General features: G+C 48.0%; 9 protein-coding genes and 1 long non-coding RNA gene across 18 annotated transcripts; 1 reads left to right on the top strand and 9 right to left on the bottom strand.

Moving 5' to 3' along the window:
* The first annotated feature begins 12,010 nt into the window (after window positions 1-12,010).
* Window positions 12,011-99,345, top strand: LOC144281130 (uncharacterized). Its single transcript, XR_013349577.1, has 3 exons — window positions 12,011-12,149; window positions 14,462-14,598; window positions 99,125-99,345. It is a non-coding gene; the product is annotated as an uncharacterized LOC144281130 (long non-coding RNA).
* KLK4 (kallikrein related peptidase 4) lies at window positions 22,526-26,956 on the bottom strand. 4 transcript variants are annotated; one of them, XM_077843902.1, is made up of 6 exons: window positions 26,890-26,956; window positions 26,232-26,303; window positions 24,712-24,874; window positions 24,047-24,297; window positions 23,824-23,960; window positions 22,526-22,969 (listed from the first exon to the last, which is right to left on the bottom strand). In XM_077843902.1, the coding sequence occupies exons 2-6, from the start codon at window positions 26,290-26,292 to the stop codon at window positions 22,817-22,819; spliced, it is 765 nt and encodes a 254-aa protein (XP_077700028.1). In that variant the 5' UTR covers window positions 26,293-26,303; window positions 26,890-26,956; the 3' UTR covers window positions 22,526-22,816. The 4 variants fall into 4 exon arrangements, with proteins under 4 accessions (XP_077700028.1, XP_077700038.1, XP_077700057.1 ...); XM_077843912.1 differs by lacking the exon at window positions 26,890-26,956 and having other exon boundaries at window positions 26,232-26,371; XM_077843931.1 differs by lacking the exons at window positions 26,232-26,303; window positions 26,890-26,956 and adding an exon at window positions 25,632-25,779.
* Window positions 55,433-64,047, bottom strand: KLK5 (kallikrein related peptidase 5). 2 transcript variants are annotated; one of them, XM_077843834.1, is made up of 6 exons: window positions 63,890-64,047; window positions 63,547-63,630; window positions 61,396-61,660; window positions 60,100-60,356; window positions 59,840-59,973; window positions 55,433-55,926 (listed from the first exon to the last, which is right to left on the bottom strand). In XM_077843834.1, exons 2-6 carry the CDS (start codon window positions 63,617-63,619, stop codon window positions 55,771-55,773), a joined length of 885 nt encoding a protein of 294 aa, XP_077699960.1. In that variant the 5' UTR covers window positions 63,620-63,630; window positions 63,890-64,047; the 3' UTR covers window positions 55,433-55,770. The 2 variants fall into 2 exon arrangements, with proteins under 2 accessions (XP_077699960.1, XP_077699971.1); XM_077843845.1 differs by having other exon boundaries at window positions 63,547-63,624.
* KLK6 (kallikrein related peptidase 6) lies at window positions 69,956-79,539 on the bottom strand. The gene is made up of 7 exons (XM_077843825.1): window positions 79,385-79,539; window positions 78,547-78,635; window positions 78,096-78,143; window positions 77,627-77,783; window positions 74,006-74,253; window positions 72,758-72,894; window positions 69,956-70,657 (listed from the first exon to the last, which is right to left on the bottom strand). The coding sequence occupies exons 1-7, from the start codon at window positions 79,456-79,458 to the stop codon at window positions 70,505-70,507; spliced, it is 906 nt and encodes a 301-aa protein (XP_077699951.1). The 5' UTR covers window positions 79,459-79,539; the 3' UTR covers window positions 69,956-70,504.
* On the bottom strand, window positions 84,865-89,165 carry KLK7 (kallikrein related peptidase 7). Of its 3 annotated transcripts, none has more exons than XM_077843881.1 (6): window positions 89,037-89,165; window positions 88,551-88,683; window positions 87,938-88,097; window positions 87,532-87,779; window positions 87,189-87,325; window positions 84,865-85,654 (listed from the first exon to the last, which is right to left on the bottom strand). In XM_077843881.1, the coding sequence occupies exons 2-6, from the start codon at window positions 88,621-88,623 to the stop codon at window positions 85,499-85,501; spliced, it is 774 nt and encodes a 257-aa protein (XP_077700007.1). In that variant the 5' UTR covers window positions 88,624-88,683; window positions 89,037-89,165; the 3' UTR covers window positions 84,865-85,498. The 3 variants fall into 3 exon arrangements, with proteins under 3 accessions (XP_077700007.1, XP_077700013.1, XP_077700018.1); XM_077843887.1 differs by having other exon boundaries at window positions 89,015-89,083; XM_077843892.1 differs by lacking the exon at window positions 88,551-88,683 and having other exon boundaries at window positions 89,037-89,083.
* Window positions 99,346-99,550: 205 nt separating the features above from the next.
* Window positions 99,551-105,576, bottom strand: LOC144281099 (kallikrein-8-like). 2 transcript variants are annotated; one of them, XM_077843858.1, is made up of 6 exons: window positions 105,408-105,576; window positions 104,977-105,054; window positions 104,338-104,497; window positions 103,922-104,181; window positions 100,952-101,085; window positions 99,551-99,755 (listed from the first exon to the last, which is right to left on the bottom strand). In XM_077843858.1, exons 1-6 carry the CDS (start codon window positions 105,559-105,561, stop codon window positions 99,600-99,602), a joined length of 942 nt encoding a protein of 313 aa, XP_077699984.1. In that variant the 5' UTR covers window positions 105,562-105,576; the 3' UTR covers window positions 99,551-99,599. The 2 variants fall into 2 exon arrangements, with proteins under 2 accessions (XP_077699984.1, XP_077699991.1); XM_077843865.1 differs by having other exon boundaries at window positions 104,977-105,076; window positions 105,408-105,482.
* A 1,052-nt stretch (window positions 105,577-106,628) lies between these two features.
* Window positions 106,629-112,506, bottom strand: KLK9 (kallikrein related peptidase 9). The gene is made up of 5 exons (XM_077862046.1): window positions 112,149-112,506; window positions 111,815-111,971; window positions 109,354-109,619; window positions 108,071-108,207; window positions 106,629-107,333 (listed from the first exon to the last, which is right to left on the bottom strand). The coding sequence occupies exons 1-5, from the start codon at window positions 112,189-112,191 to the stop codon at window positions 107,181-107,183; spliced, it is 756 nt and encodes a 251-aa protein (XP_077718172.1). The 5' UTR covers window positions 112,192-112,506; the 3' UTR covers window positions 106,629-107,180.
* Window positions 112,507-116,091: 3,585 nt separating this feature from the next.
* Window positions 116,092-119,920, bottom strand: KLK10 (kallikrein related peptidase 10). The gene is made up of 6 exons (XM_077843783.1): window positions 119,797-119,920; window positions 119,274-119,378; window positions 118,407-118,590; window positions 117,567-117,841; window positions 117,280-117,413; window positions 116,092-116,714 (listed from the first exon to the last, which is right to left on the bottom strand). Exons 2-6 carry the CDS (start codon window positions 119,362-119,364, stop codon window positions 116,562-116,564), a joined length of 837 nt encoding a protein of 278 aa, XP_077699909.1. The 5' UTR covers window positions 119,365-119,378; window positions 119,797-119,920; the 3' UTR covers window positions 116,092-116,561.
* A 1,553-nt stretch (window positions 119,921-121,473) lies between these two features.
* Window positions 121,474-126,346, bottom strand: LOC144281083 (kallikrein-11-like). The gene is made up of 6 exons (XM_077843811.1): window positions 126,149-126,346; window positions 124,337-124,411; window positions 123,709-123,865; window positions 123,064-123,329; window positions 122,347-122,483; window positions 121,474-121,936 (listed from the first exon to the last, which is right to left on the bottom strand). The coding sequence occupies exons 2-6, from the start codon at window positions 124,374-124,376 to the stop codon at window positions 121,784-121,786; spliced, it is 753 nt and encodes a 250-aa protein (XP_077699937.1). The 5' UTR covers window positions 124,377-124,411; window positions 126,149-126,346; the 3' UTR covers window positions 121,474-121,783.
* A 757-nt stretch (window positions 126,347-127,103) lies between these two features.
* Window positions 127,104-131,457, bottom strand: LOC144281071 (kallikrein-12-like). Of its 2 annotated transcripts, none has more exons than XM_077843806.1 (6): window positions 131,265-131,457; window positions 131,056-131,111; window positions 130,514-130,673; window positions 129,474-129,730; window positions 128,394-128,527; window positions 127,104-127,477 (listed from the first exon to the last, which is right to left on the bottom strand). In XM_077843806.1, exons 1-6 carry the CDS (start codon window positions 131,291-131,293, stop codon window positions 127,322-127,324), a joined length of 792 nt encoding a protein of 263 aa, XP_077699932.1. In that variant the 5' UTR covers window positions 131,294-131,457; the 3' UTR covers window positions 127,104-127,321. The 2 variants fall into 2 exon arrangements, with proteins under 2 accessions (XP_077699932.1, XP_077699923.1); XM_077843797.1 differs by having other exon boundaries at window positions 129,474-129,733; window positions 131,265-131,456.
* Between the last annotated feature and the right edge of the window lie 297 nt (window positions 131,458-131,754).

Genomic DNA, 131,754 nt, shown 5'->3' with positions numbered 1-131,754 from the left:
GGAAAATGTAGTAGAAGGGTGCCTGGGAGCTCAGTGGTTGAGCATCTGCCTTTGGCTCAGGTCATGATCCTGGGGTCCTGAGATGGAGTCCCACATCAGGCTCCCTGCAGGGAGCCTGCTTCTCCCTCTGCCTATGTCTCTGCCTCTCTCTCGGTGTCTCTCATGAATAAATAAAGAAATAAAGTTTTTTTTTTTTAAAGAAAATGAGGGAGGTAGGGTTTAGAGAATTTAAAATGATTGAACGAGGGGCTCCAGGCTGGCTTAGTCTGTGGAGCGTGGGACCCTCATTTTCAGGGTTGTGTGTGTGATCCCCATGGTAGCTGGAGAGATTGCTTATTTCAAGGAGAATGGAAAAATAAATAGGGGTTAGATTCATCTCAATGAGGAAAGCGTTTAATGAACAAGGATTATGAGTCATGCAAGATAGGGGAAGAGAGAGAGACATAGACACACACAGAGAAAACCAGAGACATGGGGACACAGGGAAGATAGAAGCTGAGTTAGAGATAGAAATGACAAAGAATGAGAGAGAGTAAATAAGACGGCCTGAGACACAGGGAGATGGGACACAGAGGGAAACAGGAAGAGAGCCTCACTCGATGGTTCATATCACAGCTCCTGTTTATTAAGCACCCAGTATATGCCAAGCACTATGCTAGAACTTTGCAGGCTCCAATGAATATTTCCTACTATCCCAAACCATACAGGTAGCAAACTGAATCCAGGGAGGCTGACTCCAGTTCATATACTGCTTACTACAATATCATGGAAAAGTGAAGGGGAAAAAAGACCAGAAAGAGAGAGTTGAAGACATGGATAAATGGACAGAAAGAAGAGGCATGAGGGCAGCATGGAGGGAAAGAGGGAGAATGAGATCATAAACAGAAAGATATTTACAGGAGACACAGAAGAGACCAAACATAGGGCAATGACATGAAAATGAAGAAGAATATCTTTGTAAAGGAGGGCAAGGGAGGGTATTAGCCGTGATGTCAGACACAGTCTTAACGCAAACACATTATGGATTTCATGTCTTGAAATTAAGAACTGTTCATGGAAGGAATCATAGGCTAGATAAGTGAGTAGATGGCAGAATGAAAGGAAAGAGCAATTGTGCCCCCTAACAGATGAGAAATCTGAATATATCAGACAGTTCTGCAGGTGGGCAAGAAATGGATGGCCTGTCTTATAGAGAAATGAGCATCAGTATGAACAAGTGGTGTACAGAGGGAAAATGAAAGAGCTAACAATCATTTGAGAGATGTTCCAAATCACTAGTAAGATAAATGCAGGGTGACACAGGGATATCTCTTCTCACATCTCACAGATTGCCACCCTCAGAAGCTGAGTAACACCAGGAACTGATGGAGGTGTGGCTGTGTGAGAACCTTCCATATGCTGCTAATGAGACTGTGGACGAGGACAGTCATGATAGAGACTAACGTGGAGAACTAGTCAAGCTGAGACAAGAGATGAAAGTGAGAGAAAGAGAGACAGACAGACAGACAGACAGACACATCAGTATCCTTTGGGAGTGGCTCAGGGGTCTTTCCTTGTGTTCCTGCACTTGACTTCTCTCCTGGCTCCTTCACCTGGGTCTGGGATCAGAGCAGCACAAGAGTTTAGCTTAAAAATCAGGGCACCTTGAGTGTATCTGCTGCCATGGAGTCAGGACATACCCAGTCCAAGATGCTCATCAATGTATCCTCATTCTCATCAAGGAAGCAGCAGGCAGGGGCTCAGCCTGGAACAGTACCCAGGAGTCCAGAGGTAACCCCATGAACAGCCTTGTGGTGCATCTACTCGATTTGCTGTTTCCCAGATCCTATGCCTCCATCACTTCCTCCTGGGCTCTGTCCTCTGTGTGTGTCCTCCACTAACTCAGTCTCTCTGTCTTTCTGACTCCATTTCTGACTGTTTCTCTCTGGATCTCTCGGTCCCCAAGTCCATCTCTCCTCCTCCTTCCTCTAGGTCTGGCTGTGGAGCCGAATGGAGCCAGTGCCCAGCTCTGTCTCTCTCAAGTCTCTGACTTTCTCCAACTTCTTCTACTTCTTTCTCTCTTTCCCTCTCACACTCTGACTTGCTGTCCTCCTACGTTCAATGTCTTTGGGCCATGATTTCAATGTCATTCAGCCCAGCCCCACCCTGCCCAGTGACTTCCTAGAGGAAGGAGAATGGGGGGAGAAGGAGAACTTGTAGAACCTGGACTCAAAGTCCTCAGGTGAGTCCTCATCTTTCTAGCAGGTACTAATATGATGACCATACACAGAATGACTTGGGTCTGGTGCCTGGGTTCTGACCCTCCCATGTTAGAGATAACTGAATGTGTGTGTGTGTGTGTGTGTGTGTGCAAATTGGAAAAGTAAAAAAGCCGACACTGTCATGCTCATGAAGTTGAACACATCAGCCACAGAGGGGAACCTCATCTATGAAAACCTCCTGGTGTTTGACCTTTGGGATATCCATTCATGGTCAGATGGATGGGGTCAGATGCTGGAGGGTGACCTCCCATGGGCCTGCCTCTGAACATCTTCTCTCTATTTGCCTTCCCTGACCTCTCTGTTCTGTGTCTCAGACCAGGAACCCCCATTGCTGCAGTGAGTGAATCTCCCATTGGTGACAGAGGAGGACTGAAAGGCAAAGTAAGGCTTGTGTTCATTTCCTGGAGCCACCATAGCCAAGCACCACAGACAGGGTGGCTTTAAACACCAGAAATTTCTCCTGTCATAGTTCTGGTTGCTAAAGGCTGAAGTCAAGTTGCTGGCAAGGCCACGATCCTCTGAAGTTTCCTGGAAAGAATCCTTCCTTGTCTCTTCCTGGCTTTTGGTGTGTTCAGTTCTTATTTAGTATTCCTTGATTTTGACTGCAGATTCTGTTTCCATATAAAGTTTCATTCACAGGTACTGGGGGTTACAATTTACACTTATATTGTTAGGGGGACACAATTCAACCTTGTACACAGATGATGTTGAACATCTTTTTGTTTGCTTGTATGGCATCCATCATTTGTTCTCTATCTTCTTTGGTTAGGTGTCCATTCAGATCTTCTGCTTGTTTGTGAATGGATTGATTTTTTTCTTCTTGTTGAATTTTACAATTTTTGGAAAGATTTTATTCATTTGGCTCAGAGAGAAAAAGCATGCACAAGCAGAGGGAGCATCAGAGGAGAGGGAGAAATAGGTCACCCTCTGAGCAGGGAGCCCATTGTGGGTCTTGATCCTAGGACCTTGATCCTAGGACCCTAGGATCTGACCAGAGCCCAAGGCAGATGCTTAACTGATTCAGCCACCCAGTTCACCCTATTATTGTTTTATCTTAAGAGTTCTTTGCATATTTTGGATATTTATCAGATATGTGTTTTGCAAATATTTTCTCCCAGTCTGTGGCTTGTCTTTTTATTTCTTGACAGTGTTTTTCAGAGTAGAAGTTTTACTTTTCATAAAGTCCAACTTAACCATGATTTTCTTGGATCATGTTTTGTTGTTGTAACTGAAAACTTATTACAAACTCCACATCACCTAGGTTTTCTTCTGTATTAGCTTCTAGAGGTTTTATAGTTTTGTTCTACATTTATAGTCCATTCCGCATTAGTTTTTGCAAAAAGGTAAAATCATACTGTGGATTCTTTCTGTTCTTTTTTGGCCTGTGGATATCTAATATGTTTCCACAATAATTGTTAAAAAGACTATGACTTTCAGCATTGAATTGCTATTGCTCCTTTGTAAAAGGTCAGCTGACTATATTTGTGTGGATCTGTGTTTTCATTCTTTATTCTATTCCATTGATCTATTCTCCCACCAACACAACACTGTCTTGATAGTTGTAGCTTTATACTAAGTCTTGGCACGGTGTCAGTTCTCAAACTTTCTCCTTGTTCTTCTTTTTCTTCTTCAGTATTTTGATGACTGTCCTGGGTCTTTTGCCCTTCCATATAAAGTTGATAATGAGTTTGTCAATATCTATGAAGTAACTTTCTGGGACGTTGATCGGGATTTTCAACAAATAAAATTGGGAAGAACGGGCATCTCAAAATATTGAGTGTCCCTATCCACGAACATGAAATCTCTCTCCATTTATGTAGACCTTCTTTGATTTCCTTCATCAGACTTTGGTAGTTTCTTTATATAGGTCTTACACACATTTTGTTATATTTGTTCCTAAGATCTCATTTTTGTGAGTGCTAATGTAAATGGCTTTGTGTTTTTAATTTCAAATCCCAACTGTTCATTGCTGGTATATAAAAAGACAGTTGACTTATATATATTATCTTTGCATCTTGCAACTGCAAAAATTAATAAAAGGAAACTTAAAATGTAATCTGGAGTCAGAAGTGGGAGCTCTCGTACTCTACCATTTGTCAATTGTAGACGCCAGCAAGAAGAGACATGTCTTACATTTTCAATAGAAAGAAGCCTATGCTTAACTAACCCAGCAGGAAAAAGAAAAATTTTTTCCATTCTGGGCAACAGCCCCACCAGTGAAAGACTGCCACAACTCAGCCAATGAGAAGCCACTAGAGTCCAAACTTCCAGTGGGCTTTTTCTTTATAGCAGCCCCTCCAACTCTTTCCTTTCTTTTATAAAAGAGCATTCCTCCCTTGTGTTCTTTGGACTTGCCGATAGTTTTGCCATTTTTTAATGTCCCCAACTGCAGTTCTCTGGTATTCTGGATAAACCCATCTTTTTTTTTAATTTATTTTTTATTGGTGTTCAATTTACTAACATACAGAATAACACCCAGTGCCCGTCACCCATTCACTCCCACCCCCCGCCCTCCTCCCCTTCTACCACCCCTAGTTCGTTTCCCAGAGTTAGCAGTCTTTACGTTCTGTCTCCCTTTCTGATATTTCCCACACATTTCTTCTCCCTTCCCTTATATTCCCTTTCACTATTATTTATATTCCCCAAATGAATGAGAACATATAATGTTTGTCCTTCTCCGACTGACTTACTTCACTCAGCATAATACCCTCCAGTTCCATCCACGTTGAAGCAAATGGTGGGTATTTGTCATTTCTAATAGCTGAGTAATATTCCATTGTATACATAAACCACATCTTCTTTTGGATAAACCCATCTTGCTGGTAAAATAACTGACCTATTTTAGGGTTAACACAAATAACCCTATTTTAGGGTTAACACAAACTTGTTATAATTGTTTATTAATCTCAGGAGGTTTTGTCAAAAGTTTTTGTGATTTTATAGATAGACCATCATGTCATCTGGGAGCAAAGACCATCTTACTTTTTCATCATAATTACTATACCTTTAATTTACTCTTTTTTGGCAGGGGGTCTTACTGCACTAAGTAGGAGTTCCATTATAATGTTGGATAAGCAGTGTGAGAGAAAACACTTTTTTTCCTTGTTTGCAGTTACGGGGAGAAAGAATCTAGTTTCTCACTATTAACAAATGTGATCTGTGAGATATTTGTATATGTTCTTTATCAAGTCGAGGGAGTCCCCATGTCTAGGTTTATGCTGTAGACACAGTGTTTTGTACCTCAAAGGCAGAAACCAAGCTTATAAATCCACAGTCGTATCATAGGGTTGGCAAGAAATCTGCCCATACTTTGCCAGGAGAGAGATATCATCTTTATTAATCTGAGCTATAAACAGATATGCCCTGGAGCATAATTATTGTTTTGGACAGCAAATAAATCTTTATGAAGGTGGAACATTATCTTTATTAGCTAGGACAAGAAACAGATTTTTTTTTTCTGGAAGGACATCTTTATTGTCTTGAATAATAAACTGTTCTGAGGGAAATAACTGTCTTGCAAGACTGCTTGCCAGACAAAACTCCCATGTAAGCAAAATATGTTCATGCCATTGCTCAGAAGACATGCAGAAACATGTGAGTCTGTGGAGAATTCTAACCTGACACTGTTTACAACACACTTTCCATCATTTTCTGCAGGATAACCTCATTTATCCTTCCATATATGGCTACTATAATACATCCATGTTTCCCCAGCCTGACCAGGCAGAAGGTGGTCTTTTGATCCGGATATGCAAATCCTGCCCTAAGGCACATGTATATGTGTGTGTGGCTGTGACCTTAAGAATATATCTGTGGACAGTTAAGACATGATACATGTGTGCCTGCGCACGCGCGCGCACACACACACACAACACGGGTCTATAGCTAATAAGATCAAAGGAAGTGGGGGAAAGTTGTGAAAAAATAGACAGCAGTTGTAAAACCTAAAGAAATAGTATTGCTTCTGAAAATTAGGGGCTTCTGGAGAAGTTGCAGGAACAGCATATGGAAGTGATATACAAGGAGGCGGGGTAAGATGGCAGAAGAGTAGGATCCCCAAGTCACCTGTCCCCACCAACTTACCTAGATAACTTTCAAATCATCCTGAAAACCTATGAATTAAGCCTGAGATTTAAAAAGAGAACAGCTGGAATGCTACACTGAGAAGAGTTTGCGCTTCTATCAAGTGCAACATGTTTTTAGCCACTCTGCACTGAGCAAAATGACTAGAAGGAAAAACTCACCAAAAAAGAAAGATTCAGAAACATTACTCTCTCCCACAGAGTTACAGGATTTGGATTACAATTCGATGTCAGAAAGCCAATTCAGAAGCACAATTATAAAGCTACTGGTGGCTCTGGAAAAAAGCATAAAGGAATCAAGAGACTTGATGACTGCAGATTTTGATATAATCAGGCCGAAATTAAAAATCAATTAAATGAGATGCAATCCAAGCTGGAGGTCCTAACAACGAGGGTTAATGAGGTAAAAGAACGAGTGAGTGACATAGAAGACAACTTGATGGCAAGGAAGGAAGCTGAGGAAAAAAGAGAAAAACAATTAAAAGATCATGAGGAAAGGTTAAATAAATGACAGTCTCAGAAGGAAAAATCTACGTTTAATTGGGGTCCGAGAGTACTGAAAGGGACAGAGGACCAGAAAGTGTATTTGAACAAATCATAGCTGAGAACTTCCTTAATTTGGGGAGGAAAACAGGCATTCAGATCCAGGTTATAGAGAGATTCCCCCCCCAAAAAAAAATCAATAAAAACTGTTCAACACTCTGATATTTAATAGTGAAACTTGCAAATTCCAAAGATAAAGAGAAGATCCTTAAAGCAGCAAGAGACAAGAAATCCCTAACCTTTATGGGGTGAAGTATTAGGTTAGCAGCAGACCTCTCCACAGAGACCTAGCAGGCCAGAAAGGGCTGGCAGGATATATTCAGGATCCTGAATGAGAAGAACATGCAGCCAAGAATACTCTACCCAGCAAGACTCTCATTCAGAATAGAAGGAGAGATAAAGAGCTTCCAAGATAGGCCGAAACTGAAAAAATATGTGACCACCAAACCAGCTCTGCAAGAAATATTAAGTGGGACTCTGTAAGAGAAAGAGGAAGTGCAAGGAAACAATCCACAAAAACAGGGACTGAATAGGTATTAGGAAGTGATATACAGGTAGAGCAAGGCACAAGGAAATGGTAACAGTGCAGGAAAAGGTTCCTGTCCCAAGGGATTTTCCACTCACTTTCCCAGAGATCCAGGATGGTGACAAGGTCCTGGAAGGTGAGGAGTGTGGGCTCCAGTCCTAGCTCTGGCAAATGGCCTCAACATGTGGCCATTTGGCCGTGTTGCTTTCCTCATCTCCCCATAACATGTGCTGCATGGGACCCACTGCCAAAGGCTGTGTCAATGCAAGGCTTAGGGTCCTAATGAGGCATGACTTGGGAGGTCACAGAACAACAGGATGCTGGATCCGGGGATGGAGACGTCTGAGGGTTGGCTCCTGGTGTTGTGGGAAGTAATCTGGAGATGTGGACTCCTAGGTTGGGGAAAAAGATAAGGGACATTTCCCAACTCTCATACTATGTGGAAGAATGTACCAGAGTCATGGGACTGGAGCCTTGGGACTGCAAGGAAGCTGAGAGGCAAGGCATGACTGTGTTGTGACTCTAGGATGTTAAGAGCAGGTAAGTGGAATGCCAGCATCCCATAGGTTTGAGGGAGCTCAAGTTGCTTACACTTTGCTTTTTGTCTACACTCAACTTGTGCAAAGCCACCTTCCTAAATAGCTCCACATGGGTGCTTGTAGTGAGAATAGTCTTGTATAAAAGCAACTCGAAGGACAACTGTGGGCTGTTGCACGCATCATCCAGCAAGGACTGTGAGACACAGGCCACCACATTGAGGTCATGTTACTGCAACTAACCTCACCTTGGTGAGTGAGTGTGACCTCACCCAGCACTCACACTTCTCAGAGTGCTGCCCATGCCACCCCTTTGTGGGTAGAGTCTGGGTGGCATCTGGCTGAGCCCTGATGTCTGACAAGGAGCCCAGGACCGCAGGGAGCCATGGTGGAAAGGTGTATGAGAGAGGCTGGATGTCAGCTCTCCATGTATCCTAGGCTCCAAGGCTCCATTGTGGAAGGGCCATGGCCAGAACTTGGATTGGGTTGAAATTAATTGAGTTGGGGTTGTATGGAGTTGGGTTGTATTGAGTTGGGTTGGGTCAGGTGAGATGTTGGTTGGGTTTGTGGATGAACGTTAGGAATGGGATGCCGTTCTGGATTCAGTAGGTCCTCTCTCGACAGAGTGACTCAGGAGAACCCCTGACTGCATATGGGTTATGAGGTCCCTGGCTGACTATATTCCACTGCTCTTATGGTGTTAAAACAGGTTTATCTATGCCCACTTCTTTTTTTAAATCGCAGTATAGTTAACATGCCATGTTACATTAATTTCAGGTGTACAATGTCCACTTACTTATTTTATTTTTTAAAGGACAAGATTTTATTATTTTTTTAAGTAAGGTGTACCCCCCAATGTGGGGCTCAAACTCACCTGCTGCATGACCTGGAGATCAAGAGTCCCATGCTCTATAAACAGACCCAGCTAGGTGCCCCTCAAGCCCACTTCTTTTTCATTCATAATCTTGAGTGCTTTTCTGGTTATTTGGCTAGGAAAGGGGAAGGATTTTCTATTAAGTTCTTAACACATTTCTTTTTTTTATTACTTTCCTTTTTTTAAATAAATTTATTTTTTATTGGTGTTCAATTTACCAACATACAGAATAACACCCAGTGCTCATCCCGTCAAGTGCCCCCCTCAGTGCCGGTCACCCATTCACCCCCACCTCCCGCCCTCCTCCCCTTCCACCACCCCTAGTTTGTTTCCCAGAGTTAGGAGTCTTTATGTTCTGTCTCCCTTTCTGATATTTCCCACACATTTCTTCTCCCTTCCCTTATATTCCCTTTCACTATTATTTATATTCCCCAAATGAATGAGAACATACACTGTTTGTCCTTCTCCGATTGACTTACTTCACTCGGCATAATACCCTCCAGTTCCATCCACGTTGAAGCAAATGGTGGGTATTTGTCGTTTCTAATGGCTGAGTAATATTCCATCGTATACATAAACCACATCTTCTTTATCCATTCATCTTTCGATGGACGCCGAGGCTCCTTCCACAGTTTGGCTATTGTGGACATTGCTGCTATAAACATCGGGGTGCAGGTGTCCCGGCGTTTCATTGCATCTGTATCTTTGGGGTAAATCCCCAACAGTGCAATTGCTGGGTCGTAGGGCAGGTCTATTTTTAACTCTTTGAGGAACCTCCACACAGTTTTCCAGAGTGGCTGCACCATTTCACATTCCCACCAACAGTATAAGAGGGTTCCCTTTTCTCCACATCCTCTCCAACATTTGTGGTTTCCTGCCTTGTTAATTTTCCCCATTCTCACTGGTGTGAGGTGGTATCTCATTGTGGTTTTGATTTGTATTTCCCTGATGGCAAGTGATGCAGAGCATTTTCTCATGTGCATGTTGGCCATGTCTATGTCTTCCTCTGAGAGATTTCTCTTCATGTCTTTTGCCCATTTCATGATTGGATTGTTTTCTTAACACATTTCTAATGCTGGACCATCATGACTTGTTCTGGTTTTTGAATAGCCTTGGTAATCAAAATGGTGGAAACCTAGAAAACCTTCCTGTTTTTTCTCTGAGACCCCAAGGGCCAACCTTGAGAGGCATGAATCTAGCTCCTGAGAGCTGCATAGTCTATTGCAGGGAGTACTGGATTTTGCATGAGGACACTCTTGACAGAACATGAGAGAAAGGAGTGGGAAATATCAGAAAGGGAGACAGAACTCTGGGAAACGAACAAGGGGTGGTAGAAAGGGAGGTGGGTGGGGGGTGGGGGTGACGGGCACTGAGGGGGGCACTTGATGGGATGAGCACTGGGTGTTACGCTATATGTTAGCAAATTGAACTCCAATAAAAAATAAATTAATTAATTAAAAAAAATAAAAATAAAGCAGAGGATGTGACAAATTTGTGTTTGGAGGGAGCCATGGGGAGAAGGGTCTCGCGTCTCCACTGTTTACAGCTCTCCCCTAAAGTTCATCTCAGTCCTGGTCTGTCCTCCACCATGTGGCTGTACCTAGCAGGTCCCTCCACCCACCCCCAGCTCCATCTGGCCAGGTGTTGCCTCAGTGCCTAGCTGTTTGTCAAGAACTCTAAAGAGTCTTAAGATTTTACAGACTTGCAAACAAATGTTAGGAGACCAGCTTCATGGGTACTGGCAGAAGACACCAGATCCTGGGTCGGGGCAGAATTTTACTATTCATGGTGCAGCAGGGGGCATAGGCTTCATATTCTGTGGGCGACCACGAACTAGCTGGAGTAACTGAACCAAACCAGGCCCGGACTTGCGTCCCTCATTCACTCAAAAGGCTCAGGAGCCTAAAGGGTGAATAGTTGGTAGACGCTTGAGAAAGGGCTTAAGCAATGGTTCTCAGGGCTTGCTCGTGCGTGATCGCCCACATAACACAATAGATACAACTTATTCTGACGTGGTCATAAATGTAAATAAGGGTCTGTCTGTCCTTGCTGGTCTGTTTACCAAACCTAATATTCCTTTGAAGTATGCACATCTGGAGCAACAAGCTTATCTATTTACCAAGGTCTTCTGCACCCGTGAGTCTGTCTTGCATGCTGAGAAAGGGGAACTTTGGAGACTTTCACAAACCTGCTAAAAATAAACACCTTCTTGGCTTTGTTTTGCTCATGCTATAAAATGTTGTAAAACCTTGAATAAAGCTGGCACTGCTTAGACATCATCCACTGTGTCCCTCCTGTCCCCATCTCTTTACTTTTCTTTTATTTTCCTCATCCCCTTATCCTTAGGACCCTGATCGTGTTGCCACAGCGCGCGCAACAATATTCATATCAGTTCACCTGGTTCCCCAAGTCCCATGAGGGTGATCAGAGGACCATAGGTGGACTCTGTGCACACAGTGGTTTGTGCCACACTTTAGGAACTGAGCTTAGGAATCCTTAATCCTATAAGAGGGCTGCTGGCAAATCTGCCCGAAGTTTGTCCCTGATGGAGATATTATCTTTACAACTCTGAGTTGCAAACAAAATTGCTCTGGAGGGACATATTATACTTACTGTCCTTGGCAGTAAACAGATATTATCTTTTATTAAATCATGGACAGCAAACAAAGGCTTCTCTAAGGGAGATACCATCTTGAAAGTCTGCATGAAGGCCAAACAATCTTGACAGACAGTCCAGAGTGAAAATTTTAATTCCTTTGCTCTGTAGACAGGTGACACCCATGGAGAACTTCTCCCCACATGAGTTGGTTCTCACCCTCTATCTTTCCCTGCCAGAAAGGGACATAGTGCAAGTATTTGAGGGTCTAATGGGCTTTGGAGTACAAGATCTCTCTTGGGGTGTAGGCATTAGAAGCTTTGTGATAGGCATCATGATTCTCCAGAGCTGCTGATTCTGTCATTCTGGGGCCTCCCCTCCCTGCCCCTGTCATCAAGAGCAAGGCAACAGAGCTATAGGTCCTGTCCCATTTGGCCTCAGACCTTGAAATATATCCAGCATGATCAAGGACCTAGGACAACAGGTGTTTGCTTTTTCATCCCTCCAATAGCCCTGGGGGTGGGGGCTGTCCACACCCAGAAGCAGGGCCAGGCCTTGGCCAGCTTCTGGGTGGCAGCAGAGCAGGGGCGGGGCCCTGGGGGTGTATGTAGGCTTTTAAAGGCTCCCCAGGGTTGCTCTCCAGCTCCTAGCTCACTGTCTGCCAGCTCCCAGCACTCCTGTCACCATGTGGTTCCTGGCCCTGTGCCTGGCAATGTCCCTGGGGTGGACTGGTGAGTAGAGTGGATCTGAGAGAGGGAGAGGGGCCCTGACTCTCACGGTGCTCTGACCACCCTCCCCTGCCTCCACAAGACCATCTCCTCCCGCCATCAGGCAGCCTATTCCTCCAGCCCACGGCCAGGTCAGACAGAGTACCAGGTCTTCCTCTCCCACCCCCATCCCAAAGCCTTCCTCACAGCCCTGTCACTGCCACATGGGTCCCTGCTTTCTCTTGTGATCCCCAGGCAGTTTTGCTAGAAGCTCAGCCTGAGGCTATCTCTGTGTTTCACTTTGGGGTTCCCCAACTCTTCCAAGCAGTGTCCCCTTCTCACTGGACCCTGGGACCTCCCCTCTTACCTCCAGTTCTCCAGGGTCCAGTGCTCTGGCTCCTGAGTCCCCAGGTGAACTTTCCCATCCCTGAAGCTCTCTGATCTCCGCACCTCTCTGAGCCAAGATGCTGTGTTCCCCAACTTCCCACATCTCTGAAATAGGAGCTCTGACTTCCAGAACTCCCTGGTTCCCGCACTTTCAGGTGCAAGAACTAGTTCCCCTACTAGGGGAACATACTTGTGAATATTCATGTTGTGAACACAAATATGGCCACAGTCAGACATCTATGCAGACCCAGGTACACATGGTCAAGGTCAAAGCTGGATTAACCCACATGCCACTTAGTGGTGATTCATGGTGGCAGGCACAAACCCAGAGACCAAGCATTCCGGTGTGGACCCAGTGGATCAGACTCCAGGGCAGTACCTGGACACAGGGCTGGGTATTGGGTCCCATGGAGAGTGGCAGGGATAACCCCGGGGAAGCCCTCTCAGGGCAGCCTGTGTCTCTCTGTCTCCCCTTATAACTGTCTTCCTGTGTCTCTCTGCCCTGTCTCTGTGTCTCTCAGTACCTGGCTTTATCATGTGTCTGACTGTGATTTATCTCTATCTCCCTCTTTTTCCTGTCTTGGTGTCTGTGTGTGTCCCTGTGTCTGCCCTCCTCTGGGTCCCTCTGCTGCATCCCTGTCACTGTATGTCTCACCCTCCATCTCTCTGCCCCATCTATCTCCCTGGGTCCCTGCTCCACTCCCTCTCCCCCATTGCTGCTTAGCACCTCCCAGGATGGGAGGTGAACAGAACCTCAGAGAACAGAAGGGATATCTAGCCATGTGTGTGTGTGTGTGTGTGTGTGTGAGGGGGCTTCTCAGGTGCCCCACCCCTCCCTCCAGGATAGGGTGTCCTGCAGGGAGACACATAGAATGACTGGTTTCACCTGTTGCCCCATGGGGGCCCAGAGGAAGAAGGAGGAGGGAGGGGAGGAGGAAGGTAGGCAGGAGGCAGAAGATGGAGGAGAAGGTCCAGGGAGGAAGGTGGACACTGGCCTTGGGCTGGGAACCAGGCCCACAGCCCCCACTGCAGCTGAGTGGTCCCAGGCCCCCTCCCCACTCTGTCCTCCCTCCCTGTTCTTTCTCAGGCTCCCCCCTCCCGCCCCCCCCCCCCCCCCCCCCGCCAGGGTCTGTATTCTTCACTCTCTCCCTTCGCTTCTTGTCTCTGTCTCACTGGACCTCCACTGCTCCTACTCTTCCCTGTTCCTTCCCTCCTGCTCCTTCCAGGGACCCTTTCTCAGGACTGCTGCCTTTTCTCTTCCACTCCTGCCCCTGTAGGCTCCTTCTGGCTCACTGTTCTCCCCTCTGCCTCATCCCTTTTCCTGTTTCAAGCTCTTTCTTTTTCACTGCTTCTTAGTCTCTGGATCTGTCCTTCATGCTGTCATGATCTTTTGTTTTCCCAAGGTCTCTATTTTTCCATGACTAATTCTTTCCTGCAGCCTCTCTCTCCACGCTTACTTACTTCATGTTGCTCCCTGGCCGCGTCTCCCTATCCCGCTCCTCTCTCATTCCCTGGGGCCCCCTCTCTCCCCAGATATTACCAGCTCTGGCTGGTTCACCACAACCTGTTCGACCATGAAGATACTACCCAGTTATTTGAGGATGTTACAAGCTTCCCTCACCCTAAATTCAGCCTGAGTCTCCCGAAGAACCATACTCGCCTCCTGGAAGAGGACTATAGCCATGACCTCGTGCTGCTGCGCCTCGCAGAGCCCGCTCAGATTACAGATGCTGTGAGGGTCCCGGACCTGCCCCCCCAGGAACCCTAAGTGGGGAGCACCTGCTATGCCTCTGGCTGGGGCCAGACCCTGCAGCCTGGAGCCCAGACATTTGGGAGTCAGGAGGAAGGGGCTGGGAACTGGGCACCTGGTTCTGGGGAACCTCCTTCTGAGGAGCTTCTGAGGAGCCACCTGGGGTCTGGTCACAGCTCTTTTTTCCTCCTGCTCCTAGCCACATACATTGGCAATTTCCAGTGTGCAGACCTCAAACTCCTACCCAAAGATGTATGTGCCAAGGCCTGTTCCCAGAAGATGACAGATCAAATGTTGTGCGCTGAGCCTTTGGAGACCATCAGTGACAGCTGTCTGGTGAGTCAGCCCCTCCCCCTCAGTCACCTGAGCTGGTGGAGGGGACCCAGCTTCAGTGCAGGGGGTGTGGGGTTAACCAGGCATCTGTCCCAGTGCTGCCTGGGTGTAGCCCCACCCCCACAGTGCCTGCATTCTGCCCTTTTCCACATCTGGATCCAGGTACCACCTGCCCCTCAGTCTCCCACATCACAGTTCACCTCCCCCTCCATGCAGCACATACTTACTGAACATTTACTATGCCAACTCCTGGGAAGACAGCAGTGACCAACAGAGAACAGCCCCCCTCACAGAGGCTCCCCACCTCTCCCTGCCCCCATGTGAGGGGACACAGATGGACACAGCGACTGTGACACAGAAGTGATAGTGCATGTCAGGAGGTGCTGGTGCCCTGGGGCAGGAGGAGACCTAGCAGGGCAGGGACAGATAGCCCAGTGATGAGGGAGAAGACAGGAAGGAGGTGGGACTGAGTGAACACCTGCAGCAGGTGAATGTGTGTGTGTGTGTGGGAAGAGCAAAGGAAGAGCAGGTGCTGTGGCTCTGAAGGAAGTGGGCCAGGTGGCATGCCTGATGCGGGATGTGAGGGTATCAGTGACGCCAGTGTGGATGGAGCCCAATGAGCAAGGGGAGAGAGTGGGAGGTGATGCCAGAGGGAAGAAGGGCACCCATCCTGTGGGGCTTCACCTGGGGCAAAAGGGAGGTAACTGTGGTTCCTCTGAGGGACCCAGGGGCTGTGGGCAAAGCTAGGCAGAAGCAGGACAAGGTCTGATGTGGGTGTTCACAGGTCCCTTGGGCATCTGTGTGGTCAGATCGCAGGGGTGAGGAGAGGTGGGGGGCCTGGTGTGGAGTGAGGACAGGGGTGGCGAGGGTGGAGTCAGGGATGGGTCCCCACTTCTGATACCCCTAAAGGGAGCCCATAGGGTTTGCTGAGTGACTGAGAGTGAAGAGAGAGGCAGACAAGACTTAGAATGATCGGAACTTTGTCCCTAGTCTCTCAGGTGAGCAGCTTTGTGATCTTTCTTTTCCTCTCCCCTTTGTGCTGCAGGGTAACTCGGGCAGCCCACTTATCTGTGATGGGATGCTTCAAGGAATCACATCCTGGGGCCAGATCCCATGTGGCAGCCCCAGTATGCCTGCTGTCTACACCAAATTGACTCCACTACCTGCAGTGGATCAGAGACATTATGTCAGTGAACAACTGAATGCCTCTGATCTTCCCCTCCTCAGTCAATAGAATACACATCAAATTCTGGCATCATTGAGCCTTTCTGGATACAGAGCACCTGGGAGTTAGGGACCTGCTTGGCATGTGTCTTAAAGTGTGGAGTCAGAGGCAGAGACTGAGACCAGTGGTTTTCAAATGGGGGTGTCCCTCCCACTTCCAGCAGACATTAGGCAATGTCTGGAGACATCTTCTCACACAGGTTCCGCAGGGATGCACTTATGGTGGGGGTGGCCATGGTCCTGTGGGAAGGAGGGTGTCCACCCTCCCAGGGTCGGTAGTGACATATGGCAGATGCTCCGCATGTGGCACTGAGCAGAGTCAGAAGGGCAAAGCAGATGTATGCACACCAAGGATGGAGTTTAAAACACAGCCAGAAGTAAAAAAGTGTGAACACACGATGAGTCATGGAGCATAACAGCCTTACACAAATTACAGTATGAACCCACAATACTCATTCTGCAGAACACAGTCAAGTAACGACACCCAATGAAAACACTAGAAGGGGTGCCTGTGGGGAGTGGGAGTGCATCATGAGGATGAGGGAAGCTTTTTATCTTGATGAAGTCCCAATAATTCATTTTTGCTTTTGTTTCTCTTGCCTTCATGGATGTATCTTGCAAGAAGTTGCTATGGCCAAGTTCAAAAAGGGTGTTGCCTGTGTTCTCCTCTAGGATTTTGATGGAATCTTGTCTCACATTTAGATCTTTCATCCATTTTGAGTTAATCTTTGTGTATGGTGAAAGAGAGTGGTCTAGTTTCATTCTTCTGCATGTGGATGTCCAATTTTCCCAACACCACTTATTGAAGAGACTGTCTTTTTTTCCAGTGGATAGTCTATCCTGCTTTGTCGAATATTAGTTGACCATAAAGTTGAGGGTCCAATTCTGCATTCTCTATTCTGTTCCATTGATCTATGTGTCTGTTTTTGTGCCAGTACCACACTGTCTTGATGACCACAGCTTTGTAGTACAACCTGAAATCTGGCATTGTGATGCCCCCAGCTATGGTTTTCTTTTTTAAAATTCCCCTGGCTATTCGGGGTCTTTTCTGATTCTACACAAATCTTAAGATGATTTGTTCCAACTCTCTGAAGAAAGTCCATGGTATTTTGAGAGGAATTGCATTGAATGTGTAAATTGCCCTCAGTAGCATGGACATTTTCACAATATTAATTCTTCCAATTCATGAGCATGGAATATTTTTCCATCTCTTTTTGTCTTCCCCAATTTCTTTCAGAAGTGTTCTGGAGTTTGTAGGGTATAGATCCTTTACCTCTTTGGTTAGGTTTATTCCTAGGTATCTTATGCTTTTGGGTGCAATTGTAAATGGGATTGACTCCTTAATTTCTCTTTCTTCAGTCTCATTGTTAGTGTATAGAAATGCCACTGATTTCTGGGCATTGATTTTGTATCCTGCCACACTGCCAAATTGCTGTATGAGTTCTAGCAATCTTGGGGTGGAGTCTTTTGGGTTTTCTATGTACAGTATCATGTCATCTGCGAAGAGGGAGAGTTTGACTGCACAGCAAAAGAAACAGTCAACAAAACTAAAAGACAACCTACAGAATGGGAGAAGATATTTGCAAATGACATATCAGATAAAGGGCTAGTATCCAAGATATATAAAGAACTTATTAAACTCAACACTCAAGAAAAAAACAATCCAATCATGAAATGGGCAAAAGACATGAACAGAAATTTCACCAAAGAAGACATAGACATGGCCAACACGCACATGAGAAAATGCTCCGCATCACTTGCCATCAGGGAAATACAAATCAAAACCACAATGAGATACCACCTCATACCAGTGAGAATGGGGAAAGTTAACAAGACAGGAGACAACAAATGTTGCAGAGGATGTGGAGAAAGGGGAACCCTCTTGCACTCTTGGTGGGAATGTGAACTGGTGCAGCCACTCTGGAAAACTGTGTGGAGGTTCCTCAAAGAGTTAAAAATAGATCTGCCCTACCACCCAGCAATTGTACTGCTGGGGATTTACCCCAAAGATACAGCTTCAGTGAAATGCAGGGACACCTTCACCCTAATGTTTATAGCAGCAATGTCCACAATAGCCAAACTGTGGAAGGAGCCTCGGTGTCCACCAAAAATAATGGATATAGAAGATGTGGTTTATGTATACAATGGAATATTACTTAGCCATTAGAAAAGACAAATACCCACCATTTGCTTCAATGTGGATGGAACTGGAGGGTATTATGTTGAGTGAAATAAGTCAATTGGAAAAGGACAAACATTATATGGTCTCATTCATTTGGGGAATACAAAAAATAGTGAAAGAGAATAAAGGGGAAAGGAGAGGAAATGAGTGGGAAATATCAGAGAGGGAGACAGAACATGAGAGATCCCTAACTCTGGGAAACGAACAAGGAGTAGTGGAAGGGGAGGTGGGCGGGGGGTTGGGGTAACTGGGTGATGGGCACTGAGGGGGGCACTTGGCGGGATGAGCACTGGGTCTTATGCTAACTGTTGGCAAATTGAACTCCAATAAAAAAAAAAAAAAAGAATGAGGACGAGGAAATCATTAGTTGTTAGTCGAAGGTGTGAGTCAATGAATTGAATGTAAACACAGTGAAGGGGCTTGTCATGGATGCTGTCAAGGGTCTATGAACCAAGGAATACAGTTACCTCAGCCCCCTGCCCATGAGGCCCCCAAAAGAGAGTGAATCAAGAGGGAATTGTGTGACAGACTCCTTGGACACCACTGCAGGACGGTTGGGCTGCCGTCTCGGGACAGGATCCAGGCTCAGAGACGCACACTGGGGACAGAGCTGTTAGGGAGAGACTCCCATCCCGTCTCTAACCCTCTCCAACTTCTGGGAGACCCCTTTCCAGAGCTGAGGAAAAGCACTTCCTCTTCTACGTAGGCCCCACCCCAGAGAGGAAACCCTGCCCCCAAAGCCCCGCCCCACGCCCGCCCCTGCCCCCAGCCCTACACTTCGCTCCAAGAGGTAGGAGCAGTGGAGTCCCTCCCGCTGCAACACCGCCACCTTCCAGGGTGGTCTGCACTCCGTACCATTAGTGCTGGGGCTTTGGGCGGCCCTGGACTCCTGGAGGCGGGGCCAGAGCTCAGGGGGTGGGGTCAAGGACCAAGGAAAGTTCAGGAAGGTGAGGCCTGGACACTGTCTCCCATCAAGAAAGTTATACGTTGGAACCCCTCTTTTGCAAATCTGTCCCTCCACCCCTCGCCTCTCCCCACCCTGACACAACAGTTGAAAAACCTGCCTGCGTGCACACAGCATCTCACATTCACACGCTTTCCCTCCCCAAGAGGAATCTCTCTGCCTATGCAAGAGTCCTGAGGACGGCTCCTACTCTACGGAGTCCTCAGCTGAGTGTGAGGCCCTTAGCTCAGGTCTGTCCACCCTCCTTCTCTCTAGGCTCTTCCACTGTCTCCCAGGATATCTGGGGGGGGGGGGGGGGAGGGCTGCAGAAAGGGCTCCTGCCTCATCCTCAGCCCTGAGATTTTAGCTCTGAGATGAGAAGCCTAGAGACCTAGAGCCAGGAATGCAAGACAGCTGGGAGGAAAAGACAGAGAAAGTGTCTGGAAGAGTGGCAGCAGAGGGAAAATGGCCCAACAGTGACCAAAACAATAAAATAAAATAAATTTTAAAAAAATCAGAGAAACACAGTGAGGCTCAGAAACATAGAGATTCAGAAAGAAAGACAGAAGGTTAAGGCAAGAGTGTCAGAGCGGGGCCGAATCAGGTGATGGAGACACAGAGAGGGACAGGAGAGCTGATGGATGCTGTGTCTGGAGGATACAGAGATGAAGCAGAGACAGAGGGAGAGAGAAATTACCAGGCAGAGATATAGACTCCGACTCCCAGATGGAGAGACAGAGACCTCAGAGACCTGGAAGGTGACATGGGAGCCAGAGAGGCAGGACATAGACTCCCGCGTCACTCACTCACTCACCGGGCTGATCTGGGCTGGGCTGGACTCCAATCTGCCACTGCTTCCTGGAGCCACCCAGAACCTTATAGGCTCCTCTCTGTGGACTTTCCCACCCCTATGGCTGGTGGACACAAGCCTCGGGGGTCAGATGCTGCCTTCTTCCAGTCCACAACCCCTCCACCCACCATCAGGGTGTTTAGAGTTTGGGGTGGGAACAGGCACTTTTAGGGTGGCTTCTGACCCAGAGCCCCAGGAGGCTCTTACCTCCAGCTAGCACCAGATCTTCATTTCCGGAGGTCTCCCCACCTCAGTCTTCTTTGTTTACATTTATTGGAAATTTTGTTTTAAGGATTTTATTTATTCATGAGAGACAGAGAGGGAGGCAGAGACACAGGCAGAGGGAGAAGCAGGGTCTTTGTAGGGAGCCCAATGCAGGACTCGATTCCAGGACCCTGGGATCACGCCCTGAGCCAAAGGCAAACACTCAGCCGCTCAACTGCTGAGCCACCCAGGCAGTCCTTATCTTACTTTTAAATTACAATTTGTCTTGCTTCTTCTATGTTTCATGCCTTTTGGGATCATATGATTTTGTGGGGGTTTTTCCTTTCTACTTCTCTGGACTTAATATATGCTATTTTTACTCATTAGTGGTTACACTTTATATTTTATACTATGACATATTTTTCTTGTCATGCAATTCAAAATATTTTCTAACTTCCAGTATGGTTTCTTGTTTGAGCTGTGGGTTGTTTAGAAGCGTATTTCAAAATTCAAAACATGCAGGGATTTTCTGCATAATCATTTTGTCATGATTTCTGGCATAATTACTTGTGGTCAGACAACATACTCTGTATGTTACATATAAACTTTGAAGTTTGTTAAGACTGGCTTCATAGCTCAGTATCTGTTCACTTTTTGTAAATGCTGTATGAAGTTTTTTATTGAGGTATAATTTTTTATTGAGGTATATACAGTGTAACAGACAGGCGTCAAGTGCACAGTTCAATGAGTTTTAACGAATGCATCACCCCTGTAACCCACACTCCTGTCAAGTTCTAGAGAATTTCCATCACCTCAGAAAGTTCCCTTACAACACCTCCCATTGCTTCCACATCTACTCCTCCTTCCCATGCCATGATTAGTTTTGTCTGTTCTAGAATTTCATATATAAAAGGAATCATACAGTGTGTAATATTTTGTGCCTGGCTTCTTTCACTCAGTGTAATGATTTTGAGATGTGCCTACATTGTTGGGTATATCAACAGTTCATTTCTTTTTATTATTAAGTAGCATTCCATTGAATGAATATGTCATGGTTTGTCCATGCACCCTTTATGAACATTTGGGTTTTTTCCAATTTGAGCGATTGGGAGGAAAGCTTCTATGGGCATTCTTGGAAAGTCTGTTGTTTTTTTTTTTTTTGTTTTCATTGCTCTTACATAACTACCTAGGAGTAGACCTCCTGGTTATGGGGTAGATGCATGCTCATCTTTCTCAGAAACTGCCAAACTGTTTTGCAAAGCAGTTGTACCATTTACATCCCCTCCGCAATGTATGAGTTACAGCGGCTCTACATGTTAATCAACATTCGGTGCTGCAATTCTTTTTAAGTTTAGCCATTCTGATAGATGCACATTTTGGAAAGATTGTATATTCTTCACGTACTGGGTGCAATGTTCTATATATAGCCATTAAATAGAATTTGTAAATCCTATTGTTCAGGTCATCTATGTCCTTATTCACCTTGTTCATTCCCTTTCTTTCTTTCTTTCTTTCTTTCTTTCTTTCTTTCTTTCTTTCTTTCTCTCTTTCTTTTTTCTTTCCCTTCCCTCCCTCCCTCCCTTCCTCCCTTCCTTCCTTCCTTCCTTCCTTCCTTCCTTCCTTCCTTCCTTCCTTCCTTCCTTTCTTCTTTTCTTTTTCATTGTAAGTAGGTTCCATGCCCAATGTGAGGCTTGAACTGAGATCAAGAGTTGCATGTTTTACCGACTGAGCCGGCCAAGCCCCTCTGTTGTATTATTTTCTTTTTAAAAAATGTTATTTATTTGTTCATGAGAGACACACAGAGAGAGGCAGAGACACAGGCAGAGGGAGAGGCAGGCTCCCTGTGGGGAGCCTGATGCGGGACTCAATCCCAGGACCCTGGGATCATGACCTGAGCCAAAGGCAGAGGCTCAACCACTGAGCCACCCAGGTGCCCCTGTTCTATTATTTTGTTAGAGGCATCTTTAAATCCTCTTCTGTGAGTGGAGGTTTGTTTATTTCACTTTTAGTTATTTTACTCCTTACTTTATACATTTTGAGGAATACCTCCAGATTCCCAAATAATACATTTATTAATATATTCTTGAATAGATATTCTTAGCTGTATGTTCTTATGAATACAATTTATCAGTGAAAAGTATGAGAACAATTCCAAATATTTTTGGACCCTCAGTCTCCCTGCATCTCTGCCCTCCATTTCCCTATGTCTCTGCGACTCTTCCCAACATACTCCAGTTACAGCAGGAGGGTTCTGAGGCAGATTCAAATGAAAAATTCTTCAAATGCATTTAAGAAAACAAAACCAAAACAGGTTAAGCAAAGCAAAATAAACCAAGCAAGAAACCCTCATTAACTTGCCATTTGCCAACTTGACTTTTTTTTGAAACTGGACAATATCCACAGAATCAATTTCTCTTAATCTGTCAAGCATATCTCCTCCCCTGGGAATCCAGTGACCCTCCTGGGGGAAACTATTTGCTGGAATCCTTTGAATGGGAATAGAAGCAAGGAAGACAGTTCAAACAGAGCCTGTCCTTCTCTTGGATTTTATTTCTGGGCTTAAGAGAAGGGGACAAAAAAAGATGAAAAACCAATCTTCTCTGCCCCTGGTAAGGCCAGGTCAATTTTGTGTCGCAAGGGGGCACTGTGTACAGGAAAAGATTCTCGGTGGGATTGGATTCTTGGGGCTGAGGGAGGAGGGGATTGGGGGTCTAGACTCCTGGGTCCTAGGGAGGAAAGCACTGCAACCCCAGGTTCCTGAATCCTTTCCACCAACATATATTGGGGGGCTCATTTTCTTGGGTCCAAGCCCTAGGAATTAACTGTCCTGGATGGTTTTCTGTATCCAGTCCTTGAACTTGCAGAGGTTGGTGTAGACGCCTGGCACGTGGGGTAGGCCACACTGGGCTTGTCCAAAAGACACGAGGCCCTGCAGGGACCCGTTGCAGACCAGGGGGCCCCCAGAGTCACCCTGTTGTTGGAGAGAGAGACAGAATCCAAAACACAGAGAGGTGGAGACAGATTGAGATCAGAAAGGAACCAAAAGACACCAAGAGACAAAGACAGGGAAATAAAAGATAACAACATACACCTTCCAGAACTCTGACTGGTCCCTTTCAGAGTGAGCCTTGACTCTAGGGAGTTCTGCACTCCTCTTTCCTCTCTCTCTCTTTTTTTTAAAGACTTGATTTATTTATGAGAGAGAGAGAGAGAGAGAGAGAGGCAGAGACAGGCTCCATGCAGGGAGTGGATCCGGGACTCGATCCTGGGACCCCAGGATCACGCCCCAGGCCAAAAGCAGGCGCTAAACCACAGAGTCACCCAGGTGTCCCTACACTCTTCTTTCCCAACAGCTGCTTGGTTCTCCTGGGTTTGTTATTCTCTCTTGCTCTATCTCCTCCCTGTGGCTTCTTTGTCTCTGACTCCCAGAGTCTTTGTACCTCTCTGCATGGCTTTGTATATTCTATCCCCCCTCATTTCTCTTTCTGTTTCATCTCTACCAGTCTATTTCTCCCTGAGGTACTTCTTTTTTTTTTTTTTAAAGATTTTATTTATTTATTCATGAGAGACACACAGAGAGAGGCAGCCTCGGTGCACGGAGCCTGATGTGGGACTTGATCCCGAATCCTGGGATCACTCCCTGAGCCAAAGGCAGGCGCTCAACTGCTGAGCCACCCAGGCGTCCCTCCCTGAGGTATTTCTGTGTATGTGCTCCTGTCTATTCCTCTGTTTCTCCATCTCTCTCTCCCCATGTCTGTTTCTCCCTGAGTGTCCCTCTCTCCCTTCTCTACCTCCCTCCTCCCTCTCCCCATTCCCATCTCTCACGTGGCAAGAGTCCTTTCGGTCCTGTCCTCCGCCTGCGCAGAACATGCTGGGGTGGTACACAGGGGCATAGAAGGCATTGCAGGTCTCCTCGGGCACCACCGAGATATTCACGCACTGGAGCACTTGGGGCTGCCTGCCTGCGACACAGAGCTCTGGGTCAGCGCCTCTGGCTGGGAGGAGAACCCTGTAGGGAGGGTGGACGCACTCATACTTGGGAGCTCACCATCTATCAGCTGACCCCAGCCAGAAACGAGGCAAGAATCCCCAGCGGTCGGGCACTGGGAGGCGATGCTGATGTTCTGGATGGTGTCAGACTCGGACACCGATTCTTTCAACTTGATGAGCATGAGGTCGTTGGCGACAAAGGGTTTGTTGTACTCTGGGTGCTGTATGGAGAGGTCAGTCTCCATCATCCGGCTGCCTGGCTCCTGGTTGGGCTCAAGACTGTGCAGTCCCAGCCCGATGGTGTAGGAGCTGAGGACCACCGGGCACTGGTTAGTTTTGTGGCAACTACATCGCTATCTACATTGTCACCCTCAACCTCAACCCCGTCTCCACCCACTTACCCCAACTCCATCCGCCTCGCTAAACGCGACACTAAGAGCTACCTAACCAGGATCTCAAATCCTCCTCATTTGCACAATCAGCAATTCAGCGACAAAAACTTGTCTTAATCCACTCAGGACTCAGCAACTGAGCTGGGATTTCGACCCTGGGCTGAGGCTTTGCAAAGCAACAGCTTCCGCTTCGTCTGCAGTCTCGCTGCACAGAGGTTCCACTCTTAGCCCGAGATTAGGCCCCTCCGCACAGCTAACGTTACCTCCAGGTCCCCCCCACTCGGGCCGGGCCCCAAGCCCCGCCTCCGCCCCCACCCTGCCCAGCACTCACTTCTGGAAACAGTGTGCGGCTGACAGCACCCATTGCGGATGCACCAGAACGCCCCCGCAGAAAAACTCGTCTTCCGTGAACAGTGCCGCCTGCCAGGGCTGTGAGTGCGGGCTGCAGTCCTCGCCGTTGATGATGTGGCTGCCGCCACCCGAGGCCAGGGATCCTGAGGGCGGATCGGGGCTGGGGGCGGGCTCCGGGTGGAACCAGGGCTCCGGGTGGAACCTGGGCTCCGGGGGGCGTGGCCACGGGCTAGGGGCAGGGCTAGGGCTTCAAGGGTGCAGGCGGGACTGGGGCTGGTCTCAGGGTGGAGCCGAGGCTCCAAGGAGCAGGCTTCGATCCGTGCAGGGGAGAGGGACAGGCTAGGGGGCAGGATCAAAAAGCAGGACTAGGGCTCCTGAGGGCGGGGTCGCAGCGCACCGGGCGCGGCCAGTGCTTCAGGGGCGAGGCTATGGTGCAGGCGCGTGACCGGGGCCCCATGGGTGGGGTCAGGGATCCCGAGGGCAGAGTCAGGGCTCCTAGGGGCGGTGTCAGGAATGCAGAGGTAGTCTCAGGAGGTGGCACCAGGCCTCCTGGAGGCGGGGTGTTGATGCAGGGAGTTCAGGGACCAACTTTCTTGGGGTGGGATGGGAGTCCGGAAGCGGGGATCAGAATAAGGAGAGGGGAGTTGCAGCTTTGAGGCCGCCACATCCAACTCCAAGACCCACATGCAATCCCTCTCCGTCTGTCTCCCTCCCTCCTCCCATCAGTGCGCGCGCGGCACACACACACACACACACACACACACACGCGCGCACACACACACACACGCAACACGCCAGGTTCGTGCACTATCCGAGCCACAATCCCCCAGAACAGACAGAAACCCTCCAACAGGGTGCAGAGACAAGAGTGACACCCCAGATGCTCAAGGACATCCCCACCCTCAGTGGTCCTCCGAGTTACGCCTTCCCCAGCTCAGCCTTCTCCACAGTCGCACCAGCAACAAGCTGGCTCACCGAGAAACCCCATCATATCCGCCCGTGACATGGGCCCCTGGGGGTCCCTGGATCAGAGACTCCGGAGGTAGGCACATATTCCCAGCAATGGGTGACCAGAAGCACCATCTTCCTGCCAGCGGCACCCTGGGTTCCCCAGGCCCTCACAGCATTATCCTTCCTTCCCCCCCCCATTACCCCCCGGGGGGGTTTCAAGGCACAGACGGTCAGAATTCTTCATCGGGAACGCTCTGACTCACCGGTTCGACTACACAGCCCATCACCCTGTCACACACAGAGGTGTGCAAAGCTACACACAGTACACAGTACACACACACACACACAGTACACCAGCAGCACACACACAAACTCTCTGTGATACGAGGAATCACATATGTTTAACCAGAGAGCATCAGTCACATGGTACTGTCATGCAGGCAGCTTTAGTCATACCTGGGAGGACCCTGATTCATGCCTGCACAGCCACAAATACTGTGCCCTCAGGCACAGACAGTCACACACACACACACACACACACTCAGATACCTGTGACACCAAGGATGAGGTACCCCAGGAAACAGCCCCAGGGGCTTCCTGCTGTGGTCATCACGTCAGCGCCTGGACACGAAGGTCAGTTTCTGATGAGTCTGGGGGACCTACAGCCCAAATCTATCTGTTTCTGTCTCTCTTTCTGTCCCCCTAGGGTATCATTGGTCAGACAAGGACCTGTGCCACACCTGCTCCCACTAATAGACACATCATAGGTCTGAGATCCTGGCCCAGAGCCTCAGAACCTGGAGAGATTTAGAGAGGGAGAGAGGAAGGGAGAGGGAGAGAGAAATAGAAAGAGAATTCTGCAGAGAGGAAGGGATGGAGGAATTGTCCTTCTATGTCTCAGCTGGGAGATGGGAGAGTAGGAGCATGGAGGTCGGAGGGAACTGAGAGGGAGCACTTGCAAGAGATAATCAGAGACAGTCTGAGAACCAGAGTCATGGAGAGAGACATTCAGAGAAACAGACTAGGGCAGCCAGGGAGAGAAATGAAGAGACACCCTTAACTAGAGAGAGAGTGAGAGAGACCTCTTTGGAGGGGAGACACAGAGACACAGGGTCACCAGGCTGAGAAGATTCACAGTGACAGGGGCTTGTAGGGAGACTGCACTCTTAGGGATGGTGGGCGGGGTAGGGACCACAGGGGCACTCACCTGGCTGCCTCTGGGCTCTGGGATCCTGCGCTGGGCTGCGCTCTCACTGGCTGTTTCCTGCAGGGGCCCCTGTGGGACTTATAAGCATCCCCAGCTGGGCCGGCCTGCCCCCGGGGACACATTCCTGGGGTCAGGTGCTGCATGTTTCCAGCTCAGCATTCATGGGGCTGCCCTGGTGCCAGGCTACCGTCAGGGGGCCAGAGGTGCTAGAAGCAGTGACCCAGCAAGGATATCCTGGAATTAGGGTCCCACTTGTTTCTTGGTTTTCTCTCTCTGTCATGTTCTTAGTCTCTCTTGCTCTCTTTCACTTTCTTTTTTTTAAAATATTTATGTATTTATTTATTTGAGAGAAAGAGAGCACAGAGGGAGAGGGAGAAGCAGACTCCTGCTGACTAGGGAGCCTGAGATGGGGCTCAATCCCAGGACACCAAGATCATGACTGGAACTGAAGGCAGATGCTTAACCATTTGAGCTACCCAAGCGCCCATGTTCTCTTTCATCTTCTCTCTCTTATGTTCTCTTATTTTCTCTCTTACTAAATCTCTCCCATTCTCCCTCCCTCCCTCTGTCTCCCTACTGTGCTTCCCCAGCAAACCTTCCTGGGTTCAAATCCAGACTGCGTCATGGTCTACCTGTGGAACCTTGGGGTCACTGCATCTCTCTTAGCCTCCATTTTCCCATCTGTGAAATTGGGGAACCATAGTTATTCACTCCTCAGATACATCCAAAGAGATAATGCAGGGAAAGTGCTTTGGCACAGTGTTGGGCATGTAGTAGGTGCCCAGTGAGTGGGAGCAAGGTGAAGCCCTTGCTCAGTGAGGAGCAATTGTGTACCTGCCACCCTCTGAGCTCTGCTGTCTGCCATGGAGATGCAGGAAGGAACAAGCAAATTCCAGCACTCATTAAGCTCTCATCCTAGTAGGGGAGACAAACAGAAAAACTGAAAGGAAATATCTGAGAGTCACCTGTGTGCAGAGAACACGGGCAATGGTAGAATGACTGAGGCAGCGGGCTTTCAGCAGATAAGGGGGTGATTGGGGAGCCAGAGGAGGGGCTATTTAGGTTGACAGCCAGCATGCCATGTGAGCCTTGCAGAAATAAAGAGAGAACTCGATGTGTGCAAGGCCGAATAAGGAGAAGGAACAGAGCAGATTGTGCAGGAGTTTAAGGGCTGGGGAAGATGTTTGGGGTTTATTTTAAGTGCAATGGATTTTAAGCATAGGAATAGAGGGAGTGACATGATTTCATATACTTTTAAGAGACATCTTGCGTGGAGAATGGCTGTAGGGTGAGAGGGGAGCAGAGACAAGCACGGAGGTGGGGTGATGCTGTGGTCCCAGGAGAAGAGGAATGAACAGACAGATGCAGGGCTCATTTTGGAGGTAGAGTCAATATACTCACCAAGGGGTGGAGAGTGGAGAGGGAGGGGAGGTGAGAATGGTGCCTCTGAGGATTGGTCTGACCATTTGTGGTGCCATTTGTGGAGGTGGGCAAGGAGATGTGGCGGCAAGGTGGAGGTGGGGATGCCAGTCCGGAGCCAAGTGGTTGGACGCATGGGCAGGCAGAGGTGCAGGCAGAGGTCAGCACTGTTGAAAAGCAGTAGGGAGTCACAGGGGAGAGGTGGTGTTTAGAGCCATGGGGTTGGGTGAGATCACCTAAGGAGCAGGTGTGGACGGCTTTGATGAGGGGTTGGGTGGCAGATGACCGTGATGATGAAGCATGAATGTCTGTGCTTCTCTCTGCCTCTCTCTGGCCTTGTCTCTGTTTCTCTGACCCCCTCTCTTTCTGTATCTCTCTCTTAGTACCTGTCTGGTTCTCTAGCCCTGTCTCCATTTGTCTGCCTGCATTCAGTCTCCTGGTGGCACACAGACCTCCACCCCTGCCCTGGTCCTGGAACCAATAGCCTGACCACAAGGACAGAGGAGGCTGAGAGGAGGGTAGGGACGGGTCGGCAGGAAGTGGTGTGGTGCAGAGTGGGCTCAGGTCCCATAGCCACCCAGACGTGACTAAGGTCTGGTGGGTTGCAGGAGGCAGGTTAGGGCCAGTGCTGAGGCCCAGGGCTGGGCAACTGAAAGAAAAGAGAAGAAAGGAGACATCACATCCTTCTGTCCCTGTTTTGTGGCCTTTCCTATGCCCTGTCGTGCTTGAGGTCATGTAGAAGTGACCCACTTATTTGGGGGTGGACAGAGACAGAGACAAAGAGAGACAGATGAGCAGAGAGAAAGTTGCAGAGCTGAGTAGATGGAGAGGAACAGAGACAGGGAGAAAGAATAGGGGAAAGAGATAAAGGCAGAGGGAAACAGAGACTAGAAGACCAGAGACCAAAAATGAGACAGAGACAGATAGATCGAGTCACAGATGGAGAAATTATCATGCATCCTGGAAGTCATTTTATTTTATTTTATTATTTTTTTTTTTGGAAGTCATTTTAAAAACAGGGACAAAAGGGAGTGTGAATTTCTCCCAGCGTGACCCACCCCAGCCCCCGGGGTGAATTCTGAATAAGTGGCACCCCATTCACAAGTCCCCTCTGATTCTGCAGCAGGGACAGCAGCCCACCTGCAGGATGCCCTGGCAGCACCTCCAAACATAATTCAGACCTCGCAGGTCCCCCACCTCGGCTCCTCTCTCCCGGTCCAGACCCTTTCCACCTCATGCCAACTTCAATCTATTCCTAGAGGGATGTGGCTCCTGTCAGATGCCCCCCAACCCTGTCTCATGTAATAATGAAATCGACATTGGGGCAGATTATATCACCTGAAGAGAAGTGAAGCGTTTTCCTTCTTTACTAAGAGCAATGGGGGATTCGGTAGGGAAAGCCCCACAAATCCTCATGTGGGCATCTTCCTTCTCTGTTCCTAACTTAGGGAAGAGAGAGGCCAGCAGTGAGCAGGGGCAATCCTGGGGTCTGTCTGGAATGGGAGAGAATGGAGAGAGGGAGTTTTATTGGGGAGGAAGAGCAGTAGCTTGCTCCAGCCTGGGGGAGCCACAGAAAATGTCCTGGCTGCATGTACCAAGGGAGGAAAGCTGTGGGCTGTGGGAACCACCATAGGGAGCATCTCCCAGCTCTTCTGCAGCAGGAGGGTTTGGGAGAGACCTCAGCAAATATCAAAGGAGCAGAAGTTGAGATGGTGCCCCCCGTGCACCAAAGGCCTGGACATTCCCCTATTTTTCTAGCACCAGCCAAGTTGAGTTATCTGTTACAGATTTGCAGAAGAGGATGGGAGACCCTGGAAGTGGCTGAGACATTTCCTGTCAGGCAGATTTAGGTCTGCTTCATCCAATACAGTAACCACCATGGGTGGCTACTAAGCACTTGAAACATGGCAAGTGTGGTAGAGGCACCGGCTTTTAACTTTTATTCAATTTTAACTAATTCAAATGTAAACATTGAAACATGATTCAGTATTGAAAAAGTTTTGAGTACATTTGGAACAATCTGTGTACATGAATCTACATTTTTCAAGTCAAAGTTTTATAGACTCTGCATAGAGATCAATTCTTGTTTTTTAAGATTTTATTTATTTATTTGAGAGAGAGAGAGAGAGAGGACAAGCAGAGGGAGCAGCAGAGAGTGGGAGAAGTAGAAGTAGATTCTCCACTGAGCAGGGAGCCCGACGTGGAACTCGATCCCAGGACCCCAGGATCATGACCTGAGCCTGATGCTTAACCAACTGAGCCACCCAGGTGACCTGAGATCAGTTATTTCTGATGAAAATTTAGCATTTGGATGCGGATGCTGCTGTAGGTGTAAAATATCCACTAGGTCTTGAAGACTTGGTATAAAAGGATGTAAACTATCTTATTAATTTTATACTGCTTACATGTTGAAATGATCATCATTTGGATATGTTGGGTTAAAATAAAAATAATACTAAAATTAATGTTTCACTTGCTTCCCCCCTCCTCCTTTTTTTGAATGTGGCTGCTAGAAAGTTTTAAATCACATATTTGGCTCATTGTTGCAAATTCAGCTGCCAATTTGTTAATTAAAAGTAGATTCCTCAGGATCCCTGGGTGGCTCAGTGGTTTAGCGCCTGCCTTTGGCCCAGGGTGTGATCCTGGAGTCCTGGGATTGAGTCCCGCATCGGGCTCCCTGCATGGGGCCTGCTTCTTCCTTTGCCTGTGTCTCTGCCTCTCTCTCTCTCTCTGTCTGTCTCTCATGAATAAATAAATAAAATCTTTAAGAAAAAGGTAGATTCCTCTTGGGATGTCTGGGTGGCTCAGTTGGTTGAACATCCCACTCTTGATTTTGGCTCCGGTCGTGATCTCAGGGTTGTTGGATGGAGTTCTGAATCAGGCTCTGCATCATGCTCAGTGAGGAGTTTGCTTGAGATTCTCTCCCTCTCCCTTTGTCCCTTCCTCTGCTTGTGTGGTGTAGGCTCACTCTCTCAAATCAATCAATCAATCAATCAATCAATCAAAAATCTTTAAAAGTAGATTTCTCTCTTCAGGGGGAAAGTCATGGTTTATATTTCCAATCTGAAAGGGGGGTGGCTTATGACTTCTGGGCCCTTAAAAGGCACATGTTGTTTTCTGTGGCAGAAAAACTCTGGTTATGGAGAAAAATTCGTTGCACTTCCCTGGCTCATTTTGGCAGGCAACTGATGCATGGCCCATTGACCTAATCATAGGCTGCAGGCACATCTGGCCTGCTTCGCGGAGTTTGGGCATCTTGAAAACTTGTGGTAAGAATACCTACCGTGAGATTTACCCTCTTAACACTTTTTTAAGTGTGCGCTACGGTATTGCTATCCTAGGCACTCGGCCAGACAGCAGATCTCCAGCACTTAATCATCTTGCGTGGGCGAAACTTTATACTTGTTGAATAGCAATGTCCCATTTTCCCTTATGCCCAATCCCTTGGCAACTACCGTTCCCCTCTCTGGTTCTATGTGTTTGATTATTTTATTTATTTTTCAGATTTTATTCTTTTTTTTTTTTAAAGTTTTTTTTATTTTATTTTATTTTATTTTATTTATTTAGGATAGTCACAGAGAGAGAGAGAGAGAGAGAGGCAGAGACACAGGCAGAGGGAGAAGCAGGCTCCATGCACCGGGAGCCTGACGTGGGATTCGATCCTGGGTCTCCAGAATCGCGCCCTGGGCCAAAGGCAGGCGCCAAACCGCTGCGCCACCCAGGGATCCCTTTCAGATTTTATTCTTAAAGTAATCCCTATACCCACCGTGGGGCTTGAATTCACAATCCCAAGATCAAGAGTCACATGCTCCACCAAATGAGCCAGCCAGGCATCCTCTGCTTGACTGTACTGTTTTATTTTATTTTACTTTAACCATGTAGATTGGATTTTATTATTCAGAGCTGCAGAAACATTAAAATGAATGTAGGTAAGAAGAGCCTATGCAAGGGTTTGCTTTTCATTTCAAAGTTCCACGAGAAACTAACATAAAATAGGCAGTTACAAATTTGCAGAAGCCACAAATGGAAGCAATCACCCATATATAAAACATCTAGAAATTTGCTAGCTATTTTAATATCCCAATGAAGAATCTGAAAAATATTCTTCACTAGGAACATATGAAATCCACTCTTAAACAAAAAGTCTTATCCAAGTGTGTGCGTTGATGGTTAGATAGCCCATTTTTTATAAGTGTAATCATGCAGTATTTCTGGGACTGGCTTATTTCACCTTAGCACAACGTCCCTCAGGTTCGTGCATGTTGTCACACATGGCAGGATTTCCTTTTTAAAGGCTGAATAGTATTCTATTGTGTGGATATGGTACCTTTTCTTTTCTTTCTTTCTTTCTTTCTTTTTTTTTTTTTTTTGGGTACCTTTTCTTTATCCATTCACTTGTTGATGGACACATGGGTTGTTTCTACACACAAATAAACATCTCTTGGAGACTCTGATTTCAGGTCCTTTAATAAATAATCAAAAGTGAGATTGCTGATCATACAGTAATTCTACTTTTAATTTTTTGAGAAACTGCCGCACTGTTTCCCATAGCAGTAATACCATTTATGTTCCCACCAACAGTGAACAAGTGGTCCAATGTCTCCACATCTCTACCAACCCTTCTTACCTCTGTTTTTGTTTTTGTCTTTGTTTTCATAATTGCCATCCTCACAGGTATGAAGTGATATCTCCCTATGGTTTTGATCTCCATTTCTTGATGAAACATTGATCATTGTTTCATATACCTGGAGGTCATTTCTATGTCTTCTTTGGAGAAATGTCTATTCAGGTCCTTTGCCCATTTTTAAATCAGGTTATTTGTTTTTTGTGTGTTTTTGTTTTTGTTTTTTTTGGTTTTTGCTTGTTTGTTCCTGCTATTGAATTAAAGGAGTTCCTTATGTAGTTTGTATATTAAGCCCTTATCCGTTGTATGGTCTACCAGTATTTACTCAAACTCCGTAGGTCACCTGTCACTGGGCATGGTTCCCTTTGCTGGGTGGAACATTTTAGTTTGATGTGATTCCACTTGTCTATTATTTGCTTCTGTTGCCTATGGTTTTGGTGTCATAGTCAAGAAATTGTTGCCAAGATCAATGTCATGAAGATTCTTCCCCCCCTATTTTCTTCCAGGATTTGGATGGTTTCAGGTCTTCTGTTTAAACCTTTAATCCACTTTGAGTTGATTTTTGTGTAGCGTGTAAGATAGGGATCCAATTTCATTCCTTTGCATGTGGATATTCAGTTTTCCCCCCACCGTTTGTCAGAAAGGCTGTCCTTTCCCCATTGTGTGTTTTGTGTGTCACCTTTCTAAGATCAGTTGACCACATATATGTGAGTTTATGTGCTCTTGATTATGGGCTCTTGATTCCGGGCATTTTTTTTAACAGGCCACCAGCATTGATGGATCAGGAGATTTCAAGCTTCTCTTGAAGCATCAATATCACGTTTGCATTCCCACAGACATAATCCATCATCAGCAGGCTGAGTGGCCACTATCCTAGGGGCAGCCTGCGGGTTTCCTGGCCCACACCCAGAGGCTTCCCTCATTTACATTACCTGCCTGACCCTAGGAGGCAGCAGAGTTCATGACCCCAGTGGGGAAAAAGAGAGAACACATGGATACAGACTCAGACATAGAGAGATCAGAGGAAAGCAAGCCACAGAAAACAGTAATGGTCATACACTGAAATCATAATCATACAGCATCTACATATAGACCTACTTATAGATTATACAAACAGTTCTTTTTTTAATATTTTATTTATTTATTTGAGAGAGAGAAGATAGAGACAGAGCGTGAGTAAGTAATGGGGAGGAGGCAGAGGGAGAGGCAGAAGCAGACTCCTTGCTGAGCAAAGAGCCCAAGAGGGGCTCGATCCCAGGACCCCAGGATCCCAGGACTCCGGGATCATGACCTAAGCTGAAGGCAGACACTTAACCGCTGGGCCACCCAGGCGCCCCCAGGCAATTCTTACTTTGTTCCAGGCACTATTCTAGGTTCCTCACAAGTGTTAATTGGTGTAACGTCCTTAACGTCCTATGAAATAGGAACTATTATCACCCCTACTGTATAGATGAGAAAAATAAAGCACAGAGAAGCTAAGAGCCATTTGTGGTGGTAGAGCTGGGATCCAAACTCTCATTGGCATACAACCCCAATGTGTGTGCCTAACCACTAGGCAACACTGCCCCCTTGTGGAGCCAGACACACATACAAGGAGAGTTAGAGGGTGTGGGGGTAAGGGACAAAGGAGGAGCCCCAAGTTCTGCAAGGCGAGCCTCAGCATCCGGTGCTGGTGCTAGACAGGGAACAGAGGTGCCGGTGTACCCCAGGTGGTGGCAGGAGGAGGTGGCCACCTGGGCCTTGTCCTTGGTCCTGATCTTGGGTCTCTCAGGTTCTAAAGGGAAGGATTGAGAGTGTGGCATCTGGGGTCAGACCTACTTCAGTGAGACACTGGGCAAGAGATGGAATATTTCTGCCCCAGCGTTCAGCCACTGTTATCTCCAAGTATTGCCACCAATTTAATGATTTAATAAGTCAGAGAAATTGGGGCCCCTGTGTGGCTCATTTGGTTAAGCATTGGACTCTTGATTTTAGCTCACGTCATGATCTCCGGGTCATGAGATTGAGCCCCTCAGTGGGCTCTGCAATCAGTGAGGAGTCTGCTTGAGATTCTCTTCCTCTGCCCCTCCCCCTCAAATAAATAAATAAATCTTTTATTTTTAAAAAAGATTTTATTTATTTGACAGAGAGAGGGAGCACAAACAGGGGGAACAGCAGGCAGAGGGAGAGGGAGAATCAGGCTCTCCCCTGAGCAGGGAGCCTGATGTGGAGCTCGATCCTAGGACCCTGGGATCATGACCAGAGCTGAAGGCAGACGTTTAACCTACTGAGCCACCCAGGCGTCCAATAAATAAATCTTTTAAAAAAAATAAGTTGGAGAAATTATCATCATATCTCTGTTTTTTCTTGGGTCATGGTGACCCTGGTTGTCTTCCAGAACCATCTCCTCTATGCACCAGGATATCCAAGTAATGATCATGATAAGAATAATAGTAATGATATAATAAAGAGCTCACATGCATCAAGCAATTGTAGTCACTATTTTACTTGTGTTGTTGTACTTAATCTTCTGGGATAAAATCAGGAACCTGTCTTAAAAAAAAACAGAGAAATAAAGAACTAGATTTTCTCATTATAAAAAGAAGTAACTTTTTTCTCAGTAAAATCCTCATTGGCTAGGTTTGTTAGGGTGGCAGTGGAGGTGAAAATAAAGTACTTTTTTGTTTTTGCTTACTTAAGGAGGAAATGTTAAGACTATGGGCTAACATATGCTGAGCACATGGTCTGAAGAATTTTTAAGGGTTTTGCATGGATTAACTTTCTTATTTTTAAAAATTCTTTTAAAAGATTTATTTATTTATTTATGAGAGAGAGAGGGGGAGAGAGAGAGAGAGAAGGGGGGGAAGGGCAGAGGGAGAGGGATAGGGAGAGGGGGAATTTCAAGCAGACTCCCCAGTGAGCACCAAACCTGATGTGGGACTCAATGTCACAATACTAGATCATGACCTGAGCCAAAATCAAGAGTTGGTGCTCAACCCACTGAGCCACCCAGGCACCCCCAGATTTACCTTTTTCTATTTCCATAAACTTTGCTGTCGTTGCTGTCCTCACTATAAACAGAGGAAATTGAGGCCAAGGGCCATTAAAATCATTTTCCAAGGCCACACAGTGAGAAGTAAACTGGGTTTGGGGCACCTGGGTGGCTCAGTCGTTAAGTGTCCAACTCTTGATTTCAGTTCAGGTCATGATCTCAGGGTCATGACATTGAGGTCCCTCCCATCCCCCCTACCCTTAGCCCCCTCAAGCTCCATGCTGGACATGGAGCCTGCTTAGGATTCTCTCTCTCCCTTTCCCTTTGCCCCTCCCCTCCTCTCTCTTTAAAAAGAAAAAGAAATAGCGAAGTTAGAACCCAGAGAGACTTGCATGAGAATCTGTGTGTGTGTGATGTAAAACATCATTTCTACTTAATTTTTTGAATAGGTGCTATTTCCATATGGCACGAAAATAAAGTATGTTTGTTGAAAAGGTATCGAGTGCTAAATCATGACCATATCCCTTCCCTTTCTTCAACTAGAGTATGTTACTTGGGTCATTTTCAAAGGTTTTGTTGCACATAACAGGCAAAGGCAAGGTTGTGTTCTTATTTTTCTCTTGTCTTTAACCACCGGGCTGGGCTCCTAGCAAAGTAAGGCGTCTCCTGGTGTTCAGGACACTTGGTTCATTCTTTTTCCTGTTATAAGCAAGGAAGACCTGCAATGCCTGGGTAGTTTCAAGGTTTGTGAAACACTGTTTAGATGATTACATAAGTTATAAAACAATGACTGATGTGAAATTTACAGATGAATCATAATTGTATCTGTGGCTATAAAGCTTTCTGCTGGGAAGTCTTTCAGTCTGGGAGAATTTAGTGGAAGGCATTTCTTCCCTCTTCTCAAGGGGCCTTGCTATTCATTTTGTGCAGCTTAGAGCTGGCTAGAAAAGAAATTGAAAAGAGAGCAAATGAAAGGTGCACACAGGGAGATCTGGGGCCATGATGACTACTGTTCATTGAACACTTCCAGGGGTGCCAGGCGCAGTTTTTAGCATGATGCTTCATTTTGAAGTAATTCAAGAGTCACAGGGAGTCGCAAAGGAGTGCAGAGAATTCTCACATAGCCCACAGCCAGTTTCCGTCAATCATATCACTCATAACCACAGTACTTCATCAAAAAACCTGACTTTGCTACAATAGTAAGTGAGGCACAGATCTTATTTGAATTTCATCATTTTTACACTTCTTTCTCTGTCTCTGACTCTCCCATCACTACCATGAGGATACACAATTGTTGCATCACCCGGAAGAAAGTGTCTTGTGTTATCCGTGAGGGACCACACCCTTCTCCACCCTCAAGTCCTGACAACCATGGTCTGTTCTCCATCACTATAATTCTGTGACTTTGAGAATGTTATATAAATGGGATCATAGAATATGTAATGCTCTGAAATTGGGGTTTCCCCCAATCATCATAATGCCCTGGAGATCCGTCCAGCTTATTACATGTATCAATTGTTTGTTCCTTTTATAAGCATTAAAAAAATACTTTGTGTATATCCAATGGGTACTTTCACAAAAGCCTGAAAGTCATAGGTTCTTTTTTTGTTTTTTAAGATTTTTACTTATTCATTTGGGTTTTTTAATTTTTTTTTTTACTTATGAACTTATTCATTTCAAAGACAAAGAGAGACAAAGGGATCATAAACAGGAGGAGAGGCAGAGGGAGAGGGAGAATCAGACTCCCCGGTGAGCTGGGAGCCTGTCTGTGGCTCAGTCCCTGGACCTGGAGATCATGACCAGAGCTGAAGGCAGACACTTAACCATCTGAGCCACCCAAGACCCCCTGAAGGTTGTAGGTTCTGTTAATATTTTTATTTGCAGAAGGGAAAACCAAGGGCAGAGAAATGAAGTAACTTGTCCAAGGACACATAGCAAGTAAGTGGTAGAGCTGAGATTTAAACCAGGTAACCTGACTCCAGAGATGCTCATAGAAACAAAACAAAACAAAACAAAACACCCACACATGTACTTAGTACTAATGAAACTTGATACCTTCTTTTCCTTTTTCTATAATCAAATCCAACTTATGGATATATATATTTAAAAGGATTGAGAGCAGGATCTGAAAAAGATATTTGCACATTCATGTTCACAGCAGCATTATGGACAACAGCCAGAAGGCAAAAACAGCTCATCGATGGATGAATGGATAAACAAAATGTGATGTACCCATAAAATGGATATTATTCAGCCTTTAAAAAGGATATCCTCTCACATGCTACAACACAGATGAACCTTAAGATGTTATGTGAAGTGAGATAAGCCAGTCACAAAAAGACAAGCACTGTGTGATACTTCTTATAGGAGGTATCTAAAATAGTTAAATTCAGACAAAATAGAACAGTGGTTTCAGGGTGGAGGGCACCAAGAAGAGGGGGAATGAGGAGTTAAAATATACAATGGGTACAGAGTTTCAGCTTTGTGAGATGTAAAAGTTCTGGAGACAATGTGAATGAACAACAATATAAATGAACACTACTGAACTGTACTCTTAAAAATGAATAAGATGGAAAAATGGATAAGATGGTGGATTTCATGTTCTGTGTTTTCCCCAACCATTAAAAGTAAAATATTAAAAAAAGTCTTCCCTAATGCTTGAGTTGGTTACAAAGTTTGTGATACACCACTTAGTCAATTGCATAAGTTATAAAACAATGACTAAGTGTGAAAATTAGTAATGACTCCCTTAATGTTATCAGTGGAGGTAAATGATACAGCCCTGAAGCTCCCCTGGCTTATTTCTTAAGGTACATTGTTTTAAGAAGCTATTAAAACTCATCACAGACTCCTAATTGTGGAGATGAATAGTTTCACTCTTCTTTATCTACTGCCCCAGAGGAGTGCTGGGTTGAGTGATTTCCCGACAATTTTTTTCTTGAAACACAAACACAAATACAAAGCCTTGTTGAGCATTATGTTTCATTACCCTTGAAACAATCCCTTTGAGGGGGATCCCTGGGTGGCTCGGCGGTTTAGCGCCTGCCTTTGGTCCAAGGCGTGATCCTGGAGTCCTGGAATCGAGTCCACGTCGGGCTCCTGGCATGGAGCCTGCTTCTCCCTCTGCCTGTGTCTCTGCCTCTCTCTCTCTCTCTCTCTCTGTGTGTGTGTCTATCATAAATAAATAAATAAATCTTAAAAAAAAAGAAACAATCCCTTTGAGATTGTACTATTCTGGCAATTTCGTGCACATCCAATTCATAGCAGAGCTAGGGTTAGGACTGTTAGGCTGTGTAATTTTACTGTTCTGCTCTCCTGCCTCATGGAGGACAATGTCAACATTGGTTTTTTTCTGTTTCTCTGGATGATGAGATCATGGTGGTGGTGTGGGGTTTGAGGGATTATTTCTTTCATTTGTATAATTCAGTGTTCCTCAGAGTAACTGGTCAGTCTCTCACACTCACATAACTCCACGCTTAAAGATGCACTGAGTTCAGGGCCAAGATCATAGTGAACTGCCTCTTCATTCTGTACCATTTCTAGGGGTCTCTGGGATAGCACCAGCACTGAATGTTCTGCTCTCTTTTGCTCCCAAGGAAATAGAACTATGATAAGCTCCAAATGGTCTAATCCAGCCTAAAGAGCAAGGAAAGAAAACCTAAACCCATGGGGTGCCTGGGTGGCTCAGTCAGTGAAGCATGCAACTTTTGATCTTAGGGTCATAAGTTTGAGTCCCACGTTGGGGGCAGAGTTTATTTGATTAAAAAAATTAAATATATATATATATTCCAATCAGCTATGAAGGCTTGAAGAAAAACAGCAGCAGCTACACAACAACGACAATTTTACCTGGTGGAACAAGGTCCTGGTTAAGCTGAGTGTAATTCACACATAATAGCTTATTCTCACAGAATAACTCCTGGTTGGTTTATTTGCTCCAATCTTCACATGATCATATGTTTATTATGATCATCCATGAAATAGGAACCATTAGTGAAGACGATGTTACGCAAACTTTGTTGACATGTTTCTTCCAGATAAACTATAGCTGTTAGAGTGACAGTTTTAGAATATTTTGTGTTTTCTGAAAGTTAAGAGCTATGTAGCAAGCAAGTGAAGAGAGTTTCAAAATCATCAGTAATTCGAGAAACTCAAGGTTTGATCCACAGGGTATTATTTTACACCGATTAGATTGCAGTGGAAGTGGGGTCATGTTATGCAGCAGCAGTAACCCTAAGTCCAGGGATCCTCAGGTTCAGTTCATGGAATGTGGAGGACAAAGCCATCCAAGAGAGTGACCTGGGTCCTCTCCATCAAATTAATCGTAAGCCCACGCTATCACCCAGAAGATCCACTCCTGGGTTTAGATTCTGTTTTAGTCTATTGCTAGGTAGCAATTCACCCCAAATTTGTCAGCTTAGCACAACAAGCTTTACAAAAATCTCACAGTTTCTGAGGATCAGGAATCTAGGAGCAGCTGCTGGGTCTCTCTCTAGATTATAGTTAAGATGTCAACCAGGGCTGCAGTCACCTGAAGGTTCCACTGATGGAACTTCACCTGAAGGTTCTACTGAAGGTCTACTTCCTGGATGGCTCACTCCAGTGGTTGCTGGCTGGAGGCTTCAGTTCTTCACCATTTGAATTTCACCATGTGGGCTATGGAGTGTCCTCCCAACATGGCATTAAATTCCCCCAGAGCAAGGGAGGGGAAGAGGGGGTGAGAGCGAGGGAGGGAGGATGTGCCTTTTATCACTAAGTAACATACATTATCACTTCTGCCACATTCTGTTCATGAGAAGTGAGTCAGTAAGTCCAACCTACACTCAGAGAAGAATTCAGATCCAACCTTTGGAGAGAAGAAGGTCGAGAATTTGTGGATGTATTTTGAATCTCCACAGATCCCAAAGAAATTCTCACATCGATTCTAAGGGGACACAAACAAAGCACTGTTCACGGAAGTGAGGAGCTGGAGGTGACCTCTGTCTCCATCCCTGTGGTGATGGATGATAGGTTGTGCTGAGTGCCCCTCAAGGGGAACTCTGCACCAGTTAAAAACAGCAGATCAGGTGTATATATATCAATTATAGATGGATCATAAGAGCACAGTCTTGAGTGAAAAAAAATTAAGGTATGATTTGGGGCATAACCCATATAATTTACATGCATTAAAAACATATGCACAAGGGATGCCTGGTTGGCTTAGTTGCTGGATTGTGTGACTCTTGATCTTAGAGTTGTGGGTTCAAGCCCTACATTGGGAGTAGAGATTACTTAAAAATAAAATCTTAAAAAGAAAGCATATGCAAAAAACCCGAAAATCCCTACACATTTTGTAAATGTGTACTAAATAGAACTTGGCTGGTCTCTGTTCCCTGTTCTTGGGAAGTAAACTCTAAACTTTTGGAGTGATAGAAGTGTCTTTGTTATATATGGCAGGTCTCTAAAGCCAAAAAGACCAACCATGTGTTTCGAATGTTGGGCTTTTGGGCCACTTGATATCAGCCTAGGGAGGAAAGAGGACTGGGATGCCTGGGTGGCTGGGTGGTTGAGCGTCTCCTTTCGGCCGGGAGTGATCCTGGGGTCCTGGGATTGAGTCCCACATTGGGCTCCCTGTGGGGAGCCTGCTTCTCCCTCTGCTTATGTTTTTGCCTTTCTGTCTGTGTCTTTTATGAGTAAATAAATTATATATATATATATTTCTATTATATATATAATAGAAAGAGGACTGGACTGAGTTCAATCACATGGCCAATGATTCAATCAATCATGATCAATCACATGTCTATAATGAGACCCCAATAAAAACCCTGAAATTCAAAGTTCTGATGAGCTTCCTCGTTGTCGACACACTGATGTGCTGGGAGGGTGACAAATTCTGAAGACAGAGATGTTTGGGATCTTCCTAGATCTTATTTTATATACATCTTTGCATAGGCCTGATTTCTATATTATATTTATAATAAAGCTATAATCATGAGTATAGCACCTTCCTGAGTTCTGTGAGTTGGTCTAACAAAATATTGAACCTGAAGAGGTAGTGGAAACCCTCAAACGTGTAGTGAGGTGGCCTGTCAATCACACCTACGTAATGTAGCTGGATAAAAACTCTGCGTGCCAAAGTTTAAGTGAACATCCCTAGCTGGCAATACTGTTTGGCAGCTGTCACATTCCGAGGCTGGGACGCTAACATGTCCCTGAGGATGAGGAATGCTTCACATTTGGGTGTAGAGATTACTTCACACAAGAGCCCTCCACTTCATTCTATGCATGTCTTCTAATTTCTGTCTATTTGCTATAATAAAACTGTAATTGTGAGGATGGTGCTTTCCTGAGTTACATGACTGTGATTTACTAAACCCAAGGGAGTCTGTGAGAGACACCAAATTTGTAGCTAGCTGGTCTCAAGTGGGGGTGACACTGAAGGCTCCCAAAATTGCAGCTGGTATCTGAAACAAGAGCAATCTTGTGAAGAAATGTGTCCTTAGATTCAGCAGTTTGGCACACTCATGGTAAGAAGAAACACACAAAAACACAAAGATATGAATGAAACATAAGAGGATGGTTACCTGTGGGAAAACTCATAAAACCAGGAGTTGGGGGGAAAGAGGGTTTAACATAATAAGCATGCACCAAAAACCTCAGTAATCAAGAGTAGATCCTATTTTAATACAATATTTAAAAAAATCAAAATTAATGCAACAATCTGTGATGAACTGAATACCAAGATTTAAAATAAAGACAGCATCCACCGGGACTGGGATTAGGGCGAGGTATGAATATGAATCATGCTGGGCAGAGTCAGATCCCTGTGTGGACTTGTTTGTGTTCATTTTTACTTTTTAAAATATTGTTTGTCTTGATTTCTGAGGTTTTTGGCTACTCCTTAAATTTTGCTCTTGAGGCAAAATACCTCATTTGCCTCTAGTTCTAGAGCAGAGTAAAAAGGGAGTAAGAACAGGGGATGGAGGGGGGATAGATCAAAAAACATTATATAACAAAACAAGATAGTGTAATAAAACAAGAGAAGCCTTGTTAATAATGTGTCAGCAAATGTGCCTTATGATGAACACAACTCCTCTTATCATTGATCTAAATGAAATACAAAACACAAACCACGCTCGATAGAGAATATTGAGTTTGCTCTACAATCCAAGAGAATTTGACTCACTGATTTATGGACCCACTTGGTTTACTCAATGTGTGTGGCTAGGAAAAGTTCTTTATCAGGATTTTTCATCTTTGCATTTTTTTCTTTGTCCTCCTCTTCCTCCTTCTTCTTCTTTGCAAGTGAAACAAAGAAAGATTATAGATAATTTTTTTTTTTAAAGCAAACACTCTCTTTTTAAGTTCCCCAAAGGGCTCCTCCAACTCAGGCCTCATCTGAGGCATGGAGCAGAGGAGCGCTGCCTGACTGGGCTGGAAGTAGGAAACTAACAGGGGACAGACCATGTCAGCCTCTGAAGGCTCTGGTGACAAGTTTGGGCTTTATCCTAAAAGTAGTGGGAAGCCATCAATGTTGTCTTGAAACAGAAAAGGTCTTGAAACAGAAACTTCAGCCAAGTTCTCCCCTGGTCTCCATGAATAGTTCTAGCCCTGCCATCTACACCACCTTAGAATCCTTTGTTACCTGAAGGGATACACTTTTTTATTTCCACACAAAATGCTGGCCCAGGCAGTCCCTACTGTAGGAAGCTTATCGATCCCGGGGTTTGCCAAAAAGGGTCACCTTCCAAGTAAGGACTTCAGCCTTGAACTTTCAGCATGCTGGCTCCTGAAAGCCCCTCCAGGTCTCCCGCCCCCTTCTGGGTGAAATGCTTGCTCCACTTTCCTCTTCCCTGTCATATCTCTCCTCTCCACCTTTACCTCCTAAAGACCCTCCCAGGGACCCTCAGTTCTTCTCACTATTAAGCTGAGTGGTCCATCCCCACCACCAAACTCCACCACAAGTCCTACCTAGCTTGATAGTCTCTGCCCCTGACCTGCAGAATAGAGAGCGTCTCCTTCCTGTAAACACTGTCAACCCTCCTCTGTTTTCTGTGGGAGAACAGATGAGGGGCAGAGCAGGGCAAATGCAAATGCAGAGACTAGTGCAGGGAAGCAGAGAGGGTATTTGCAACAGTCCAGTGCACCTGCATTGGCCGCGCATCCTGGAGCATCCGTCACCGCTACGACTCCCTCCCTCGCTGCTTCTGGTCTGTGGTCTGAGTTACATCCTAGAGAAGCCTCTCCTGACCAGCCAGTGGGAAATAACACCTCCACCCCCACCGCCAGCCCTTTCTGTCCTCTTACCGTGCTTGCTTTATTCACCTTCATAGCATTCAATGTCCCCATGGATATATTACATACTTATTCATGGTTGTCTTTCTCCTCCAGGAAAAAAACAAGCTACAGAAAAAGAAACTTTCTCTGGCTTATTCAGTGCTATGATCTGGAAACCTAGAACAGTGCTCGGAACATAGTAGGTGCTAAGTAAGTGTTTGTTGAATGAATGAATGCCCATGGGAGAAAGGAGAGCAGCTCCGGCTAAGGCGGTGGCAATCAAGATGGAGAAGAAATTATTTACTGCCACTCAACTAGACACATGTCTGATTTCCCTTCAACACTTATGAACATTTTCAAACACAGCAAAGTTAAGAGATTTACAGCAAATACCCATATACCTGATACCTACATTCCACCATTCACAATTTGCTATACTTGCTTTATCACATATCTGTTGATCTTCCATGCACCCACGCACCCAGCCAGCCAGCCATCCACCCATCCATCTACCCACCCACCCACCCACCCACCCACCCACCCACCCATCCATTCACTCGTTTATCTGTCTATCTATCTATCTATCTATCTATCTATCCATCCATCCACCTTATTTTTTAAAAAGATTTTATTTATTTATTCATGAGAGACACACAGAGGCAGAGACATAAGCAGAGGGAGAAGCAGGCTCTCTGTGGGGAGTCTGATGTGGGACTCAATCCCAGGACCCTGGTATCACGACCTGAGCCAAAGGCAGATGCTCAACCACTGAGCCACCCAGGCATCCCCCCATCTTATTTTTGATGCATTTTATAGTAGGCCACAGGCCTTAGTATACTTCATCATAAACTCTTGAATTCATGTGTCATGTACTACAACTCAAACTTAATGTTTCTTTTCTAAGGTAAAATTCACATACAATGAAATGCACAAAACATAAGCTGTACTTTTCAGTGAGTTTTGGCCACTACACACACCAAAACCCTCGGAGAGAACAGAACATTCACTATCACCCAGCAAGCTTCTTCACATCAGTTCTGGCTATCCCAGCCTCCACCCCAAGAGGCAAGCATCATTCTGATATCTCTCCACCATAGAGTAGCTTTGCTTGTTCTAGAATTTCCTATAAATGGAGACTAAGTGTACTCTTCATGTAAGATTTTTTTCATTTTGAGTTCCCTCATGCAGCAGCAATTTGTTCCTTGTGATTGCTGTTGCATATCCCATTGTTTGAACATGCCACAGTTGGTTTATCCTTTCTCCTGTTGATGAACATCAGGGTCGCTTCCAGTTTGGGGCTATTACAAGTAAAGCTTCTAGGAACATTTGTGTAAAAGTCTTTGTGTGGATATGTGCTTTCATATATCCTGGAGAAATACCTAGCAGCGGGGCTGCTAGGCACAGAGTAGATCATGTATTGTAAGAAGCTCCCTGACCTCTCTCCAAAGTGCTTATGCCATTTTACACCACCAGCAACAATGGGTGGGAGTTCTGGTTGCTCTAGGTCTCTGCTACATTTGGGACTTTGGGGATTTAAAACATTGTTTTAGCCAGTCTGGTGGGTGTGTAGTAGTGTCTCATTGCAGTTTTAAGTTGCATTTCTCTTGTGACAAAAGATGTTGAGCATCTTTTCATGTGCTTGTTGGTTGTTTGTATATCTTTGGTTGTAAAGTAGATCTATGTTTAATTTCTTCCTCTCAAGGAAAGGGTTCTTGAGATATTCTAATACCTTTATCTGGCTTACAAAGAAGATTAATCTTCCCATGTGTAGTAGTTTCCTAGGGCTGCTGTAACAATGTTCCACAGACTGCGGGGCTGAAAACAACAGAAATTATTCTCTCACGGTTCTGGAGACCAGAAGCCCAAGATCAGCGTGAGAGCAGAGCTGTGCTCCCTCTGGGACTCTAGATAGAATCTTTCCTTGCCTCCTCCAGCTTCTGACAATGGCTGTCAATCCTTGGCATTCCTTGGCTTGCAGCTGCATCACCCCAATCTCTGCCTCTGTCTTCACATGACCTTCTTCCCTGTGTGTATGTCTTTGCATTGTCTTCCCTCTTCTTATAAAGACACCAGTCATATTGTATTAAGAATCCACCCTACTCTAATATGACCTCATGATAACTAATTACATCTGCAATGACCCTATTTTCAAATAAGGCTACACTCTGAAGTCCCAGGGATGAGAATCTCAGCATATCTTTTTGGGGGACACAACTTAACCCATAACACTATGGATTCAGTAGTCTGCCCAGCCTCTGTCTCAGACACAGCGGTGCATTCTGAAAACGGTAGAACAGTTTTTCAGCACCAACTCTGCAGCAGGCACCGTGCATGTGGTGCAGTTGTGATCTCAGTGTTACAGGTAAGAGTGTGAACTATCCACCGCTCAGAGAGATCAAGTAATTCGCCCAAGGTTCCAGAGTTAAGCAGTCCGGAAACTGGCACCAAGTTCACGGCTTTCCGGGGTCAGGTCTTCAACTGGCCTCCAGGTGGCGCCCTAGAGCAAGTGGTGGATTCTCACACCTCAGGTTTAAAATTCCTTCTTCCTGGGGACTTTCGGGGCTCATCTCAAACTCAAAAGTGCACACGAATCAACAGCGGATCTTGTTAAGATGCAACTCCTGATTCATTTGGTCTGGGAAGGGGGTGGTGGCAAGAATTTACACTTTCTAACAAGTTCTCATGAGATGCTGATGTGGCACAATGGCTCTCTTTGCACCTGTGCAGGCTGCTCAAGGAGCTCCAGGACAATGGTAATCATGGTCATAATACTCACAGAATGGGACGCCTGGGTGGCTCAGCGGTTGAGTGTAGTCTTCGGCTCAGGGTGTGGTCCCGGAGTCCCCAGATCAAGTCCCACATCCGGCTCACTGCATGGAACTTGCTTCTCCCTCTGCCTGTGTCTCTGACTCTCTCTCTCTCTCATAAATAAATAAAATCTTTTTAAAAAATAACACTCACAGAAACAACTACTTTTACACACCCATTCAGTGCCAGGCTCTTTGCCCTCACCTTTATGTGCATTCTCTCCTTTAATACTCAGAATTGGAAAGAGACACAGATTTGAATCCAGCCTGCCTGTTCTTTAGTATAGGAGGGAGTCTCTTTGCTTGTGAGGAACGAATGTGGGTCTCAGACCAGAGCCTGAGGGAAGGGAGCTGGGGGCTCTGGAGGTCCGGCTGCAAAGCCTAGAGGTAGAGTAGGGGGAACTTAGGCATCTGGAAGATGGGGGGAGAGTGAGATTAAGGGTATCTATCTATCTATCTAATCTATCTTCCTATCTATCCTACTCTCTCCATCTCCTGTAGGCCCTCCTTCAGAACCTTTCTCTATGATTCTCTTTCACTTTCCCTCTTTCCAAAGCTCCAAGTCTCTTTACATCTGACTTGTCTTTAAATGTCTTCTGCTCTCTTTCTATAAAGCTCAATCTCTTCCCCTCCCCTGCCCCATCCACTCCTTTCTTCCCTCTTCCCACTGCCATAGTCAAAGCTCCCTGGCTTTGGCCCAGTGCCCTGTGTTTTCTTCTGTTGGCTAGAGCAGAGTGTGGTTTCAGGCATCGGCTCAGGCCTCCTAGTCCCTTGATTCATATCCCAGTTCCCACATGTACCAGCTGTAGAAACTGAGCCAACTTGGATACCCCTCAGCTTCCTGACTTGTTGAGGGCCACCCTCCTGAAGTTGCTGTCACAATTGGGAGAGATGAGGCATGCAATGAATGCAGCAAGGTGTTAGGCACTCAATAAATGGTTGCTGTTGTCATCATCATCATCATGATTACTAATAAAAGGTAACCCACAGCCAGCCTCTCTGTAGCCAACAATTAGATGCTTATCTGGTGTGTGGAATGCATGGGGAAGATCCTCCCACTGACAAAATTGGAGCCACTCCCTGACCTCAGTTTTTAGCCAGGATCAACCACCCCAAGAGTGAGGGCACCAGGTGGAGGACACACCAACTTTCCAAACCACACCTGATGACAGTTTTCGACCTGAGTTGCAGCCTCTCTGAGGTCCTGAGCCAATTCTGTGTATTTCAAAGGAGTGTGGAATCAAGCAAGAATTAGCCACAGTTGGGTTAGATTAAGTGTCTGATTTATAATTCTGGGATACAGAATAGTATCAGAAGGTGCCCAACAGTGATCGGGGACGCACAAAATGCACACAGCTTTCCTAGGCTCGCAGAGGGGCTCAGCCTCTGGACACTGTTTATGTAAGATGTGGCTTCACAATTTAACAAGCTTATTTTTTTATTAGACCTTTAGACCTTGAGTGCAGAGGTTCAACGTCAAATGCATCATTATCATCACTGGTTTATATAGAATCCTTCTTTTCTCTCTCCTTCCTTCCCTCCCTCCCTCTGTCCTTGCCTTCCTTCCTTTCTTCCTTCTTTTCCCCTCTTCCCACCCTCCCTCAGTCTTACAAAATTCATAGTGTGGTTCTTATGGCCTGTAATTTTAATTTATGTAATTGGGGTTGGATTATATCTCATTCTCTTCTAATTCACTTTTCAAACAGCACTCTTTTGAAGACCCAACCATGTTGCTGTGTTCACAGTTCTGCCCTGTTGCACTGAACTCCATGATGGGGGTCACACATTTAGTCAACAATCCCCCTAGGGATGGACACATGGTGGTTGCCAACTCCCAGCCACCAAAAAGAACTCTACAAGGCACATTGTGTCCCCTTGTGAGTGTGGAAGAATTTCTTTGGGATGTATAGCCAGGAGAGAAATTACTTAGTCATAAGGTACATATATACTTAATTTAATGAAATAGTGCTTGATCCTTCCTCAGGACTGGAGACCCCACGCTAACCCCAGTAGCTCTTGAACATTCAGGGATGCCTGTACATCTGACAACACTAGATATTACGCATCCTAATTTTCTCCAGCCTAATTGGTGTAAAGTGGCATCTCATTGTTATTGAAATTTACATCTCTTTGATAATGAATGAGTTTAAACATCCCCTCATATGCATGAGAGTTTTTGGATTCTCCTGCAAATTGCCTGTTCATATCCTTTACCCATTCCCCCCTCCCCCAAAGGTGCCTATTTATTTATTTATTTATTTATTTATTTTTATCTTAAAATATTTTATTTATTTATTTGAGACAGAGAGCTAGTGAGGGAGAGCATGAGCAAGGAGGAGAGGGAGAAGTGGCTCCTTGTAGGAGCCTGACATGGGGCTCTATCCCTGGATCCTGGGATCATGACCTGAGCTCAAGGCAGATGCCCTACCAACTGAGCCACCCAGGTGCCTCCAATTTTTTTCTTACTAATTCACAGGTGCTTCCTGCATATTATAGGTATTAGTCCCTTGTACATTATGAATGTCATAAATAATTTCTCCCATTCTGATAAATGTTATAATGGTCCGTTTTACTCTCCTTTTAATTTTGATATAATCAAACTAATGAATGTTCTGTTCTATGATCTGTGCTTTTGAAGTCTTAAGAAGTTGTTCTCTGTCACAGAGATTTGAAGATTATCTCCTTGATTTTCTTCTGTTTACTTTGTAAGTTTATCTTTCACATCCGGAGTCCACCTTTGTGTGTGGTGTTAGATAGAAATCTAAGTATATTATTCTCTGCACAGAGAGCCAGTTTTCCTGACACCACTTACTAAGTTTACCATCTTCCCCTCTATTAATTTGGGTTGCTACTTTATCATATTTTATAGCTCCCCATATATTATATAATATTATATTGAATGCTGTACTCTCTGAGCCATTTGTCTATTCTTGTGCTAATACTACGCTTTTAAAAACTACATTATTTTGTTTTGCAGCCTGTCTTAATATCTGGTAGGGCAAGAGGCTTATTTCTTACACCACCAGAGGCCTGTTCTCACCACTTACATCACCATGCAGGAAATGCACTGGTCGTTTACACCCTTAACAGGAACCATTTGCAGACATCTGTTCCCTCCTGGTTCTGGAGCCAGTCTTCATACTGAATAAAAGCACATCCTCATCCAGGAACAGAAAGTCAAACCTGCCCAGTAAAATCTGCACAACATCTTAGCTCTGTTTTTGTTCCTAGAAACTTCACTTCTTCTTATCAGCATACCTGAAACCAACTATAGTAGCCCAGATGCTGGAGGTTTTGTTCTTTCTGTTTCATGCCCAGGATGTTGGGAGTGTGTGCCTGAAGCAGGGATTTACGCAATCACCAAGAGAGCAGGCTTCTCTTTGCTTCTTGCACCCCCATCTTTGTCTTGTGCCTTTTATCCTTAGAGTGCAAAGTGGTTGGTCCACTTCCAGGCACCCCCATTCCAGGTGGGAAGAGGGTAAGTTCCAAACATAATGCCTACCCTTTTATCAGCAGAACAAAAATTTCCCAGAGAAACCCAGCCACTAGGTTTCGGCTTACATCTTATGCTTAGAACTAGATCAATGGACACCCACATGGAGGGCGAACATCTTTATCCAGGTTACCTGCCACCCTGAGCAATAGTTGGGTTTGTGTGGTAATCAGCAACTACATCTCAATTTTGCCCAGGCTGCCCTGCACTGAGTCAGACGAGATCACAACGTGTCAACATATCTATCTCTGCCCCTGGCCTACACACCTTCCTTCTGATTTCTTGCTCACCCTTGAGCCTAAACATGACCCAGGATACTTCCAAGCTCTGCCACAGGAGGAAGAAGTATAAGGATTGGGGGGTTGGAGGCGCAGTGTCAAGCACACTGCTTCTCCTAAACTTTTCACTATAGCTTTGGCAGATGTTAGATCAGCATATTGCCTTTATTTATTTATTTTTAAAAACGTATACAGTTTTAAAAAAGATTTTATTCATTTATTCATGAAAGACACACAGAGAGAAGGAGAGACATAGGCAGAGGGAGAAGCAGGGTCCTCGCAAAGAGCTTGATGCAGGACTCGATCCTGGGACCTCAGGATCACACCCTGAGCCCAAGGCAGATGCTCAACTGCCGAGCCACCCAGGTGTCCCAGCATATTGCCTTTAAAATTGTTGAAGAAACTACCCAATGTCTATCTATGGTACTAATGAGAAGGGGACGTTTACAACTAACTATAAACAAAAATCTAGATGAAGCACACAGATATAATACTGAGCAAAACAAGTCAAACACAAGATAATTCTCTGTGTGATTTTATTTATATACATTTAATATATTTCCACAAATCGATATAAATACATTTAAAGTTATTCATACAAAGTTTATAAATGGACGAAACTGAAGGATGGTGATAAAAATCAGGAAAGTCACTACACTTGGCAGGGGCAGTGACTGTAGGGGAACCCCTAGAAGATCTTCTGGAAAGTTTGTCATATTCTGCTGCCCCATCTGGGTGCTGGTTACAAGACAGTCATCTGTTTTGTGAAAATTCATTGGGTTTATAATATTTATAATAAAGACTCATTTCTGTTTGTATATTATTCTTTACTGAAAAGTTAATTTAAAATATTGCTAAAAGACAGGATGCCTGCGTGGCTCAGCGGTTGAGCATCTGCCTTTGGCTCGGGGCATGGTCCAGGAGTCCCAGGATCAAGTTCCACATCGGGCTTCCTGCATAGAGCCTGCTTCTCCCTCTGCCTCTGTCTCTTCCTCTCTCTCTATGTCTTTCACGAGTGAATGAATAAAATCTTTAAAAAAATTGCTAAAAGGATGTCTATTACAGACACCCTTAGCTGTTTACCTACCATCCATTTTTCCCTTCTTTGATGAGAGAATCTTCATCTTATTCAGGGAGCAGTCCCTTTGGTCAAGCTTACAAGACTCAGGGGACTTTCTTTTTTTCCTTTTTTTTTTTTTTTTTAAAGATTTTATTTATTTATTTATTTATGAGCGATACAGAGAAAGGGAGAGACACAGGCAGAGGGAGAAGCAGGCTCCCTGTGGGGAACCCAATGCGGGACTCAGTCCCAGGACCTCGGGATCATGACCTGAGCCAAAGGCAGAGGCTCAACCACTGAGCCGCTCAGGCACCCCTCACAGGAATTTCTGATCTCAATCTCAGAAAATGAACCTTGATTGGTGCAAATCAACAATGTTAATCCATTTTCCTTGGCCTGTGATTAGTTTAGGAGAGAACATGTGGCCCAATTCTGACCAATAATAATGAAGGGAATTCTGCTGGGGCTGTTCCTGAGAAAGGGTCATCCTTCTCTAAAAGATATTCACTACAATCTTTAATCTTGAGGATGAGGAACCCACACTAAGGAGAACCAAGAGAAGCAGAGAGAAGTGAAACTGGAGCCCTGACATCCTTTGCCTGGAGCTTCCCTTACCTGTATTTCTTGGCATGCAAAGTGAAAACCTATTTGAAACAGTATTAATATTCTTGTGTTGCCAAAAGCAGATGGACTAACAGAGTCATTTTGGAAAATATACTTGATTGCCCCTCAGCTAGCATTCTGCTCTGTTCTAGATATTTTTCCCTTAATTTTCTAACTTTGAACTATCTCTACCACCTGTAATTGTGTCAGGGTTATTTGTCCCTATCTTAAACCACATTACCCATCTTGTACTTGCTTATAGAGAGCAGTTGGAGCTGGGCTAAGTCCACACCTATCACAGCATACTAGATGTTAATCCTAGATTGGTAACAGCTGACATGGAGAGATGAGAGATGAATCCTTGGGGAGGTCAATGACCCCAAACCTGGCACCCCAACCTTTGTAGAATGTCCCCCCAAATTGTTGTGAGGAGTTGTAAATTCCTGAGCACAAGGGAGGTAGTTATCCAACAAGCCATTTCTCATCCCCTCTTCCCTCTGGACAGAGACTGTACCCCGCAATAGAGATTGAAAGTGCCAGAAAATTTTTTCCAGCTTCTCTTGCAGCAACAGACATTAGGACTCTCTTCCATTGAGACCCAAAGAGAAGTCTGCAGAGGTGTGTGTGTGTGTGTGTGTGTGTGTGTGTGAAAGAAAAGGAGAGGGGGAGAGAAATGGGGGTTAGAGAGGGATTCTGGAGAAGGACTTTCTCTCCCTATGAAGAGATCTTTGCTAGGAGAAGGTCTCCTTCCTGCCTTTTATCATGTTTACATGAGGCTGTGATGGCTGGAACTGTGGCAGCCATCTTATACCTGCCAGGTTAAAGCCTGAAGAAAAAAATTGGACATATTTTCTTCCCCTTGCTAAAATGTAAGCTGAAAGAAGGAAGAGATTTTTAAATGTTTGTTAATTACTCTATCCCAAGTGATTAGACTATTACATGGCTTAGTATATCATCATTGAGTTCATGAAGGAATGCAGAGGGTGTTAGAGAAGAAAGATGGAAAGAATCTGGACCCTGAGTGACATCACACTGACCATGTAACTGTTCTCACTTTGAGTTTCTTTTTATGTGAAATACTAAAAGTCCTTATTATGTAAGTCACTTTTAATTTGGTGTTTTGTTACTTATGAAATTCCCTAATATAATTCCTTTTCTAGAATATTCCATTTCCGGGGCATCTGGCTGGCTCAGTCAATAGAGCATGCGACACTTGATCTTAGGGTTGTGACTTCAAGCCCCATATTGGGACTAGAACTTACTTAAAAAGAAAATGATCCATTTCCAAGGTATTTCCTGGAGTGACTTTCTGTGTCCACTCCTGACCACCAGGAATACATTATTTCAGGGGTTGAGCCCACATGTGAAGATCATTACATTGCAATCTTCCCATTTTATGGATGGAAAAACTGAGCTCCAGAAATAGCATGACTGTTTGAGAAATCTCTCTGTCCTGTTCCATTGACTCCCATGTGCATAGCCTTCTCGAGGGCAGTGCTTTGCTCACTGCTGCTGGTGAAGGGGTGATGGGGGGGATTCACGCTGTACTATGTGCCCTCCCCTCTCTGGCCATGGCTGATGTACCCAGAGTCAGCACCTGACCCACAGGCAGCCAACACCAGTAACTGGAACTAGTTATCAGGGTGAGGCTATGGTAGGCCACATGCCACCCAAATCTGAGAAGGAAGTAGAAGATGCCCTTTGGAGAAAATGAGAAGAGGGAGACATGAAAGAAAGATCACCGGAGGAAAGTGAACAAGATCCCACAGGCAGCTAGCTGCTCCTGGGCTGTCATCTGACTGTCCCAAGTCTTGGATATTCTTTTGATAACTGACCCTTCATTTTCTACTCTGGCCAATAAGAAGCTCCATTGATTGTGTCCTTCACAAACAGGTGAATGATCTTCTTACACAGGAATCAGATCATGTTGCCCTCTGGCTAAAAACATCCAAAGGCTTCCCAATCTCATAGGGAAAACCAAGAGGTTCCAGGTACATTGGTCCTCTTTCTGTTCTTGGGAAATGCCCAGCCTGTCCCCATATCAGAGCCTTTGCCTTGTCCTTCTGTCTGGAACACTGAACCCCCCCAAAATTCACTGGGCTAGCTACTTATCATTGTGTAGGACTCCGCCCAAATGCCACCTCCTCCCAGAGGCCCTTCATGTTAGTTTCTGCTAAAACAAATTATCACACTTGATATCTTAAAATAACATCAATTTACTCTCTTATTGTTCTGGAGGACGGAAGTCTGAAATGTCATGCTGGGCTAAAATAAAGACATAGACAGGCAGGGCTGAAGTCCTTCTGGAGGCTGGGAGGGAGAATCCATTCCTGTGCCTTTTCCAGCTCCTGGAGACCACCCACATTCCTTCCGCCCCTTCCTTCATCTTCAAAACCAGCTTAGCAGCATCTTCCAATCTCTCTCTCATGCTCATTGCTCACCCCCCCACCCCCACAACTTCTTCTTCTAAGGACCCTTGGAATTATAATGGTTTCACCTAGAAAATCCAGGATCATCTCTTCATCTCAAGATCCTTAATCACACCTGTGAAGTCTCATTGCCATATAAAGCCACAAATTCCCAGGTTCCGGGATTAGGCTGCAGACATCTTGTGGATGCAGGTGAGTTGTTATATCGCCCTCCTGCACCCTCCTTGACCATCCAATATAAATAGGTCCGCTCCTCCCAAAGGTCCTCTTTCCACTTGCTCTGTGCTCATTTTATTTACATCGCAAGTAATGTATTCATCTATCTCTTTACTGTCTGTCTTCCCCTAGGAGAAAAGGAGCTCTGTGAGGCAGGATATTGTTCTGTTTTGCCTGTTGTAGTATCTCAGCATCTGGAAACTTCCTGCCACAAAATACTCAATCAGTATTTGTGAAAAAAATGCAAAGCAGCCTGGATGGATTTCTGTTTCTTGCAACTGAAATAGTCCCAAAGAGCAAACATAGTGGTACAGAAGGGGAAAGTGACTTGTTCCTGGCTGCCTGGCCATTCAGTGAGTGGGGGACACCGCACACAGAGCCCACTTCTCCTCAGATGCTTTATTTCTGAGACCAAATTTGGGGAACAGCTGCAGGGCAAGGACAGCCTCTGGGTCTAAAGAATGAAGCATGGGGGACACTGAAGGGCAGCCCTCACCTTGGTCATTCTGGGAAACTGCCTCTAAGGCCTGACTGGAAAGACAGGGTAAGCCCAGGTTTGGGGAATGGGGAGACCGATTCCAGGAGACGAGGAGGGGCTGGAGAGATTAACAACCCCAACACCCTCAGTAAGGAGCAGGGTCTGGAGACAGTGTCACGGTCCCTTCAGGAGTGAGGGACCACAGATCGTGGGGCCACACCAGAATGCCAGGTCCCGGGATGCCTCATGAGTTCGACTGGATGGTGTCCTTGATCCACTTAGTGAATTGGCACAGGTTGGTGTAGACGCCGGGTCTGTTGGGCTGGGCACAGGGAAAGTCTCCCCAGGACACGAGGCCCTGTAGGGAGCCATTGCAGACCACAGGGCCACCTGAATCACCCTGCAGAGGAAAAAGGAGCCCATCCCCAGTGATGTGGGGAGGTGGAGGGAGGGAGACACACAGGGAAGAGACAGAGATGCAGAGGTGGAAAAAGTAGAGAGGTGAAGAGACACAAAGACAAGGAAGGAGACACAGATAAAACAGAGACACACAGAGAGGAATGTTAACATTTCCCTGTAAGTCCCACCTTTAGAAGTTCTGTTTGTCCTCTCCACCCAGTGCCATATCTTCTCTATGTGTCTCCCTCAGTGCATCTCCCTGTCCCTATTTGCTTTCTCTCTTTCAGCCTTTGAACACCATATTTTTCTGACTAAGCATGCTTGGCATGGCTTCCTTTCCCTTCCTCATCCTTTGGCTGCCCCTGACACCGGTCCATCTTGTACCTTTGCAGAGAGGCAGCTCTCTGCCCCTGAAGGATGAGGCTTTCCCATCTTGGGCACCACTGACATTGGGGCCAGATCATTCTTTGCTGTGGCGGCCATCTTGTGCCCTGTCAGATGTTCAGCAGCATCCTTGACCTCTATACATTAGATGCCAGTCACCCCCTTCATCCCCCAGGTAGAGCTGTGACAACCAAAACTATCACCAGGCATTATCATATGTCCCCTGGGGTGGGGGGACAGTTTGAGAACTGCTTCTTTGGGTTGCCTGTCCTCAACTCCCGCAAATCCTACAGTTACTCTCCTATAATACTACTCACCACTCTTTTTTTTTTTTTTTAAGATTTTATTTATTTACTCATGAGAGATGCAGAGACGTAGGTAGAGGGAGAAGCAGGCTCCTTGTGGGGAGCCTGATGTGGGACTCAATCCCAGGACCCCAGGATCAGGACAGGAGCCAAAGGCAGATGCCCAACCACAGAGCCACCCAGGCGTCCCTACTACTCACCACTCTTTACTGTGATTTCTTATGTATGTTTATACAAAATACTGGTATCAGTTATAAAGAAACCCAGAGCCTGGTTTCTTTCCCCAACAGCAGACACTGTTTCAAGGCAAAAGACCCAGGCGGCCTGAATCTCTAAATTTCAACTTTCTTGCAGCTTAATTCTTCTCATTATATTTTCTGTAATATCCTTGCAGAGTTTTCTTTGAGATGCAGTTAGTTAACTGCTCTGAGCTTGGCTCCTTGTCTGTAAAATAGAGCTAATAATAATCATGGCTAAGTGATGGACACCTTGGTGGCTCAGATGGTTGAGCATCTGCCTTTGACTCGGGTCATGATCTTCAGGTCCTGGAATGGAGCCCTGCATCAGGCTCCCTGTTCAGTGGGGAGTCTGCTCCCCACTCACCCCTTCTCATGTCTCTCTCTCTCTCTCAAATGAATAAATAAAATCTTAAAAAAACATAATGGCGGGCGGCCTGGGTGGCTCAGCGGTTTAGTGCCGCCTTCGACCCAGGGCGTGATCCTGGAGACCTGGGATCGAGGCCCACGTTGGGCTCCCTGTGTGGAGCCTGCTTCTCCCTCTGCCTGTCTCTCTCTCTCCCTCTCTCTCTCTCTGTGTGTCTCATGAATAAATAAATAAAATCTTAAAAAAAAAACCATAATGGCTAAGTGAGTTAATGAGCTGATGTGTGGGAACCACATAAAGCAGAGTCCCACATTATATTATCATAGGATTAGTGTTGTTACTACTTTTTGCTCTGAGTGGCCTCACCCTGACCACAAACTGGTATGAAAAGCCACTTGAGGTCTGCAAAATGAAAAACAAGGTGCTAAGCTTGGCTCCAGAAAAGCTAAGTGGTTTTAAATGCTGACATTTGAGGGGCGCCCGGTTGGCTCAGTCAGTGGACTGCATGACTCTCAATTGTAAATTCGAACCCCATGTTGGGGGTAGAGATTACTTAAAATAATCTTAAAAATACTGACATTTGAATTAGATATGCTTTCTTCTGATAAAAATCCCTCTGGCTCCTCCTCTATCCAGATATGTGTTTCCATATTAAGTGAGAACAGAGATGACGCTGGGAAGTTGCTGTAATTTTCAGGCTTGTAAAATCTGGGGAGAGGCACCTTTCCCCAGCCATCAGAAATGGACAGGAGTGCTCTCTAAGGCCCCAGCTTACTTACTAATTCCCAATATTACTGAAGTGTATGTACATCCTGCCAGCAGAAAGTGCCTTCCTTTACCTCCTTCTAGAACCCTTGAAAACCTGAATACAGGGAAGGGTTTTGATTCCTGCAACAGTTTAATTTTAAGTTCTGTCATCCTCAACAGATAGAGCTTCCATGAGGACGTAGAGGAGCTCTGTATTGGGAATTAACTGGCCCCTACCCATCTCTTCAGGCTCAACTCTTACTGCACCACTCCCCTTACTCCCCTAAACATTCTGTTTTTTTTCTGTCCTTTGGACCAGCCAAACTCCTTCCTGCAGTAGGGCCTTTGCACATGCTTTTCTTTTCCTTAATCTGTGCAAGGCTGGCTCCTTTGTGTCATTCAGTCTCTACCCACCTCTTTGAGGAGGCCCTTCCAACCACCCTTTTGAATATTGCCTCTCATCACTCACTATCATAAAACTATGTTTTATTGTCTACATAGCTCTTATATTCTCTGAAATTATCCTATTATGCATTTTATTCACCATTGGGTTTTTAAAAATCATTTTATTTTTTATTTTATTTTAAGTATTCTCCATACCCAGTGTGGGACTTGAACTCACAACCCCGAGATCAAGAGTCATGCACTCTTCCAATTGAGCCAGCCAGGCACCCCTGACAATTTTTTTTTTTTTTTTACCATTTTTGCCCTGCCAGCCGTTCCAACGAGTTTGCAATCAAGTCTCTGTATTAAACATTCTTTTTTCAAATACCTAGCAAAGGTTTTTATTTTCCTTCCTCAAGACAGTGTATTAGCATTTGTCAGAAAACTTTCATACTGTAGGCTTTGTGATGACAAGATACTTAACTGCCATCTGCTTGAAATTTACTAAAATAGGGATGCCTGGGTGGTTTAGCAGTTGAGCATCTGCCTTCGGCTCAGGGCGTGATCCCGGAGCCCCGGGATCGAGTGCCGCATCAGGCTCCTTGCATGGAGCCTGCTTCTCCCTCTGCCTGTGTTTCTGCCTCTCTCTCTCTCTCTCTCTCTCTCTCTGTGTGTGTGTGTGTGTCTCATAAATAAATAAATAAATAAATAAATAAATAAATAAATAAATAAATAAATTCTTAAAAAAAAAGAAATTTGCTAAAATAAATAGACCAAACTGTGATGTCTATTACATGAAGAGTGCCTCCTTAGCGGTGATATCTGTATACAGTGCACAACCTGCCCAACCATATAAAGCAGACTTGATTTCTCCCTCTAGACCAGTGCTGTCTAGTATGGTAGCCACTAGTCACATGGGGCTGTTGAGCACTTGAAACAAGGCTAGCCCAAATTGAGATATGCCGTCATGTGATGCACACTTCCACAGACTTACTATTAAAAAAAAAGAATGTAAAATATTTCATTTATAATTGTTTTATATTGACTACATTTTGAAATCAAACTACTTAGGATACATGGAGTTAAATAGAATTTGTTATTAAAACAGCTAACTTTACCTGTTTCTTTTTTTTTTTTAATTTTTATTTATTTATTTATGATAGTCACAGAGAGAGAGAGAGGCAGAGACACAGGCAGAGGGAGAAGCAGGCTCCATGCACCGGGAGCCCGACATGGGATTCGATCCCGGGTCTCCAGGATCGCGCCCTGGGCCAAAGGCAGGCGCCATACCGCTGCACCACCCAGGGATCCCTACCTGTTTCTTTTTCGCTTTTTAAAATGTAGCTACCAGAAAATTTAAAATGACATGTATGATTCATGTTGTATTTCTATGGGACAGGGCTGAGTTCTCAGCACTTAGCAAGGTTTCGGGTTACACAGTTGGTGCTCAGTGTGAATCTGCTGAAGGAATGCAGAAGTCCTGAGCCTTACCTGGCAGGAATCTCTGCCCGCCTCGTCGCCAGCACAGAACATAGTGGAATCTATCTGTCTGGGATAGGCCTTTCTGCACCGGTCGTCACTTAGCACAGTGATGTTCAAGCACTGGAGGACCTTGGGGAATTGTACTGTCAGAAACACACAAAGCAGGGCCACTGTGAGCAACAGAGAAGGATGGGGAGAGGCAGTGCTCAGAGGCAGAGAGGGGGAGAAGGCAGACATGGGTGGGCATCAAGAGGGACCTGGACTCTCACCGTTGGGGCTGTTGGTTGTTCCCCAACCAGATACCATGCAGCTGGTCCCAGCAGATGGACACTTTGAGGAGATGTTGATGGGCTTAACTCTCTGAGTCTCACGGATCTTTCTGTTCAGTTTGATGAGCATGAGGTCATTAGAGTGGCCAGGATGGGAATAGCCAGGATGGGGGATGGATTTGATCCCTTTGAACAACTGTTGCCCAGCTTCATAAACAGGTGACAGGGAATGGTGGCCGAGACGGATTCTGAAAAATCTAAAGAAGATGGTGCAGATTTACCTGATTCCTATGCTCATATCCAGTGCCGAGCACATCTCAAATCTAGTTTCAACCCCAATTCCACCCCATCCAATCCCCAACCTGAATCCTTTCCCCACACAGAAACCACCACATCCATATTCCCAAACTTTTTTTTCTAAAGATTTTATTTATTTATTCATGAGAATACACAGAGAGGAGAGAGAGAAGCAGAGACACAGGCAGAGGGAAAAGCAGGCTCCACGCAGGGAGCCCGCAGGGAGTCTCCAGGATCACACCCCGGGCTGAAGGCAGCGCTAAACGGCTGAGCCACCGGCGCTGCCCTGTGTTCCCAAACTTTGATCTAACCACCTCAACCTCAAATCCATCCACCTCCAACCCCTCATAACTCTAATTCCAACCCCATCCTCAATCCTACATCCATTCCTGCCTCCAGCCCTATTTCATCCCAATTCATTTCCTCCCATCTCCAATTCTCCTAATGGCATCTCCTTTCCAAATCATCAGCACGTGCATGCCCAGCCCCAAATCCAACCCATTCCCATCCCTGAACCTCACTCTAATTTTTCACCCACCCTCAAACCATCAACACACCAATTCCCAACTCCAAATATAGCCATCTCTAGTCCCATCGGTAAGGCTAACCCTAACCTCATCTTCAACCCCACAGCTATTTCCAATCCCAACACCATTTTCATCTCCACCCTACTCCACCCCAAACTAAAGCCACTCTGAATCACATCTCCATTCCAAACCACTCAACATATGTACCCCTCACCCCAAATCCAATGCATCTCTAACTCCCACCCGCTACCACAATTCTCTCCCCAGCCTAACCCCAGCACACCCAATCCACCCCAACTCCATTCTTAATCTCAGGCTAACTGTACCCATTTCTCATCCGTGCTGCCTCCTCCCCCCAGGTCCTTCCTCCAGGCCCCTCCCCCCAGGCCTCCTCCCCTCCAGGCCCCCTGTCCTCCAGAGCCCCCCACCCCGCCCCTGCCATGTGCAGCCCTGCTCTTGTAGCCCCACTCACGGTTTCCGGCAGTGGGCCGCTGTGAGCAGCCACTGAGGATTCACCAGCACGGCCCCACAGTAGAGCTTGTTGGGCCCCAGCAACAGCGCACCCTGCCACGGCTGGGCATTTTTCTCGCAGTCGGTTCCATTCACGATGCGACTGCTGCTCCCCTCGTCTGCCCTGGTGTCCTCCTGGTCCCCAGCTCCAATGTCCCGGGTGCTTTCAGAGGGGCCAGTGTCAGAGGGGTTGTCGCAGGAGGTAACATCATTTGCAAGAACAGGCTCTGGGGGCAGAAAGCGGGCTGGGCTCGGAATCGAGGCGGAGCCTGGGCTCAGTGGGTGGGTCTTAGATCCAAGAGGTAGGACCCGGCAGAAGTCTGACCTCCAGAAGGGCTCCTATATTGAGGGGAATAGGGCTGGAGCTTTAGGGGTGGAGTCTGGAGTTGGAGGGTGAAGCCTTTGAGGATTGTTAAGGCTTAGAACTCAGGAAAAGATCTGGTCCAGGATCAGGTGGTTTACAGGATTCGGCTGCACCTCAAGGTTCCTGGGAGTGGCTAGAGCTCAGTGGACGAGGCCTAGGAGGGGAAAGTAGGACAATCCCAGGGGCGGAGCCAAGGCTCAGGGGGTGGAGCCTGGGTTGGCCAGGAGACCAGAGCTTTCATGGTGGGACCTCTCAGCTCAAGAAGTGGGGTCAGGCCTCAGTGAATGAGGTCAGGGTTGGAGGGGGTAGTTGGAGAGGCCAGGGTCACATGGGGAGATTGAGTCTATCAAGAGCCCTGACTTCGGGCAAGGAGGTAGGGGTTGGGTTCTGGAGCTGCAGATGGGGAGAGCCATGGAGGAGGGGGCCTGGCTTGCGGGAGGTGGGGGCGGCAGCCCAAGCGGACCCTGACTGTGGATAGTCTGGGCTAGCGGTGCGGGTGAGGAAAGAGGGCCAAGTCAGAGCCCGTGGGTGGAAGGAGAGTTGGGGGAACAGAAGCAGAAAAGTGCTCAGCTAGAGGGGCCCGGTGGTGGTGGCAACAGAGAGCAGAACTGATTTTTTGGAATTCTCAAACACAAATGTACCTCCTGGATCCTCCTAGCAATACCCTCCCCTCTACAGACGGACACAGATACCCTACTCCATCACCAGTCCCCCATAGTCTGTCTACTGATTCATATTCTTGCCAATGACCCAGAGATGCCAGGCGCTGGCACTGCCTTCACACTTTCCGCACATACTCCAGGAAACACGCACACAACTACTATCACAGATAAGCACACACACAGTTGCATGAGAGACACACATCGTCTCCCCCGGGGTAGCTACAGGCACAGCTCCATCTCATGGTGCACACGCTTGCTGTGTGCACACAGTTGGTGGCAGCCTCACAAGATCTCATGCAGGCACGCAGTGTCTCAGTAACATGTACGCATGTATGCATATACGTAGAGACCACCACATGCACTTCTGCGTGCAGGCACACTGGCATGGCGACAATATTATACTAAGTAAACCCCACATGGCAGAGTGCAAATGACCTGGCATCATACACCTTCACAGAATCACTGCCTCATAGTGACAGCCACTTCAGCACACCCAATCCCTTAAGGCAGGGATGGAAACTCCACCCACACAGCAGCACCACCACACAGACAGTCCCCTATAAACATGCAGTCACAATCACCGGTACATAGAACCTCAAGAGGTCACACAGCTCAGATAGAGCCACACGTAGTCTCGCACTCAGCCACAATCACACAACGGTAAACCGTTACCTGCAAGCACCTAGCCATACATTTTCACGGTAACAAGCACTTCTGTTACATGCAATCTGGTGACACAGGGACAGTCATGCACAGCCACACACATAGTGTGCATTTGTCCACACTGATATTGAGCCACACATGATCTTAAGTGCACACACACCCAGTCACACAATCACACACACAGCCTCCAAGGTAGTACATCTGTTACGGGCAGTCCCTTGATATGAGGAAAGTCAGCCCCCGCCTTCGTCACCCCCCCCCCAACAGTGACAGGCACCCAGCCACACACACTGCCTGAACATGAATACGGACACCAACTCATAGTCACCCAGTCCTGGAGCCATACCCAATCACACAGAGTCCCCCAGTCACCCACAGCCCCATGCATAGTTAACCGACAGGCACATACAGGGGTTCTGGTTACCTGTCACCCCCAGAATCAGGGCTGTAATCAGGGCACTGACCATCCACATCCAGGGGTGTCCTGCTGTAGCCATGGCCACTGTACCTTATGGAGAGGACAGAGGGCAGGGAGGTGCAGGTGATTCTGGGAGCCCTTACCCCACCTCCCTTCCTTTTCTGCCCCATTTCCCAGCTCAGGCAGGAACTACAGGGACACTGACCCCCAACCCAGAGACTATATAGACTTCAGAGGAGCAGACATCCAGCCCCCTCCATTGGGTAAGGAAGGAGGATAAAAAGAGGGAGTAGGGGTGCATCCAAGACACAGACACCTCTCCCTCCCTGTCCTCTTCCCCAAGCCTCACCTGCTATGTCCCCCAAGTAGGGGGTGGGGAACCCGCTCCCAGCTCAGCCACAGACTTCTCAGGCCTGTGCCGTCCTGCAGCCACCTCCTCCTCAGCTCCCGGCACTCAGCCTGGGTTATAACCACCCACTGATCCCCGGGGCGCATTCCCAGGTAGTGAGGTGCCCTGCCAGGCCTCAGTAATCACTCCTCCTGCCTCCCCCCACCTCCACCCCAAGAGCACCCCCCCCACCCAGTCCCGAAGGCCAATCCCTGCTTCCCTGGCCCAGGCAGCTGAATGGGGAGGGGTCTCCGCAGGGCTGGCCTATCCTGCCCTGAATCCTCTGCCCCTTAGCCTCGAGCTCGCACTTCTCACCAGTTCTGGGTGCTCTTCTAGGTACTTAGGATTTTTCTTTATTTTCTGTGTGTTCTTCACTCATTCTCCCTCTCTCTGACTCGCCTTATCATCTTCACAACTTTGTCTCTGTTTTTTCAAGCATTTACAGGCTTCCTTCTCTGTTTTTGCTTTCCTCTGAATCTTTCCAAGCCTCTCTCGACATAAAGCACCCACCAAGTATCTCCTCACCCTCTGCCTTAGGATTGCTATCTCTTTCCCTGTGTCTCAACCCCGTCTATTTCTGTCCCTCACTTTCTATTTTCCTGTGTCTCTAACCCTTGCCTTTATCTGTGTCTCTTGATTCTCTCTCTCTTTCTAATGATTCTGAGTGGTGCATATGCCAAACACACCTTAGAATTCTGGTCTTATTTTTCTTTACTTCCTTCTGCTTTTTTCTTTTTTACAGCATTGAAGTGGAATCAAGGTGCAAAAAACTGCAGATTTACTGTGTAGGACTTGATGAGTTCTGACATGCATATGCCTGACCATCACCACCGATAGTGAGCATATCCATCGCTCCCTTTATGTGTCTATGATTCTCCAGCTGTGTCTCTCTATACCTCAGGGTCTTTCTTGTGTTTTTCCTTCTCTGTTACCTCTCTTTCCTTTGTGACTCTATCTTTCTCAATATCCCTCTGTCTCTGCCTCTGCACCTGCACAATTCTATCCTTCTGTCCCTCCCCCTACCCCTTGTCACCGGATCCAAGTATCTGTATCTCTGCATGTTTGTGTCCCTCTGTCTCCTTGCCTTGCATTTGGGGTAGAGAAGACTTGAGCCACATGGCCCAAGGGATCCTTCATCTCTCCTCCTGCCCTTCACCTTGAGGCTAGGACCACAGGGCAGAAAGGGGCAGGCATCCAGTCCAGGGGCCCCCTGCAGAGGGCTTGGTTGGGCTGGTGCAGCCAGGCGTGGGTGACAGGGTTGGGCCAGGCCACCTGTTGATGGGGAAAGAGGCCAAGAGGCCAGGATAGGGGGTGGGTGGCTCCTAGTCCTTTAGGAAATGGGGCACTGGGTGGGGATCCCAAAAGGTGGCTTCTCTCTCACCAGTCCTGAGCCATCTGGAGCTGCCTCTCCTGACCTCTTCATTCCAGTTATTCTTTCTATCTGGCCCTGACTCTCTGAATCCATTTCGAGCTGTGTCACCAAATTCCTGACCCAATGGGTTGTAAGAGCCAAATACTCAACACCTATCTACTGGGCACCCACTATGTGCCAGACTGAGGTCCACCTGTGAACAAAATGGACAAGGACTCCCAGAGATCCTGCCATCCTTGTGGAACTCACATTCCTTGAGGGCAGAACTGAGCTGTATTGCTCACTTCTGTTAAGCTGGCACCTGTTGAACAGAGGTTTTAGAGCCCTTGAGGCTGGTTTCAGTGTGTGTGGGGGGGGACTGTTCTGAGGTTTATTTTGAGTAATGCAATTCATATCGAACACTGAAGTGTGACAAATCCAGCAACCCACTTTTTAATCTTTCTGGCTTACAACCTTTTTCATTCTAGACATGCCTCTCTATTCTAGATAGGTCTTTACAATAATGTTTGGTCTCATTTACAAACTAAGTTAATTAAGTGTGTTCAAACATTTTAAACTATATTTTTAGGGCACCTAGGTAGCTTGGTGGGTGAAGCATCTGCCTCTGCCTCAGGGCATGTCCCAGGGTCCTGGGATGGAGCCTCGCATTAGGCTCTCTATCTCTGTTGCTATCTCTTTCTCTCAAATAAATAAACAAAATCTTAAAAAAATAAACTACATTTTTAAAAAAGATTTTATTTATTTATTCATGAGAGACATGGGGTGGGGGGCAGAGACATAGGCAGAAGGAGAAGCAGGCTCCATGCAGGGAGCCCAATATGGGACTCGATCTGGGACTCAAGGATCAGGCCCTGGCCAGAAGGCAGGTGCTAAACTGCTGAGCCACCCAGGCATCCCTAAACTACATTTTTAAAACCAACACATTCAATCTCTTCTGGGAGCCCTTCAATTTTTAAACAAACCTCCCAGAACATTTAGGAAAATGTATACATCTAGGTATAGTACACTTGTAAATATGATCGACATGATAGTCTTTCAAGTATCCAGCACTGGATATAAATTTGGTATGACTCCAACTTCAAAATCACAGACAAATGACTCATTTCAAGCTGTAGTCAGAATATCGTCCCTATAACAGGTAAAATTCTTAGACATACAAGCAGCTTAACATGTAGAGATTCTGCTTCAAGAGAAGATTCACGTGAAGCCGTTTAAAAAAAAAGATTTTAAGGAGAATTTTAATTTTTAAAATTTTAAAGAAGATTTTATTTATTTATTTATGAGAGACACAGAGAGAGGCAGAGACATAGGCAGATGGAGAAGCAGACTTCCTGCTGAACAGGGAGGCTGACTCCTGGTTCAGATTCCAGGACCCTGAGATCTTGACCTGAGCTGAAGGCAGACACTTAACCAACTGAGCCCCACAGGTACCCCTCATGTTAAGACTTTAAACACATCTATGCTCAGCTTGAGAACGTACCAGAATTGAGAGAACGCTAACCCTACAGCAGAGCATTCAAGGAACTGAAACTCTGGCACCAAAGCCCAGGAATTCAAATTCCAGCTTGGCCACCTACTCTCTCTGAAACTTTGGGCAAATCATGGAGCCTCTCTGTGTCTCTGTTTCCCTGTCTGTAGCATTGGAACAATAAAGATACTTAGTTCATAGGTTTGCTATGAAGATTAAATGAATTAATATATAAAGCCCTTAGACCAGCACCTGGCATACACTAAGTTAAGTGTTTGTTATTCATAGTATCCATTAAAGAAGATAATGCTCTCTTAATTAACTCAAGTTGATTTTGCTCTGGACATTCATTGACTGGTTCCTCCAGGTGACTCTGGTGCATTTCATGGCCCTATTAATCATCCACAACTTTGAAGGGACTGGTCAAGGTGGACCCAGTCCATTCACGTGACTTAATATTTCCACATACACATAAAAATCAGCCACTCCCTGCCATCACGTGATTTGATCAACTTTCACCTTGTTTTGGTTCTTAAGACATGTGTGCTTTATCCAAATCTGAAGACCTTTGCAATGGAGGAAGTTGGTTCTTTTTTTTTTTTAATTATTTTTTTTATTGGAGTTCAATTTGCCAACATACAGCAAAACATCCAGTGCTCATCCCACCAAGTGCCCCCCTCAGTGCCCATCACCCAGTCACCCCAACCCCCCGTCCACCTCCCCTTCCACTACCCCTTGTTTGTTTCCCAGAGTTAGAAATCTCTCATGTTCTGTCTCCCTCTCTGATATTTCCCACTCATTTTCTCTCCTTTCCCCTTTATTCCCTTTCACTATTTTTTATATTCCCCAAATGAATGAGACCATATAATGTTTGTCCTTTTCCAATTGACTTATTTCACTCAACATAATACCCTCCAGTTCCATCCACATCGAAGCAAATGGTGGGTATTTGTTGTTTCTAATGGCTGAGGAATATTCCATTGTATACATATACCACATCTTCTTTATCTTTAAAGATATCTTCTTTATCTTCTTTATTCATCTTTCGATGGACACCGAGGCTCCTTACACAAGTTTGACTATTGTGGACATTGCTGCTATAAACATGGGGGTGCAGGTGTCCTGCCATTTCACTGCATCTGCATCTTTGGGGTAAATCCCCAGCAGTGCAATTGCTGGGTCGTAGGGCAGATTATTTTTAACTCTTTGAGGAACCTCCACACAGTTTTCCAGAGTGGCTGCACCAGTTCACATTCCCACCAAGAGTGCAAGAGGGTTCCCCTTTCTCCACATCCTCTCCAACATTTGTTGTCTCCTGTCTTGTTAACTTTCCCCATTCTCACTGGTGTGAGGTGGTATCTCATTGTGGTTTTGATTTGTTTTTCCCTGATGGCAAGTGATGCGGAGCAATTTCTCATGTGCGTGTTGGCCATGTCTATGTCTTCTTTGGTGAAATTTCTGTTCATTTATTTTGCCCATTTCATGATTGGATTGTTTGTTTCTTTGCTGTTGAGTTTAAGAAGTTCTTTATAGATTTGGATACTAGCCCTTTATCTGTCATTTGCAAAAAAAAAAAAAATTTCTCTTGCTGTGCAGAAGCTTTTTATCTTGATGAAGTCCCAATAACTTGGTTCTTTTCAAATACTCCCTCTGAGGTGCCTGAGTGGCTCAGTCGATTAAGCATCTGCTATTGACTCAGGTCATGATCTTGGGGTCCTGGGATGGAGCCCCGCAATGCATGGATCCCCTCATCAGGCTTTTGCAGGGTTCCCTGCTCAGTGGGGAGTCTGCTTCTTCCTCTCCCCTATCCTCTCCCCCTGCTGTTGCTTTCTCTCACTTATTCTTTCTCTCAAATAAATAAATAAAATATTTAAAAAAATAAAATACTCCCTCTGTCTTCGGGCCACATAACACTCCCATTGTAGAATAGCACACAATTGACTGAATATCTCCTATGATCCAGTTGCTCTGTTTAATATCTGATTTCATTCTACACTGTGCTGGGCAAAAATAAGGTTGCAATAAGTATCGAAACAAATGAATTGTTGTCTCTGATTCTCCCTCTGTTCCTAAATATTTCTCTGCTCCCAAATCCAGCCCTCATATAGGACTTCCTTTCCCTCATTCTCTCTCTCTGAGAGCCCCTAACATGGAGGACACCTGGCTTAGCAGTTATTTGCCTTCTTCACAGATGATGAGGTGGAGATTGTAAGAAGAGAATGGTTCTCTGGAGACAGGGACAGGCCTGGCACGTGGGGATAGAGGTGTGTATGTCAGTTAGGGGTCGTGCGTGATGCTCATTGGTGGGAGGAGCCCAGAAAGCATGCAGAACCCTAGGACCTTGTCAGGTCCCAGAAGCTGGGCCTGTGTGCTCCCCTCACTTCTCTGGGGGAACTCCAGTCTCTCCTCCTCCCTGTTCATTGCTGTGCCCTGAAATGGACTGCAGCAAGATCTGACCCTGTTGTTTTCTCAAGGCCCTCAGGATTGAGGTCAAGTGTTGTTTTCTGGCACTCAAAGTCAGCACCATGTTCCACTGACCTACAGTTCCGGCCATGCCACCCACTTCTCCCACCTCAAATCCGCGCTCCACCATCATAGATGATTCTCCATCTCTAGGGCATGCCAGGTGTTCTCACACCACCAGGACTTTCTACAGGTCGTTCCCTCTATGAGAACGCCATCCACCCAACCCTCTCCATACAGTCATCTCATATGCAGCCTCCTTCTCCAGACCACCCAGCCCCAGCTCAGCCATCTTTTCTCCCTGCACTGTCACTTCTGCCTCCTCCCTGACTTCTGGTCTCTCCCCTCTGGTCCATCCCATACAAGGTCCCAGTGCTGCTCTTGCTCACAAGCCTTCCATGGCTCCCCACTGCCCTCAGGAAAAAGTCTTATCCTTTCAACCTGGAGTCTGAGGTCCTTTGGGATCTGGCCCGTGCTCTGCTCTCCCATCTTCTATCCCACCCTCTACCCATACACAGTGTGGTCTCCCCGTCCTCTCCCTCCACTTCTTTCACTGCTACAGAAGGAGTTAAGGGGAGAGAGCCACCATGAAGGCCAGTACAGGATGGAGTACTCACTGGTGTCTTCCTGGAAGGAAGAAAAAATGAAATTGAGCTGTAAAAGAGAACTCCAGAATATCTGGAATTTGGAGAGGCAGAAGTGGGATAAAAGCAAAAAGCAATGCTAATAATAAAATCCACACTTTATTGCTCAAGCAAATGTGCCAGGCACTGTTGTATGTGTTTCACATGTTGGAAATATTGAATCCTCCCAATAACAATCACTGCCCTATGAGTAATATACTATTGTTATCCTTAATTTATAGATTAAAGAATCTACACAGTCAAGGGAGGTACTTGCCCAGGATACACAGGGCCAGCAAGAGGCAGAGTTGGGATTCCAACTCAGGTTTTGCCAGACTTGTAACCATTCCTCTGTAGGAAGAAGTAGAGCCCATGGAATAACCAAGGTGGGAGAGACGCTTGAAAGGGGTTTTCCTGTATTCTCTTAGTGGTGGGGGTAAGACCTTAGCCCATGTCCCCACTCGTCCCCAGTGATGCAAGAATGGGGCTGGGGTATAATTAGGGTGAATTTGTACTATCATGTCACTGCTTTTATTAAGCATTAAGGGTTGGATCTGGGCAGGTGGAGGGAAGGCAAAGTCTTGATCAGGTATATTCTGGAGCCAGCAAGTGGGGGCCACAGGTCAAGAGTTGGATGTCACATGTCAGGGTTAGTTGGCCTGAATGGTTTTTCTGATCCAGTGGCCATATCTGCAGACATCAGTGTAGACTCCTGGCTTCTCCTTGGATCCACAGGGAACATTACCCCATGACACAAGGCCTCGGAGACGGTCTCCACACACGAGTGGGCCCCCAGAATCCCCCTGTGGGAAAGTGGGAGATAATCAGATAAAGAAACAGAGAGAGAGAGAGAGAGAGAGAGAGTGACAGGGCTGCCTGGCTGGCTCAGTGGTGGAGTATGTGACTCTTGACCTTGGGATCGTGAGTTTGAGACCCATGTTGAGTGTAGAAATAACTTAAAAATAGCATATTTTAAAAAAGAAAGCAAGAAAGACAGGGAGACAGAAGGTCACAGAGACATGTAGAGAGGGAGAAGGAGAGACACTCAGAGATGGATAGACTTAGGGACAGACAGACACACAAAGTCACAAACAGGAAAATAGAGACAGTCTGAGGGAAACTCAGAAACAGGTAGAAACAGAGAGAACACTGTGACCCAGAGAGGCATCAAGAGAAGAAAATAGAAAGAATAAAGGCTAAGTACAAGAACTGAGAGCTCTTGGGCTCCCTGCTTATCCAGAAGTCTGCTCTTCACTCTCCCTCTACCGCTCCCCCTGCTTGTGCTCTCTCACTTGCTCTCTCTCTCTCTCTGTCTAATTAGTAAAATCTTTAAAAAAAAAAATAACAGAGACTGAGAAGTGTGGAGAGAAGCAGAGGCACAGAGTGAGGGGGAGACAGAGAAAGAGAGAAAAAGAGACCTAAAAAGAGGAAGAACCTCCAGGTACAAGATAAGTGAATACCAGGGATTTAATGCACAGTCAACACTGCTGTGGGATAACTAGGAGTGTTGTTAAGATAGGATATCCTAAGAGCTTGGGGATCCCTGGGTGACTCAGTGGTTTAGCACTTGCCTTTGGCTCAGGTCGTGATTCTGGGGTCCTGAGATCAAGCTCTGCATCGGGCTCCCTGTATGGAGCCTGCCTCTCCCTCTGCCTGTATCTCTGCCTCTCTCTCTCTCTCTCTCTCTCCCTCTCACGAATAAATAAATAAAATACTTTATTTTTAAAGATTTTATTTAAAAAATAAATAAAGGCAGAGACATAGATAAAAAAGGATATCCTAAGGGCTCTTATCGCAAAGGACAAAAATCTTTCTTTTCTGTTCCTTTTAAGATTTTATTTATTTAGGGATCCCTGGGTGGCACAGAGGTTTAGCACCTGCCTTTGGCCCAGAGCGCGATCCTGGAGACCCGGGATCGAATCCCACGTCGGGCTCCAGGTGCATGGAGCCTGCTTCTCCCTCTGCCTATGTCTCTGCCTCTCTCTCTGTGTGTGACTATCATAAATAAGTAAAAATTTAAAAAAAGATTTTATTTATTTATTTATTTATTTATTTATTTATTTATTTATTTATTTTTAAGAGAGAGTGAGAGAGCATGCACACAAGTAGAGCTAGCAGCAGAGGGAGAAGGAGAAGCAGGCTCCCCGCTGAGTAGAGAACCTGACATGGGACCCAATCCCAGGACCCTGGAATCGTGACCTGAGCCAAAGGCAGATGCTTAAACAACAGCCATCCAGAAGCACCTTTGCTTTGTTTTGCTTTGCTTTGCTCTGCATGATGGGTGCTAACTGACCATGGCAATCATTCCACAGGACGTGGAACATCACACTGTACACCTGAAACTTCTACACTGATGCATGTATGCTGACTGCATCTCAACAAAACTGGGGAGAGAAAAGACAGCTTAGGTATTGAGGTTTGTCTGCTAGCCCTTTTGTCATGTCTGACTTGCTGTGTATCACTGTCCCTAGCTCTGTCTCTTCAGAGACCTCAAAGCACTGGAGTAAATTTTGGCATAAATAGGAGCAACAACAACAAAAACTTCAAGTTACAGGAGGCATTTGGGAGTGGGGACAGAGCCCTGTCTCTCCCCAGCTGCGGTCCACCGGCCTCCAGAGCTTGGCCATGTCCAAACAGGACAGTCCTCTGTTTGAGGAAGGACAGACCCCTCACACCACCTGCTTCCTTACTGTGTCTCTCTGGTTCTTAATCTCTATCTCCATCCTTGTCTCTGTGTTTCCTGTCTCTGCTGGCTGCCTTTATACCTCTGCCTGTTCCTGGCTGTGTCTCTAAGTGTCCAACTGAGACTCTCTCCCTGGGATCCTCTCCCAGCATGTCTCCCTAAAACTCTATTTCGGTCTGTCTCTGTCGGCTCTGTAACTGGAAGGTCCCGGTGACCTCACCTGGCAGGAGTCCTTCCCGTACTTCTCATCTCCCGCACACACCATGTTCTGGGTGATCTGGCTAGGGTAGGCACGCTCACACTCCTCACGGGGCACCAGGTGGATGTATGCACACTGGATGGTGTTAGGGAAATCACCTGCAGAGAGAGATGAGCCAGGCTTACTTCACAGCCTGTCCTCCGCATGTCCTCCCCAGTGAGCTCTCTCCCCTATTGGTCCCTATATCCCATTGGTTTCCTTCTTCCTATTTGTCTTTCATTCATAAAAATCCATTTCCATTGGCCCTGGCTCCCAATTGGTCCCTCTTTACATCATTCTTTCCTCCCATTGGCCTGTCTTCCTCATTAATTGCCCCATCTCCATTAGTCCTCATTTCTTACTGCTTTTCCCTTTCTCTTAGGACCTGCCTCTACTTGTGTCTTTCACTGGTCTCACCTTCTTCAGTACTTCCAGCTCACCTCTAGACTCTCTTCTGTTAGTCCCTCCTCCACCCTTTCATCCATGGTTGGACCCCTCTTTCCCACCGGCTCATCCTGATGGGCTAACACATGACCATTGGTCCTCTCCTAACTAGTCCCTTTTCCCCTTCATTGGCTCTCCCTTCTTACTGGCCCTTAAGCCAGAGGTGCACCCCCCACATTGGTCCTTTCCTAAATGAACCGCCCTCCCCCCTAGGTTCTCTCTTCCTATTGGCCATTCATTCAATGGCCCACCTTCCTTTTTTGGCCCTTCACTCACCGGCCCAATTACCTTCCACGGTTCCTGCTGACCTATGGGACTTGTTCCTCCCCCAGTCCTTCCTTTAGTGCCTCCCCTTGACCACTGACCCTTCCCTTAGTTGGCTCCTCCCAATTATCACTCTCTACTCCCAACTGCACTTTCATTTCATATCTTTCAGGGGGCTGTCCTGCTTTATTGATCTCTCTTTTTCCATTAGTCCCTCCTCCACTATCTCTTCTTGATCATTTTTGCATCCCGATTGGTCCCTTTCGATCATTGGCCTCCTTCTGGATTAGAATCTCCCCACTGACCCTCCCCCTTCATCAATCCTTCATCTCACAGCCTCTCTTTCCATACCATTCACTCATGGGTTTATTTTCTCCACTGGCTGTTCACTCATTCACACAACTCCCATACTTGCCTCCCCTCCCCACTGACACACCTCCCCATTGGTCCTCACCATTAGCCCACCTCCTGCATAGCCTATCACCCATTGGCCTGCTTCCTTGTCACCCTGCCACTACTGACCATCTGCTGTCTTGCCCCATCCTAGGATGTGGCAGCTTGAGTGGTTGGCTGAGCAGTCTTGCTCCAGGGAGAGAGGCTGGATGCGTTCAGAGAATTTGGCAGGTCGAGCCAGGCGCAACAGCATGATGTCCTGGTCGTGAGTGGCAGCATTGTAGCCAGGGTGGGCCACAGCCCGGACAACAGAGCTCTGCTCCTGGAAACTCTCCCTTTGCTGAAGGTTGTGCTTCCCCAGGTAGACTTGAAGATTCCTGGGAAAGAGGAGGGCTCGGTCTTACCTGGAGTCCATGGCTGCAGCCAAGACTTCAGAAGGGGCTGTGATGGGAGATGGCAGTGGCTTGGTGCACCACGAACCATCTGGCCTGTACCCCTCACAATCTTCCCAGCTCAGAAAAGGACAATTTCATCCTTTCCGAATAACCTTGGAGACTATTGTTGACTCTCTTTATTTCATGCCTCACATCCAAGCAGCCCAGAAATCCTTTTAGCTCTCCAAAGTATATCCAGGATATGACCGTTTCTCACCTCCCCCACCGCCATCATCTCTTACTGGAACAATGGCAGTAGCTATCCCACTTGACTCCTTGTTTCTGTGTTTGCCCCTCCACAAAACAGCCAGAGAAATTTTAACAACATAATATATCTCACCTCCTCTTGTCCCTTCTCTGCTCAGAATCCTCCCATGACTCCCATCTCATTCAGAGTAAAGGCTGAAGTTTTCACCCTGACCCACAAAGTCCTGCATATTCTGCCCCCATCACTTCTCAAATATCACCTCCTCCCACTCTCTCCCTCTCTCCTTCTGCTCCAGCCACACTGGCTTCCTTGCCTTTCTTTGAACACAACAGTCATCCTCTCACCCCATGGCCTTTGCACTGGTTGTTCCTGCTGCCAGCAACTCTTTCCCCTACATATCCGCATGGCTTCCTCCCTCACCTCCTTCAGATGTCACCTTCTCAGTGAGGCCTTCCCTGATGATCCAATTAAAATGCAAATAGCTACCCTGACAGGCAAGTCCTATCTCTCTTTCCTGCTTTCTTTGCCACCCAGAACCTACCATCACCATCTGATATACTATATATGTATTGTTAAATATTTACTTTTTTGTCTCTCCTCCTACCATAGCAGCACTGTCCAATAGAACTTCTTCAGTCATGCTGCAGTTTGATATGGTGGCCACTAGACATAGGCCTCTACTGAGCACTTGATACGTGCTCCTGGATTTGTCATCTCATTGCATTTTTCTTTTTTCTTTTCTTTTATTTATTTATTTTTATTTTTTATGATAGTCACACAGAGAGAGAGAGAGAGGCAGAGACATAGGCAGAGGGAGAAGCAGGCTCCATGCACCGGGAGCCCGATGTGGGATTCGATCCCGGGTCTCCAGGATCGCGCCCTGGGCCAAAGGCAGGCACCAAATCGCTGCGCCACCCAGAGATCCCTCATTGCATTTTTCTTATTGTGAATTTAATTGGCCATTTGTGGCTACCACATGGGTGGCACAGCTCTAGAATATCAAGATGGGAATTTTGTTTTGTTCAGATACAGCGTCCTCACTGCCTATACCTGTGTCTATCGTATTTATGATAGATATCCAACAAATATTTGTGAAATGGATCAAAAGAGTCACTCTCTCGCTCAAAATTCTCCCTTGGCTCCTCATTACTTTTGTTTTGTTTTGTTTTGTTTTATTTTCCCCATTACTTTTTTTTTAATTTATTTTTTATTGGTGTTCAATTTACTAACATACCGAATAATCCCCAGTGCCCGTCACCCATTCAGTCCCACCCCCCGCCCTCCTCCCCTTCTACCACCCCTAGTTCGTTTCCCAGAGTTAGCAGTCTTTACGTTCTGTCTCCCTTTCTGATATTTCCCACACATTTCTTCTCCCTTCCCTTCTATTCCCTTTCACTATTATTTATATTCCCCAAATGAATGAGAACATATAATGTTTGTCCTTCTCCGACTGACTTACTTCACTCAGCCCCATTACTTTTTAATGAAACTCATTCCACCATCTTCTGCCCCACTGTAACTTTCTTAGAACACTCCAGACTATTTCAAACTCAGGGACTTTGTCCTTGCATTTCTTCTGCCCTCAACGCTTGTCCCCCTTCTTCATTTGTCTACTCTTTCTCATTTTCAATGCCTCAGCTTGAACTTCATCTCATCAGAAGGTCTTTCCTGATACCCTCTTCCATCTAAAGTAGGTACTTCTCTGTTCTTTTCTCTCAGGGAGCCATCCCTCTTCTTTTCCTTCACTGGACTTAGGGTAATTTGTAATTACATGATTTTTCAAGGGCTTGTTAGTTAAATAACTATCATTCTGTGCCTTACTGCTTCTGTGTTCCTAAGGGCATAGACTCTGCATTTCTCTCATCCACTGCTGAATCCCCACTGCCCAGCTCAAATCTGGCACTTAGCAGATGCTTTGATCAACGTGCGCCAATGGATGAATGAGAATGGTGGGAGCAATGCCAGGTCTCCCTGAGGGTGGGGGAGACCATCCTGAGGGTATTTGTTGAGTCCATAACCTTGCGTGATTAGACCCCTCTCCTCCCCCCACAGTAGGGAGTGGCACCTGTTAGCTTCCAAACACTTGAGTTGCCACTTACTACTTCTCTGAGCCTCAATGTCCTCATCTGCAAAATGGGGCAAGGAGTCTCTTATTGTGGAGTTTCCAGGAAACATATATAAACTGCTTAACTCAGCACCTGGCTGGTAGTTAGTGTTGAACAAAATGGCAACTGTTAATTGAACTAGTGATCATTAGTGCCCTGAGGATTTGTCCTGGTCCCTCTATGCTTTTCTACCTATGCCCACTTTCTGGATGATCTCATCCCGTCCTGTGTTTAAATACCACTTATTTGTGGATGATCCCTTCGTGTTTACCTCCAGGTCTGACTTCTCTCCTGAGCACCAGCAGCCTACCCTCATGCTTCTTGGACACCTCCCTGGTATCTCAGGCTCACCTTGGCTAGAGCAAAATGTGACACTCCTCTGCCCATATCCAAACTGGTTCTATTTCCCTCTCCCACCATCTCAGAGAGACACAACAGAATATCCACTTGTTCGAGTCCTATACCTGCAGGTCAGCCCTGCCTCTTCCATCCCATACCACCAAGTCCTGCTGGTCTCAAAATACCTCCAAAAGTTTTCAACTATCCTCTACCCCCTGGTCCAAGCCATCATCCCGTCATTCTAGGTCATTCATTCCCCCTTGCCCAGCCCACTTTCCACATGGTGGCCAGGGTGCTCTTAAAAATGTAAATCAGATCTGCTGCTTCCCTGACTGAAATTCTCCAGTGTCTTCCTCCTTCACTTAGAATGAGATCCATTGCTGCATCGCTGCCTGCAGGCCCTGCACCATCTGATTCCCCAGTTAGAAGGTCAGTTCATAAAAGCAACAGTTTTGCTTTTCTTCACCGCTATATCCTCCCGGCCCCAGACAGTGCCTGACACTTATTTAGTGCTCATTTAAGTACTGCCCAGATGAACCTGGTTATCAGATGGCCTTGTGCTGGGACAGGGGGTTGTATGTATCACTTCCTGCCTGAAATCTGCAAGATGCCCCCCAGGGGTCTCATTGCAACCACTCCTCACTCATGTGACATGGAGACTCACGGTTTTTTGCAATGGGCAGCAGTGAGAACCCACAGCGGGTGAATGAGGACCCCTCCACAGAGCAAGTGGCCTGACGTGTAGAGGGCAGCTTGGTAGGGGTGAGACGTCTGCTCACAGGGTCCACCATGCAGCACCTTATTCTGCTCCTCCGCCCAGGCTGAGAAAGGAAGGGTCTGAGTCAGGGACGAGCTCTGGAGACACCAGGAGGATCCCCCACGGTGGACCCCAATACTGTCCCAGTGGTCCAGGTCATCTCCATCCCACCCCCACCCTCAAATTCTTCCCCACCTTCCAGACCAACTTCTACCTCCTTCCTGTCTGCACCCCCATCGCTAACCTAGCCCCTCACTTTTGCCTCACTCCAAGCACCCCCTGCCTCCACACGTGTGTGAATCCCCATCCCCAATTCCAAACTCTCCCACCAGCAGCGCCCCCCCAAACCACCCAGTCACATCCTCTTTCTTCTCACCTGCAGCCATCAGGATCACTGCCACAATTAGCGTCTTCATGCCCATTCCTGAGAAGGGAAACCAAATGCTCCTCAGTGCCTGTCTCAGACCCCCTCAAGGCCCCTCCTTCATCCCTCCTTCCCCAGCCTCCATGATCTCCTGACCCCTAACCTCTATCTCTCCCCTGGTCTCTTGTCACTCTAACCTTATCTTCCATCCTCAGGTCCCATGAAGGCAGGTTGAGTAAGAACCCAAAACCACATGTGGTGGTCTGCAGCTCACAGTGCAATTCTCAATAAGTCTCTTATTTCTCTGGGCTCTAGTGTGCCTGCCTGCCAGCAGGAGGGGGTGGCCCAGGAGGGGCTCTGAGCTTCTTCCCTACCCATGGGGTTTTTCTTCTGCACCTTGGCTCTGAGCCCACTCTGTCGCTCACCTCATACCTGGAGGTTCTAGGGTGCAGTGTGATCTTACCTGCTGGGAGCTGGCTGCCTGGGGGCCCAGAGGACTCCTGGACGAGGGGTTCTTGGGTTGAGGCAGGCACAGCACGTGTCACAGGCAGACTGACAGAGAAGCACAGAGTCAGAAATGCAGGGAGTTATGGGGAGAGATGGGACCCAGAAAGCAGAGAGGATGCCCAGGAGCCAGAGCCAGAGACACAGACAGCAGAGGATGTATGGGCTGTGGGGCCCAGGCCAGACCGACACCTGGGCTTCCTGGCCTCCTTGGAAGAGGCTGTTCCTGCCCCCAGACACTCCTGGTGCTTCCTTTTAACCCCTGTCTCCCCAGGTTCCTGAGGCAGGAGGCTGCCCCACCCTTTCCTCCTCACCCAGACCTCCCACACACATTCCTTGCATCCCCATGTCCCGGTGGCTCTGCTCCTGATGACCCCTGACCGGGCTTCCCAGGAGGTGAGCACCAGGCCCTGAGAGCATTGGGGGCCTGGACTCCAAAGTCTGAGGGAGGAAGGGGCTAGGGGGCCTGGACTCCAGGGTCTGAGGCAGGAGGGGAGAGGGCCTAAAATTCTAGACCTTCAGCAAAAGGGCCTGGGCATCTGCACTTTCGAGTCTAAATGAGGAAAGATGGGTGTTAGTTCTCAGTCAGTAGGCTTCTCTAGGTCCTTGAGCAAGAAGGTGTCTGAGAACCCAAAAGCCAACACCCAGGGGAGTAAATAGTTCCCCCAGCCTGCAGGAATCCCCCCACCTCTGTCTGTGAGCACTCTAGCCCTGCAGACCCTCACTCCTGGGTCTGTTGCCTGCAGGCACTAAGAACCCGGCCGCTTGGGTCAGTGGAGTTGGGGTGATTCACGCACCTGCCCGTAAGTCCCTCTGTGGGCGCTGACGACCTCCGTGTCCCCACTGTAGACAGCAGCCAGTGAGAAAGCATGTGTCACCCAGCTGGCACCCGCCCCTGCCCTGGGCTGGGGCGCTGTGGGGAAAGGGGCCTCAAACAATCGGGCTTTGTCCGCCCCCAGCACCCAGTGCCATGCTCCCAGCAGCTCCATTTCTCAACCTCTCTTCCGGGCAGGCGGGCGCCTGCGTCAATAGCTTTCCTTTGTCCCTGTATGACAGTCCTGCTGCTGTCCTTTGATGGCCCACCCACATCTGCCCGGATATCAGGACGTTTGACCTTCCTGGTTCCCCTGCTCCAAGCCTGCCCACCTCTGCAGTCTCGCTGTCCACCTGTCTTCCTGGCCATGGTGGGGGTGTCTCCACGCCCATCTCTCTCTCTCTCTCTCTCTCTCTCTCTCTCTCTCTCTCTTTTTCTCGTGTTTTCTTGTGTTCTTCTCAGGCTCTACTTGTGTCTCTGTCCCTCTGTCTCTTTCCCTATCTTTTTCTCTGTATCTCTCTCTCTGTCTTTCTCCCAAATCTCTGAGTCTCTGTGGACATTCTCTACATTTTGGTCTGCTTATCCTCCCCTGGCCTCCCCTTCATTTTCAGGAGAGGAGCGTGCCTCTGCTCAGAAGTGAATTAGCTCCCTGGGGAGCTGGGGAGGATGATGTCGGGGAGCAGTGGGGAAGCCAGTGGGACATGGACGGGTTTCCGATGAGATTCAGCATGTAGGGAGAGACTTGGAAATAAGCAGGAATGCAAGAAAACTTGAGAGCGATTTGCAAGTGTGAAATGGGGGCTCCAGCAGCTCTGGAGGGACCCAGGGGGATTTGAGGAGGTGCCCGTAAGGTTGGGCCCAGTGTTGGGTGTCAATCAGGAGAAGCAGGGCAAGAAGGTCTGGTGTATGGTGGCCAGGTGTATGGAGGGAGATGAGGATGGATGTGATGGTTGTGGGGCATGAGGAGAATGCAAGGAAGTCACTGGACAGAAGGACAATTGATATTAGTAATGTCCACCTCAGCACCAGCTTGGGCCTGGCACTGGGGGATGCAAATCAGTATTTGGCATTCCACATGCTCTTGGGCTGCTGCCCTGCCCCCAACTCCCCCCAGGCCCTTCACACTCACTGCCCTACTGAACTAGGCACCTTCTCAGAACTCATCATCTTCCCAGACACCAGGCTGGGTCTCTTGCAGCCCGGCCCATGACCTCCTTTCTCTGTAGGTCCCCTCCTCTCTGTCCCCATGACCCTAAACGCAGCTCAGACCCACTCCTCTCCCACATGACCATCATCCTGGGCTCTTCTCCCTCCTCTGTAGCCCTCACCTGAGCCCAGAGGGGTCTTTCCGCACCTGGAGCTGCTCTTCTCTTGCTCATAGCCCTGCCCTGGCTACCCTCTCACCCCTGAGACAAAGTCCCAGCCCCTCAGCCAGCTGTTGGAAGACCTTCAGCATCCGCAGCATCACTGGTCAAAAGAAATATATTGCCAAGTACACATGCACTGTTAAAATTCTAGTAGCCACAATTTTTTTAAAATAGTAAAAAGATGGGATGCCCGGGTGGCTCAGTCAGTCAAGCATCTGACTTGTGATCTCAGCTCAGTTCTCGATCTCAGGGTTGTGAGTTCAAGCTCCATGTTGAGCCTCCATGCTGGGTATGGAGCCTACTTAAAAAAAATAATAATAGGGGCACTTGGGTGCCTCAGTGGTTGAGCATCTGCCTTCGGCTCAGGTCGTAATCTTGGGGTCCTGGGATAGAGTCAGCCTCGGGCTCCCTGCAGGAAACCTGCTTCTTCCTCTGCCTGTGTCTCTGCCTCTCTCTCTCTCTCTGTGTGTGCCTCTCATGAATAAATAAATAAAATCTTTTAAAAATAATAAAAATAGCAAAAAGAGTTAGGAGTTCATTTTAGTATTTCATGTAGCCCAATATATCCAAAATTGCATGTGAAATTAAAATAAGAACATTTCATTTACTTTTAAATTATTATTATTATTTAAAGATTTTATTTATTAATCTGAAAGAGAGAAAAACACGAGCAGTTAGAACTGCAGAGGGAGAGGGAGAAGCAGGCTCCCCATGGAGCAGGGAGCCTGATGCAGGGCTCGATCCCAGGACTCTGGACTCATCACCCAGGCGCCCTAAGATAAGTCACCCAGGCGCCCTAAGATAAGAACGTTTTAAAGATAGTTTGTCTTCTTATTTTTTGCATAGTGTTTAGAGCCCGATGTGTCTTCCACTTATAGCACATCTCACTTGGAACTTTCCACATTTCACAAATCAGGAGCCACCATGGTGAGCGGCTGCCACATTGCATGCCCCGCTCTGCCCATGGGTCTTGTGCTCCAGCCGTGAAGATTGCTCTCTCTTATCTCTAAGCCTCATCCATGCTATTCCCCCTATTCAAATGCTCTTCTCACCTTCTCCTGACCACAACATGTCCTTCGAGTCTTTGCTTAGACATTGTCTCCTTCTGGAAGCCTTCCCTTGAACACCATCCAACTTTTTACCCCCTGCAGTTGGGTTAGTCACTCTCTCATCTAGGTTCCCAGAGCAGGTGCATCCCTGAAGTCACCCTGGATCGTGAACATTTGGATTCACATCTGTCTTGGCCACTGGACCGTGAGCTCCTTGAGGGCAGGCACTGAAGCTGACTCACCCCTGTGTGCCCTCACGGGACCTAACCCAGAGGAAGCCTTAGGAAATGTTGACCAAATGACTAAATGTCTTCATTACACCCACTCCCATTTTACGAAAAAGAAAACTGAGACTCAGAGAAGGAAGTTAATTGCTCAACATCCAACACCCAGGAAATGGTGGGACCTTTTGGATTGGAAGTCAGCTTCCATGGAGGTGGACATGGCCCGTCTTTCGGTGCTCCCACCAGATGTCTCTTAGCACAACAGATGATTGGAGAGTTTGGGAGGAGTTGAGAACCTGGTAGGAAAAGAAGGATGTGATAGGTGGTGGAGAACTCCACCTCTAAGAACCTCTAAGAGAGAGAATGAAGTCCCCATCTGCAGATATTTGCCAGTGACCTTTATGGTTTTGCCCTCCTATGTGCCACACATTATTATTTCTGGAATATTTTCCCCAAAATTGACATGTTCCACAAAAGTCTTCAATAAAGAAAATGTACTATAAGAAAACTTGGTGAGGGACGCCTGGTTGCTCAGTGGTTGAGCATCTGCGTTCGGCTCAGGGAATGATCCCAGGATCCTGGGATTGAGTCCCACATAGGGGTCCCTGCAGGGAGCCTGCTTCTCTCTCTGCCTCTCTGTGTCTCTCATAAATAAATAAATAAATAAATGCATAAATAAATAAATAAAATCTTAAGGGACGCCTGGGTGGCTCAGCAGTTGAGCACCTGCCTTTGGCTCAGGGCGCGATCCCAGATTCCCCGGTTCAAGTCCCACATCAGGCTCCTTGCATGGAGCCTGCTTCTCTGCCTGTGTCTCTGCCTCTCTCTGTGTGTCTCTCTCATGAATAAATGAATAAAATCTTTAAAATAAATAATAAATAAAATCTTTAAAAAAGAAAACTTTGTGAGGGGTGCCTGGGTGGCTCAATCAGTAGTGTCTGCTTTCAGCTCAGGTCATGCTTTTGGGGTCTTAGGGTCAAGCCCTGTGTCAGGCTCCCTGCTCAGTGAGGGGAGTCTGGAGTCTGCTTCTCCCTCTCCCTCTGCCCCTCCTACCGTTCATAATCTCTCTCTCAAATAAAATAAAATAAATAAATAAATAAATAAATAAATAAATAAAATCTTAATAAAAAGAAAACATTTTGTGAAAGTGTAAGTGGGCAAAAGTACCGGAAATCACAGACAATAAAAACATATGCTCACTAAAGGCTTATCAGGCAATGTTCTAGCACTTTCTGAGTATTAAATTTATTTAATCTTCATAACAGACTTGGGAAGTAGTTGTTATTTCTCTCACTTCAAGGATGGAGGAAGGGAGATGGGGAAGTAATGTGCAAATAGCTTACAAGCACCTGAACTGGGGCAGAAATCTTAAAATAAGTGTCTTTGATACTATGTTGTGCTGTCTGCCCAAAGAGAAAGGAAGTTATTTTTAAAAATCCAACAAAAGTGCTATCTCAGGGCGCCTGGATGGCTCAGTTCGCTGAGCATCCTACTTTTGGTTTTGGCTCAGGTCATGATCTCAGGATCATCAGCCTCTGTGCTCAGTGGGGAGTTTGCCTGAGATTCTCTCTCCTCTCCCTCTGCCCCTCCTCCTCCCTCAAATAAATAAATAAGTCTTAAAAAATAAAAAGAGTACTATCTCAAGTCATTGCAAACCAACCCACCTCCAGACTTTATACAGGAACTGCCAAGAGGCAGGGCCAGGTATCTCCAGTCTGACTTAGTACAACTGCAATGTTTCATTCCTTTTTCAAACTTTAGATTGAATATTGAGGGGGAAGATTGGATTTTCCAGGGATTTTCATGGAGATGGGTGGCCAAAAACCCTTAACATACCTGAAGCTTGACACTGATCCAGAGGCACGAGGGGCCAGGGGTCTGGACATCTGAGTCTGAGAGGGGAGGTGCTGGAGGCAGGGGTGGCTTAGGTCTGAGGGAGGAGGAGCTGGAGGTCTAGACCTCTGTGTTTTGTACTAGGAAGAGGCTTAGCCTCCTGTGAGCAGGAAGTTGATGGCTGCATGATTTCTGCAATATGGGGAAGGGTGGAGGTGTAAGGGGGGGCAGTGGCTAGGAGAGACTTGCTAGGGAGATGAGATGGGGAGAGGAAGGATCTGGAGGACATTAGCTGAGAATTCTAGGGGAGAAACTGGAAAGACAGGCAGGAGGTTGAGCTCTGGGCTGGAGAGGAACCCTCTGTCAGCAGCGTCTGAGGTGTGACTGCCCAGGGAGTCTTTGATGGCAGAAGGCCAAGGGCATGGCCAGACTTTGAGTCACAGGGACTCCTCCCTCCTCCCTTCCAGATGTCCCTTCTCTGCCTTTTTTGAGAATAGTAGCCCACCAACCCAGATTCCCATCTCCCTCTTCCTCTGGCACACAGGATGCTGGTTGCTCACTCTGGGTGGGCTCCCCTGGGACCCTGGTGTCCTATCTACCTGCCAGCCCTATCTTTTCTGAAAACATCCCTCTTTCCTGATTTTCCATCTTTGAAATACTCAGGAATACTTTCACACCCTTTTTCACTGCCAGTGAAGCAGGCTTATTCTCTCCTCCCTCCATCCTTCCTTATTCCCTCTGGACCTTCTCTTCCTCTCTCCAACTCATTTTACAGATAAAGAAAACTGAAATCTGCGAAATGGATAGAAACAGGTCACTAAGCAGGGGGCAGAGCCAGGGCTCAAAATCAGATGTCTCTCCCTCTCTTAAGGGTTCCTCCTCTGAAGTTTTAGATCTTCAGAGCTTTTCCACCTTTGTTTTAAAGTTACAAAAGTGCACATCTAAAGAAATATAAATGAAAGAGGTACCCATGACTACCACCGCATGCAGTTAGTACATGGCTTTTCATACTTTATTCTGCAAATGTTTCATTTTACACAGCTAGAGTCAAACATACGTTTGTATCTTTCTTTTTTCATGTTCCATCATATAGCACATTCTTGCATAACGCTAACAATTCTGCAAGGTTATTATCCTTAATAGCTTCCTAATATCCTTGTCCCCAAACAAGCCTATTGTTATGTAAACAATACACTAATTTGGGACATGTTCAGTGTTTCCACTGTTTTGCTATGATAAATAATGTGAAGAATTCAAACCTTGCTCCGCACTTTGGATTTTGTGTGTGAGTAATATCTTCCTCAACTAGAATCACAGAGTCAACAGCAGTAAATAAAGATCTCAATCCACCTTGCCAAACTGCCTTCCATAAAAATGGCATGATTCAGTTCCACTGGTTGAGAGTGCTGGTCTCACTGTGTCTACCAGCACTGAGACTTTTGTGTTTCATGTCAGTTTTAGGTCTTTGGTTACTTGATAGGTTTACACATGTGGCCTATTGTCGAGGCTTTAATATGTCTTTGAGGAAAAGGTAAAGTCAAATTGACTACAGTTCATAACATCCTTATTTCTGTGAATTTCTTGTTGAGGGTGTATGGATGGAAAGATGGGAGGTATGCAGAGATTAGCGATGCTTTCTCATGGTCTCTTTTATCCAGTTGGTGTACTTGCAGACTTGGGTATAGACACCTGGGTCATTGGGTTGGCCACAAGGGAAAGTTCCCCAGGACACCAGGCCTTGCAGGGCACCTTTGCACATCAGTGGTCCCCCTGAGTCACCCTGGAGAAGAAAGAGCAGACTAGCTTTAGTTTCAGAGAAACCGCCACTGACATGTCCACGGTTTGCAGTTCCCACATCTTTGTTCTGTCCAACCATGGACTTCAATCCTGGTCAATGTGAAGAGACTCATGGTCTCTGAGGACCAATGGGAGAGCAGGAATTAGTGCTATCATGGAGAGAACAAATCGATTCTCTGAAGGCATTGGCTTGAGCCCCAGCCAGTGGGACCAATCACTGGGAAGGGTTGGAGCTTCCAGGGAGTCCGAGCCCCATTTACTTTCTGCCTTTGAGGACCTGCACCATGCCAGAGGAAGAAGGAGTGTTACCTCCAGAGAATGGGTACATGCCCCTTGAGCAAGAAAGGGGGACAGAGTGGCCCTGGAAAGCAGAAGCAGGACCAGTGACATAATTCAAAGACTTCAGTGCAAAATAAATATGTGGCCTCCTTGTTCAAAACTTATTAAAAGATTCAAGATAGCAAAAGAAGTGTGTTAAACCAAGTGTGGGACTCTCCCGACTGTGTGAAGCCCTGTGCCGTTGCACAGTTTGCATACTCATGAAGCCAGCCCTCACTAGGGAACAAGGGGACCCCTCCACCCATTCTCTAGGACATACATCTCTGTCCCACCCACCCTATCTCTAACACACACCATCTCACTTCCTCTGAAAGCTGAAGGTGCAGATGTGAGCAAAGAGAGTGGAGTACTGAAAGAAGGATGGAGAGAAGAAGGCAGAAGGAGGAAGAGGACAGAGAAGCAGAAATGTAGAGGGTGGGGAAGGAGCAGAGATGGACACAGGTAGAGACAGGGGCAAACAGAGAGAGAGAGATCCCACAGAGAGAGAGGAAGACCATGTCATTCAGATACAGAGAGGAGGTTAAAGAGATGGGGAAGGGGTAATAAAGAGGAAGGGCAGAGATAGTTTCTTCCCAAAATCAAGACTGGGATAAGGTGGAGGGGACATTAGTTCCAGGCACAAAGTCTCAATAATGGCAATAAATAGTATTCTAATGTAGAGCTTGAAAAAAATAAAATTTAGTATGAAAAAGTTCATGATGAACATGTATCCCAACTTTAGATAAAGACAGTGTCAGTAGAACACTGCGCTGCACCATTACTGTAGCCCAAGGCAAATGAACAATTCAGTAAGGCTGATGGCTCTTTGTTGAAAATTCTGATACTTTGTTCATCATGGACTTTTTGCATGGGCCTTAATTTTTAAAAATGTTGCATTAGTAGAATATGATTTATCTTGGCACCCACTTGAAGTTTGGGCTTGAAGCCAGTGCCTTACTCACCTTCTGCCTGTCCCAACCCCATCTTTCCCACTGCCATTCTGCCCCATTGCCAGGGCCGTGCTGCCTCCTGGGCTCCCACTACTGCCCCAGGCAGAGGACAGGGTAGAGAGAGCTTAGGAGAACAGGACTTGGAGGTGAGATGGGGTACAAGGCAATGCTCAGCAACAGGGTCAGGTGCACAGACACTGGATGGAGGGAAAGACAGGGGTACTCAGTTGGGGATGGGTGGAATCTCACATTGCAGGCGTTGGTCTTGGAGTTGGGGATGCCAGCACACAACATGGATTTTCCCAGAAGGTCCTTGTAAACCTTCTTGCAGTCCTGGGAGGAGATGAGCTTGACATCTGTGCACATGAGCTTTGATGGAAAGGTCACTGGTGGGGAGAAGGGTGGTCAGTCAGAGGCCTGGGCCTGTGGCCCCCTGAGTGTTGATGGAGAGAGGAAAAGCCTTGAACCCCTAAGGAAGAGGGGGCTGGAGGCTCTCAAGTCACGAAATGGGGTCTGACTCCCGGACTCCTGGTTTCCAGGGGCTGAGGGAGGAGTCGGGAGCCAGGGCTCTGGGGTCCTGGAGGCAGCTCACCATCGGGGCTGGTGGTGGTACCCCAGCCAGAAACGGTGCATGTGGTCCCAGGGGGTTCACAGCGGGAGGGCAGGTTGACTTTCTTCACTCTCGATGATAACCTGGCTTGTTTACTTAGCTTCACAAGCATGAGGTCATTAACGTGGGTCTGAGTGGAATAGCCAGGGTGGCGGAATGACCTCGTGGCCCGAATCTTCTGGGCTCTCTTATCACTCAGCTGATCGCTGCCCATGTGCACGTTGTATTCACTGGGGGAAGAGCATGACACTCAGAGAGAAACGCTATGATTGGCAGAAAGGACAGGGACTCCAGGGAGGGTGACAGAGTCCCAGAGAGGGGGCAATAGAGACCAGAGAGAGAGGGGACAGAGACCCCGAAAGAGAGCTTCAGTGTCCCTGCCACATACCTCATCATGCAGTGGGCGGCAGTGAGCACCCACTGCTCATTGAGCAGCACACCTCCACAGTGGAGTTGAGTGCCCTTGAGCAGGGCCACCTGCCAGGGGTGGGAGCCTCTTGTACATGGGACTCCTTCAATAATCTTCTCTCCACTCTTGTCACCTTGGGCTGGATAGAGAGACATAGAGGAAAACATGGGTAACAAGCATTAAGGGAGCTGAAGAAGAAGTCGATGGATTTAGAGGGGAAGATGGAAAGAGAGAGAGACTGAGAAATGCAGAGGCAGAAACAGGGAACAGTGCAGAGAAAGCAGGACATGGAGGTGAAGAGAGATGGAGGGAGCCTGCTCATAAACCGGGGAAGAACATCTTGTCTGGAGGCAAGCTGATAGGAGCAACACTGAGTGCTGGAGATGGCCCGGAGGGCACAGAGACCCCAGGAGTCAGAAAGAAGCAGGAAGATAGGGAGCAGGAGGTACAAGAGTCTTGTCCTCCATGGGAGGAAGCTGCTGCAGGAGGAAGGTCCTGACCCAGGAAGTCCTTGGAGAATGGGGGCTCTGGCAAGGGTCAGTGGAGACAGAAGGCCCCAGGATGAGGTCAGATCTCCCAGTCCAGCCCTCACCTTCTTGTCCAGCAGATCCCAGGACTAAGGACAGTAGTAGGATCTGCAGGGGCAAGAGAAGGGATCCTGCCATGGTGGCCACTCTGAGCCTCTCCCGGGGCTGCCAGGCAGAGCAAGGGTCTCTTCTGCTGAGCTGAGAAGGACAAAGAGTTCGAGAAACAGGAGTCCAAGGCCCCAGATTCCTCCAGCACACCCAGGGATCTGGGCCCCAGCCCTTCCTACCTCAGACCCAAGGAGTCCAAATCCCAGCTCCTCCCCAACTCATACCCAGGAGGCCAAGCCTCCAAACCTCCCTTCCCCTTGGGACTCAGGAATCTAGTTCCCATCCCTCCTCATAGGCAAGTCTAGATCCTCGGTTCCTTTTTTCCCCTAACAGATCCCAAATTCCAGACCTCCAACCCCTTATCTCTCAGAACCAGGATTCTAAGCACCCCCTCCCCTTAGAAGCAGGAGTCAGCTTCTACCCGAAATGAGGCCTCTTCTCACCTCCGGAGGGTCTGATGAGATCTCGGCTTCAGTCTCGGTTGGGATACTAACGTGTCCAGCCCTGTGCAGGGCGGCCCTCTTATACCACCCCCGCCCCCGCGCCCGCCCCCAGGGCCCTGGGGTGCAGGCGGAGCCGGCTCTGGGACGCCCCCATCCTGTGTTCGCACTTATCTCAAGCCCTGAGGCCCCTAAAGCAATTGGCCGCACTCAATTCTTTCTCCACCCTCCCTCTCCAGGCCAGGGTCGGGCGGTACCCAGCTAGTTCGCCCCGCCCATTCTGGCCCTAAATCCTGGGTGGCTCCTGCAGGAGAGACCAGGTGTTGGCTCTGAGGGGGTTGGCTGGAGCAGGAGTCAAGGAACTGCCCAGCTCAGGGAATGGCCTCCTCTGGGGCCATTTTCTTGTCCTCATTCTAATTCTGACCAGCTTGTGGAAATTTGTCCAGGCTGGATCCTGATGATGTCTTTGAACCTGAACCCACTCCCAGCTCTGATATAGGGATATAAATTAAAAAGAGAGTGCTTTCTCTAATCCCACTCTACTAAATGCTCACTGTTACCAATTCAGCCGGAGTTCTCATATTATACACAGATTTCTATCATATTATGTATTTGTAACAAAATACTCTGTACTTAAGCATTATGTGATATAACTTCTTTTTTCTCTGTAAAATACCTTGAACAATTTTTCCTCTCAGTATATTTAGATAATTTCCTTCTCCTTCCTAAGGGTTGCATAGTACTCTATTCTGTGGTTGAACCATGATTTACATAATGCGTTTCAAATTTGGTGTATATTTGGATAGTTTTCATTGTAATAATGCAGCAATGAACTTCTTTGTACATTCATCTTTGCTCCTGTGTTCGTTCAAATATTCACTGAGCATCTTACTCTGCCAGAAACTGTTTTGCTCCTGGGGACACAGTGGTCAACAAAGTAGACAAAAATTCCTTCACAGAGGCTCTCTTAGTGAGTGAAGACAATGAATACAAAAATAAGTACATAAAATATATTGTCTGTTAGGTGATGGTAAGTGCCATGGACAATAATAAAAGTGGAAAGAGGGATAGGGAGTTATTGGTTCCCTCCACTCTCAGAGATCGCTGGGATTATTATACCCTGGAACGATGATTGGAAAGACTCCACGTGAAGGTGACATTTGAGCAAAATCTTGAAGGATGTGATGAATGGATCCATGTAGCTACTTGTTGGTTGTGGGTTCCAGGCAGAGCAAATCGGGAGGTGAATTAGGCAAGGGGTGTGACTAGAATTTTCAGGGAAAGACAGGGAAGACATCTTGAGTGGAGCTGAATGAGCAAGAGAGACAAGATCAGGCTGTGAGATTAGATCCATAACAGGACTCAAATGATATAGAATCTTGAAGACCAATGTAGGACTTTGGCTTTCACTTTGAGTAAAATGTGACATTGTCTGATTTTTACTTGAAGGAAAATTCCTAAAAGTGGAATTAACCTAACTTCTAAATCAGACCTCCAAAATGTAATTGGTTCTTCAGCTATCAGCCCAAATCTTATCTCAAAGCTGACCCTAGTCAGTTCTACCTTTGTCCCCTAATATGACCCATAATAGGCATTATTTTTACCTACCCAAGCATTCACTCTTTCTGCCTTTCTAAGAGCACCCTGATTTCTCTTGGATAATCTTTCGTCCTTATCATGACTATAAGCTTTACTGCACCAAATGTGAAACCTTTATTCTGCTTGCCAGTGACTGGTATAGAAATGGACATGAGGGGCAGCCCAGGTGGCTCAGCAGTTTAGCGCCACCTTCACCCCAGGGTGTGATCCTGGAGACCCGGGATCGAGCCCCACATCGGGCTCCCTGCATGGAACCTGCTTCTCCCTCTGCCTGTGTCTCTGCCTCTCTCTCTCTCTATCTATCTATCTCTCTCTCTCTCTGTGTGTCTCACATGAATAAATAAAAATCTTTAAAAAAAAAAAAGGAAATGGACATGAGAGGCCATCCTGGCCAATAAGGAGAGAGAGGAAGATCATTGGGTCACTTCTAGGAAACACTCTTGTCTTGTTTTCAAAAGACACCTGAAGAGTTCTCTTTTATTCTGCCAGATGATGTCCCTGATATAAATTATGGAACTGTGGCAGCCCTCCTGGAACCATGGAGCAAAGTGGCTGATAGGTCACACCAGAACAGTGAGGAAGGCCAAACAGAGAGATGGAGATAACTGGGGCCTTTGGTAATGTCTTTGAACCAGTGAATTAATCAACTATGGTGCCTCTTCATCTTGTGACTTCTTCGGGTTTCCTACGTGATTTGGAGTGTTTGGTTCCTAGAGCCAAAATCTTCCTTACTCAGATTTCAACATTAAATTCATATCTGATCCTAAACCACGAATCCAAACCCAATTCTTTTTTTTTTTTAAGATTTTACTCATTTGACTGCGACAGAGAGAGAGAGAGAGAGAGAGAGAGAGAGAGGGAGAGAACACAAGCAGGGGGAGGGGCAGGCAGAGGGAGAGAGAGAAACTGGCTCCCTGCTCAGCAGAGAGCCTAATGTGGGACTCCATCCCAGGGCTCTGGGACCATGACCCAAGCTGAAGGCAGACACTTAACCGTTTAATCAATTGAACCACCCAGGTGCCCCTCCTAACTTGAATCTGTCTCTTGAAGCCACAGTAACCAACAAATCACTCCTGCCTCCAATCCAACTAGAGAATTACTCTTTCCAGCTCTCCTCCCACAGTCTTTCTGATCCAATCCTTTATACACTTAAATACATATTGAACACCAGCTATATACCAAGCTGAGCTAGATACTGAGGATACAATGGTGCACAGACCTGGACAGAGTCCCTTCTCTCAAAGAGCTGATAGTCTGGTGTAAAAGAAATATAACTAATTCATAAACAAATGTAAAATTACAAGTATAATGTGTGCTCTTAAGGATAGGCACTGGGAATTATGAAAACACTTCCTAGAGATTTTGACCCAGGAAGTGGCAATAAGTTAAGAGTTGAAAAAGCAGTAAACATTAACTAGAATAAAATTGGAGGAGACTGGAGAGCACATCATTTAGAGGAAACTGCATGTGCAAAGATCCTGGATTATGGATGGAGCTCAGGGACCGGGGGTTGGTTGGAACCAGTCATGGTGAGTTTGACTTTATCCTGTGGACGATTGTGAACCACTTAGACTCTAGTCAGAAGAATGACATAACAAGATTTGTTTTTGTTTTTTTTCATAACAAGATTTGTATTTGCAAAATATGACTCTAGCTGCTATATGAAGGATGGATTTTAAGGGGATGTGGACCCATAGGAAGACCATTGTTACGGTCCAGATGAGAGATGATAGTAACTTAGATAAGGTCATTTAGAAGGTGGAAATGGCAGTAAGTGGATGGATTCAATATGTGCTTAGGAAAGAGAATCAACAGAACTTGGGGCTAGATTAAATGGAGGATGTGGTGAGGGAGTCAGATGTTAAGACTTCAGGGTCTCGGGACGCCTGGGTGACTCAGCAGTTGGGCGCCTGCCTTCAGCTCCGGGCATGATCCCAGGGTCCAGGATTGAGTCCTGCATCGGGCTCCTTGCAGGGATCCTTATTCTCCCTCTGCCTGTGTCTCTGCCTCTCTCTCTCTCTCTCTCTCTTTGTCTCTCATGAAAAAATAAATAAAAATCTAAAAAAAAAAAAAAAAAAGACTTCAGCTTCTCTTGCTCAATGGATGGTGGTGCCATTCATTGAGAAGGTCTGGTCTGATATGATCAAGTGCTCATAAGAAGGTGAGAAATACCTCAGTCTCTGGCTTCAAGCATAATTCTAACTCCAGTTATCATTGTGACACTGTTCTCAACATCAATCTTGACACAAACCTGAATCTTAACCTGAAACCTCAACTCATACCCAAACTCATACCCTCAAATATGCTTTAACCCTTGTCCAATTCTAATTTATACCTCAACTTGGAACCTAGTTCCTGACAAGTCCCTGATTCCAAATGCCAACTTGAGGTATGACTCACACCTCAACCAAGCTTAAACTTTGACCCAAACCCTGAATCCCTAACCATAAACCAAACTTAATCTTGACCAAAACTGAATGTCACCATAATCTCAGTCCCAAGTCTGAACCATACACAACTCAAACTATAGTGTTCATCTCAAACTGTAGTAATCTTCTAGGAAGTCCACACTGACATCCTCCCTATGAACTCATCCCCAACTCGCATCAATCCTAACACTCTTACTCCAATTCTAGCCCTATCTTGCCTCCAACCCAATTTATTTTTTTAAAATATTTTATTTATTTATTCATGAGAGACACACACACAGAGAGAGAGAGAGGCAGAGACACAGGCAGAGGGAGAAGAGAAGCAGGCTCCATGCAGGTAGCCCGATGTGGGACTCAATCCTGGGACTCCAGGATCACGCCCTGGGCCGAAGGCAGGTGCTAAACCACTGAGCCACCCAGGGACCCCCTCCAACCAAATTTCTACTTGAAATTCCATATTCACTTCCATGTTGGACTCTTTCCCTATCCCATCTTCATTTTCCCAACTCCACACACCACCTTGACCCTTTGTTTCACACAAACTATAAAATAAAAGTCTACCGACTGACACCATACTAACATTAACCCCATACCGACTAAATTCAAGTAAGTCCCCAAAATTTCTGAGACACTCTCATCAAATCCAAAATGAGACCACAGAACTTGGACTTCTGACCCCACCAAGTCCACAGGAGGACTCTGGCCTTGAGAGGTGTCAACTTTCCTGACTTGGGCTCCCAAATCAAGTGGGGTAGACCCCAGGCCACTTGACCTCATAGCCCTGTGAGTCAGTAATCTGTATCTTTCCCTCTCAGCCTCCTTAGGAGAGGAATTTTGGCAAGACTTCCAATTTATTATCTACTGCCCAAATCTTTATCCCTGGATTCTTTCTTCAGCCCCCTGCCTCATCAGCATTCTGTCAGAAAGAGAAAGAAAGGGAACTATGCTCCTTCGGAGCCCTGATGCTCATTCTTACAAGCCCAGAACTTCTCCTCTGCTGTGCTCTGCATATCTGTTTTTCTGTGTTCTTAATTATTTAATCTGATTTTGTTGCTAAACACTGGTCTTCATGAGCAGAAAGAATGAGTCTGGTGTTCATTGGTGTTTTCTTTAACACCCAGCCCAGACCAGGGAACGTAGGGAGGTACTTAAATAAATACTAGTTTGCAAACCACTGTCATTCACAGATTTGCCAACTCTAGACTCAGTCTTTCCTTGATCCCTGCACCAATCAGCCATGGGGTGTGAGAGAAAGAACTTGGCCTCACAAGTCATACCAATCCAGGTGTGAATCCTAATTGCTTGCCCTGTGATTTCAGGTAATTGACTTAATTTTTCTGAGGTTCACTTTGCCCATATTTATTTTTTTTAAGATTTTATTTATTTATTCATGAGAACACAGAGAGAGAGAGAGGCAGAGAGAGAAGCAGGCTCCATGCAGGGAGCCCGATGTGGGACTCAACCCTGGGTCTCCAGGATCATGCCCTGGGCTGAAGACGGCGCTAAACCGCTGAGCCACCCAGGCTGCCCTTTGCCCATCTTTAAAGTGGGGGAGTGAAAAATTTACTTCTTGGGCAGCCCAAGTGGTTCAGTGGTTTAGTGCCGACTTCAGCCCAGGGCCTGATCCTGGGGACCCGGGATCGAGTCCCGCATCAGGCTCCCTACATGGAGCCTGCTTTTCCCCCTACCTTTCTCTCTCTCTCTGTGTATCTCGTGAATAAATAAAATAAAATCTTAAGAAAATAAAAAAAAATAAAAATTTACTTCTTAAAGTAAATGGGAGAATAAGATAAAATTATGAAAAGAAAGGGGATGTGCACATAATATTAGCTCCCTCACCCCATCATCCAGAATGACACAGCTTCCATTTCTTGTATACGTGCTGTGTGATGTGTCAGGCGTTTCTCAGAACTCATCTGTATTCTTCACATGAGTCTGAGTGAGGACTGTCTTCCCCATTATATAGATGAAGGTTATAAAATGGAGGTTTAAAAGAGGTTAGATTACTGGAGCAAAGTCATATAGCTAAGGAGTCGGAAGAGGCAGAATTCAGATGCTGAGTATTGCCCATGGTATCATGGTTATACAGATTCCCACTCTCAGAAGAAAAGTTTCCTGAGACCCTGTCACACACCCTTGAAGTCTCATATGGCTCAGAATGGACTTGGAACCCTATGGGTCTATTAATGATACACACCCCCACATTGGTGAGACCACCAAATCCCAGCCCTCCTGTTCTCTTTGGGTTATCAACAGCACCTGTTCTGAAGTCCCACACAGATACCCAGCCTCATACCTCCCTCGCCCTCAAACCTGCATCCTGAACCTTTGCTTGATGACTCATCCTCCAGCTCATGATCACACCTGAGAATTGGCATCTGGTTATCCTGCCAGCTGTGCCTTGCCCTGAGGGATCCTGGACACTGTGACCCTGGAACCTCCTGACTCAGCCCCTTGGGTTCTGAAGGCCCATTGTTTCTGACTTCCCACTTCTTCTGGGAAGCTCCTCTTTCATTTCACATAGTTCTGGTGAAAATGTCAATCATAGTTTTCCAAACCTTCCCATCTACACACCCAACCACTGGGATGGATGTATGACCCAGGCCAAGCCAACAAGAACTTTCTTTGCTTCCTTCCTAACAACAAGGATTGAGCCAAGGAGTGGGTTCAGTTCAAACTGAACTAATCAGAGTTCTTCCCTGGGAGTAATATTAAGATGCCAGGAGAATGGAGATCTTTGTTTCTGCTGTATTTGTTTAATTAGGTGTGTCAGTAGCTGCTATGTTCCCTCCATCTGAAAAAAATCCATCTATAGAGGCTAGAATGAGATCCACAGGAGATGGAAAGAAATTAAGCAGAGATGAGAAACAACTAACACACCCCAGAAAGAAAAACAGAGGCAGAGAGAAGTAAGCAAAGTGACAGAGAAAGTGTCACACACACACACACACACACACACACACACAGACTAAGAGCAAGAGCATGTGTGAGAGAGATGATTGGCTTAAGTCACCATTTCAACTACTTGAAACTCTGGTACCCGTGTCACATCCTCTGACATCATGAACCATCCCCATAGCTTTCCTAGCCACCTAAGCCAACCATTCACTCTTGTACATAAGTGCTCTTGTACATAAATTCTAACTGGGACTCCAGCATTGCTATCCAAAATCTCCCTAAGTGGATCTTTCCAGCTTTTGTCCATGCCTGGTGTTCCAATTTCCTCCCAAACTCCACAGTCCACCATCCTACTCATGAATTTCTGGTTGACCCTGGACAAGTCTCTTCCCCTCCTTGATCTCAGCCATGCCTCTCCTTAATACTATAAATCAATCTTCAAATGTTCTCTGGTTTTGTTTCATTAAGGACATATAAATATCACCTGGATATCAGGTGATATTAAGGAATTATTATCTCTGTAAGGTGTGATAATGTAAGGTGCTTATGTTTTAAAATAATCTATATTTTATAGCTGGAGTTGGCAAACTTTTCTCAAAAAGAGCCAAATAGTGTTTAGTTTAGGCTTTGCAGATCATGAGAGAAAATTGAGGACTTTATGTAGGTACTTATAACAAGAGGGAAAACTGGAAAATAAATTTCCAATTTTAATTGATGAAATCCAAAATATAGTAATAATCATTTGTTACCATTTTTTGTCATATAGGTCTATTAATGAGTAAAATGGAATTCTTTTTGAGGGATAATATTTTCTTAAATAGAGCTTGATGCTCCCTGTCATCAAATCAAGTAATAAAGTCTATTTTTAGCTCTTGAGAGCAATTGGCTTTAGTTTGCCATACCCTGTTTTATTTATTTTTTTATTTTTTGTTAAGATTTATTTATTCATGGGAGACACACACACACACAGAGAGAGAGAGAGAGAGAGAGAGAGAGAAAGAGGCAGACACACAGGCAGAGGGAGAAGCAGGCTCACCACAAGGAGCCCGATGAGCCCGATGCGGGACTCCATCCCCGACCCCAGGATCATGCCCTGAGCCAAAGGCAGACACTCAACCACTAAGCCACCCAGGCGTCCTGCCATACCCTGTTTTAGAAACATATAACAAAACATTTAAGAACAATATGATGGTCAGCATTCTTTTCAAAATATTCCGTCATTAGGGAAGTGTGTAGTATAGGTGAAAGCAATGATTTTGACTGAGTTGGATGGTGGTATACCAGCATTCCTATAGCATTTTACAAATGCTTAAAATTGTTCATAATAAAAAATTCTAAAGGATTCTTTATTTTTTTTAAATTTTTATTTATTTATGATACTCACAGAGAGAGAGAGAGAGAGGCAGAGACACAGGCAGAGGGAGAAGCAGGCTCCATGCACTGGGAGCCCGACTTGGCATTCGATCCCGGGTCTCCAGGATCGCGCCCTGGGCCAAAGGCAGGCGCTAAACCGCTGTGCCACCCAGGGATCCCAAGAATCTTTATTTTTTAAAAATATTTTATTTATTCATGAGAGACACAGAGTGAGAGGCAGAGATATAGGCAGAGGGAGAAGCGGGCTCCCTGTGGAGAGCCTAATGCAGGACTGGATCCCAGGACCCCAGGATCACAACCGGAGCCAAAGGCAGATGGTCAACCACTGAGCCACGTGGGTGCCCCTAAAATAATTCTTTAGACTGAGATGATCCTTGAGTATCACCTCCAGAAATGCATCCCTGGCTCCAGGAATTTACTGTCAGTCATGAAAGACTTCCTCAGGATTTCTTGTAATCTAGACTTTCACAGAGGAGGGAGGTTGATGCAAGCGAGAAGCATCCCACACACCCACAGGGTTGGTGGAGAACTGCCCCATCCAACCGCTGGGACCGAGAACCATCTCCTGTCGGAATGCCAACTATCCACTGATTGGATGGGACTGGTCACCTGACCAGAATGCAGCCAAACCATTGGCCACTCAGTAGCCTATCATATGGCTGGCTGAAGGAGGAAAGTTGACCTGGACCAATTGGATTCTCTTGCATGAGAATATAATCTGGGAAATTCTGGAACTGTGAAGCTGTTGGTGGTAGATGAAGGTGAAGTTCAGAGGTTGTGAAGTAAGAAGAGAGACTGGAGCAGTGCATGAGGGAGCCAACACTATGAAAATGCAGAAGCAAGGATGCCTGGGTGGCTGAGTCAATTAACCATCTACCTTTAGCTCAGGTCATGATCTCAGGGTCTTGGGATGAGCCCCACACATGGCTCCCTGCTCAGGAGGCAATCTGCTTGTTCCTCTCCCTCTGCCCTTCCCCCTACTTGTGTGTGCTCTTTCTCTCTCAGATAAATAAGTGAAATCTTTAAAAAGAAAAGAAAAGAAAAGAAAATTCAGCAGCATGAAGAAGAGAAAGCATCAGAGAGTCAAATAAATGAGTTAAAATGTTGGTAGCAAGAAAGGAATGAAACATAGGTGAAGAGAGATGAGATAGAGGGGAGCCAGTGCCCATCCTGTTGCAATTTATAATAACCACCTCCTCCACACACATCTTTCCCAAGACAACTTACATTGAGCCTCTACTCTAATGAAAACTCCCCCAAATCTCTTTTCCTGTGCACTTAAGTATGGACACCTGCAATGAAGTGACTCATTTCCTTCTACCACAGCAGAAAAGCTCTAAGCTGTGAGAAAGATCTGTTTCTCCCAAGGAAAAAGAATCTGTCTCTAAGAGTTTTGGGGGCTGTCAATGTTCTATTTCTTCATCTGGGTGGTGGTTCCATGGGTGCATGTTTAAGCTGTTCAAGTATTTCCTGCACCCTACTTTACATATCTTATAGTGGGGGAGGGGAACTCTCCTCTCAAAGCTTAGGAACACTTTAGCTAGGATGCCTGGCTGGCTCAGTGGTTGAGCATCTACCTTCGGCTCAGGGCGTGATCTTGAGGTCCTGGGTTCGAGTCTTGTATCAGGCTCCCTGCAGAGAGCCTGCTTCTCCCTCTGCCTATGTCTCTGCCTCTGTGTGTGTATGTTTGTTTCTCATGAATAAATAAACGAAGTCTTAAAAAAAAAAAAAGAAATGTTTGAGCTGCTCAGAAAAATTAAACAGAAGTTCTTTCAAATCTGTCTTTTGCAGGCCAGCCCATTGGATATTTGGAAATCCTTGTGCGGGGCACCCAGGTGGCTCAGCGGTTTAGCGCCTGCCTTCAACCCAGGGTGTGATCCTGGAGATCCGGGATCGAGTTCCCACGTCGGGCTCCCTGCATGGGGCCTGCTTCTCCCTCTGCCTGTATCTTTGCCCCTCTCTCTCTGTGTGTGTCTCTCATGAATAAATAAATATTATTTTAAAAAAGGAAATCCTTGTGCGTCTTCTCCCTTGAAATTAACCTCCCATTCCTCCCAGCCCTTCCAGAAAAAAAGGGGGTCACTCCAAGCAGCGGTGATAGCCAGAGTGGCCATGGGAGTCCTAGTCTCTATAGACCCCATCAAACCTCCCAGAAAGGTGCAGACCCCAGTCCTTCCATCCCTCCCAGCAGGGCCAAAATACAGACAGGCAAGGAGCCAGGCTAAGTTGTGAGTTTATTGAAGGGGGTCCAAAGCTTGTCCTAGCATCAACCCCTGCCTCCTATGGTCTTCTTGATCCAGTCCAAGTAGCGGCAAATGTTGGTGTAGACACCAGGTCTCTCAGGCCGCCCACAGGGGTCTGATCCCCAGGATGTGATGCCCTGCAGAACACCACCACACACCAGCGGACCCCCGGAATCTCCCTGGATGGGGAGAGTAGAATACTTTCACCTAAGATGCCTGGTGATACCAGTAGTTAGTATTAGTTCTATAGCATGTTGTTTCCCTCTAACCAATAGGGATAAGAGCATTGTACCCTAGGGCCAGTGGCGAGAGAGAGGGATTGGGCTTCATGTACTGGGACACAGACCAGATGTCCTAGGGAAATGAATGAAATCCTGACCAAGGAGAGAAGAGAATGGTGTCTCAAAGGTCCAATCCAGAAAGAAGACAGTGAGGATTACATGGAGGGAAGTGAGCTGTTGTTCCTTTCCTAGCTAATGGTGAAAAGATCTTTGAATCCAGTTACTAAATATATGAGGAAGAAGCAGAGTTCCTGTGGACATGCACACACACACACACACACACACACATGCACGCAAGGGACAATGGCAGGAGTCTTTTGGGAAGATATCATTGTCTCTATGAAACAGGAACCATCCCAAGAGATTAGATTTCATGGGACAACACTGATAGAGATGACTTCACTCCTAGCCAATGGGGAAGAAAGCATTGAAGCATTGTCTTCAGGGACCAATCATTAGCAAAGCAGGTAGGGCTTCCATGAGGAGGGGAAAAGCCGGGGGAACCCTGAGGACCCAAATTGCAGTCAATAAGAAAGAGGATGTTATATCTATGGCAAATCCCAAGATTTGTCATCTTGGGTATGGGGAGCTCATCAAAGGACCATTAAAGTCAATGGTGCCATTTCCTGGCCAGTTGGCAAGAGAGCATTACTCCCCAAGGGACCAATCATAGGAGAAGGCAGCTGTACTAGGGAACCCAGTCAGGTCCCAAAGAAAAGTGGTTGACTACCTGGTCAGTGATAGAATCAGCACAAATTCCCGAACTAGTGCTGAGGAGGGGAGCAGGGAGCTTGCGTACCCTCAGAGTCTCTCCCTCATGGATATCTCCTTTTACCCCCTTACCCTTGCCCCTCTATGCACCCCATCCTGAAGACAAGGGTTCCCAGGAAAATGATAGCAACAATTCAACGTTCCTGATCCCTGTGCAGTGTGACCTGTAGGGAGAGTGTGACCTTCTCTGAACATGCTTTCCACTCTAGAGATAGGGGTAACCTCTCTGGATACTAACTTTTTGAGGTCACACTGCTGCCAAATCTTGAGCCGCTATGGAGAGTGAGGGACAAGAGAAGAAGGGAATTTTAGAAGTCACTCACCTGGCATGAGTCGGCCCCATTGCTGTCGCCTGCACAAATCATACCATCTGTAACTTCCCCAGGGTAGACATCCTTACACTTCTTCTGGGGAAAGATTTCTACTTCTGCACAGTTGAGGGTGTCAGGAAAATTCTCTGAGGGGGAAGAGGTTGTAAGTTCCCAGAGAGAGCAACCATTTTCCCCTCAGTCCCTTCCTGTCTGGATATACCCTCCCTTCTGTGCATCTATGGCTGCACAAAAGAGTTTGCTGACACATTTCACAGGACACATCACTTCTCACCACATTGAAAAAAAGCCATGGCCCCTGCTGTTTCCTTTCCAACATCTAGAGAAGTGCTGTTGGACTCTCTACCTTGTTTCTTGCCCAGTCATTTTCAAATTAAGGATCAGGTGACTGGAAGATGTGGAGGTGTCCCTTTGTGACTCCTCTGATCCTGTCTCTCCAATCTTCCCAACCCCAGACCACCAGGTCCCCAATTTCAGCTAAATCCTACTTCTCCCAAAAGTCACCGCATCTTAGACATCTTAGACACCACCATCTTAGAAACCTTCCCTGACCATTCTAATGAAGATATCATGCCTCCATCACTCCTTATCCTCTTATTCTCCATGATATTTCATTATAGCACTTACCCTTACCTAATAATTCATTTTATATGTGTTTATTTATTGTCTACTTTCCCCACCTAGCATGCAACTCCAGAGGACAGAGACTTCACAGTACAGCAGCTGGGGCATACCAGATGCTCACAAATAAATATTGAATTAATTACTAAAACCAGAATTTATCATGTAATGTACACCACAGTGAATAAAGTCAGTTATATTGTTACAACTTTGTATGGTGACAGATGGTAACAAGACTTATTGTGGTGATCAGTTTGCAGTGTATGCATATTGGACAAATGTCTGATCATTATATTTACACACAAAACTAAGAGAATGTTGTGGCCAATTATACTTCAATAAAAAAGAAAGAAAATGGAATTAATCTTTCTTATTAACCTTTGAGCAATAGACTTGAGGGGAAAAAACTTCTATCTGGCACCTCTGTGTACCAGAAGCTGTATACGCACAATCTCATTGATTGTGAGAAGTCTGAACTCACAATAGCTATTTGAAAGAGAGTTACAGGGACACCTGGGTGTCTCAGTTCCTTAAACATCTGACTGTTGATTTGGGCTCAGGTCGTGGTTTCGGGTCATGGGATCGAGCCCCAAGTGGGTCTCTGAGCTGAGTGTGGAGCCTGCTCGAGATTCTCTCTCTCCCTCTCCCTTTGCCCCTCCTCTTGCTCTCTCTATCTCTATTTCTCAGATAAACATGTAAATCTTTTTATAAAAAAGAAAGAAGGATATGTTCATTCATTCCATCATTCATGCATCCATGCATTCATTCCACAAATGTTCATCAAATACCTACAGTATACCAGGAACCATCCTGAGCCCTTATGGAGCTTAAAAATCTATTACCTATTACCTAAAATCTATTATCTAATCTTAAAAATCTATCATTTTGCAGATAAGGAAAATGAGGCCAAGAGATGCGAAGGGACTTGCACAGAGGAGAGGGCAGAGCCATGGTTTGAACTGACCAGACTGAATCATGAGCAGGTGGATTTCCACTGCATGCTATTGTCCCCTTAGAAGTAGGAGTCAGACAGATAAGGGTCTGAATCCTCCTTTGCTTGGAAAATCCTGGATTTATTGGTAAATCACGTCTCTCTCTGAGCTGAGCCTCAATTCTCTCACTGTGAACTAAGGTGAGGGGGTGCCTAGACTCTAAAGTCCCAAAAGGGGGACTTCAATGGAGGTCCAGATTGAGGAGGGAGCTGGAGACCTACACTGAGGGTCTTGGGGGAGGAAGCGACTGGATGACTTCTGGTGTGAAGGAAGAGAGTCCCTGGCACCAGGAATCATGGTTCAAGAGGGAGAAGATGCTTAGGAACGTATTTTCTGGGGCCACTTGGAGCCTATATATCCTAAGTCTGTTAAGAAGATTATAGGAAATCCTGTACAACGAAAGATCTCATAACATGGTGCTCTCCATGGGGCACCTGGGTGGCTCAGTCCATTAAGCGTCTGCCTTTGGCTCAGGTCATGATCCCAGGGTCCTGTAATCGAGGCTCAAGTCAGGCTCCCTGCTCAGCAGGGAGTTTGCTTCTCTCTCCCTCTGGCCCTGCCCACCTCATGCTCTCCCTCTCACGCTCTTAAATAAATAAATAAATAAATAAATAAATAAATAAATAAATAAAATCTTAAAGCAGCAAAACAAAACAGTGTTCTCCACCGTGAAGGAGCCATGCATCCTTTTCTCTCTCTCTCCCTTCCTCTCTCTCTCTCTCTGTCTCTCTCTTTCTTTTTAAGCTGGGTGTGGAGCCCAACATGTGGCCTGAACTCACGACCCTGAGATCAAGACCCTGCGATCAAAACCTGAACTGAGATCAAGAGTTGGATACTGGGATCCCTGGGTGGCGCAGCGGTTTGGCGCCTGCCTTTGGCCCGGGGCGCGGTCCTGGAGACCCGGGATCGAATCCCACGTCGGGTTCCCGGTGCATGGAGCCTGCTTCTCCCTCTGTCTGTGTCTCTGCCTCTCTCTCTCTCTCTCTCTCTCTGTGACTATCATGGGTGAATTAAAGTTAAAAAGAGTTAAAAAAAAAACAAACTTAAAAAAAAAAAAAAAGAGTTGGATACTCAACCGATGGAGCCACCAGGTGCCCCAAAGTAGCATGCATTCTTTCATCCACTCATTTAGCCATCCTTTTTTTGGGAAACTGGTTTAACAATCTGCTATTTTGCTTTCTATCTCCCACCACTCCTGTTAATATTCTGGCCTTCAGATTTTCCAATATGGGCCACCTGTGAATCTCAATTTCACAATCACTGTCCTTTCTCTATCTTCTTCTGAAGGCAAAGCTTTGCCAATGGCTTGAGGTCCACTGGGCCAGCCAGCTCCTCCTCTCCGTCCTACTACCTCGGGGGCTGGTGACGGTGCCCCAGCCTGAGATGGTGCACTTCTGGCCAACTTCAGGGCAGTGATCCGCCAGGTTGATGGGCTTCACTTGGGGCCCCAGGGATGCCCGACCACGTAGTCGGATGAGCATGAGATCATGACTGTGGTCCTCATTGCTCCTGTTGTAGCAGGGGTGTGGGATGGACTGAGCCACAGCCATTTCTTGCTCTGAACTGTCTTTATTCTTCAGGCTGTGATCCCCCAGGCGTACTGTGTACTTCCTGCAATGGTGGAGAGTAGTTTGGGATCCAGGCAGGAGTCTGGGACCCCAGTCCCCACCTCCCTCAGCCCTCTTCTTTCAGAGGGTCAATCTTTAGCTCTCTCCTTTCCCCCTATCCCCAGGCCCCAGTCCACCTCTGCCTCAGACATCCACTCACCTTTTTTTACAGTGGGCTGCTGTGAGGACCCAGTTGTCTTCAATGAGGACCCCCCCACAGAGCAGCCGGACGCCCTGGAACAAAGCTGTCTGCCAAGGCTGCGAATGGGCCTCACACTCCTGGCCGCCGAGCACCTTGGACTCCTGTGCCCTCAAGTGTCCTGCAGCAGGAGGGAGAGGGTTTGGATTGCCACCCCCTGGGGCAGTGCAGAGGCCAGGAAGACCCACTGTGGGTTCAGACACACAGCCTGCCTCCGCACATCTCCATACTGGGATTGTGAGGCTCCCAGCTTGCACAGGCTGCCACACAGGTGCACACATATCCGCTCATTGAAGCCTGTGAGTCACACAGAGTCACACACCCGAGCATGCTTCCACATGCTCCCACATGCATCCACATGCTCTGTATACTGTGCATATCAGCACCCCTCAGCAAGCAGCCCTGCCGCCTTGGTGTGCTCGTGCAATATGCAGCATAACCTGACACACTCCTACCGACTGCCATGTGTGCATGCCTCCATCCACCCCCAGTAAAGTCCAAAGAAGTTCTCACATGTGTTTGCATGTTTCATATCCCCCCGCATGCCATCACAAGCACCTGACACAGCATTCCCGCAGGCTCCTGCCAGGCCCCCCTTACCTGCCCAGGCTTCCAACAGCAAGAGCAGGAACATCCAGGTCCAGACTACAGCAGGTGGGGGATGTCCCATGGTGGGGTCTGGGAGAGGGAGAAGGCAGGGCTGAGAAATGAAAAGGGAGGAGCCCTAAGTCCTAGGAGAAACTTGAAGGAAGGGAACAGAGCATCTGGAGCCATTCTTCTGGGTCCTGCAGGAGGAAGGACCTGGGAAACCAGCTTCTTAGGTCTGAGGAGGAAAGGGAGCACAACCCAGATTTCTCAGTCTGAGGAGAGGAGGTGGGGACTGGATTCCTACATTCGCAGGAATGGGAGAATTAGGGTACCAGATTCCTGGGGATCTGAAGGAAGAGGGAACTGGGAGTTGAGATTCCTAAGTTTTGGGGAAGAGGGGCCCGGGAGCCAGATGCCTGTATCTGAGAACTTTGGCATCTCACCTTGCAGAATCCGGGGGGCGGGGTCACCGACTGATTCAGACCCAGAAGAAGAGGCCCCAGTGCTGCAGCTCTGCCTGCCTGGTACTAGGTTCTGGACGCTTTTAACTGGGAATCCCCGCCTCCCGCTCCGCCTCCTTTGGTGCCGGCAGAGCATCTGGGAACTGGAGCCCTGTGCATGAGTGAGGAGGGCCTGAGGAGCTGAGGGAAATCTTGAGGGAGGAGTGGTTGGGACCTGGAACTCCTCATGCTTGGGTCTGAAACAGAAAGAGCCAGGCTCCAGACAACTGGCTCCGAGGAAAAAGAGGGCTAAGGACCTGGACTCAGGATCCAGGGATGGTAGGGATTGAGGGGTCTGAACTCCCGGGTTTGTGGGAGAAGGAAACTGGAACCCCGAATCCTGGATGAGACTGGAGGGGGCTGGGGACCTGGACTCTAGGTCTGGAGGAAGGGTCTGGGATTCTAGACTGTAAGTCTGAGGGAAGAGGGACTGGGGGCCCAGACCTGAATTGAGGGAAGGGAGGTTAAAGTCTGGACTCCTGGACCTGGGAGGGGAAGGAATGAGGTTCTGGACTCCTGAGTCTGACCGCATAGGGGGCTAGGGATCCGCACTTCTGGGTCTGAGAGGGGAGGGGGAACGGGCCTGAAGTTTTGGCCTGGATTCTTAAGCCTTTTTAGGAGTGGCTGGAGCCTGGGTTCTTGTGGGAGCAGGGGGCTGCTGCCACTAACTGGGAATGGAAGAAAGGTGAGTCTTCCGAGGGCGGATCGGGCCCGCCCGCTGCCCCCTGAGAGGCCTGGGATCTGGGAAGGCAGGTTTGGGAGGCACCGTGACCTGATTTCCCCTTTCCCTGGGGGCAACGGGACCAGCCCAAGCAGAACCCAGCGGCCTTGCTGCAATAGGACTGATGGAGGGATCCCTGGGTGGCGCAGCGGTTTGGCGCCTGCCTTTGGCCTAGGGCGCGATCCTGGAGACCCGGGATCAAATCCCACATCGGGCTCCCGGTGCCTGGAGCCTGCTTCTCCCTCTGCCTATGTCTCTGCCTCTCTCTCTGTGTGACTATCATAAATAAATAATAATAAAAAAAAAAAAAAGGACTGATGGAGACAGACTTTAGGCAGGACCCAGGAGGGGTTTAAGGGAAATTCCCGTCCGGTGGCGGTTTCCTGTCTGCCCCACCGCCGCCCACGCGTGGCCCTTCCTTCACCCCACAACACAGGCAGAAGGAAAGCGCGGCTCCGCTCGTTTATTGTAAAATCATTCATTGAATCTAAATGAATTGAGACCCTTCTCCAGCTTGTCTCAGTCGGGTCCCCGCCAGGATTCAAACACCCAGGGGCGCGGGCACGAGGTGGGGAGCCCGACGGCGCATCGGTGGCTCACATGGCAAGCTGCAGCGCCCCTGATGTCATGGGGGTGAGATTTCCCATGAGGGGGCGTGGCCACGGGGGTGGGGCCCGGAGGGGAAGCCTCATTGGGCGAAGTTCCGAGGGGCGGGACTGTCTGCTGGAGAGGCTCCTGGAGCGGAGCTGCAGGTGAAGCTGTTCGGCTGGGATGGTACCAGCTGCGATGACGTCACAGAGGCGGGGCTACAGGGGCGAGGAGGTGTCTCCCCGCTGCTTTCCCACCCGGAGGGCCCTCAGGGCGCGGAGCCTGAATATTCAGAGCGCGTCTCCGGGCCGCTGAGGCCACGCGCCAAGACCTCTGAGGCCGGAGCCCCGCAGTACCCCGCTACCCTGCGCCCGCCCTCCTCTCTTGGTCGCCCAAGGCACGAGGGCTCAGTTGTCCTCCATGGTCTTTCGGATCCAGTCCACGTAGTGGCACACGCTGGTATACACGGCTGGGCGCCGGGGTCTGGAGCAGGGCTCGGCACCCCCAGACACCACACCAGCCAGGGTCCCGTTGCAAACCAGGGGGCCCCCAGAGTCACCCTGTGCGCAGCAGAAGAGCAAAGAAACTATTAAACAAGTGTACTCGTGATATGACACTGGCCACTTCCTCCCCGGAAGCGCCCAGTTTCCTCCTCTCCAGACACTTTGGCGTCCAGGTAGTCAGTCCCTCCTCCCTCAGACCCAGGAGTAAGAGCTCACAGCCCTCACCTCACCCCTGCACTTAGCACTCTGGGATCCTAGTCCCCTCTTCCCCCAGGATTTATTTATTTATTTGTTTGTTTATTTGTTTATTTATTTATATTTTTTTTTACATTTTGACCCAACGTTTATTGTCCTTTTACAACATGTCATTTTTGGTTTAGAAACTGCTTGTGATTAGTTTTCCAACATTAACACAAAAGCATGTAAAATAAAATCAACCTACTCTCTATATAAACACTCAGCAACTGTGGCCCTTCGTCCTACTGCCCAGGTTGGGTAGAGGGAAGAAGGGAGGGCTTGGGCAGCACTGAGTGAAGTTCAGATGCTTTATTGTGTTCCCCCAGGATTTAATGTCTGTACTCCCAGTCTTCTCCTCCTTTAGAACCTAGAGTCTGGGCCTCCAGTACCCTTTAAATTCAGGAATCTGACTGAGGCCCCATCCTTTCCCAGAACCTAAGTGTCCCAGGTCCCTCCTTGCTTTCATCCAGGAATCCTGGGTCCTCAATTCCTTAATTCCCTAGGACCCAGGAATCCAGCAGGATACCCATTCCCCCCCTCCCCAGAGTAGGTCTCACCTGGCAGGAGCCTCGGCCCCCCTCCCAGAGGCCGGCACAGAGCATCCCATCCGAGATGTGGCCTGGATAAGCCCGATGGCAGAGTTTGTGTTCCAGGATGCTGATGTTGGCACACTGTAGCGTGAGTGGGTACTGCACTGTTGGCAAAAGGGGCCCACCCATAGAGGATCAACAGCTGTGCCCATCACACTCAGCAGCCCCTCCACCCAGACCCTTCCCTAAGAAGGACCCACGGAGACACAGCAGAAGACTCTCAAAGATAGAAACGAGAGACAGTGACAAAGAGAATTATAGGGTGAAAGAGAAATAGATGTTTGAGGAGGGAGAGAGACCCACAGAGAGAGAGAGAGAAACAGAAATAGAGCCCATGACAGGAGATAGACCCCTTAAGAGGAAAGAGATTCTTACGTGCAGGAATGAAGAGAGAGGAACAGGCCCAGATATGCCAAGGGAGAAGGCAATGAGAAAGGGAGGAGGCATTTGTGGTCATTGACAGAGACAGAGATAAAGACTTAAGAGATAGTAGCTACAGACAGGGAGACACAGCATGTATAATATAGATATGGATATAGATATGCATATGCCCACTTATATAATCTAGGGGCACAGATTCAGATGGGCTTGACAGGCAAATAGAAGTGGGTGGAAGGGACCTGTGCAGACACAGCAGCCAGTGGGGGGGGGCACTGTAGGGGCCCAGAGAACCCATGTCTGAGCTGAAGGCAGCAGCCTTCACTGATCCTGCCCAATGGTAGCTATTTGGGGAATGTGGCTCTGGCGTTGCCAGTTCTTTTTCCCAGCAAACTAAGAAATTTGGCTTTTCTGTAAAATCTCCCAAGCTCAGACTATTTTTTCAAGGCGTTTTGAAAATGAAGACGGATGTGGGAGGCTAAATATGGCTAATGGGTTGCTGATTTGTGACTCTGAGAGAGAGGCCCCATTTCAACTCCATGATGTGTATATTTTCATATTTAAACATCTCTGAAATCAGGGAGTGTCTTCCAGCAAATGGTGTCATACAAGGATTAATGGGAACTTTTTCCCCCTGTTCTTATTGGTTGTAAATAATGATGCATCTTAAAATTTATAGCATCTTCATTTTTTCTCTTTCTATCATCTATCTATCTATCTATCTATCTATCTATCTATCTATCTATATCTATCTATCATCTATCATTTATTTATCTATTTACCTCAGAGATGAAAAGGCAGAGACAGAGAAATGGGGGGATTCAGACTCTCAGCCTGAGACACAAGGGATTGAGTTGTGGACAAGGCTGTACCCTTAGGACTGGACACGGCCCCCCAGCCTGAGATGAGACATTGGGTGCCTGGGGAGACGCAGGTCTGGCTGAGGTTGAGGGGCTGCACAGCAGGTCCCAGGTATGCCTTCCTGGGCAGACGGATCAGCATGATGTCATCACTATGGTCATGAGCCCTGAGATCCTTGTTGAACCCAGGGTGGGGGAAGAAATCCGTGGCCCGGAACAGTTGCTCTGGACCCTCCCATTGCCAGAGGTGGTGCTCCCCGAGGCGGACCCACAGATACCTGTTGGGACAGGCTTCAGAGGTCAATCAGGCTGTCCAACAAGGTGATACGTGCTTCAGAGGCCACACACTGTCTCTGGGCCCCCATCATTTCTGTATGACCCAGAGTGCTGTGTGATTTTAAGCAAGGCACACATCCTCTCTGGGCCCCAGTTTCTCACTCCTTCCATTTGTCTGCCTCTACCTTTGTAGCTCTCCCCTAAAAGCTTACACCCCTTCCTAGTCCCATACCAAGTAAGCCACCTTCCTTCCTGCCCCACCTGGAGCCTTGGTGGTGACCTAGGTCCCCTGGAACTGTGTAGGCACACAGGAGCTCCACCCACCACACAACAACAGCCCCACCCCTGTCCCCACAGGTCTGGTGGCTTCTGTGGGGAGTGGCTCTGTGTGTGGGGTGTGTGTGTGTGTGTGTGTGTGTGTGTATGCATGGAGGGGGATGGGAAATGGAAAATCCTCAAGGTGGGGGTCATCCATGGCCTCAGGCTTTTCTTATCAGCCTATCCCTCACCCTCAGTGCATGTCTTCCTGAGGCCTGACCTCAATCTTTCAGTCTATTTGTTCTGCTCTGGGTCCCTGCCCTGGACAGCTGCAGACTCTCTGGGGGGTGTACATGCCCATGCCTTGGTCTCTAACCTCTGATCTTAGGGACCAGGATTATGACTGCAAATTCAGGATTTGAGGAGTATGAGACGTTACTTCCATCTCTGTCACCTCATTGCCTGGACTCTGTGTCTGGAAAACCAGTCTCCCCTAACTCAACTCATCCCCAAGCCTGAATCTTTTCTACTTCCACATCTCTGCTTCTCTCCTTAGCCTTTGGGGCTGAGATCTGAACATCGTTCTCCTGAGCCGAAAGAGGCATTATCATGGAGCAGTGCATGATGGGAAATTCCCACACAGCATTGTGTACTTCATTCAGCACCTGTACTTCATTCCTGGAGGGAAGAATATCAGAACAGGATGGACTGCCCCTTTCTTGAGGTAATATAGAAAGGATTTCTGCATCAGCTAGATTCTAATATTCTATTAGAATGTTCAGTATCTAAGATTCTAGAAATCTAAGATACTAACACTCTAGGAACCCACGATTCTAGAATTCTATGTTCTAGAATGTCATGAAACCAATATTCTAACATTCTAGATTTCTCTAGATCAAAGGTCTGGGGTTTTAAAATTATCTGAATGAGACAAGGATTTAAAGAGCCTAGAATTCAAGTATTCTGGGACTATAAAATGAATTTCATCAATCTATAATTCTATAATTTTATGATTTTAGAAATTTAAGAATCTAGGGTTCAAATAATTTGAGGCTCCAGAACTCTCTCAAAATTCTCTCAATTAAAACTTTGGGTATTTTAAGAGTCTGGAATGATAGCATTCTAGACTAGGATGTTTAATTCACCAGATTCTAGACTTTTATGAATCTAAGCTTTTAGAATTCTATTGATGTAAGATTCTAGAATTCTGCAAGTCACAGTATTCTAGGATACTGTGAATCAAAGATTCTAGGACCATGAGCTTTTATAGTCAATGAACCTAGCTAGAATATTGAATCTGGGGTTGTGCTATCCCATACGACTGAGCCCTTGAAATGTGACTAGTCCAAGTTGAGACATGTCATTTTGTGTAAAATGCATATCTAATTTCAAAAGTGTAGTATTTTTAAGAAGACTAAACTATACCATTCATAAGTATTGAAAAATGCATTGGATATTGATACACTATTTTGACCATGTCAAGTTAAGTCTATTATTAAAATTAACGTTAATCATTTCTTTTTCACTATTTGTAATATGTCTACTAGGAAATCTAAGCCTAGCTATGTGGCTGGAGTTACATACCCACATACAGCCACAGGGCAGTGCTGCGCTAGACTCCTCAGATTCTACCAGAACCTGAGTCTCCGATTCTAGAATTCACTGAAACTAATGTAAAATCTCATGGATCTGAGATTTTAGGAGTCCATGACTCTGGATTTTTCTGGGTCATAGGCTTTTAAGAGCTTTTAATTGTAGATCCTAATAGATTATTCAGGACCCTAGAATTTGGAGAGTCAACTCTAATTCTAATAGTAGAACTTTTGGGAACAAAAATGAAGGCTAAATCCTTCCCAACTGCAGCTCCCTCCCTCCTCTACCAAAAGCCCCTCAGCCCCCTCACCTCCAGCCCCGCCCCAGTGGTGCCCCGGTCACTTACGGCTTGTGGCAGTGGGCAGCTGTGAGCAGCCAGCGGTCACTGATGAGGGAAGCCCCACAGAAGAGACGGGTGAGGTAGAAGAGCCCGGCCTGCCAGGGCTGCGAGTTGGGGCGGCATTCCTCAGCCCCAATGGCTCGGGTGTCTGCCCAGCCATGCCCTGGGGTTGGGTGGAGGCAGAGGGGTCAATGGTGAGCACGATGGGAGGGCTGGGGGAGAGGTACTGAGATGCCTAGTAAGAAGGAGTGGAAGCCTGCAAGCTTCCTTCAAGGGCAAGCTGCCTGGTGGGCCTCCTGGGACCATGGAGGCGCAGCAGGATGGACTACAGGAGCCTCACCTGCCAGGAGAGAAAGCAGAGCACAGAAGAATCCCAGCCTCATGGCCTTGGGGTGCCTGGGTCTTGAGCATACGTTCAGGCGAGCAGTCCCTCTTGAAGGTAAGCCATGCCAGCTCCTTCCTCCTCTCTGGGGCCGCCCCTGTGATTAATCTGGGTTGGGAAATGTCCCAGGGGGAGGGGGAAGCCCTGGGGCCTTGACTGGGGGCCTTGAGAATGGAGGCATGCAGGGGGACCCCCCTGCAGGATGAGCTGGTGGCCTGCTGGGCAAGGTTTGGGCTGAATGGGGAGGAGCCCTAGGATGTGGAGTATTCCTGGGATCTCCAGAGAAGGGAACCCTCATTCCCAGGATCTTGGGAGGCAGGACCTGGATACAGGATATTCTGTGGTCTGGAGGAGGAAGAGAGAGAGAAAAATGATCCCTGAGGCTGGGTCCTGAGGTGGAAGCAAATTTATCTTGAATGAAGTTGTGGTGAGCTGGGACCAGGGTCCCAGGCAGGCTAGAGGGAGATGCAGGAGGACTCCCCAGAAAGCAGGTGAGGGTTGGGAGAAAGAACAGAGACTCAGTAGAAATAAGGCAGGCAGGATGAGGCAAGGCAGAGAGAGAGAGAAAATTTAAAAAGAGAGGACAGAGATACAGAAGGATCCAGGGTGAGAGAAGGAAAGAGAGAGACAGACTGAGCAAGGCAGAGACCACAAAGGGCCATACACGTGCACACACCCTACAGAGCCCTCCTTGCTCTGGGCATCTGGGCCCCTTCTCGCAGGGACAAAGGCTTCTCCTAGAAGATTGAGGAAATATGGTCCCAACTGGATTAACTCACTCTCATCATAAACTACCCTACCCCCATCTTCATATTCCTACCACCTAAGACCCACATGCCCAACCTGCCTGGAACGAAACACTTTGCTTTTCTCTTAATACCACCAGATCTTGGCTAAGTCCTGAGAACGTTGCCCATTTTTTCATCTCCCCCCTCCCACTATCCTTCCTACCTGCCTCTCTCCCTATCTTTCCTCCTTATCAGGTGGGCAGCCCCTGCAGGGCCAAACCCCAAGTCTGATTCATCTCTGTGTCCCCAGAATCATCTATTCAGGGCTGAGCTCTTGGGAGGCCTCAGGAAATGTTAATTAAATGAATGAATGCCTTTCTCCATAGTCTTCTTTTCCTGGTAAACTCCTACTCATCCTTCAAGAGTCAACCTAAATGTCCCCCACCCCCAAGTCTTCTCTGATTTCTTTTTCTTTTTTAAGATTTTATTTATTTATGAGAGAGAGAGAGAGAGAGAGAGAGGCAGAGACACAGGCAGAGGGAGAAGCAGAAGCAGGTTCCATGCAGGGAGCCCAACATGGGACTCGATCCTGGGTCTCCAGGATCACGCCCTGGGCTGAAGGCAGACGCCAAACCGCTGAGCCACCCAGGCTGCCCGTCTTCTCTGATTTCTTAAGGAACAGTACATCTTTTCTTCCCTGAGCTCTCGCAGACTCCCCCACTTTCTGTTGTAGTAAGCCTGATTATCACTCTGGATCTGGGCTCCCCTTGGATGCATCACTTGGTGTAGTGGTTTAGAGCATAGATTCTGGAACTGGACCACCTAGATCCAAATCTCAATGCTGGCAATTTTTAGGTGTGTTACCTTGGGCGAGTCACTGCACTTCTCTCAGTTGGCCCATCTATTAAGTAATAATAATCCAGGTTGAGGGGTGATTGAGTGAATTAGCCCATGTGAAGCACTTAAAACAGCGCCTGGCACATGGTAAGCATTCAACAAATGTAATAAGTCTCCATCTCCTATAGAGTCCTGCACTGCTCCCATTATAATACACATCACTCGTGGTTGTAGGGTGTCTTACTCTCTCTCCAATCGGGGAGGTCCATCCTTGAAACCAGAGACTGAAGAGCCACTATGTGTTAAGCACCATACTAACTGTTTTTGGTAACACCTTAATAGCTACCTTTTTAAAAATTGTACTTATTTTTTTTAAGTAGGCTCTATACCTAGCATGGCACTTTACACAGGGCTTGCACTCATGACCATGAGATCAAGACCTGAGCTGAGACCAAGAGTCTGATGCCCAACCAACTGAGCCATCCAGGTGCCCTATGATAGCTACCTTTATTGGCCATACTCTGTGCCTGGCAGGTAAGCATTTCATATATATGATCTCATTTAATCCTTGGAAGGGTCTATTCAATCTCTATTCCACAGAGGGGAAAACTGAAAGAGAGCATTCCAGTAATTTTCTCAAGGTCACAAAGTAAGTGACAGAAATACATTTCCTTCTCTACCTATTACACTCTTACTTACCCTTTTAAACCCCATGCAAATGTCCCCTGATCTGAGAAGACATCCCTGACTCTGGAAAGAGTGCATGGCCTCTCCTGAGGGCACCCTGTGCCTCTTTCTGGTACAGCGCTGATCAGTTTGTGTTGTTTATCCAACGATGCATTGAGTGGCTTCTGTGTGCCAGGCACTATGCCAGGTGCTTAAAATCACAGTGAATAAATCAAAGCCTCTGCTTCCATGGACTGAGTCCGGAGAGAGAGGGGACAGATCATTATGCAGTAAACAAATAAATGTGGTCATTTCAGCTCTAACAAGTGCTGCAAAAGAAATAAACTAAGCGATGGATTGTTGTCCAGGTGAGGGCAGAGGACCCCTTTAGCTAGGGCAAACCTGGAAGACCTCTTTGAGGAGGTGACCTTTGAGTAGAAACCTGAATGAGTAGAAACCTGAATGACAAGAATGGAAATGTTGCCTGTCCCCCTGACCTGACTAGCAGCTCCTTGAGGGTAGAGTTCGAGCTGATTCATCTCCAGGACCTAGAGTAGAACATGACTCAGTAAACACTTGTAGCGTGATGACTAAAGGAACGGGTGATTTGCCTTTAAAAACGAATCGAGTTCCCACCTTCTTCACTCTGAGTCTCCCATGACAAACTCAGCTGATATGCCTGATTGGCGCTTCCTGGGTGTGCTAATGGGGGCAGAGGAAGGGAGCTGGAGAGGCTCTGTGCTGGAAGCTGTGTGCCAGTCTTCTGTGGGCTTCGTGAGGGCAAGGACCTTGTTATGGTCACCACAAGGGTCCCAGTGCCCAGCATCAGGCCTGTAATCTAATAGGGGCTCAGTAAATTGGCGTTTGAAAGGGGAAACAAGGACAACCAGTGCTGGATAGAACATTTCTGTTGTGCATAGGTTCACCTGATGTTACATCTCCAGAGTCCAGGCTAAGTGGAGACACCCAAACATCTGTTAGCTCTGCCTGGATTCTGTGTAGAATACCACCAGGGTAGGAATATTTACATGGAGACACTTTCAGGGTGAAGAAAAGAGCCCTTCTCCTTCTAAATTTTCAGAGCGAGATTTCCAAGCCAGTTTGGGATAGGGTGGGGATGGCAATGGATTGGGAGTTGTGGACATTGAGTCAGAGGAAGACAATGACGATACAATGGAGCTGGGACTGGAGCTTGTGATTGGTGAGGGGATGGAGAGGGATCTAATAAAAAAAAAAAATTCCCCTAAATCTCAGAGGACTTCTTTACATGGACTTAGCAACTAAAGCAGGAAGAGTCCCTCTGGTCTTAGAGGCTGAGATGGATCCGGGGTGAGGTCCCTTAGGGTCCAGTGGCCCCAGGAAGGCAAAGAAGGTACCAAATGACTCAAGAGTAGCCCAGCTCCTGCTGGGACAGGAGGAAGGAACTAGTGTTGGGTGGACACAGATGTGGGAAACAGTGGGAGGGAGGAAGGAAGTGGTTAAGGGGCACTTCATGGAACATGAGAGGAGGGAGAGGAATGTGATTCTCCCATCAGCCCTGAGATGGGCATTGCAGATGATTAGAGCAAGGGGGCTTGGGATTTGGGGCTACCCCTGTGCTTTTCTCCCCAGGACACAGGGTCACATATGTTCGTTCTCACCAGGACCTGTTCACAGATCATGACCACAGGTAAAATTTAGTCAGGGATCACCAACCCCTGCATTAATGCTTTACTGATAATTACCATAGCAACCTACACACTCGTTTCATATGATCATCTCCGCATAATGCATCTATGAGGTAGGCACTTCATTGTCCCCATTTTCCAGGTGAGGAAATAGGGGCCCCGAGAGGGTACTTAGCTTACAGGAGGTCACACAGCAGGGAGTGGTAGAGGGAGGCAGGTTGAGTGCGTGACAACTTCTCTGAGAGACTGGGTGACCACCAGCTTCCTTGCTTCTTTTGAATAAAACTTTGTCCCACTTATGGCTTCAAAGTGTGCAGAGAGCAGCAATAGGCAGGGGGAGGTGAGGGAAGAGGAGAGATGTTTGAGGGTGTGGATGGGCAGCAAAGGTTCAAATAGGGCAGGGGGAGAGTTCAGCCCCTGCAACTTCAGAGGAAGTAGCAAGAAGGCAGCTGGTGGTGTCCGCGGCCTCTGGGTCAGTTGGAGCGTATGGTTTTCTCTATCCAGGAGTTGTATTTGCAGATCTGAGTGTAGACAGCTGGATGCTGAGCAGAGCCGCAGGGGTAAACACCCCATGACAGGATGCCCTGCAGGGTCTCATCACAGACCAGAGGGCCACCAGAGTCACTCTGGGGGGAGGAAGGAGATCAAGTAAATACAACAATCCAAAGAAAAATAAATTTAAAAAATACACCAATCCAATGGCTGCCACTTGGGGGTCTGGGATAGTGATAAGGAAGGGATCTGGGTGGGATTTGGAAGGGATTTGGCTAAAGATGAGGTTGGGGCGGGGTTGGGATTAAGTATGAGCTTGGGTTGGGATTGGGCTGGTTTGGGGGTTGTGGACATCAGATAGGGGGATGCAAACGAGGATGTGCTGGAGCTGATACTATAGCTTGTGGCAGATGAGGGGATGGAGACAAATGGAGAGATAGGGATGAGGTGGGGGCTTAGGAATGGCCTAAAGATGGGAATGCAGTTGAGGAGAGGGTGGGAAGTGGGTAAGGCCTGGCACAAACAGGTGGAGCCAAGGACCTAGAGTCAAACATGGGGATGACATTGGGGTAGGGATGGGATAGTGTTGGACATGGGGTGATGCTGGGCTGCGGTTGGAGACAGGGATGGGGCCTTCTGATTTCTCATTTCCTTATCCTGGCTCCCATGAGTCAGACAGCCTCCCTGGCCAGTCCCTACCTGGCAGGGGTCCTGACCCTGGTCCAGTCCTGCACACATCATGTTGTTGGTGACCACACCAGGGTAGAAGACCTCGCACTCTTTAGGGCTCAAGACAGTGACCCTGGAGCAACTCAGGCCCTTGTTGTATTTCACTAATGGGAGGAAACAGTAGGTAAACCCATTGCCAGCCCCCAATCTTCCAGGACCTGGGAATCCATGCCCCCAATTCCCTCCTCCCTCAGACCCAGAAGTCCTGGCCCTCCAGGTATTTCCCAGGATACAGGCCTCAGGGCCCCAGCTCTTGCCTCTCCGGGTAGCTGTGGTGCCCCAGCCAGCAACCTGGCACTCATCTCCAGGCTGGGCACAGCGGTAGGGCAGGCGCAGGGTCTGGATGCGAGGCCCCAGCACAGCAGGCCTGGCCAGCTTTAGCAGCATGAGGTCATGCTCGTCTGTCCGCCTGGGCAGGATGGGCCCTGAGCCATGGTGGTACTTGGGGTGGATAATGGGGTGAATAGTCCGGCGGAGCTGCTCGCCCTGAAGAAGGAGCAGGTGGTCGTCCCCTATGCGAGCCCACAGAGGCCTAGGGAGGGAAGAGATATATGGGGGTAAAGCCTTCTTAGGGATTGGGACCAGACTCTGAGTCCCTGGGTGGGAGGGTACTGGTAGCAGGGTAGGAGCTTGGACTCCTGGGTCTGAGGGAGGAGTGGAGGAGGATCTGAGTTCTTGAGGGAAGTATGATTAGGGGTTTGGGTCTCTGAGTTCTGCAAGAATTGAGGGCTGGGGGCCCATCTGGGTAAGCTGCCGCTTCCCTCCTGCCTCAGTGGGGAATCGAGGTGGACAGTTTCCTTACTTCTAAATGCCTAACCACAGCGGACCTTGGCTTCTGTCTGTTGCATTCAACTATCTACACTTCAATGGAGCCCAAGGAGTATCAGCAAGACGGGGGTGGTGGAAGGGCCCAGAAACGCTTAGAAGGACCACACCGCCCCCTGGCGGCCACAGCACAACCCCACCTCTCCTCCTAAGGAAAGTCCTCTAGAACTGACTCCCACCCACTTGGGGTCAAGTGCCCCAGCCCTTCCCGCCCCCTCCCCCGGGCCTGCCTGCACAGCCCCTCCGTGGCTGCCCCGAGGAGTTCCCCCTACTTGCTGTTCCCGCAGTGCGCGGCCGTGAGCACCCAACTCTTGTCCACCAGGACGCCCGCGCAGTGGAACGAGAGGCCATTGAAGAGGGACACCTGCCAGGGCTGCGAACCGCGCGCGCACGGAGCGCCGGAGACCACAAGGTCCAAGCCCGTGTCGTTTCTGGGGAGCAGCACTGCCTCTGCGACTGGAGACAGCAAAGGGGCGGCGATCAGAGCACGCAGGGCAAGGGCTGGGTTTAGGGCTGGAGCTGGGGGGGGGGGCGGGGGCCAGAACCAGAGAAGCAGGAGGAGGGGTTGGTGGAAATTGGGGATCCTGCAGGAACCGAATGGAAGAGGGAGGAGAAGGACGGTGGTAAAGGGGAAGGAGGCAGGAACCGAGCGGTCTAGAGCGAGGAGCGCGAACTGGGTGGATCTGGGGGGACCGGGACAGAGCGCAGCAGGAATGGAGCGCGACGGGGCCACCAGGGGGCGATAGAAGGCGGCGGAGCCTGGGGAGCGGGGCCGCGAGCCGCGCGGCTGGTGCGGAGCGGGCCGAGGGGCGGGGGCCCCAAGCTGTAAGGCAAGCTCGGGGAGAACTGGAAGGAGCAAGAAGGGGGCGAGAACAGGATGGGGCAGAGAGAGGGGACGGGGTTAGGAAGGGGCTGGGAAAGGAAGCCGGGAGGAGGAAAGAGTAGGGACCCAGGCGGGGGGCGGGGGGCAGGACCCCCTGGAGCGGAGCTCGGAGAGGGGCGGGTCTGACTTAGCGGCGAGCCTCCTCCGGCTGGGCGGGTGGGTCCCGCGGCCCCCAGGGGAGGAGTGGTGCGCGGGGGTTCGTGCTAAGAGCACAGTCTCCCAGGGACCTCCCGCCAAGCCCTGTCCCCCGCCTCACCCCAGAGTTGCGTCACGAGCAGCGGCAGCAGCAGCCTCGCCAAAGCCCGCGCGCCGGAGGCGGTGCACAGGTGTAGGTGCAGGGGTCTCATGGCCTGGACGGGGGCTGGGGGGCGAGGGCGGGTTAAAGAGAAGCCCGGTCAGAGACACCCCCACCCCCACCCCCACCCCACCGCGCCCGTCCGCCGGGCCTGAGCCAACCCAGCCCGCGGGGACCCGCTTAACCTGAGACGCCGGGGCGGACGGGCGATTCCGGCCCGAATACCAGAGATGGGCACAATTAGCCTACGACGCCCCTCGTGGCCTCCTCCTGACCTCCCTACACCCGGGCTTTCCCCGGCTGCCCACTGCCCAGCAGGATTTGGGGTTCGCCCTCCTCCACAGATGGGGCGGGGGTCCGAGGCTCAGAGGCGCTTGTCATAGATGGGGAAACTGAGGCTCAAACAGAGCTGCCCGCCACCCAAAGGTCCCCACCCATGCTCTCGCGACCCTTCCCTACTAGGGTGAAGTGCATCCCACCTCACCTGGGAGTCGCTGCTGGGAAAGAGGGAGAAGACCCAGAAGTGCCTCTGCCCCACCGAGTGGGCTGCCCGACTCCTCTGCCCCGGGACCCCTGGCCTGGCCTTCCCTTTTAACCTCAAAGAGCCCGGAAATTCCCCCACCCTTGCCCCCAGGGATTCACTCCCTCCCTTTCCCTCTCCCTAATTATGCCGTGGGTGAGGCTGGCACCCAACCTGGGCCCCAGATTCCTGCTCTGGGAGGGGCCCCAGGAATACAGGCTTCTTCTGGAGCCCCAAACACCCTTTTTGGAGCTGGATTCCATGGGGATTCCCCAGGTCTCCTGTTCCAAGAAGTCTTCTCAGGTGCGGAGAGACGATGCCATGTCCCCGGGGAAGCTTCAGGGTCTCAGATAGTGTTGGAGGGAGGTGATTGTGACCAAGAGACAGAGGAAGATAAACAGGAAATCAGACCTAGTGCCTGAGAAAAGCCAGAAGGCTGGCTCAGAGAGAAAAAAGCAGAAAGATAAGATGGCTATATGGAAGGAGAGGGTCGTAGGCACATACTGAGGCGCACGGAGACAGAAAGGGAGCAGAGAACGAGGCAGAGTCCCAGAGCCAGCACAAAGCTCTGTGCGGGGCCCACTCCCTCAGCCGGAGAAGTGGGTTCACTGTGTATTCCAGGGACCTGTGCCCCTCTTCCTCCTGCTGGGGGGTAGGGGGGTACTGCCCCTTACATCCATGTGTGGTCACATCACATCCTCCCTGCCACCTGTGTGTCTTCAGATGACACACAGGCCCATGAGTCACAGGAGGCCAAGGCCACAGAGGAGCGTCAATATCACCTGGACCAACTCCCTCCTTCCGGGTGAGGAATCCAGGCTCAGAGAAGGCAGTGACTCACAGAAGGCCACACAGCAAATCTACCTAACAACCAGGATGCCTCAGTTCCAGCTCTGGGCTTTTAACTCCTCATGCCAATGACCTCCACTGAAAGGTGAGCAGAACGTCAAAAAAGATCCTGAGTTCTGGACTGTTTGTCAGGCATTTTCTCCAGTGGGAACTGAGTCAACTCCAGAGGTTGTCCAGCTCGGCGCTACCCAACTGAACTCTCTCCAACGGTGGCAATGCCCTCTATGCGCTGGTCAGTACAGCAGCCATATGTGGCTACAGAGCATCTGATAACGTGGCGACTGTGACTGAAAAATTACTTTTCTGATTTCGGGTCATTTCCATTTAAACGGCCCCTGGTGGCCAGTAGTTGTCCTCCTGGCCAGGACAGATCTGGAGGAAGTACTTGGCATGGACATTGGAAAGAAAAACAGCGATAGCTCCTTTTCATAGGTCTTAATTATGTACATGCTGACTTACCTATTGTGCTATCATTCTTTTACCTGCACGATTTTACAGATAAGAAAACCGAGTTTCCATCAAGGCGGTTTCGCTCGGTTGTTAGGAAAGCACCTTGCTTTAAAAAAAAGAAAAAGAAAAAAAAGAAAAGAAAAGAAAAGAGCCTGCTTTAGATTCTTTGCTCTCCTCCTTACTGGCTGTGTGACTGTGAGCAAGCGACTTGTTTCTCTTGCCCAGTTTCCTCATCTGCAAAATGGGCATAATAATGCCACTTAATCCTTGTGACAATTAAGTTAGTTGATATGTTTAAAAGCCCTTGGACCAGGGCCTGGCATATAGTAAGCATTCCAAAGATTCATTTGTTCAATAAGTATTTATTGAAACCTTGGGGTGAGTGCCAGGAGCTGTCTTTGGGGCTGGGGATACAAAAGGGAACCAAACAACTATTATCTCTCCCAGAATCACAAGTCAGTACAAGGAAGGATTTGACCCCCGAGCCTCACTACTTCTAAACCCTAGGTTGATTATTAAGCTGCACCGTCTCTCATGGTCAAGGAGGCTGAAAAGAAAATACATAAAGGCGACCTCGCTCAGGCTTGACTATTAGAATGAACAAGAGCCATGTTGCCAAGTAGGGATTAGGGGGGTGTTGGGCTGGTCCCGGCTAATTATTTTCCATAGTCTTCCGGATCCAATCTACGTATTTGCAGACCTTGGTATAGACACCAGGCTTTCTGGTGACAGCACATGGATCCTGGCCCCAGGAGATAATGCCTTGAAGGGACCCGTCACAGACCAGAGGGCCCCCAGAGTCACCCTGGGCATGGAGAGAGAGACAACCAGTCAGAAAGGAGCAGTGGCCATGGGAGAGGGGCAGAGTTGGGCACTGTGTCGGGTAGGAGATGGGGATTGGGTTAGGAGTGGGGTGAAGATTAAGGATGGGGTTGGTGAGATGACTAGGGGTGAAGTTGGAGCTATGGGTGGCAGTAAAGATGGGGTCAGGGTTGATTGGAGGATGATTGGGGCTGGAAATAAGGGTGGGAATGTGGATGGAGCTGGAGATCCCGTGGAGGTTAAAAACGGGAACCAGGGGTGGACATGGAGTTGGGATTGCAGGGGGAGACGGAGTTAGGGTTGGGAATGAGACTGTGGACATTGATAAAGAGACGGTTGAGGTGAGAGATGGGAGTGAGGCTGTGGCAGGAGACCCAGGCCCTGCCCCCTGACCTGGCAGGAGTCCTTTCCCGATTCCAGAACACTGGCACACACCATGGTGTTTGTGATGTTGCCAGGGTAGGCCTTCTCACACTCCTCGTGGTTAATGATGGTGATGTTGGCACATCGCAAGGTGTGGGGCAGTTGCACTGTGGAAACGGCACAAAGGGGTATGGAAAACGAAGAGCCCCTGGTCCCCTTCCCCACCTGCAGTACCTCCTCTGTACCCACACTGTGGCCAGTCCCCGTCCTTTTTTTTTTTTTTTTTTTTTTTTTTCAGTCCCCGTCCTTCTTGCTTGACACCAACTCATCTCTCTCCTTGTAGCCATAGCACCAGGAATGCTAGCGAGTAAATTTATTATGCCAGCTGTTCTATATATACTATCTCTGATGCAGCCCTGGTAGGTGGGTGTGATTAGCCTCATTTTATAGAGAAGAAAACCTAGGTTCAGAGAGGTGAAGCCAGGTGCCTGCAGTCCTACAATTAGTAGGCTATGGATCTGGCACATTGTGTCTGACTCTGACACCCAGACTTTTGTCTCTACCCTCCCCAGCTCTCTTCCCCTCTTCTCTTTGATTAATCCCACCCCTGACACGCCCCAGGGAGCTTCCTCTCCTACTCTTGTGCTCTGGGACTCTCCCCTTTGAAGATCCTCTGGTTCCCTCTGTTCTTCCACAACCGTGATCACCCGCCCCCCCCTCCTCCGCGCCCCCCTCTGGAGTCCCTACACTGGGGGCTGGATGTGGAGCCCCAGCCCGAAACGAGGCAGCGGGTGCCAGGGGTGACACAGTGTGATGACAGGGTGAGTGGTCGCACAGCCCAGGTGATGAAGGCTGCTCTGGTCATCTTCACCAGCATGATGTCATTGCGGTGGTCTTTGTTGGGGAGGCTATTGTTGAAGTCTGGGTGGGGGAAGGACTCGGTGGCCGATAGGGTCTGCTCGCACCCATCCCGCCGCTGGAGGTTGTGCTCCCCCAGATGAACTACATATCGGCTGAGGTGGGAGAGATGGCGGTCAGAGATGGAAGGTGGGGGAGAGGCAGGAGAGGGGAGGGATAGGGAGAGACATGGGGAAGGGGTGAGTGCACCTGAGAGGACAGAGGAATATAGCTCCACTTCTGACCTCATCCTCATTTCCCACTGAAGCCTCCTTTCCAACTATATCCCCATCCCAGCACCCAACCCCCTTCCCAGCGCCATCCCAGTTCCCATGCCTTCCATCCATCCTTCCATCCTGGCTCCTTGTCCATCATCCATGCTACCCGGCCCATGCCCATCTCAGACCCTGTCATATTCTCCCCATCCCCAAGCCCCTCTCCATCCATCTCTCCATCTCCAGCCCCCTGCTGGCCCGCCCCAGCCCCCGCACCCACGGCTTGCGGCAGTGAGCTGCTGTCAGGAGCCATTTGGGAGCGATGAGGGTTGCCCCACAGAGCAGCCGTGTCTTCTGGAACAGAGCCACCTGCCAGGGCTGGGAATGAGGAGAGCACTCATACCCCTTGATGATCCTGGTCTCTGCCCTTACATGCCCTGGAGGGAAGTGAGGGCAAAAGAGGGGGCTCAGGCATAAGAGGACTCCCAGATGTGGGGGTAGGGAGAACAGAGGAGTGGGTGGCCCAGGCCCTAGCCTGGTGTCCCACTGGGATGCACTGTCTGGATGGACCGGATATTAAATGATTGAAATCTTTCTGTACTGGTTGCTCAGTGGCTACTGTGCTGTGCTGTTTGTGTCTTCTGCTCCACTGGGGCTGCCCTGGCCCCTCCCCTGGGACCCTCCTTGACCTCTTCCCTTTGTAACATCTAAAGGGATTATGCTTGGCCCTGCAAGGGGCATTCAGGACTTCATTATGGCTCATATATCCATTTAGATGCCCTATGGGTTAGCCCTATGGGTTGTTCTATATTTTCAGCATTGGCCCAGTCAATATCTAGGCATAGAGGGTTGAGGGATCATAGAGACTGGAAAGGGAGGCTCCTGCCCCCCACCATCCCCCACCATACCTGTCACCAGAGCAAACATGATTAATCGAAGAATCATCATGGCCTGGAGAGGGGAGGGGCAGGCTCCAGGTTCTTCTGGAAACAAGAAGGGACAAGGGGCCTTGATCACTTTATGGGGCGACTAGGGAGGGACTGGTTCATGCCCTCTCCTCCCTTCCTGGCCTGCTCCGGCTCCCCCGCAGAGAGAAACAACAGGGTTTTCACAACGTCCCAGCCTCCAAACCTTTAAAATAAATCTATGGTATCAAGGTGACCTTGAGGGGGAGCTGATCTTGGCTAAAAGCTTCTTGTAAGTAGCCAAGGAGGATGTGGCAGATGCTGGGAGGGGCTTTGACTGGGGCAAGTCATTGGCTGGCCCTGTTTCAAGTCAGCCAGCGTACCTGCACCTGCGAGATGCATTTGGGAGCATGTTTTCCCTCTTGCCCACCTGAGACCCAGCCAGGCCCCAGCAGCTTGGGGCAGGAGAGCAAAGGGAACCAGTGCCACCCAGCATCCACCCCAGGGTGATATGGGCCCTATGAGGGCTGCCTGGGGTGCAGTAGGGGGTTCAGCCTGGGACGGTGCTCAGACCCTGTCCTTCTGAATCCCTGCCCCTTTGAAGGACAGCCAGATATAACTGGGTGGGGCTGACCAGGAGAAGGGTCTATGCCCTCAGCTGCCCTGGCCAGCAGTGGGGGAGGGGTGGGGGTGGAGGGCTGGATTCAGCTATCAGAGCGGGGATCGGAGGTCACTGAAGTTGGGGACAGCCAGTCGGAGAGACAGAGAGACAGAGAAGCAGAGGGCACCCAACCCAGCTGAGAAGGATAGAGCAGAAGGTACAGAGATAGAGGAGGCCTGGCTCACTCCAGGAGTGCAGGCTCCTGCAAGAGGGTCTTCCCTTCCCTCCCGACTCACGCACCCACGGGCTTTGGGACGGGGACTCTGGGTGCCCACTGGTGGCACTGGCAGCTGCCGCGGTGTGGCTCAGAGGCAGATTGGGTCAGAGCATCAGGCACCAGGCAGGTGCAGGATGGCCTGGATGACTGGGCCTCCTGGCCCTGCCTTACTGCCCTGGGGGTGGGGTGTGTGTGCCTGCCCACCGCCTGCCTGCTTCTGTCACCTCCCCAAGCCCCTCTTCTCTCTGTTTCTCCCTCTACGCCCTGCATCCTTCCCCGTCAGGCTGTCTGTCAGTCTGTGAGTCTGTCTCTTCATCTCTGTCGGTTGCTGCCTCTCTTGAATGCTGCGTGTCATGTTTCTCTTTGCCTCCCTATGCCTGTGCCTTTCTCTCTCTCTCTCTCTCTCTCTCTCTCTCTCTCTCCTCCCCCTCCCTCCCTCCCTCTCTCTCTCCCTCTCCCTCCTCCTCCATATCTCTTTCTGCAGGACTGCTTTAAAACTTTATCTTTCTTTGTGTCTCTCTGTCTCTGCCTCCGTCCACCTCTCTCTCTCTCTCTCTCTCTCTCTCTCTCTCTCTCCCCACCTGGATCTCCCAGCCTCTGTGTCTCTCCTGTCCCTGCTCCTCCCTCCCCACAGACCAAGCCCAGGTGGGCCTCTGACCTTCTCTGGGCCCTCCCTTCTCCATTCCAAGGAGGGGGGAAACTGGGGCGTCACAGAGGTGGGGCTGCTGCCAGCCGAAGGGGCAGGACGGGAGGGTGGGGGAGGCAGGTTGGGGCCTGTGGGAGTCAAGGCTCAGGAGAGGGAGTCAGCCCTCTTGCAAGGCCCCAACCCCTTGTGCTCCTCTGGGGCTTCCCTTCTGCCACACTTCCCTCCACCCCCCTCTCCTGCCTCTGCCTCCCAGGAACCCTGGGGCCCCCCAAATCCAGCTGTGGCACTTACTCGCTGCGAGACTTAGATCCGATGACTTCCGAGTCTGAGCCACCTCAATTTCCTGTCTGCCGATCCCTCTATCTCCGGGCCTGCTTGTTATCAGTGAGATCTTCCTGCCTCCCTGTCTTGCCCTCCTCTCTCCCCTAACCAGAAGTGGGGCAAGATGACTGGGTATGGGCTCCTAAGGCAGCCAGCCCTGGCCTCAAACCCCGGCTCTGCCTCTTCCTACCACAGTGACGTGAGCCAAGGAACTCCACCCCGCTGAGGCTCAGTTTCTTCATCTGCGAGATGGGGGGACAGCCCTGCCTTGGGGTGGTTGGGATGAGGACTCCACGGGAGCCAAATGTAGCAGACTCCCAGCAGGAAGATTCCCACACCATCACCATCACCCCTCACTCTCACACCCCCTAGCTCCCCTTCCATTCACTGAGGAGAAGCTCCCTTTGCACCTCCTGGATGGCGGTGAAGACAGAACCCAAGGGATGGGCAGGACTATTTTAAGACCTAGGCTGTGTCCTCCTGCTTTCCAAGGCTACACCCCACCTTCTATCATTACAGACATATTAAAATGAACCCACATCCCACATTAAATATAATGTGTGCTCCACAACTCCAGCAAAGCGAAGTCAGAATTGGCTAGGTGGAAGAGTGTTACATTTTATAGATATTTAATTCGATGGTCATGAATTTTGATTTTTTCAATTTTCATTTGGTATTTCGGGGCCAGTAATATTTCCCCCCTCAGGTCTTTCATGAGCATGGTTCCTAGAGTGCTGGATGGAGGGGGAAGAAATGGCCCTCATTTTTATTGTTATGAGTAACTTTCTCCACCCCATTGCTGTGTGACCCCCTAAGGGAAAACCCTCGCCCTCTGTGATCTCTATTTCTACACCTGTGAGTAGGAGAACTGATGAGCTTCCCTCCTGCGTCCACCAGCACTAGGATATCAAATAGACAAACATCGTTCCTTCCAGTTATATTTATTCGGATAGTCAGACATTCCTCCCTCCCCCGACCACGGGACCTAGAAGCGCTGGCTGGAGGGGGAGTTCTGGGAGGAAGATCCCCAGCCCAAGAAGAGTGGGAGCCAGGGGTGATAACGGAAGAGGTGTTGATGCTCGGAGGGTTCAGTCAGTGTAGCCCCCAAGCTGAGGGGTGGAAGGTGGAGGTGGAGGGAGCACGTTAGTTGTTCCTCATGACCATCCGGATCCAGTCCACATATTTGCAAATATTGGTGTAGACTCCCGGGATGCCTTTTTGGCCACAAGGCTCCACGGTCCCCCAGGACACCAGACCCTGAAGGACGTTTCCGCACACCAGGGGCCCCCCAGAGTCGCCCTGGAATACAGAAGGAGAAGGAGCACCGAATGAATACGGGAGAAATCCTGTTCTCATTTTCCTTTCCCCGATCCCCAAGCCCATCGCCAGGCCTTGAAGACGGTGGCTCCGACCAAGCCGGGTTATCAGAGAGTAGAGCATTGCTGAGTTCCCACGTTCCTGGCACAGCGATGACTGACCAATAGAGAAGAACACACTGTTCCTGGGGGGCCAATCCCAGGGAAGGCCGGGCCCCATAAAGGGGCAGGGAAGGGGGCTCTCAAGGACATTGGCTGGAGCTCTGGCCAATGAGCGAAGAGAGTGTCTTCAATGACCAATCTCGGGGAAGGAGGTGGGGAACCGTGAGAGTCCTGTAGAGGATGACTGGCTGGGACCCTGACCAATGAGGGAAAGAGCACAACCACTAGTGGCCAATCCCAGCAAAGGAAGGCGGGATCTATAAACATTCTCTCAGGCCCCGAGGCTGGAGCCTTGGCCAGTCAGGTGGGGCAGCCTCCAACCCGGAGGACCTAAGAGAGCAAGGTAGCAGAATTCAAGGGCAGGAGAGTCCACCAGCCTCCTTTCCTGCCTCCATCCTAGATCCTCTCACTCTTGCCTGGGCCAGCATCAATTGGAGGACATATGGAGAGAGACAACCGGTTACACGCCTCAATTCCAAATCCTTGCCAGCTCTTTACCTTCCCCCATCTTCTCTTCGTCTCTTCCTCTTCCTCTCCTGTGCCCCTCCCATCTTTCCTTCTCTGTTCTCTCCCTCCCTCCCACCCCTCCTTCTCTCTGCCCTCCTTCCATCACCTGGGTCTCCCTGCCTTATCCTGCGCCTCCCCTTCTTTCTGACCACATCTCTCTCTCCCTCATCCTCCCTGCTCTGTCTCTTACTTCCAGCCTGGGTGACCAGGCACTGACTGCGTCCACTCACCTGGCAGGCATCCGCCCCTTCGGTGCCGCTGGCACACACCATGTTGTCCGTGATTCTCCCTGGGAACACAGCCCGGCAGGCAGCACTGGAAACAATGGAGACATTGAGGCACTGGAGCAGGTCCGGAAATGGGTCTGGAATGGAAGATAGAAGCCACAGCGTTCCCCAAAGCTCCCTATTTGGGAGCCACCTCCCCCCACTCAAGGAAGCAAGTATAAGTCTATACCCTGCCCTTTTCCTGTGACCCCCCACTACAATCTGCAAACTTCTAAATTTCAGATTTATGACCTCATTTCATAGTGACCCTTGCCCCAGTTCATTGACCCAGTCTCCTGACCTTTAACCTATGACTCTGAGTGCCATAACTCGAGACATTCTTTGTCTCTCCAACCTCAGAAGCAATGAATCGGGACCCACTTTTATTCTTAAATTCCAGATGCTCTGACCTTTAACCTTCAGTCTTATACTTAGATCGCAACTTGACTTCAAGTTAAGGTCCCTCTCTGTCTCCAGACCCCACATTTCTTGTCTTCTCTTAAGCTTTCTTTTTTTTTTTTTCTCTTAAACTTTCAAACTCAGCTATAAACCATTGGTCCCAACTCCAAAGTGACTTATAATCCCTGTTTATTTGACCCCGGACTCCATGACCCCTAACCTCTAGGGCTTCAAATCCCAGACCAGTGATCCCTGATTGAATCCTAGTTTCCACACTCAGATTATGGCCAGCTTGTGCAACATCTGGATCCCATGTCCTCAACTCTACAGTGACCTCTAACACCAGAGTCCATGACCCCTGACTCCAAGATCCTATCTCTATATGCCCTTTGCTACAGTTTGATGGCCCCTGCCATTGCTCTGGCTTCTAACCACATCCCTGACCCATGACTTCTGGCTTTGTACCCAACCCCTTAACTACTTTGAATCCCAAGACCCCTGGTCCACCATGATCTCTGACCCCAAACCACAATCCTCATGTTTGACTCTTGATCCATCCTTCCGCTGAAATGGCATGACTCCTGATCTCTCACCCTACACCCCAGACTTTGCCCATCCTGAACCCTGACCCCGATGCCCCCTTACTCCAGAGTTGATTGGTGATGCCCCAGCCTGAGATCTGGCATTTGGTGCCAGCCACTGCACAGGTGGTGGGCAGGGGAAGGGGCTGGATGCTGCGAGTCAAGGGGACGGGGGTGCCCAGTCGCAGGAGCCGGATGTCATTGTCATGGCTGTGCTGGGCTCCCTGGTAACTGGGGTGGGTCATGGAGAAGCCACTTCGCCGAATCTTCTCCGTCCAGTCCAGCCTGCTGAGGCTATGCTCCCCCAGGCGCACCCAGTACCTGCTGGGGGTCAAGGTGGCTCAGCGAGGGTGGGGTGGGCCCCTGGCTCCCAGGCCCCACAGCCTCTCTCTGCTGCTCTGCACCTCCATGGCCGTCCTCACTTTCTGACAAGCTTGCTCTATCTCTCTCCATCTCTCATCTCTTTCACCATCTTTCCACTTCCCCTGTTTGCCTCCTTCTCCTCCTGAGCCCCTGCATCCCTGTCCCTTTCTGATTCTCTTCACTGAGGCAGGGACATCCATCTGTCATGCTCCCTGCTCTGTTCCCACCACCTAGAGGCAGCCTGGGCTGTCAGTGGAAGCAAAGAGTGAGTCATGAGACAACTCTCTCTGTTCTTTCCCTGAATCAATCCATTCTTTGTGCCTGAAATTCCTTTTGAAAAAAAGCTCAGAGTTTCAGACCTAGAAATCCCGGTCTCCTCATTTTGTAGATGGGATCGCTGAGGCCCAGAGAGATTGCCCAGGTTGGGTCAGGGAAAGCCTGAGTGGTGACTGAGGTCATATGGGAAGGAAGGGGAACATGAGGGAATGGGAACAAGTAGGTGGGCAGGTGCCAGGACCCTTCCCGCCCTCCACTCCACCCACCCCACCTAGCCCCAGCCCAGGCCCATTGTTGAGGAAGTCCTATTTCTTGTCTAAACTATTTCTTGTCTAACCTCTTGCTGCAGGACCATCTCCTCACTCCTTGGCACCTCCCTCTTCTGAACCTCTACCCTGAGGGCTCCTCTCCCCATCACCCTTCCTTTGCCTACCCCTGGAAGGAACCACCCAGACAGGAACTTACCTGCCACTGCAGTGAGCAGCTGTGAGGACCCACCTGCGGTCAATGAGGACCCCCCCACAGCGCAGGTTGGCGCCCTCAAACAGCCCCACCTGCCAAGGCTGTGAGTGACGGGCACACTCCTTGCCTTTGACAATCTTCTCTGTGGCCGGTTGGCTGAGCCCTGAGGACAGGGGTGTGGGCCAGAGGGATGGGGTCAGAGATCTAGAGATTGGGGATCAGAGATAGGAAGAGAGATGCAGAGATGAAGACAGAGAGAGGAAGAGAAAGGTTAAAAAACAGAGAGATGCTTAAAGAAAGGAGGGAGACAGAGACAGAGATTCACAGATAGAGAGAAGAGAGAGGGCATAGTGACAGGAAGAAACAGAGTAGAGATTGATCAAGATTCAGGGAGACAGAGGTGGCAGGGCCCCGAGACCCAGAGGTGAGTGGAGGCACAGAGGCAGCCTCCTACCCTCTTCAGTGCCAGGCTGGGGACCAGACCTGGAAGGAAGTTAGGGCCTCCTGTTGGGGAGAAAGGGACCCCCCCACCCCGGGGAACTCACCAGTAACACAGAAGAGCAACAGGATGCTGGAACCCAGGGTGACCCACCTCCAGGTCCTGGGAAATGTGGGGGAATCTCAGAGATGGCCCTTTTCCTGCCAACCTACCCCTCCTGCCAGCAACTCCAAGAGGACGACAGGATGCCTGCCCATTCCCCTCTCTGTCCACCTTGGGTGTCACCCCATTGGTGATCATCTGCCCCCTCCTCACCTTGTCCCTCTGCCTGCTGGGTCCTCCATGTGGTTGTCACAATTTCAGACTGTCTGTCTCTGCTCTCTCTGTCCACTACCTGCCTTCCTGTCATCCACCCACCACTCTGCTAGTCAGCTCTCCCACTGTCCACCTGGCTTCTCAGCCACCTGTCATGCTGCCCCACCTGTCCCCCTCCTTCTGTCTGTCTGCCCCAGACCGGCAGCTGACACAGCTTTTAACTCTCTTTGTCCCAGCCCATGCAATTTCCGGGTTGAGGGAAGAGGACCAGGAAGACATGGGGTGGGGCACCCTCTAATCCTGTAGAAACTCTTCTCAGCTAATGGCACCTAATTGAGCTTTACAATGAAAGGGGGGAGGGGACGGGGGAGAGCCCTGGATGGTTGTGGGGGAAAGATTCAACCCCACTCTTTCTCCCTTCCTCTCCAAGCCAGCACCCGAGACCCGTGACTCAATGTGATCTGGGAACTGGGTTCTAATCCCGTTTCCC

Source organism: Canis aureus, chromosome 1, assembly GCF_053574225.1.
Source record: "Canis aureus isolate CA01 chromosome 1, VMU_Caureus_v.1.0, whole genome shotgun sequence".
In the NCBI taxonomy this organism is placed as follows: Eukaryota; Metazoa; Chordata; class Mammalia; order Carnivora; family Canidae; genus Canis; species Canis aureus.
Note: the sequence above shows the minus strand (reverse complement) of the source record. Positions and strands in the feature narration are given on the sequence as shown.

Excerpts from the sequence above, each read along its gene's own strand:
- KLK4 (XM_077843902.1), bottom strand. The coding sequence starts at position 26,292 with ATGACCACAGCAGGAAGCCCCTGGGGCTGTTTCCTGGGGTACCTCATC. Across the intron at positions 24,298-24,711 it reads GCCGCACACTGTTTCCAGAA|CTCCTACACCATCGGGCTGG; the intron begins GTGAGTGCTGGG and ends GGTGGTCCTCAG. Across the intron at positions 23,961-24,046 it reads CTGGGGTCAGCTGATAGATG|GCAGGCAGCCCCAAGTGCTC; the intron begins GTGAGCTCCCAA and ends TCTGTGTCGCAG.
- KLK5 (XM_077843834.1), bottom strand. The coding sequence starts at position 63,619 with ATGGCTACAGCAGGACACCCCTGGATGTGGATGGTCAGTGCCCTGATT. Across the intron at positions 60,357-61,395 it reads GCGGCCCACTGCCGGAAACC|ATTTTTCAGAATCCGTCTCG; the intron begins GTGAGTGGGGCT and ends CATCTTCTTTAG. Across the intron at positions 59,974-60,099 it reads AACAACCAACAGCCCCAACG|TACAATTCCCCAAGGTCCTC; the intron begins GTGAGAGTCCAG and ends TGTTTCTGACAG.
- KLK6 (XM_077843825.1), bottom strand. The coding sequence starts at position 79,458 with ATGCTTTCTCACTGGCTGCTGTCTACAGTGGGGACACGGAGGTCGTCA. Across the intron at positions 78,636-79,384 it reads ACAGAGGGACTTACGGGCAG|TCTGCCTGTGACACGTGCTG; the intron begins GTGCGTGAATCA and ends CTTCTCTGTCAG. Across the intron at positions 77,784-78,095 it reads AGTGATCCTGATGGCTGCAG|CCTGGGCGGAGGAGCAGAAT; the intron begins GTGAGAAGAAAG and ends TTCCTTTCTCAG.
- KLK7 (XM_077843881.1), bottom strand. The coding sequence starts at position 88,623 with ATGGCAGGATCCCTTCTCTTGCCCCTGCAGATCCTACTACTGTCCTTA. Across the intron at positions 87,326-87,531 it reads TACCACCACCAGCCCCGATG|TGACCTTTCCATCAAAGCTC; the intron begins GTGAGCTGCCTC and ends TCTCCCCACCAG. Across the intron at positions 85,655-87,188 it reads CCAAGACCAACGCCTGCAAT|GGTGACTCAGGGGGACCACT; the intron begins GTGAGATTCCAC and ends TTTCTTCTCCAG.
- LOC144281099 (XM_077843858.1), bottom strand. The coding sequence starts at position 105,561 with ATGCTCTGCCGGCACCAAAGGAGGCGGAGCGGGAGGCGGGGATTCCCA. Across the intron at positions 104,498-104,976 it reads GCTGTTGGAAGCCTGGGCAG|GACACTTGAGGGCACAGGAG; the intron begins GTAAGGGGGGCC and ends CTCCTGCTGCAG. Across the intron at positions 99,756-100,951 it reads ATGGGGCCGACTCATGCCAG|GGAGATTCCGGGGGTCCGCT; the intron begins GTGAGTGACTTC and ends CTCCCCATCCAG.
- KLK9 (XM_077862046.1), bottom strand. The coding sequence starts at position 112,191 with ATGAGGCTGGGATTCTTCTGTGCTCTGCTTTCTCTCCTGGCAG. Across the intron at positions 111,972-112,148 it reads TCTGCTTTCTCTCCTGGCAG|GGCATGGCTGGGCAGACACC; the intron begins GTGAGGCTCCTG and ends ACCCAACCCCAG. Across the intron at positions 108,208-109,353 it reads GGCCGTGTCCAGTCCTAAGG|TGCAGTACCCACTCACGCTA; the intron begins GTACAGCCTTGT and ends TTTTGCCAACAG.
- KLK10 (XM_077843783.1), bottom strand. The coding sequence starts at position 119,364 with ATGAGACCCCTGCACCTACACCTGTGCACCGCCTCCGGCGCGCGGGCT. Across the intron at positions 118,591-119,273 it reads GCTCGTGACGCAACTCTGGG|TCGCAGAGGCAGTGCTGCTC; the intron begins GTGAGGCGGGGG and ends TGCTGTCTCCAG. Across the intron at positions 117,842-118,406 it reads GCGCACTGCGGGAACAGCAA|GCCTCTGTGGGCTCGCATAG; the intron begins GTAGGGGGAACT and ends TTCCCTCCCTAG.
- LOC144281083 (XM_077843811.1), bottom strand. The coding sequence starts at position 124,376 with ATGATGATTCTTCGATTAATCATGTTTGCTCTGGTGACAG. Across the intron at positions 123,330-123,708 it reads GCAGCTCACTGCCGCAAGCC|CCGATATGTAGTTCATCTGG; the intron begins GTGGGTGCGGGG and ends CTCCCACCTCAG. Across the intron at positions 121,937-122,346 it reads CGGGAAAGGACTCCTGCCAG|GGTGACTCTGGGGGCCCTCT; the intron begins GTCAGGGGGCAG and ends CTCCATGCCCAG.
- LOC144281071 (XM_077843797.1), bottom strand. The coding sequence starts at position 131,293 with ATGGAGGACCCAGCAGGCAGAGGGACAAG. Across the intron at positions 131,112-131,264 it reads CCAGCAGGCAGAGGGACAAG|GACCTGGAGGTGGGTCACCC; the intron begins GTGAGGAGGGGG and ends CACATTTCCCAG. Across the intron at positions 129,734-130,513 it reads GCTGCTCACTGCAGTGGCAG|CAGGTACTGGGTGCGCCTGG; the intron begins GTAAGTTCCTGT and ends CTTGACCCCCAG.